The 121896-nt window shown below is 42.3% G+C and overlaps 13 protein-coding genes across 19 annotated transcripts; 7 read left to right on the top strand and 6 right to left on the bottom strand.

Moving 5' to 3' along the window:
• The first annotated feature begins 731 nt into the window (after positions 1-731).
• On the top strand, positions 732-23525 carry tpm4a (tropomyosin 4a). Of its 4 annotated transcripts, none has more exons than XM_061237656.1 (9): positions 732-1167; positions 5453-5578; positions 17712-17845; positions 18378-18495; positions 18608-18678; positions 19678-19753; positions 20182-20244; positions 20380-20449; positions 21383-22407. In XM_061237656.1, the coding sequence occupies exons 1-9, from the start codon at positions 1054-1056 to the stop codon at positions 21463-21465; spliced, it is 855 nt and encodes a 284-aa protein (XP_061093640.1). In that variant the 5' UTR covers positions 732-1053; the 3' UTR covers positions 21466-22407. The 4 variants fall into 4 exon arrangements, with proteins under 4 accessions (XP_061093640.1, XP_061093637.1, XP_061093638.1 ...); XM_061237653.1 differs by lacking the exon at positions 21383-22407 and adding an exon at positions 22416-23525 and having other exon boundaries at positions 736-1167; XM_061237654.1 differs by lacking the exons at positions 732-1167; positions 5453-5578; positions 21383-22407 and adding exons at positions 9328-9908; positions 22416-23525.
• A 937-nt stretch (positions 23526-24462) lies between these two features.
• LOC133127054 (small ribosomal subunit protein eS27-like) lies at positions 24463-27198 on the bottom strand. The gene is made up of 4 exons (XM_061239669.1): positions 27041-27198; positions 25970-26078; positions 25420-25530; positions 24463-24977 (listed from the first exon to the last, which is right to left on the bottom strand). The coding sequence occupies exons 1-4, from the start codon at positions 27044-27046 to the stop codon at positions 24949-24951; spliced, it is 255 nt and encodes an 84-aa protein (XP_061095653.1). The 5' UTR covers positions 27047-27198; the 3' UTR covers positions 24463-24948.
• A 993-nt stretch (positions 27199-28191) lies between these two features.
• LOC133126821 (ras-related protein Rab-8A) lies at positions 28192-38037 on the top strand. The gene is made up of 8 exons (XM_061239220.1): positions 28192-28410; positions 30662-30722; positions 30988-31048; positions 32101-32178; positions 32371-32460; positions 33358-33423; positions 33742-33792; positions 33890-38037. Exons 1-8 carry the CDS (start codon positions 28287-28289, stop codon positions 33977-33979), a joined length of 621 nt encoding a protein of 206 aa, XP_061095204.1. The 5' UTR covers positions 28192-28286; the 3' UTR covers positions 33980-38037.
• Positions 38038-38950: 913 nt separating this feature from the next.
• hsh2d (hematopoietic SH2 domain containing) lies at positions 38951-45919 on the top strand. The gene is made up of 6 exons (XM_061240200.1): positions 38951-39254; positions 42270-42403; positions 43040-43129; positions 43283-43448; positions 43849-44133; positions 44419-45919. Exons 2-6 carry the CDS (start codon positions 42282-42284, stop codon positions 44938-44940), a joined length of 1185 nt encoding a protein of 394 aa, XP_061096184.1. The 5' UTR covers positions 38951-39254; positions 42270-42281; the 3' UTR covers positions 44941-45919.
• Positions 45920-46642: 723 nt separating this feature from the next.
• cib3 (calcium and integrin binding family member 3) lies at positions 46643-51671 on the bottom strand. Of its 2 annotated transcripts, XM_061240636.1 has the most exons (6): positions 51574-51671; positions 50351-50385; positions 49598-49709; positions 48829-48976; positions 47212-47407; positions 46643-46664 (listed from the first exon to the last, which is right to left on the bottom strand). In XM_061240636.1, the coding sequence occupies exons 1-6, from the start codon at positions 51622-51624 to the stop codon at positions 46643-46645; spliced, it is 564 nt and encodes a 187-aa protein (XP_061096620.1). In that variant the 5' UTR covers positions 51625-51671. The 2 variants fall into 2 exon arrangements, with proteins under 2 accessions (XP_061096620.1, XP_061096621.1); XM_061240637.1 differs by lacking the exons at positions 49598-49709; positions 50351-50385 and having other exon boundaries at positions 51574-51624.
• A 1458-nt stretch (positions 51672-53129) lies between these two features.
• tax1bp3 (Tax1 (human T-cell leukemia virus type I) binding protein 3) lies at positions 53130-60329 on the top strand. The gene is made up of 4 exons (XM_061239470.1): positions 53130-53356; positions 55250-55369; positions 57653-57730; positions 58226-60329. Exons 1-4 carry the CDS (start codon positions 53318-53320, stop codon positions 58361-58363), a joined length of 375 nt encoding a protein of 124 aa, XP_061095454.1. The 5' UTR covers positions 53130-53317; the 3' UTR covers positions 58364-60329.
• Positions 60330-67046: 6717 nt separating this feature from the next.
• slc1a6 (solute carrier family 1 member 6) lies at positions 67047-78466 on the top strand. The gene is made up of 10 exons (XM_061238117.1): positions 67047-67159; positions 72113-72373; positions 73283-73420; positions 73984-74191; positions 74313-74355; positions 75013-75332; positions 75903-76136; positions 76568-76762; positions 77223-77357; positions 77976-78466. The coding sequence occupies exons 2-10, from the start codon at positions 72157-72159 to the stop codon at positions 78172-78174; spliced, it is 1689 nt and encodes a 562-aa protein (XP_061094101.1). The 5' UTR covers positions 67047-67159; positions 72113-72156; the 3' UTR covers positions 78175-78466.
• Positions 78467-82433: 3967 nt separating this feature from the next.
• Positions 82434-84756, bottom strand: admp (anti-dorsalizing morphogenic protein). The gene is made up of 5 exons (XM_061238118.1): positions 84393-84756; positions 84011-84147; positions 83757-83879; positions 83406-83601; positions 82434-83167 (listed from the first exon to the last, which is right to left on the bottom strand). The coding sequence occupies exons 1-5, from the start codon at positions 84688-84690 to the stop codon at positions 82749-82751; spliced, it is 1173 nt and encodes a 390-aa protein (XP_061094102.1). The 5' UTR covers positions 84691-84756; the 3' UTR covers positions 82434-82748.
• A 3009-nt stretch (positions 84757-87765) lies between these two features.
• On the bottom strand, positions 87766-92714 carry pnhd (pinhead). The gene is made up of 7 exons (XM_061237787.1): positions 92651-92714; positions 91861-91956; positions 91328-91467; positions 90669-90936; positions 89853-90034; positions 88316-88374; positions 87766-87916 (listed from the first exon to the last, which is right to left on the bottom strand). Exons 1-7 carry the CDS (start codon positions 92712-92714, stop codon positions 87766-87768), a joined length of 960 nt encoding a protein of 319 aa, XP_061093771.1.
• Positions 92715-95036: 2322 nt separating this feature from the next.
• ccl44 (chemokine (C-C motif) ligand 44) lies at positions 95037-99032 on the bottom strand. The gene is made up of 3 exons (XM_061240266.1): positions 98836-99032; positions 97497-97626; positions 95037-96604 (listed from the first exon to the last, which is right to left on the bottom strand). Exons 1-3 carry the CDS (start codon positions 98894-98896, stop codon positions 96373-96375), a joined length of 423 nt encoding a protein of 140 aa, XP_061096250.1. The 5' UTR covers positions 98897-99032; the 3' UTR covers positions 95037-96372.
• A 2861-nt stretch (positions 99033-101893) lies between these two features.
• LOC133127649 (prolactin receptor-like) lies at positions 101894-107362 on the top strand. 2 transcript variants are annotated; one of them, XM_061240688.1, is made up of 9 exons: positions 101894-101981; positions 102444-102523; positions 103443-103584; positions 104001-104170; positions 104271-104449; positions 105812-105971; positions 106113-106185; positions 106350-106419; positions 106547-107362. In XM_061240688.1, the coding sequence occupies exons 2-9, from the start codon at positions 102463-102465 to the stop codon at positions 107240-107242; spliced, it is 1551 nt and encodes a 516-aa protein (XP_061096672.1). In that variant the 5' UTR covers positions 101894-101981; positions 102444-102462; the 3' UTR covers positions 107243-107362. The 2 variants fall into 2 exon arrangements, with proteins under 2 accessions (XP_061096672.1, XP_061096673.1); XM_061240689.1 differs by lacking the exon at positions 101894-101981 and having other exon boundaries at positions 102124-102523.
• Positions 107363-107475: 113 nt separating this feature from the next.
• pole4 (polymerase (DNA-directed), epsilon 4, accessory subunit) lies at positions 107476-109217 on the bottom strand. 2 transcript variants are annotated; one of them, XM_061240554.1, is made up of 5 exons: positions 109134-109217; positions 108813-109059; positions 108134-108218; positions 107964-108005; positions 107476-107813 (listed from the first exon to the last, which is right to left on the bottom strand). In XM_061240554.1, exons 2-5 carry the CDS (start codon positions 109053-109055, stop codon positions 107800-107802), a joined length of 384 nt encoding a protein of 127 aa, XP_061096538.1. In that variant the 5' UTR covers positions 109056-109059; positions 109134-109217; the 3' UTR covers positions 107476-107799. The 2 variants fall into 2 exon arrangements, with proteins under 2 accessions (XP_061096538.1, XP_061096536.1); XM_061240552.1 differs by lacking the exon at positions 109134-109217 and having other exon boundaries at positions 108813-109127.
• A 5148-nt stretch (positions 109218-114365) lies between these two features.
• Positions 114366-116964, top strand: LOC133126002 (serine/threonine-protein kinase NIM1). The gene is made up of 3 exons (XM_061237785.1): positions 114366-114726; positions 115543-115811; positions 116206-116964. Exons 1-3 carry the CDS (start codon positions 114366-114368, stop codon positions 116962-116964), a joined length of 1389 nt encoding a protein of 462 aa, XP_061093769.1.
• The last annotated feature ends 4932 nt before the right edge of the window (positions 116965-121896 follow it).

Raw genomic sequence — 121896 nt, 5'->3', positions numbered from 1 at the left:
TACTTCTCAGACTTCGGGAAAAGACGATCTGACAGTCTTAATAAGTATTGATGCAAATGCTACGAAGGAATTGCTTGCATATTTCTCTCCCATTTTCTTGGCAGCATTCATTTTCAATGCGGGTTTTCGTGTCCTCTTTCAACAGTCCAGTTTCACGGCCGAAAAAGGCAGCTCAGTTGCTCCCAAACTTGGTTACTGGCATTCATTTCAGCAGCTTTGGTGAAGGAAGAATGGGCGAATGAAACTCAAAATGGCTGCCTTTAACAGATCTGGCAGATAACCCGGACAAAGTGCAAACAGGAGGCCTCTCCTAGACTTGAGACCTGTGACTTATGTTTCCCCTGCACCACCATCACTCCTTCAGTTACTTACTGCTATTAAAGTTTAAACATTCCCCCTGCATTAACCATTCTCCTTCAATACTCCAGCTCACAGATGAACAGGCGTGTGTTTCAAACAGAATGTTCAGTATCTTATCCTTGGTGTTGGGGTTAAATGTGGAAACAAGACCTTTCTCTCTCCTCCAACTGTTTTTTTAAAAAGTAAAACACAGGAATCCAAATAAGGAGATCGGCTGGGAGCTCCGAGAGACTACAGTCCAAGCCATTCCTTAGTAAGGCTTTGAGTGGGTTTGGATGGGGTGGGGGCACTGTGAGTGGTGTGGGTGATGTAGAGAGTGTGTGTTATTGGCAGGGGGAGGGGGGGGCACCAGGGACCAGGACTGTCTCCAAAACCTCCAGTCAGGTTTTGTAGGAGCTTAAATCGTTGACGGCAGCACTTGGTCTGAGTCTGCATCGCTTTGCGCTGCTTTCTCTTGCTTCTCTGACTCTCTCTCTCTCTCTTTCTTTCTCTCTTTCACTGACTGTCTGCCTCCCCCCCTCTCTCTCTCCAGACTCTGACTAAGGATCCCTGATTTGAAAAGAGCAGGCACTGCTGAGTTGCGTTTTTTAAGACCTCAGTCTAGTTATTTTTTTAAACTAGACTTTTTAGTCGGCCATTTCATTTATTTACCGACTTCTTCGCTTTGTAAGACACCCAACACAAGCAGCCAAAATGGAGGCCATCAAGAAGAAGATGCAGATGCTGAAGTTGGACAAGGAGAATGCCATCGACCGCGCAGAACAGGCCGAGACGGACAAGAAGGCAGCCGAGGACAAATGCAAACAGGTGAGGCGGGGAAGGAAAGGGCACAAATCTGCAGATAAAAACATCCACAGGTTGGGATATGGCACACATCAGTCTTATGGGCATATCATGGTCCAAGCCCAAGTTCACAATCACGTCACTGTAAAGGACCTGCGATGTGATGCCGTACCACGTGACTGTAATCTTCTAATTGAAGTGTGAAAAAGATTGATTTATGAAGTTTGAAGTTCTTTTTTTATTTTTAAATTATTTTGATCCTGATGGTGAGAAAACTTTGGCTTTGAGGTTTGTATTTCATGGATACTGCAAATTACTGCGTTGCTTGCATCTGCTGTATGTCCATTGCCTGAAATGAAAAGGTGACAAAACAGGACCTTCTCCTTGGTTGCTACACCTGTTCAAAAGCTCTCCATAGGGAGGAACCCTATGACTTTAGCTAAACACATCGCAACTCAGTAATCTGCATTAATATGTAAATCTAGTTAGTAATCAGATGACGTCATAATGTCTTGTTTTTTATTTGAAGCTTGAATGAATCAGTAGAACTGTTGGTCTTTTTCCCCATTCAGTTTTTTATATAAATAGACAATATATGTACTCACAGTCCCTTACGTAGTTCTGACAGACAAACCAGCCTGGCTAATAGTCTTAAACTGAGGACAAATTCAAAACATGTAGCAGTGTGTCTCCCTTTCCATGTCAATCTGGGTGACCACAACTTAATTTCAGTTTGATAGTCAGTGTGACCCTTGTACAGGCTTGTTCAATGATCACAACCTCAGTGAGCGGAGTTAAGCTGAGGCGCTTTGAAGCCGGCAGAATGAAAAGGGGCACCGACTCTCCAGGTCACTGGGTCCCACTCGCAGTTGTTCCAGCCAGAGAAAAGGGTCCTTCACCAGCTGAGGCGTGTGTCGGGACAGGGAAAGAGCCAGGACTGCAGTAACACAAGCACACGGTGCTGCAGGGGGGGAAAAAGCAAAGCGTGAAATTGTTGAGGTGGGCTAAGCTCACCAAGTGTCAAGCACAGGGAGCACTTATTCAAGAAGACGGAGTGAAAAACGAAGTCGATCCCAAACCCCCTGTGATAGGAATGCCTTCGCATTTGACAGCCGAAGCCTTCGGAAGAGACGCATTTAGGAGCCTGCCGGAAAACCAGGAAGCCCAGGAATGCTCAGATATTTCCCAAATTCTGTCTGCCTCTCTGCACTGCCTGAACCACGCTATATGTCCGTTTTGAGTAATGCAGCCAGCATGTAAAGACTCATTTTGCATATCTATGCTGACTGCCATGTTCCTATGTGCTTTTGTGCCTTACCCACGGGCATTGCGCATTGTACAAATACACATACCCTCTATAGAAATGTTTGCTCTGGGCTGGAATGTGGAGGATTTTGTGGAGGACGGAGTGCCCCGAGGACGTTGGGCTTTTGTGACATTAAGCCGGGGCGCACACAGGTGTGCAGAAGACGGGGGGTAAACCGTAGGACCTGCTCTGGGTTTTTGACGTGAAGATTGATCTGTGGGTCTGCGCTTGATCACGCCGCGGTCGAAACGCTCCTGGAATGCATTTCTGACCCTCCCCTGTTTCAAGCCCTCACTCCGGAGCCCGAGATGAATCACCTTGCTATCCAGACATGCACATTAATGGACACTTCTATGCTCTGAAAGTCTATTTTGCGCACTAGTGTAATGCCTCAAGCTATAATCTTTCTGGCCACTATGATTATTTGTTCCCATAGGTTTCCCATTACCTCACTATTACCACTTAGGCTAACTTTAATTACTGACACTAAGCTGGCCAGCGAAGGATGGGCAACTCCTCCGTAGCCGGCGTCCGTCCGAAATTTCTTCCCACCGGACGTCTTTTCCTCACCACCGTTTCAGTGTTTTTTCTTCCCAGCGGTGAATCATTCTTTTTTTTTTTTTTAAGGGTTCAATCTTGGTCATTCTAAATTTTCATACAAATAAAGTTGAAGTGAATTGAACTGATATGTTGAACTGTGAGCTGGCCTGGTAAGGATACTGGGTCTGGAGACTGTCACACTGCCCGACAGGTGATCTCAGTGGCTGGGAAACGGAGGTGGCGGCCGTCAGCAGTACACCCACTGTATTTTTAGACAACAGGAGATAGTCTGGCAGAATCCAGGAGGATTATCTGAACCACTCCGGGGAATTAAACAGATGGAGTCATACGCTGATTAGTGATACTTATCATCTGTTGATTTGTGGGTGGCAAGCATGCCACATACCAGAAGGCTTGTTAGTCTTGACTAAAAATACATTGTGAATTGTGCACTCCGGACCTGTGGCTGAGAAACAGCAGAGGGTGTTGTCAACCGTTTCCAACTTCACTGAATCTGGAACTTCAAACTTCACCAGAGTTTAAAGCTTAACCCTGCTGAAAAACACAGCTCAACTAGGTTTTGAAAGTGCTGGTAGCTGGTTGACCAATTCAGACCAGCTCCCAGCTCGACATGGTCTAGCTGGTTGACCGGTTCAGACAAGCTCCCAGCTCAACATGGTTTAGCTGGTTGACCAATTCAGACCCCAGCTTGACATGATTTGACAACCAAAGGCTATGTTTTGAAAGAGACTCAGACAAGCCCCCAGCACTAGCTGGTTGACCAGCTCATACCCAGCAAGAGCAGTTTATGACCAGCTTGACCTGCTCAATTTTCAAACTGGCATAGCTGGATTTTACAGCATGGATGGCTTTCGCTGCAAATGTTTTTCCCCCAAACCAGTTCAAAAAGGCTGGAGCAAATTATTATTCTTTTTTTTACATAAATGGTGCCATTTCCATGCCAGGATGGTGAAGAATTGTTGCCAGCTCTCCGGGATTAGCCTGACTCAGAAGCTCAAGATGAAGCCGTCCTGTAATTGGAAGCTGATGCAGAAGGACGCATCGCTTCAGAAGTGCTGTTCACATGGAAATTGCACAGTGGGGTTTTGCTTTTGTGGCAGTGCTGAGGTCCCTCTCTTTTTTACATTCAGAGAACCAGCAGTCAACTTTATCATACCGTGTCCATCACAAAACCAAGACTAAAATGAACAGGCATTTAATGGATGCCTCTCTATTATGCGGTTTTATCGTTGAATTTAATTTAAGGAACAGAACAGGTTGCACAAATAAAGCTGAATGGAATGATTGTGATGATATCGGTGTTTTGTTACCTTGCGCTGACATCAAGGAAACTATGCAGGCTGTTCAAAACACAGATAATTTTAACAACTGGGAGGAGCGGGCCTCATACAGAAAATATTGATGTTTAGCCATTGTACCTAACCTTAGTTGACGCCAAGAAATAGAACTATAAAAGCTCATCCATACCAAGAACGATAACTATAACGATCACGATAAATGTTGTTTTAAAAATCGTTCCAACTGAAGTGGATAGTGGAATCCACACCACAACTGCAACGGCAAGGAAAATGACGAACAATATCGTTGGGATCACTTTCAGGGAGATTTTATCCAGGTACATGAACCATAAAACACTAACAGCTAATCGAAATCCATTTGAATTTACAGGGCGTTCAAAAATAGCAGAAGGCATAGCCGCGAGACTACTTACAGCGTTATCGTTATAGTTCTTTATACAGCAATACGCAATGCCAAGGAAAATCTGGGCGGAAAAAATATTACAGAAATGAAAATTCACAATGTTCGAGGCAATTTGGTTCATGGTAATTAAATTCAACTCATTTAAGCCGACCGCAAGACTCTGCGCTACTGCAACAACAGTTCTTCATCGTGAAAGGATACAGAACATAAATACTACAATTTCTGGTAAACTATTTTAGAATCTCTTAAAGTACTTTTCACATGGGTGTTTATCATAGGCAAAGAAAAAAATAAAGGTATTGCAATCTGTGTGATGTCTAGACATGAAACATAAGAATCCATTTTTGTACTGATATTGAAGAAGCTGTGTCCTTGTATAATTGTCCTAGACCTTGGAAAGGCCAAAGGATATTATTATATTATATGATATAACAATGTTATCTTTATACTGTGTTGTGGGAATTGTGGTTCTCTAACTCAGCAGTTGGAATTTTTAGGAGATAATAAAGCCAACCATTAACTTTGTGTGCACAGACGTGTGTGTCAGTGCTGTACGGTCAATTGACAACTGACAGTTACTGAATAACTGGTTATTATCGGCACACTTTATACATTAATTATTAAGCAGCGTGAGCTAAGATCCTTATGATGTAATGGAACAATTTTGTAGGTCAATGTAGGTCAAACTCATTCCCAGTCCACTTGTAACGTACCTTTCTGACACATCGACTTGTTTTCTAGTTGGAAGAAGAGCTGATCGGATTGCAGAAGAAACTCAAGGGCACGGAGGATGAGCTGGACAAATACTCGGAGGCCCTGAAGGATGCCCAAGAGAAACTGGAGCTGTCAGAGAAGAAGGCCACAGACGTGAGTAGTGAAGCCAGGCTTTCGTCTACTGGGCCCTGCTCACACGTTCTCCATGACGAGCCGTAAAAAATTTGGCCCTAGTCTCCCCCTCTCCTTGGAAACATGTCACCCAAACAACAACAGACCCCACCACTCTGTTTATTAGTTATCACATAGTTTAAATGAATCAAAAACAGCACAGAAGCTAGCCTTAAGCGATGGTAAAGGTCAGATATAAAGTCAGTGCAATAAAGGATTGCACTCCCTTTGGTAGTGGCAAGGGTAGTGCAGTCCTTTATTGCACTGACGCTATACTTGCTTGTGGGACCACCACCCTGGTAAATGAGACACTTTCAGTTGAGCGTTTTTCTTTGCCTAATTTTCTGAAAGGTCAGATATAACCATTTTAATTCATGAGTCTATATTCTGACAACATTTCTAAGTCATAGGCTCACATAGGATATGCATACTGTCTGTATTTTTAACATTGATTAGATAACTTATCCACAATGTAGTTATTTTTCAAAAGGGGAAATTCTACCCTAAACTCGGCAAATGGTCAAAATGGTCAAAATGGTAAATGCCTGCAAATATTTATATATTATTTATCCAAAGCGCTGAGTGATGCATTAGTGATGAGAAGTCAGGCAGAAACAGTACATTTCAGAAGCACTATGCATATTCTATATGCCCTTTTGATAAAGGAGGTAAGAAACTTGAAGTCATTGCTTGTTAAGGAACACATATTAAAGCTGAAGCTAGAGTAATAAAATGCAAACAATGAGATACTATCAGTATATGAGCTTTGTAAATAAGCTTTGTAAATTATGGGTGCTGGTGCCGAATCCATGCCATATCCATTCCAGCACGGCTGCTGATTAGCACATAATTGACTGATGTATCACCCAGGGAGGGAAGAATTTGATTGGTGGGTAGCTACCTCCTCTGGCCAATCAAGCACTTGCACTCTGCCTGCACAAGCAGTGTGCTCAGCTGACAAAAGGCCAGAACGAGCTCGACTGATGGACTTCAGAGTCAGAAGAAGTTGCAGACAACAACAGCATGTGTTTCAGAGAAGTGAGGTCTGTGCTCTCACTGATTGACAGAGCAGGAGGTTGTAACAATGGGCCACATGGCTCAGGCAGTAAGAGCAGTCGTCTGGCAGTCGGAGGGTTGCCGGTTCGATCCCCCGCACGGGCCGTGTTGAAGTGTCCCTGAGCAAGACACCTGACCCATAAATGCTCCTGACGAGCTGGTCGGTGCCTTGCATGGCAGCCAATCGCTGTTGGTGTGTGAATGGGTGAATGAGAAGCATCAATTGTACTGCGCTTTGGATAAAGGCGCTATATAAATCCCAACCGTTGACCATTGACCATTAACAATGAAACCGGGTTAAAGGGATAGTTCACTGTCCTGATATAATTTTTAAAAAATTTTAATGTTACTTACACTAGTGTGCAGTGCAACCATCCCTTTAATAATACAAATACAACTAAGCATACCTAATTGGGAAGGGAAAGCACTGAGCATTGAAAGTAGGATGGAAATTTACACTGTATGAGCAAATGAGTTAATTGACAGTTTGCTAAGACACCCTTCCCCCAAGAAAGAAAGAAAGAAAGTTTCATGGGAGCAGGCAAAATCAATTAACTTTCCTAACGCTTTGGGTTCCGTATCTTGTGCAACAGTTGCAGTAAGATTTGGCATACAGATAGCAAGACATTAGTCACAAGCAACACCTAATAAATAAACAGAGAAATAAAGATACAGTTTATAGAACGCAGCACAGAAGTTTCTGTTTAGTTAATCCACTGGGAATACAATATTACATAACCTCCAACCTCTTTGTTGGAAAAGTGCCGCTATAGGTGCCTTTATGGCGAGCAAAATCGTCAACTTTGATCCTCCCGCGTTCTCGTTGCCACGCAGAAACTCGATGTATTGTCAAGAGTTTCCGGATTTCCCAGGGAAATCCACAGCCCTGTGGCGCGCATGGGAGGACGTGGATTACTGGGCTCCAGGACCGACACTGGAGCCTTGCCTTGCCTTGAAAATACACTGCGCTGCAAGGGGCTAAACGCCATTTGTTAGGACGACAAACACATAGCGTAGTAGTTCAATTGACAGTGCCAGTTAGCAGAGAGGGGGGACAGGATGCAGGGGACATAATAAAGTGTGTGGTGAGGGAGTGATCGGTGATGAAATGGCCCCTTTTGCAGCCCTGTTGCTGATAAGCCCATACATAGACCGGGCTCCACTCGCTCTGCAGCGGCCCAGGAATTCCAGGAATGTTCCTAGAGCAAACAGCAAACCCCACACTCCTGTGTCTAATGAAATCAATGCTCGGTGCTTTCCGGTGGGCAAATCGCAGGGCCGGATTTCTCTGAGCAGTTCTCCCACATTTCCATCAGACAAAATAAGAGAGAGGGCCCTGAAATGGCAACCAGCTGAATTTTGTCTCCCAACCGAACAGGGCAGCAGGCATAACTTCTGTACTACTGTATTTACCTCGCTGAAAAGTACGGCACTTAAGCAAATCCCACTCAGGAGAGGAAAATGGCATGTCTGCATTAGAGTTTAGAGGGGAAACCAAAGTTTTTCCTCCTGTAATTAGAACAGGCATTGTTTATGTTGAAGATTGAATACATCAATCATTTCCAGTGTACAATTCTGTATTTTGTCAAATGACAGTTTGTTGAAGTGGGAACTATACAGGGCCCTGCGCCCAAAGACGAATGAAAGAAATAAAGGAAGTTCCTTTGTTAACTTTACGACCGGTATATCAGTAAAAACACATACCGCAGAACAGATATGTACATTGCACCTATTCATTTGCACACTTTGAATGGTCCCGGAAAGTCATTGACTCTGAACCTTCGACAAGAGTCCCGCTGCACACTGTGAGAAATGAAAACCATGTGAGGACGTGCCGCTGCCCAAAGATCGAAAGTCAACCCAGCGTAAAACAGAGATCACGTGACAGTCCAAACATTTGTAATGCAAGTCTGAGTGCCTTGGATCCTATAACTGCTGTGTGACGCTTACAGCATGACGCAAGGACAATAGTCGATTGTCAGACGCAAGCACGCAAGGAAATAACACCCCATACATGTATGTAGGATTTTACTGGATTGTTATACTTGCTACACATACTAGTTTACTAGCCAGTTCATTTTGTTGAAGGTCACCTTAGTACAGTTACACAGACAGACACATTTACACTTACAAATATATCTTCAATGTACTGTGTATTGTGACTTGGGGTGAGGAAACCCAATCAGGCTTTTATATGTATGAATGCACTTGGCTGTAGTATTAATGGTCCAGGCTTGCACATTGTATCACATATCTCAGTTTGATAGCTACCCTGGTGTAAAATCCGACTATGACCAGCTTGAAGCACCACGTCAAACCATGTTGAGTATGGAGCTGGTCTAACTGGTCAGCCAGCTACCAGCTGTTTCAAAACCTAGCTGTTTTTTTCAGCAGGGTAGTGTACTTACAATACACGAGCGATCGGAAACGTTGGAATGACATGTAGGCTACCAGTACAATGGACAAACAAATTAACTTGATGAATACAGCGTAGGGAATTAATGGTGAGCGCCTTTTTGCTAAGATGTTAAAGCAAAGCTTCCCAGAAATGGATGTTTCAATGCATTAAACTACAGCAGTAGAGCGAGACCATCCCTTCCACACACACTCTTCGGAAAAGCATCACCCAGGCACGCCCCGCCTCCCACTGAAACCGTGACCTCATCTGAAGCGCACTTCTCTTCAGGATTGGAGGATTTAGCCTTAACTTTCTTGAACAATCCTGCCTTTCTATCTCCCCTTTCCTAACTAGAACGCTTCGCCTCTCTAACGCGTTAATATTGCATTCCGAGGATTAAATGACACTGTGAAAGTAGCCGTTTTGTACTTTCATAAAGCTCTTTGTACTGAACTGAAGCAAAATTTCCAATAGTCGCATTTGTGGAAATATCTAGCTACTTCTTTAGTCTAAATCAAACTTTTTTTTTGCACTTGAGAGCCGATTAAGATAACTATTTTTGCACCAAAGATTTTTGTATTATTATTTTTTGTTACAACTTGTGAATAGGCTAATATTTAAATATATTTACACTTTTATAAATTGATACCTTTTTTTTGCACAGTTTGATTTTTGTTTTAAACAAAGTTTAGGTTATATTTTCGATACATTCCATCCTATTCTATAATGGCAGGTTTGAATTCTTTGGACGCAGTTAAACGAAAAATCCAGACTTTGCAACAACAAGCCGACGATGCGGAGGACCGAGCCCAGATTTTACAGAGAGAGTTGGACGGTGAACGGGAACTTCGAGAAAAAGTGAGAAAAAAAAAAAAAAAGATTTACTCTTCCTGCTCACTCGATTGCTTGATGTGCCTTTCTGTCTTCTCGCTAGGTTTGAAATTGTGTAAACGTGGATAGTATAAATGCTGGATAAAAATTGCCACGCACATTCATTGATCATCCGGTACATGGTACAGAGTATGAGCATAATGCTAGGCGTTGGTTCCTATAAAAAGTGAAAATGAACCGAATTCCTAATGGTCCTAGCGCGTGCCTCGTACTTAGCGGTCGTAATCGTCGTGTGCCGGGGACACTTTATTTTCAACATCGGATACAATTATGTTCAACTTCAAATATAGTTATCACCTTAGTGTTTACTCTGTGGGGGTTTGAAACTGGTACCGAAACTGTTTTCAGTTTCAGCTTTGTTTGCCGCGACTGTTACTTAGTTACCACAATATAGATTTGTCTGTTTTTGTGCTCCGTTTGAATGGCCAGCAGTAGGCTATAGTTCATTTATGTTGCATTACCTTCCTTATAATGCGAAATCAGCATAATGCATACCTTGCATTATTGCAGGTTATTTGCTTGAGTATTTTTAACATTAAGGTACTGTTTTACGCTCAAATCGGTTATTGACAATTCAGTGAATTCTGATCCTTATAATAACACGAATTATTGCTTGTATTAGAGGCAAATCCCGTTTTGATGATGTAATATTACTTTGATGGCCATAACTGGCACGTCAAGTGCATTGAGTTTCCAAGATTTAAATTGTCCTCAAAATAAACGGATGTGTTTTTTAAATATTTGAATAGGCACACAGCATTTCCTCTTCCTGGTAAATCTCCTGGACATTTTATAAGAGATTGTGAAGTTGTGAGCAAAATCCAGGGGTTCTGGTATGTATAGGCTATGTTTCCCTTGGACAGAAAGCATGAAATTATGCATTCACAGACATGACTGTGGAATGTGTGGTTTGGGAGGACTCTTTCCTTAAGTAGTATAACAGATTATTAGGAATGGCAGCAAAATTTAGATTCAGGTTTGTGATGTTAAGTGCTATTTGCGTAGGTGGTATGGTGATGTAATGTGATGATTGCAGAAACAGGGCGAACACTAGTGCGATTCCCCCAGAAGAACCCTGTTTATGTACTGTAATGCGTCCAGAGATGATTCTCGATTCATAATGATTACATCAGTTACACAGTTGCTCATACTATCCTCAGTTAGATGCTGAAGGCATACAGCAGGCTTTCTGTGTGAGAGTTTTCTGTTCAGGGCCTGGCCCAACCCACAGGTGAGGTGAGGTGGCATTCTCAGGCATGTATTGATGAGTGAGAACTTTGTAACCCAGTTACAAACGTAATGTCTGCCAATGACCACAGACAGACTTCACTGTGCTTCACGCCTGCTGCCGTTTTTAAACTGTGCACCTGAACATTAAAACACACCTTGACCACATGCCATTAATCTGGTCCTTGTAATCAGTTGTGTATAAATGAAAATGGTTTATTAAAATGTAAAGGCTTCAGAGGGTGTTAAGTTCAGGTTTAGTGTGTAATTTGGCAGGTTAGCTTTATGTGGTGTCTTGCCAAAGATGTGATCATCTTTGTTTCACTAATAAGCAGAAAAATCACTTTGTATCACCCTCCATCTTGAGTTCCATCTGATTAGATTTTTTTGGTACTAGCTCTTTCCTCTATATATAGACTCATTGAAAGAATTCTGAACGCGGTAGGTGACTGATAACTGCTGAAGTGGTCTCTTTGGTATTCATCATTACTAGGAGTTAATCCTTGTAACGTGTATGCACTTTATATTAGTCTAAACGGTTCCAGACCTCTCCCAAATAAAGAAGCGGTCTCCAGGTTATGACGTAATTTCGTAACCAAGGCCTTTGTTTTAACCTGAAAGTAATTTCATGTTGAATTTGTTGAGCTTTTTATTTACTTTTTTTTTTTTTTTTTTTGCCACCAACTTTAGAGATGCTGGTGCTCTGTTCAGTGGCGTCCAAAAGTCTGAGACCACTAGTGAAAATGCTTCTATTTAGCATTATTTTCTAATTTTATACAAATGTTTGCATTCCAAATTAATATTATCAGCATAACAATTTGAGTGAGAAGTTGAATCTGTGAAAAATGTGCATCAGAATTTCGGTATGTCCCCCACCTTACGTGCACTCAAACTGGCATGGAGTCCACAAATTGGTGCAAAACCTGGTGATCCATGTTATGCCGGCATTTTTTGACAATGTTCCAAAGAGCGTCTTGTGATGTTACTGAACGCTTGGCTTTGGTCAGTCTTCAACCGTCCCCATAAACGCTCAACGGGATTGAGGTCAGGTGATTGTGGATTATGCAGCACTCCTTGCTTTGTCTTCGAGTAGATCTTGCATAGCGTCGAAGTAACTTTAATTTTGTTTTACATTGTTCAAAATCCTAAAACGTTCCGTTCATTTCCACGATTACATTAAAAACAAGTCCCAGATTTTCTATGTGGTCTCCCCCCCCCCCACTGAGAGAGGACCACTTTTGGACCCCGCTGTAACGTGTACCCTCTCCGTGTGTAAGGCCTTCCTGTAGAGGGAGTGGTGGCCGCGCCGAATGTTCCAGCAGCTCGGCCCCTTCCTGGACCCTGCCTGTCGGGAACTGCCCCGGGACTCTGACTGCCTGTTTTACTACTGAGCTTCCTGTCCTCCCTGCCGAAGCCCAGATGACTGCTCCGATAAGCGGAACCTTTCAAAGACCTGGACCCTTTCACTCTGCTGGGCCAGGCTACACCCTTCCCTGCCCCGTGTGCTTCTGAAGTATCCTGGAGCGGTTTTGTGGCTCCTAATATTTTTGCGTTTTCTTGATTGGGAACCATTCATTACATGCATGGCTAGCCCTAAATGCTATTCGTTTAGCAGTGTGACATTTGTTGAACTGTCAAGTCAGGGTTTCCCGCCGTTGCTACACTGGAACGTTTGTGAAGCCGTGATGTTCGTAAAACTGATTTAAAAGCATGACAGAGATGTTAGACTCTCCCATGTGAAAAGGTCATTTTTCATAAGTTGGCCTCAGAATGAGCCTTTATCAACAGACACAGAAAACCCTAGCTAAAACATGGCTAATATTTTCAAATAGATCGGCCCAAATACTAGTCAATGACGGAAGAATTCCAAAATTTCGGAATTTTGATTAAAGTCATTTGGGATTTGAATTAAAATCATGAGGAATCAAGAAATTCTAGAGGCCTAATGTATGTGTCACCCCGCTTCCCAAGTGAATATCGAAACAGGAAATGAACCCGCGTTGTATCCTTTCTTTCTGTCTCTGCCCCTCCTCTGTCACTCCATTCATGGGGCAGAAAAAGCCCTCGCTGGCCTTAATGTCCATGTGGCAGAAGGTCAGTAGGACCGGTTTGTTCTCACAGTCTTACCCGTAAGGACGCTGATACACATATACTGTGCTTCTGAAGGCCACTAGTCCTGCTTTCACTGCATATTTCACTTGGACAGGCAGAATGGGAAGTTTGGGAACCGGGCCATTTTCCATATTTAACTCATACTAAACTTCTGTGGAATCCCATGCACCACTTCTCTGTACATTAAGAGCTGTGATACAGTCTGGAGTTTAGGGACTTTAACTCTGAAGAGAAGTCCCAGCGTAAACAGTGGAAAGGACTTGTGCAAGCTCGGGTGCTGGGAGATCTGGGAAATGTTATGATGTATGAGCTAAGACGATGGATTTATAAGTGCTATTTTAACCAGAACTGGCATAGGCCCTCTGCTGTTCATAGGGGCGTGGGCCCTGGTTTTGGTGAAGAGCTGAGTGAGCCTTTTACTTTCCTTCACTCAAGCTTTTTACGAAGTTCTGAAATAAACAATGAGTTCTGGCCCTATCCTTGTGTTTTAAAAAATATATATATTTTTCCCAAGTTTGGATTCTTGACTTTATTTTGGCTGAAACCCACAACTGGATAGAGCTCAGATGTCTGGATATGGTATGGTGGCACTTTGTGAAAGTGAATATGAATTAATGAATTGTCCCGTAAATCTCTAAATCTCTTTTGCATTGGTGCTGTGTGCAGAACTGCGGGAAATGGAACACATGGCAGAAACTTATAGCGGCATTTTACATATCTGTCCCTAACAGGGCCGAATCTTAGAGCCACTTTGCCTGCAATGCAGATGGGACTGTAAGAGAATGGCCGCAATTCAGAACACAACTGATGCCATGAATATGGATATAAATACAAGCTTTGTGGCTTAATTACAGCCGCAATGCTGACATGGGTGCATAGTTAAATTCCTCATCTCACTTCATTTCACTTTTACCCACGTTCTCTAAGCTAGAGATAGAAACGGTATACCCTTTCTTTCTGAATTTAAATAATTGAGGTATAGGAGAATATATACTGATAAGGTATCGCTGCTATACTCAACACGTGACCGACCTATGGCGTGAAAGCTGATATCCTCTGAGTGTGATAGCACTGTGTACTCAAGAGAGGACAAAGAGGCATTCACGGCCTCCCAGCTGCAAATGAACATGAAACACATTGAAGAGGCTTCATTGTGAATGTTGTTCCAGAGTGCCGAGAGGGGTCTTCCTGGAGAGGCAGCGGTGCGCACAGTTATCGTGTCATGAGCTGCCAACTGGGCCCAGTGACCTCCGTGACAGACGGCTTTTGGCATATACGTCTTATCTCATTAGCGAAAACTACCTCTCCCTGGTTTTGTTTAACCCCTTTAAGGTGTGAGATCAGAAATGTTTTCATAGCTCAACATTCTAATGCTGATGTAACTGTCACTGCTGCTGATTGAAAGTAATGGAGTTCTAGAACACTGACTTAGAATTTTGTGGGGGAAAAAAACATTCCAGAAAGCCTACTGTTCAAAGGGTTCATTAGCTCAGTTTCAGAAAAGTAAGGTAATGGTCACATGGTATTTTTTTTTTCAACAGAGGAATTATTTATTTATTACAGTTTTAGGCATACAGTTTTTGGCTGAACTGTTTGTGAGCCATACGTTTTAAAGTATTTATAATAACATGATAAACCTGTTTGTAATGTTCGTATCTGCAGAATTAATTCAGCACATTTAGCTAAATATTTCAAGTGGAAGTTTAGAGGCCGTTTCCCTCTGTTTAAAGTTCAGTGGATTTGACATATTTGCCCAAAAGTTATTCTTTTGTATTTAGTGGGAAATTTTTGTGTCGTGTGGGCCTGTCAGCGTGTCCCTGACGCTAGAATCCGTCTCATCCTGATTCCCGCTCACGCAGATGGTTCCGTTTAGATTTTTGCGTGATTACTCGTACATCTTCCTGTCATTCTACCACAGACGTTCTCTGGAGTGTGTTTTACCATATAAGGCATGCAGGCCTGGCAGCAGCAGAATTCAGTGAGTAAGCAGGCGGGGGTGGGGGGTGGGGGGGGGCGTGGCCAGCGAGGGCTTTTTCTGCCCCATGAATGGAGTGACAGAGGAGGGGCAGAGACAGAAAGAAAGGATACAACGCGGGTTCATTTCCTGTTTCGATATTTACCTTTAACATTCCGTCTCAATGTGTAAAAGTTCATTTCGGGATGTCCGTGTTCTTTACGATCATTGAGAAACGAACCGCAGATGTTCCTGTCATAGCTTCCCGAGAGATTTTTATCGCTCTGCCTAAAAAAAAAAAAAAGAAGCATTTATGCCTTATGTCGTAAGTCCCAGAGATTTATACAACGGTACTTCAATAGTGGGCGTGCAGCCGAAAGAGAGTGTATGTATTTAAAACCTAGCTGTTATTTTTCCGGGCCAAGGTCTAAGTGATGGCAGATGGCAGCTTGGGCTTATTTCAGCTCACACTCAAACAGGAAGTCAGAAAGAGAGACTGCAATGCTATCACCCATGCCAGGTGCCTAAGAGGAAATTGGCCAATGAATGCCATCTTCAGCTGTTTTTCAGGTCCCTGTAACTCTCCCATTCTTTCGTCTTTTCCCCCTCTCAGTGCTAGATCAATGTGCAGCCAAGTGATCTGATGCTATCGTGGCCTTAATAATAACCATATAATGAATGTGGACATTTGCATGCTGGGACTTTTTCAGCTAATCGCCTGCGGGAATATACAGTATATATTTAGTGAGTCTTTGTGGTATTTCTTCCGTGAAAGTAAAGTAGGTATTCATTTGTAAGCAATATGTTTCTGGCAAAAACTGCAAAATAGCTCCACGGTGGAATTTTGGGCTGTGTTCCCCCCCCCCCCAGCCCCCCGTTCTTTACTCCTCAAACTAGCTTGGTGAAACTTGTGGTTACGGATGGAGGAACTGACAGTCAGCCATTATATTTTTACATCGCTCACGACGGCATCTTGCCTGAGACTGTGTATGTAGTGTTGCCTTTCACAGGCAGCTTTAATGTATTCGCATGCGTCAGAGGGTTGTATATAATGAAGACAATCCAACAATAACAGCGTGCACACGCTGGGTCTCACAAACCCCTTCGACAGTGCGCCATTTTGCTGAGCGCCTCCCGCTTAGCCCTCTCTGCTTCCCCTGTGAGCCCGCTGCGCTGCATGAAGCGGGCCTCGAGTGTGGAGAGCTGAAACAGTACTAACAGGAAGTACAGTGCATATACAGAGCCCGGCTGGCCCGTGGGCTGAATGCGCAGCCCGTGAGCGAATGGAAGGGAGCTCTTCGCGGATTTCCCTAATTACGGTTTTCCTCTGTGCTCCCCAAACCTGCCGCGTTCCCCCGGGGCCTGGTTTTTGCGTGCCTCCCGTCTCCACAGGGCTCTACAGTGAGTGCTCCCATTTTAGGGGCATTCGCTAACTGGAAAAGTAATCAGGGGGCGTATCTACTGATTACGATGCATTACGTGCTCCTAAATTTGGAGCTCCTTGAAAAAAAAAAAAAAAGAAATAGCGTAGAGGTCTGTTCTGGCTCTGTATTAACAGTTCTGCCTTTAGCAGACTGTGTAGAACATAACATTAGCATGTGACACAGCTAGTGTAGCAGATGTTAATGTATGACTGCCTGGTCATTTTTCCTCTACAGCGATTGTAATTATCACAGTGGAGTAATTGCTAGTTGTGTAGCTTGGATTGAGGCTTAATGGCGAGGACCCGACTGTGTGGCTTGTATTGTGTCCATCCTCTGAATGAATACAACTACCCGTGGGGTGGATGCGTGCAGGGAGGAAACAAGTGTTTGGTTTTTTTCCCCTCGATTGTTTATTGTTGTAAGAGATCCCCTACGGTGTCCAGCGTCTTCAGTTTCACCCAGGATGTCTTCTCGGCTAACCGGATGAGGCATTTCAGTGTCTTTATTTATTAAGTGTTCCTTTCAACTGAATTTTAGAGAGACAGGCACTCATCACATTGAAAAGCCTACAGGTTGTTGTTTATGGTGTTGCGGTATAGACATTGGTGAATTGGTTACGTGAACTCAACCTTCTATCCCTTCAAATAGATATACAGGAAATAAACATACTCTAGTTCAGGGGTGTCAAACTCCAGTCGTGGAGGGCCGCAGTGTCTGTTGGTACTTGTGGTTTCCTTTCAATCAGCAGCCAATTAAGGCCTTGAGAACAAGGTGTGTGGACTCTTTAGCCAATGAAAGACTTTGAAATGTATCTCTCGTGCTGAAACACACCAGAAACCCTCCATGACCCCTGCTCTAGTTGATGCGTTTCAGTTTTAATTTCTTCACACCGGTTGATACATGGGTATAAATAATTCAAGAGGCCTTCTACCCACACAAGATGGCTGCTTTCCAGAAAGGAGATCCTCTTCACATGACCTTTAGCCTGGAGGTCCCTCTGCTGTAAGTGTGCCCTGATCCCCATGGTAACCTCCGACTTCCCCTTCCTGTCAGGCTGAGGGGGATGTGGCGGCTCTGAACCGTCGGATCCAGCTGGTGGAGGAAGAGCTGGACCGGGCCCAGGAGAGGCTGGCCACTGCGCTGCAGAAGCTGGAAGAGGCCGAGAAGGCAGCCGACGAGAGCGAGAGGTCAGTCAGCAAAGGATTCTGGGATTGTGTGCGTGCACTCTCAGAAATACTGGCGTAGGTACATGACTGGGACCCACAACGTTCATGGACCAAGCCCCAGTATAGCCATGATAAGATCTGTGCAGCCTTTAACCCTGCATTGTTCCTGGGGGGATTGTCCCCCTGCTTAGTCCAATGAACTGTAAGTTGATTTAGTCAGTTGAGTAACATGTCAATGAAATAAAGGTATGAAGAGTGCCTAAGAAGGTATGCCTATCCCTGGGGTGGTACCCTATAGGTACATGAAATTGTACCCCCATTTTTACAGTTTTTGCTTGGAAAATGTCCTCATTTGTACCCAAAGAGAACATTACTGTACATTCAGGGTGCATTTGGGAAATTTTATCCTTGAAGAACAAAAATGTACCTCCGTTGTCACTATATTTTTGAGCGTGCGCCTGACATTGATTATGCCTAAAAGTTTGCTGGCACGAGCCGTATGGATGTGAACCTTTCTTGCCTGTCTGCATGGCTTGGCTCTGTTCTCCGGCAGAGGCATGAAGGTGATCGAGAACCGGGCGATGAAGGACGAGGAGAAGATGGAGATCCAGGAGATGCAGCTGAAGGAGGCCAAGCATATCGCTGAGGAGGCCGACCGCAAGTATGAGGAGGTGAGCTGTGTGTGTGTGTGTGTGTGTGTGTGTGTGTGTTTGTCCTGGACACGTTACAGACCTGTCTGTGTCTGGTTCCTACTCAACCTCGTTTTGTCGTGGTCTGTCACAGGTGGCACGTAAGCTGGTCATCCTGGAGGGGGAGCTGGAGAGAGCTGAGGAGAGGGCAGAAGTGTCAGAGCTGTAAGCACCGCACACGTTCGTATATATTACAGCACACTGTTGTACACAGTGTTGGGATCAGGGGTGTAGCATTAAATTCTGGGCCCTGTGCATATGTGGTCTCTATGGACCTCCTTAAAATCGTAGACCAAGGAAAAGTTTTTAGTCCAGGTCTTTTGAACCCCCTCACCCTGCCTTAGGGCCCTGGGTTGTCCTCCCACTGTGAGATCCCTTGTCTGGGATATTGGAAGTTTACATTGAACATCTACATTTTTATTAAGTTCATTCAAAGAAATAAATCATTTTGCAATGACGAGCCAAGTTGGGCTGTTGCCATCAAACCATTTTAATATTTATGTAAGTTCATTACAGGAGACTTGCTTTGAGCTCAGTGAATTCTGCATTTATCCTTGGAAGTACAAGCTGTTTTGACATATTGATACAAATTGCTTAAGCGTTAGAACACACTGTACATGAATCCACAACAGTTCCTAATATGGAACATAGTATCTACCTGGAGGCTTCAAAACATTGACATATCAGATCAGATCTATCGCTCTCAAAGTATAAATACTTACAAGCTGGAAAGTTCTAGAGCCAAGATGGAGCCTCAGTGAGGTGTCCTTCCTCTGCTGCGGCAGAACTCTGGTGAAAGGCCAGCGCACAGGGCGTGCGCTCAACATGACGTTACGCTAGGCTGCACTTCAAATATCTTTTGAAGCTCTAAGTGCATATTGTGACTGACAATTGCGTCTGGTCTACTAAACCACAGTCTGTTTTTCTCTCTCTCTCCCCCTTTTTAAAGGGAGTCAGGAAGCTGAACAGCAGGAAATGGCTCCTCTTAAGGTCTTAGTCGACTAATTTGAGCCATAGCAGATGTGTGCTGTACCACGGTCCAGTTCCCAGATTGTTGTCGTTTTTAGGTTGTACAGCTGGTCTGTGCAGGGACGGGTACACATGGAATGATTGGTGAAAAGATCTCTCAGAGTTGTCCCTTGGTGTGTCTGCCCATCTTTACAGCAAATGCAGTGACTTGGAAGAAGAGTTGAAAAACGTCACCAACAACCTCAAATCTCTAGAAGCTCAGTCTGAGAAGGTAGACAAATCTCCCAGCATTTTCTTTCAGATTCATGTTTGAATTTACTCTACAACACCCTCTGGAATTAAGAGAAAACTGGCTCTCTGTCTCTCTACTTTTTTGGACTTCACAATCCACTTTTATCCATTTGGTATGTATTGTACATGACTTATACGGCGGCCATTTTGTAAACTCGATCACTGCCCCACTTGGTGTCACATCACATCACAGAACAGCATGCTTCCCTGCACTCCTGCCAATATCAGTCATTTCAGCAGGTCATGTGGGAAGAGATAACCGTACAACAACAGAGCAATGTTTACTGGGAGTCCACCCCTTCCTGTGTAATGATAGAAACAAAATTTAGTACGACAGTACTGTGTGTACTGTATGTGTGTGTGGGTTGCCCTTGAGTTACAGAAAAACACTTCCGTGTTATTTTTCAGTACTCAGAAAAAGAGGACAAGTACGAGGAGGAAATCAAGGTGCTGACCGACAAACTGAAGGAGGTGAGGTCATTCTGTGCCCCGTGTCCAGGGAAAGGTTGTGAGAGTGTGCCTCACAGTGAGGCCTCTCGGCTGAGGGAGGTTGGGAGGGTGCCCCTCCCCTGTGCTGACCCCGTCTCCTTCCATGTCTCGCCCCAGGCCGAGACCCGTGCAGAATTCGCGGAGAGGACAGTGGCCAAACTGGAAAAGTCCATCGACGACCTGGAAGGTATGAGCAGTGTTTTTTCCCTGTGGAGATGAGTAACATGGTTTCAGCCTGTGGTTTTGGCATAGGACAGTGGTTCCCAAAGTGGGAGCATGGTCGGGGTTGAAGTGGGGGGGTTAAGCGGAAACCAAGAAGGGAATAGCATCCAGACGGGGGGGGGTGGGGGGGGGGGGGTGTTGGCGCTGACCGAAAAATAATGGGGGGCATGACTGAAGAACATTGGGAAGCACTGGCATAGCGAAGCTTAGGAAATGTCAGATATGTCTTTTACTTTGCTGCCAGAGTTCAGGGCTGGAGACCAGATGTCTCTTGTAAGGAAGGATTTAATCTCAATGAATACTGGTATGGGTAGATAAAGGCTAGATAAGAAAAGAAGACACAATATAATTTGGGAATTTACAGTCAAAGCTTTCACTCTAAATTAATAATAATTTACTTTAGTGAGTTTGTTCGTTTATGGAAATTGTTCTAGGAGTAAAGAGGAAAAGATTTGATTTAATGCAAGAGCCAACAACTCAGTTATAGCATATGGAAGGCACAGAAAGAATATGTATGCTTTTTAAACAATAGTACAGCTGTTGTGGATGCTTAGATATGAAGTTTTCTTTCCATAAAGGACCTAAGAGATGTAATATTAGTTGTTTCAGTTATGGGTTGACAACCACTGTGAGTCTAGTGACAAATAATATTGTGGGGCTACGCAGTGCGATTGCAACCTTTGATCCAGTTTCTATTGCCAAGATAGACCACTTGAAATGAGTTCCTCCATTAATATTAATGTCTATTCTTTAACAAGGCTTCTCTTTCTTCTCCTGACCTGTGCCATTTCTTCCCTTTTCTTTCCCTTCATCGCCACTTCTCTTTCGTTTCCTTGCCTCTGCTATCGCTGCCTCTGACCATACCCCTGAACCATGCCTGCTGGCCTTTGACCTTCAGATGAACTCTATGCTCAGAAGCTGAAGTACAAGGCCATCAGCGAGGAGCTGGACCACGCCCTCAATGACATGACCTCCTTGTAGACGACCTTTCACCTTTCACCCCTTGCCGAGAGCACCTGAATTCCCTCTCCACCTCTGCACTGGAAGGCCTGCTGTGTTTCCTACCGTGTGGAAACACGCCGGCCTCCCTCTGCTGCTCTCTGTGCTTCCTTCCTGTCCGCCAACCCTGTACATCAAAGCTTTAATAAAGTGCTTTCTGTCCTATGAGATCTTATTTCCTTTCATTTCCTTCTTGCTTTCAAATTCTACATTTAGAAATCTTTTTTTTTGTACTGTTGTGTAACGCAAGGTCACGATTGGCTTGTGTAAAGTGTTAAGTCATGCTTAAAACCTGTGCTGCGACCATAGCTTATATGAGTTAATGTTTTGTGAGGTTTTATAACTGCTTTATGGAAGCTCAGTATTCCACATATTCATATTATGTCTGTCCTTGCCATATGCGCTAGCACACTCCATGGTATTTATCATAAGGAACAGTTTGTCCCTGGTGTATGGCTACTGCTGCAGTATTTGACATGCATGCCATAGCACACTTGAATACCCTTTGTACTTGGTCAGCTGATATCAGCCGAATCTAATGCATTGTTTATATTCCATGATGGTGCAAATGCAAAGAACTTGCTTCACAAATCCAGAAGACAGCAGGAATTCAAATTACTTTTTGGTGCCGCAAACATACATTTGAGGCTTCAAACCAGACCTTTGCCTTGTGCATAACCACACTGGTTGGCAAGGTTTTGCATAGCAGCTTTTAGCTTGGACAGAGCTGTTATGTAAAACATGGTAGATACATAAAAATAAAATTTGCGATAGTGCAGACTGTTATCTAAGATATTTGCTATCACTCGATGGCAAAGCTGTATAAAGCTGTATAGGAAATTACCAGACATTACCACCACTTTCTAAGGCGAATTATTATGGTTCCTTGTGTTTTTCCGTTTCAAATATTACTTACTGAATTTGTTTTCCAGAAAAACTGTCAAGTGCCAAAGAGGAAAACTTGGGAATGCATCAAGTCCTGGACCAGACGCTGCAGGAGCTGAACAGCTTATAAAAGTAAAAAAAATAAAAAAAAATAAAAAATGAAGAGGGAGCAGAAGAAAGTTCTAGCAACATTCCATGGATATTCAATCTCATTCCACATTTCAGTCTGTAAAATCTTATTCCCAGGAAAAAGAGGGGATTCACTCTTATGTCTGTATCTGCAATGCTTCCTTTCCAAAGCCACTGCTTTCTCTCTGTTGTGTCTCCACTGAAGTGTAGAGTACATTCCGCCCCCCACACACATACACCCAGGTCCTTCTAGCAGATGTTTACAGCATCGAGTTACCCTGGAAAACCTGCGTTTACAAAGCAGCACATACTGAGACCCAGGGATGTGTTTAGCACTGATGGTGAGAGAGGAGGGCAGCTCTTGGGAAGCAGAAACACTTCAAGCAGCTGTCGCAAGCTTTTTATATTGGGGGTCCGTCAGGCTTGGGAATATGTTCAACCAGTGGGACCAAAGAAGGACATTATTGAAGAAATATTTAAAATCTTTTTTTTTGTGTTACATACACCTCATCTGGACCAAAAATTAAATAATTTATGCTCCACACACATTTTAGTTTTGTAGACGTGAGAGGTACTTCTCTGTCCTCCCATTTGTCCGGGGTGTCTTTCTACCCCACTCATTCAATGTCTATGTTCTTAATGAAACATTCCTGGTGCTTTATGTTGGGAAAAATATATAGATAAGGAACCAAAAAATACAGCACTGGAATCCCAATCGAATGAATAATGGATGCCAATTGTATATAGTAGATGGTAGATTGTCCAGAATGAAAGCACATTTACTCCTTCAGAATTTTACCACTGTTCTGCTGGGGAACTCAAGGCCAAAGCATTCAGTCTGGATTGTTAGACCGGGACAAAAACTATCCATCTACAATTGTGTTTTTTTGTGTGTTTAATATTCAGGTGAGAATGCTTCTCTTTTTTGGGCCATGGAACAAGTGTCTCTCATTTGTCTCACTGAATCCTGTATTGAACTTTCACTTTCCCCAGCTTTCAATCCAATAAATTTTTACAAAAAAAAAGTTTCTTACTGTTGTGGTACATATTTCTGAGGTGAAATACTCCGGATGGAATATCAAGAGTTTTTTACATTTTGACACTAAATAAAGTACAAGAATGGAATTCCACCTGCATTTTGAGTACATACTGTATATAAATATATTCACATACATACATACAGATGGACTCGCCGTGTTGCTTGGTTTTAGGGTCCATAGTCTGAGTGAACTTTAGAGGTCCACACCATTATCTAGACATCAGTGTTTGTCCCTGGAATGTAGCATGAAGGCGTGCCGGTGTAATCTATACCATTCCAGCGCCCCCAGGGTATAGGAATGGTGTAATTACAGCAAGCAGTACGAAAACACACCAACTACAGGGGACTCTAATGAAAGCCATCAATTCCTCATTTTCCTGGAAGTCCACTTTGAGAATATGTCTCCACCCTCTAGTTACAGAGAGGGAAGTATATATTTTGTCACATTTCCAGGGATGTGTGCATGTGGACATGGTCTGGTAGAATCAGCTGTGTTGTAAGAAACAGTCTGGTTCACTAGTTCTTGTGTCCTGGTATTTTAGGGTGAAATTGGCATTTGTACTGGCTGCTGAACCAGTATGAATTACATATTATCATTCTGCCACTCTGCAATTTTCTAGCACCACCATGTGGTAAATGTAATGCAAACGTAATGGTAAAAAGTAGGACATTTGGTCTGCTCCTTGTATGACCCCCTAGTGGATAAGTCATCTGTTATTATTTCTAACTACTGAAGCCAGAACACAAAAACACACTTGTAGTTAATTATGTTTGCATGTTCATTTATGTAAATAATGAAATCTGTTCCTTATGCAAAATGCATGAAGTGTGTGTGAGTGTGGGTGTGTGTGTGTGTGTGTGTGTGGTTCCACCAATGTATACCAAATATATCCAAATCAGCGAGCCAATAATTGTAACAAGGGGCCTTAGGAGGGACTTTATGATTCTTTATTTAGAGAGGTTGCTAATTCATACATGAAGGTATTTAGTGCTGGAATAGATTACATAAATTGGAGTAGCACAGCCAGCCAAGATTGGTTATTTCCACAAGACATGCTGTTGTACCATTGTGAGAACAATACATGTAGCACACAGAAAATTGCTTAAAATTACAGTGATGTGAGGACAACATAACAGGACATGGGAGATTTGGGCCATCTTGTGTCTTCATGCAAAAGACAACCTGGCCCTATTGAGCAAATATTTGCACAACTTTGGCATGGAGCCACCGGCTATAAGTAACCATTGCGTTATCTACCAGGCAACCCATTCTTCACACCTGATGTTCTTTTCTCCGTTGTCTTTTACTAAGCATGGCCAGATTACGCCCACCTGTCTGCTGGTCTCACACTGGGGATAGAGATGGGAGGATTGGGTAGAGGCTGATCTTCAGCTTCCTTTTAAGGAAAAGATCAGCGGGGCTTTCTTCTAAAAGAGCAACCTGGTCATGAAAAGAGGGAAAAGAGGACAAAACAATTTCACCATTACTGTCGTGGCAAAAAGACTGACCAACGCAACACCCTACTTGCACGGCATCAAGATATCAATTCCACTATCAACTAAGCTGCATTCTATGGACAGGTGGGTCTCGGTGAAAAAATAAACAGCTTGCTATGACTGATCTTAATCACACAGATAGATTTGGCTAGATTATTAAGATTGAAGTACATCTGTGAAGCAGACGAAGGTGGAGCTTCAAAAGAGAAAGGACAAACGGCAATAATATACTGTATATTTTTTATGAAGCTAATCCATTGGTACTGTAGTATGCAGCTGTCACGGAGAATTGTCGCATTCATAGTTGTTGTTCACTTGTGTGGGGGTGGGGCGCAGGTGTGGGCCTTTAGACGCGCGATTCTTGGTTTGTGGACTTTGTCCCTTACCTTCGGTGAGACGACATTTTCCGCCCCTGGGCTGACACAGGATGAAGGAGCAGCCAGCACAAGGTACCACCCGCTGGGCATGGCTGAACACGGTCGTGATCCTGTAGCAGCCTGTCACAGTGAGGACACAGTGCCCCAACAGTGTAGTTAGAATGGCCTGGTAATGGGTGCTTAGCCCATGTTTAAGCTTAAGTGCGTAAGCGGACGGATAGAGAGGTAGTTGCATTTATCTTGCACATTTCTCACATTCAAAGCGCTTAACAATGACAGGGGGGAAACTGGCCTCAAGCACCACCAATGTGCGGCACCCACCTGGGTGAGCCATTTTGTGCCAGAATGCTCATCGCACATCAGCCAGGGTGAACCTTTTTTAGGCAATTAAATCAGGGGATGATTAGGTGGCAGGTTCTAGGTTTGAAATTTTGCCAGGACACCGGGGAACCCCCTACAGGTCATACAGAGCCTCCTTGACCAGACCACTCTCAGGTGTGCACTGCATGAAATGTCATTTTTCCAACACTTTTTAATTATTTTGCTCGTATTTACTCACCTGGGCATTTGACATCCATAAAGTAAGAGTTGGGGCTCTGCACAAGTCTCTTCTTCTTGTGTCTCCGGCCCTCCACCTCAAAGGCGGGGTACATCAGGTCCATGGCATGCTGTGACCAAAAGAGAAAATTGGATATTGATTCAGGTGAGACGTCTTTTCTGAAATTTGGCCAGGTACGGTCTACTTCCAACCCTCGACACCTGGGCCTCAATCTCCAATCCAGGAGGGCCAGAGTGTCTGCAGAAATGTATTTGTAGTTTCCTTTCAATCAGCAGATAATTCAGGCCTTAGAAACAAGATATATGGTTTCTTTAACCAAGCAATAACATTGCAGCGCTGCAGGACTAATACTGGAGTTTCCCGCTCCACAGCCCCATCAAGAAGGAATACGTGTCTTGGATGCCCCCTGCTGGCTACACTTGCTGATTGCAAGTTGCTACTTGCTTGTTCGTGGGCATCAGTTTTGAGCATGCCCAACGCAGCACCACTGATCCCTGGTATTGTAAGTTTACGTCAGTCAAAGCATCGACGCCACTGAACTGTTATATTACAGTTCAGTGTTCAGTGTTCAACGCCCGCCTCCAGCCTATCTGCGTACTTGCGCATTGTCTTTGCTGAACTGACTTCCGTGAATTACCCCTACATGTTCATTGTAGACATGCCCGGACTTGTACAGTAGCCTTATGACGATGAACTAAATGATGGAAGATGACCAACTTCAGTTTAAATTAAATTATCATAACGATACAAACTTTTAAAACTATTCTTGTCTGTTGTTTGTAGAGAAGCACAAAAGCACTTTTAAAATATTACTGTCCACTTCAATGTCGTTACACACCTTACCACTCGCCTTTATCCATCAATTTTAATTTGCAAACAATCTTAGCATACGGTAATATGATTTATTTTTGTAAACTCTTAAAATGTCATTTGTATTATCAGTAAGTGCTTTGAATTTAAATAACCTACCAGCAAATTAGCTGTTTAATTTTACCACGTCAGATAATCAGAGATATTCGACATCTAGGTACGCATTGAAAAAGTGTAGCATACTTGATCAAATGTACTTACCGACATTTTTAAAAATGTTTATTCGGTTATATGTATTCGTATATCAGGAGTCGATGTCCAAGTATCTGGAATAAACAGAACACTACGCAGTTTCAACTTCAGATAAAAGACAAATACAAAGGTGCTCCGATGTCCCTGCCCACACGGTGACAAACAGCTGATTGCCATCTACGTCACAATCGTTCTCCAAGGGGCAGTGCCCTTTATAATAATAATAATTATTATTATTATTATTATTAGTAGTAGTAGTAGTAGTAGTAGTAGTAGTAGTAGTAGTAGCAGTAGTAATTCACATGAAGTAATAATTCATTATTATTTATAAGTAAATATTATTATTATTATTGATTTATTATTATTATTATTATTATTATTATTATTATTATTATTATTATTATTATTGTTGTTGTTGTTGTTGTTCAATTAGGTCACGGTAATTTTGTTTGTTTGTATGTTATTTATTTTACTTGTATTTTATTTTTTACATTTATTTAAATCTCTAATATGAGGTTTAATTAAATAATTACGAACGTGCATTTCCTCTTAGCCGATATTTATTAGGCTATTTTGAATTATTTTCCATGAAATAATCAGTGTTTGCATGTTTGCCCGAGAACCTCATATGTACTGCTTAATAACATTCTTATGCTTACTTCTACTTGTCTTTATCTCAATTGAGTGATCTAGCTAGGCTATGTCTATCTAGTTTCTGTGACGCAGGGTACAATTTACACATTTATTTCAAAGTGCCCATGGCAGGAGTCATATCGGGAGGCAAATAACCTTGCCTCATCATGACTGTACTGAAATACTGGAACCAAAATTCTATTAAATATACTTCAGCGAGATGCAGGGTAGGTTACTTGTGCCTAATCTATGAGCATAGTGTTCACAAATTGCAATCCTGATGGTGGATAGCACGGTGCTCAACTCAATGGCAATTGGGAAGCACATGCTGACTACTTTGGTGGACAAGTGGGAAATGCATTACCAAAGTATGCACTTCGTGAAGTCTTCAGGGTTTAGCGCTAGATTTGGTACCCTCCCCAGGAACCATTTTGCCTTGATTGACGTAGATTCAGCTGAACTTCCGGAGCCACGACGACTATGGGGCTGACTCACACTTGAGGGACGTGTCTTGAGTCCAATTAGACTTCAGTTTTGTTCATCTTATCGCTCCACTAGTGTCTTTTGATACCCCGCAAGTTCTTCGCTAACACCGGGCGGGATTTCCGCAATAGCGAGTAATATGGCGAAGACTTACGATTACTTGTTTAAACTATTATTAATCGGGGACTCCGGAGTCGGGAAGACTTGTGTGTTGTTCAGATTTTCAGAAGATGCCTTTAACTCCACATTCATCTCCACTATAGGTATGTTAAGTTTGTTTAGCCAGAGTCCCAGCAAGTCTTGTTCGAAGGGGTGGAAGCTCCCTGCGCCCAAACATCTACTGTTCAGCTATTAGAACCCGTGTGTGGGGCAATTTGACTATAACTAGCTAACTAACGTTAGCACAGTAAAATTTGACATAGCCTGGAAATATCATATTTGATATGAATTCTTAAGCGCGTCACTAATTTGCACTGTGCATGAACTTGTTAGCTTGCTACGAGGCTAGGTTGGTAAGACTGATATGGGCCGGGCCAGCGGTAGTTCGCGATAAGGCAAATGTTCAACGCGTCCGTAAATCGTGCTTGATAGAAAGCTAGCTGATTATTTATTGTTAGCATAGATCCAAGCTTCGTGTATTGTAACTGTAGCTGGCTAGCTAACTAGCGTAACGTTAGTTGTTCAGAGGAAGCGCACCACAAAGGTTTAGCTAGACTGGGAACTGTGTTAGCCTGCTAGCTGACGTTATTCTGAAACTAAAACCTACCGACATCTAGCCACATGTCTTAAACTCCTGCTATGGTTAAATCTATTTGAGCAAATGTTAACTTACTAACTTACCAAAATACCAAACTAAAATTCAGACAAGACGGTTAGCAAGCTGTATTGTCATACGTCGGCTAACGTTAGCTAGCTATAGAACTAGCCGACTAATTGGAATCCTCTTAAAGTTCTTAAAGTTTTTTCATTTTATGAATGTTTTGGACACACAAAAAAACATACACGTATGACGTACACGGAATATACTATTATATACGCCTTAACCAATCATATATAATTGTAATTTCCTTTGGAAAGGCATTTCCTTCTTTACAATCGCTGACCTGGATAATGATGTATGGCTGGCCGAAAATGGCTTTAAAGTTCCCTGGAGTTAGTAGTCTGAAAATAGGTATCTAGACCTAGAGCAAGTGGATCAGACTCTTGTGTGCCAAGTCTTTTACTTTTTTTAATTGTGGGTAAGTTACCCTTTAGGAAGTGGAAGCAAGTTTTTTTTTTTTTTTTTTTTTTTTTTTTTTTGCAAACCAATCTTAATATGTCCATTCATACCCCTGCATAACGCATACTGAAGCGGTACAACGGCAGTGTCCTACTTGAGGAACTAGCCAGCAACCATTGGGTTGCAAGTCCACTTCCCTAACTCTCTTAGGTAGCGCTACACTGCCACCTAAGATCAAATGATAGCATCTGAAGTTATACCCAGCCAACACAAACGTTCTCTTCCATGTTGTAGCAATGTTAGAACATTGACAAAACATTCCAGTAACACTGAGAACATTTTGTGCTAGCTGGGTAGTGATTAGATGGGGCGCTGTATTTTCAACCTGCATCTGTGAAAGTTTTCACAATAAAATTATTGGCCTTTATTTAGCAGACATAATCATGACAACATAGCCTACATTTTAGGACACTGTTGTGATTTCTTAAACTTAAGGGAAAACCTAAAAGGACCAAATCTGTCTATTAGAGGAGACACCCTCAACTCTGCAATTCATCATCAATATGTGAGGGGGGGAAAAAATACACAATTCAGTCCATATATAGGCAAAGCATTTACACCCTGTCTAGTTATTATTCAGCACTGTGCCAAGCCGAGGCCTAAACATATCCTTATGTTACACAAGGCCAGTGTGAGTATATTAACCCCACAACCTATTTAAGCTGTTTATTTTTGTTCCTGCATAAGTGTATACTTTATTATTACCAGTGTTGTGTTTCCTAAAGCAGCTTTATAGATATAATGCTTTGTCTCAGATTAATCTACGAGGCCCAAATCCTTATCTCTGTGTATCTTTCGATTCTTCGCACTTGAAACTGTACTTACCTCTTGGGTCTTTCAGTGTACTTGTCCCTGGTGATGGGTATGCACTTTGTCATACATCACTCTGCATAAAAGCGTCAGCCTAATGCCTGTAATGTAATGCAAAACAGAATACCTGTGACAGGTGGGAATGCATCACAAAAAGCTGGTTTCCTGACCTCAGAAGCTAATGCTTTGTTGCAGTACTTTTTTATTGTTTTGGCGAGTGGGGTGACTTTATATGCACTGGATTACCTGTCGGACCCAGTAACATCCATGTAGAAAACTAATTCTCTTGTATCAGGAAGCGCACCCTGTATGGCTTTAGCTTGAAAGATGCACGTGTCAGATACTTATGCTCTAAATGAGTCATCTTTACTGTTTTGCTATCCTCCTACGTGGCCTGATTCTCCTTTTCTTTTCTTTTTTCTTAGGTATTGACTTTAAAATTAGAACAATAGAGCTAGATGGGAAGAAGATTAAGTTACAGATATGGTAAGTCTGCACCATAAATCCCGTGCGTCTGGTGTCTGTACTGTACTTTGTTGTTTTTTTTTGTTTTTTTTTTGTTTTTCCCCCAGGTGTTTTCATGAGAACAGGTAGGGGTGCGATGCAAAACTCAGTTTGAATGCAGCATGCGATTGTCTTAACAACAAATAACTCTTGGTGAACAGGTCTGTGTAAGAATATGCGCTGAGAGTGTGAGCCTAGCAATTATGTCAATGGTGTCTCATTAAAATGGTGTGTCTGTGTGTTTCAGGGACACAGCTGGCCAGGAGCGGTTCCGGACAATCACGACGGCGTACTACCGGGGAGCCATGGTAGGTCACCATGTGACGCTCACGCTTCCCCTAACCATGTTAGCAAGCATGCCGTTGTCTTTAACCCTTTCCTTCCCGAGAGTGCCGTAGGTCACTCAAGCATAGCTACCGTAAAATCCCAAGAATTCCCTAGACCATATACCTTTTCAAACAATCAAAAGGACTGCTATACTATTGTTATGAGCCCTTATTAAAACCCTACATAGTTCTCTTAACTTTCTAAATTTTCTTAACCAAAGCCAAGACCCCTTGGAATTTGGTTGGAGCCACTTCATATCAGACTTGGGTCTGAAAGGGTTAATCTCGCTCCGCAGGGAGCAGCGACATTGTTTCTGTCGCTGCCCTTTTAAACCCGAAATGCGGCTTGAATTCCATGTCTGCTCGAGTCCCTCCCTGCATTGTGAAGGGATCTGCACACACCTGCTGGCATGTGTGCACTGTACCCGGGTAGTCTCTACATTCAGCTCCTGTGCACGAGTCTCTCGGGCTCATCTTGGCCCTGATGTCATGGCCTGTCGAGAGAGAGAGAGAGAGAGAGGAAGGGCCAAGTGCGTGATGAGGTGTTCCTCCCCATCTCAGAAAATAATTATCCTGTTGCTTGCCAGTCAAAGTGCAGCGTGAGGCTTTTCTCTGTACATTCCATTTGCTCTCACACAGGTTGAAGAAAATGCCATTGCTGCACTCCCGGGTTCTCACCTAATTGGCCGCAGCAGGCCTTAAAGTTTATTGTGTGAATTAAGGTTTTCCAGAAGTACAAGACGTGGGCACATAAAGTCGAGTGGGGCTGATGAACCTTCTGAACTTAAGGTTTACAGAAGTTGCAGCGAAAGCATTTGTGGTGGAATTTCAAGGGCCAATGAAGCAGGATTTTTCCTCCCACCCTCCATAGACTTGCAGGCTAAACGTACATTATTTAATTATTTCATATTTCTTTATTTCAAGCGTGAATGAAAGTTCCAACGGGTAACCTACCTGCTATTCTCTCTTTAATGGACAGAGTAATAAAGGTCTCAGTGATTATTTTGTTTACCGTGTCTTTCATTACATTGCAGGGGATCATGTTAGTCTACGATATTACCAACGAGAAGTCCTTCGACAACATCAAGAACTGGATAAGGAACATAGAAGAGGTATGCCTCAGGAATGAGATTGCTGACTTCACCTGAAAAAAGCCTTTTGCTCTCGTACATTTTTATTGGTCTGTTGAAAATATAAACGTCTGTCAGTATAATCAGTATCATTTTCCAGTATGTCAGCAGAAGTTTCAGCTCAGATTATTTCTGTCTGACTTGTTATAACGCGGTCCCTCTTTGCGCATGCAGCACGCATCAGCCGACGTGGAGAAGATGATTCTGGGCAACAAGTGTGACGTCAACGATAAGCGGCAGGTGTCCAAAGACAGGGGGGAGAAGGTAAGTTCCCGAAAAGATTGCCACACACCCCTTTTTGCCCCTCGAGGCCTTTTGTTATTTAAAAAAAAATAAAATAAAAAAGTGTGCTGAAGTGTCCCATTTTATACTTCAGTATACTTGAATTATATTTAAAGTTTATTCCGGGGTACAAATTCTTTCACATGGGGACCGTATGTTACAAGAAGGGCAAACCTTGGTTTATAAAGTAGACTTAATAAAATATGCTTAATGTCGTATCACGGACGTGGTTCTATATCGCCCGTCTCTCGACGGTGCGCTTCATGAGTCATTGTTATGGCCGTCGGGCTCTTCTGCTCTCCACTCGTCTGTGCTCTGGCTGCAGTCGCTGTGCTCGGCCATGGCGTGCAATCTGTTCTGGTGAGGCGGAGTGAGATTATGTGAAATATCCGACCGGTTACCGGTGTGTCGGGTGAGGGATGTTAGCCGAAGGAGCAGAGGACGGTGTGTACAGGACGGTTTCAGCAATTGCAGATCTGCCTGGATTCAAGCGGTTTCTTAGGGAAATTACTGTTGGTCTATCGCAATACAAGTACAAATTTAGCGTGTTATTAAACTGCCTTTTATTGTCTTTGTTTGATTTTAAAAATATGGTTGGGGGGTTGGTAGTGCAGATCTAGTCTTTATCAATTCACCTCATCACGGACTGTGTCAGATGAAAGAATTTGTGAGAGTTCTCTGAACGCTTATTAGTACTTGATTGGACATGTCTGTATCCGGTGGTATGCTAGTCCTAATGCTGAGATTGAGAAACCCTCCCACAGGCATATTTTAATATGTGATAGTCCAAGGCCACACAGTAGTGAGTGGTTACTGTGATGCGGTGGATTGCTCTGTTGGGATTGGCCGGGCTGCTGCAACTTTCGTTTCCTCCCTCAGCTGGCGTTGGAGTACGGCATCAAGTTTATGGAGACCAGTGCCAAGGCCAACATCAACGTGGAGAACGTGAGTGTGCCCGTCCTGCTGGATGTCAGTAAAACTACAGTTACATTCACTGCCAGTGGGTAGCAGCATTGCACTGTGACAGTCTGCGTTGTACACTGTAAATGTCCAGTGTCAATACAAACCCGACTGTTACAGTGGGGACTCGTATAAACTCCGTCACCGTTCGTTTAACGGTGAACGTCTTGCCATGTAATGACTGCAGTATTGATGTTGTGTGGCTGTTCACTTCCTGGTTAGCCGTTCCTCAATTAGCGTGGGGGTTGTTCTGTGTCTTTGGTTCGCGCTGATTCTCCGTCGTCTCAATGTTTGTCCTCTCAGGCTTTCATGACGCTCGCCAGAGACATCAAAGCGAAAATGGACAAGAAATTGGTAAGGGCGTTCGTCATCAAGTGCTGCCGTCCACTCCCCCACGGGGGTATTTGGCGGGGTATTTGAAAGGTGTAACATGGTTGTGTCCTTTCGACAGGAGGGCAACAGCCCCCAGGGCAGCAGCCAGGGGGTGAAGATCACCACGGAACAGAAGAAGAGCAGTTTGTTCCGCTGTGTCCTGCTGTGAGGACCTAAGGGCCTCACTGTCCGCCCTGCGGCTGGATAAACCGGACTGTGCTTCCTCAGAGCGCCTGTCTCTCTCTTTTCTCTCTCTCTCCATTTCATTTGCTCTGCCTCTCTGCGCCATGGCAGACAAACAACCGCCACCCCCCCCACCACCACCACCTCAGTTTCTGAGCAGGTGATGCAACTTATGCCAGGTTAAGTTCTTGGACGGTCAGTTTTGGGGCTGCAGTGGGTTGGAGGAGAAGGCTAGCGAATGTCAAATAAATCTTTTGCTTACTTACGTGGTTCTTTTTAAACTACGACTTTTTAGGCAGGTTTCACGGACGTGGATGCGGCTTAGTCCTGGACGAAACTGAGTTCTGTGCGGAGGTTCTCCGTTAAAAATGTCATTTCGTCCGGGACCAGGCTTAATCCACCTCTGCGAAACCGGCCCTTTTATGCTTCCCAGCCCTGTGAATTCACGACAGTCTCCCCAGTGCAGTTTTACATTCGATCATGAGTGCAGGACATTTGGCCTATTTGGACATTTGGTTACATGGCAGTTTGACCTGGATGCACTGCTGGATATGTCAGGCCTTACTCAAGTTTTTATCTTAAATGGGTCTTAAAAACTACTCGCTTAAAACAGTTAAAGACTGTTGTCCAATCTTAGCAGTGTTTTGTAAAGCCTCTGTGCTTGCACCCTGTGTTGTTGGTCGTTGTTCTGTACGTGGAGACGGGGTCTGATTTCAGGGGGTTGGCGAACATTGAGCTCGGGCAAGAGTTCCTTCAGTCTCACCTCAGACTTCTCAGTACTTCCTTTTAGTTCATTAAGTTTTCAGGTTAGTATTTATTCCAAATTGCTAAAGGTATTTTTGTTTTCTAAACCAAGCCTTTTTTTTTTTTTTTTTTTTTTTTTTTTTTTGATTGCATTCCTTGACAATCATCCTAAAATTGATTTCTTTGTTAATTTGCAGTTGCCACACTTAATGCATGATTCTCAATAGGTTGATTAGCTTAATGCCTTAATATCAAGTCCCCCCCCCATCTGTTTTAGAACCTTTAAAGTTATGACCCCCAACATACTTGAAATTGAGTGTCTATTTTGTATGTGAAGTACACATTCTCTTTTGTGATTTCATAGTTTATTGCAGGTGTCCCCCTGAGCTCTAGGGTAATTTGAAAATAAAATGCCCATTTTCAGGTTGCTGTTTAACCATTCATATATATTTTGAGCAGCCCTACTTAAAATGGCGTACTCTGAAATTCCTCGTTTGTCCCAAGCTTAGCTTTTGTTGCTTAACAGTTTGTGGCTTTCTTCTGTGTGTCACACAAGTGATGGATTTATAACCGTAAGCCAGACACAAGAAATGTTCCAACTTTCCCTGCTTTAGCTTGTTTGCACATTTTGCAAGTGTTCAATATTCAGCAAATATGTCATCAACATTCCCGAATGCTGTTGAGAGGCTCTTTTTTTTGACGATCACTTCAAGGTATATTTCCTCCATACTTTGCCTTTCTTAATCTCTTAAATGTACCCTCATCTTACCACCACTTCAGCCCCTGTCTGTGTCTTGAAGTTGGTGCCAAGTGGTAACTTCACAGTATATGGATAAATGGGGGATATACTGTGGGCTACTTAAATAACTTAACCAAGCCGGACTAACTTCGTGACTACAAGTTAAATTTCACCGTCTACGATGTCCGTCTTGTGTAATCGCCTGTAGCTCTGATGTGCGACTCATCGAAACTGAGGTTTGACCTTATTCGTGGCACAGTTGAAGGTTTCATGGCAGGTTATGAATCTAAACTTACAGATATGAAAATGTACCACCCATAGAAATCCCAAAGCACCAGTAAGAGTATATTTTTTAAGAAATAATAAAATGATAATCTTTTAAATATGTATTCAACTGCTTAAAAGCCCCCGACCCCTGGTTTTCCTTATTTTACCTCGTGCCCTTATCTTGTTGCTGTATTACGATGCTTGTGTGTCTTGTTTTCTCAGTGCTGCTAAGTTTCGGGTCGGTTTGGCTGTGGCTGAGAATGTGTCTAATCGTGCGTCGGGATTGGTTGTTTAGTGTCCTATCGGAGGGTGATTGTTTTACTTCCTCGTTGGAGGTACGGTGGATTTATCTCCACGAAGTTGCTACTGCAACAAAAGATTAGGTTGTATAAGCCAACGCATTACGCAGTTTCTCAGTCTTCTACAAACTCGCATAAGTATTTGCATGACTCTTAACTGATGCAGTAACATGGTGGGCATGTAAAATTAGGAATTTGTAAAATGCTTCACATAGAATTGTTTTATTTTTATGATACTTGATCAAATTTGGCCCAGGGGTATTAACAATTGGGTGTGTGTAACTTTCTTTGGATCACAAAGCTGTCTTAACATGTGAAGCAAAACATAAGTATGGCAGATATACCACCTCCTAGGGAACCCGGAGACTAATTTGAACTAGTTAATTTTGGTATTCACTCGCCAGTATTAAGCAGATTTCTTTATGGCCGCTAGTTATCTCTTGGGCCGTGCTTGTGGATGCTCTGTGTTCCCCCGTTCTCCACATTCTCCTGTTATGGAATGAAGAAATGGTTATTCCAAAATTTGTATTGGCCTTGAAAATTTTGCAAGTCAGAACCTCCTTTGATCTTTTGAGGCAATGTTGTGGCACCGGTAAAACCAAGAGAAGACTACTTTCACCGTCATCTGGAATAATGAGAAACCGGTATCTGACCGACATCTAAGCATGGTTTGAAAGAATCGGTTTCCGGTTTGGCTATAACGGGTAGTTGAAATGCATTGAGTAATGGATAGCAAGCCAGCATTAGATAATGAAGATCAGATTGTACTGTTGGGGAGAAAACTGTCACTATTCTGATGAACAAAATGCAATTGTGTTTTGAAAGTAAAAGTGTCCTTGTTAATGCCTGCCATTGCAATGCACCTTTTTTTCCCCCGTAAACAAAATTAGATTCCAGAAGGGATTGGGTGTCAGGAAAGTGTCCCTGTCGTATGTGCTTCCTTATGCAAAACCCAATTTGTTCTTGCATACGTTTTCAATTGGAGACTCGGATGCTGACTGACAGTACCTAAGCGTTAATGTCAGAAAGGGGAACTGCAGAAAGCGTGACGTACTGATTTCTGGGTTTGTCCCATTTCCTCTTCCCTATTACGATAACCCACGGCAATAGACTCGTCTTAATTCCACCTGATACTTGATTTTGAAACTATGCATCATGAGGCAGTTGTAGACATCTGCATTCTTGTACATATATAAATGAGAACATAAGCTTTTTTCTTTTGTTATTTGCAAAGTGCAAAATTTTCATTAAAAAGCATTCCTCTACATGCACCTTCCTCATCTCCCTGTGCTTTTTAGTGTATATAATATTTTTTTTAAATGTTGAATTTGGTGGTGCTGTCAGCAAATATCTCTGTAAATCAATTTTTGAATTAAAGAACGAAAATGTCATGTTCCCTGCCCAGTCTCCCTACTAATGTTCAGTCTAGCTGTATTAGGACAAATTAAACCATTAACTTTAAAAAATATATATTGCACGAGCATTCCAGTTCTCAGGCTCTTGCCTGGCAGCATTCTACGTGGTAGAACAGAGAAACTGCCAAGTATTACTGTGTTTAAGCGACTGACCTTGAAACGGTGATTAAAGATGGTGTAAACGTGGTTTTTCAGGGATCAATATCCCTGAAGGGGTGTCCTCAAATTATAGGTTCAAAAAGGTTCTGGCAGCAAGTGTGTATTCCCTTTACTTTTGTAGTTTGTTGCTTTTGCATTCATTTGGATTGTTCCACTTTTTTCTTTCTTTTTTTTTTAATGCATATCGCTAGCATTCCTTGTTCGTGAGCAGGCTTCGATTGTGTTGTTGATTGTGAGTTATATGGGGTGGGGGAGGGGTTGAATTGCATTTTGACAGCAATTGTACATAATAGAAGCTAAAGAAAAGAGGAAAAAAAGAACTACTTTGATTGTACTGTACTTTCTAAAAATCTTATTGAATTGATCTACAGCTTTGTAGATGTGTAATTTGATGATTTATTAAAATAAGATTCTTTTGAAATGAGGTGGGCTTTTATTTTTCAACGGCAACAGTAGTTTCTCATGAGCTGTCATGAGGACCAAACTTGAAGAATTGACTTCTGTAGTCTTCAAGTTGCAGTTCATATCTTTGATCTATAAAAAATTAATTATTTTATAACTGTTTTTGTTACAGTTTAAACCATGGCACAGCCAGAAGCAAAACCGCTGCACAGCTAAGCCTTGCTTCTGAGCAAATATTCAGATTAGTGCACAACTGCGAGTCATCTAGTATTTTAGGTGGCATAATTGCTGATGCTAATGAGATAAGTATTGTGGCTTGCAGAAGACACATTTGGCAATCAGTTTCCAAGTAGCCAAAGTCAAATGTCCTGGAACCTGCATCGTTCTTTATGAAGCTCATGAATCTATTTAATTATGAAAATAAATAGAACAAACATGGCTATTAAAAATGGGTCTGCTTCATCTTGCCTTAGTCATTTTAACACTTTATTCTTGCACAAACATTTTAAACCTCACAAAACTTGATCATTCTGCAACTGCTACATATTGTGGAATAACATCAATTATGTCTGAAAAGTGCTCATGTTAAATTTACAATATGATACGGGTGAATTATATAAGCCTGTTTAAAATAGCCGGTGAAAGGGCAGCTTTCAGCTAGGCAATCTCTTATCGACGATATACAGTGCATCCGGAAAGTATTCACAGTGCTTCACTTTTTCCACATTTTGGAAAAATGTGGCAGGCTTTGAATACTTATGTACATGTGATTTCTTAGTTTTTTTTTTTAAAATAAATTTGCTAAAATTTCAAAACTTCTTTCATGTTGTCATTATGGGGTGTTGTGCATAGAATTTTTAGGAAACAAATGAATTTATTCCATTTTGGAATAAGGCTGTAACATAACAAAATGTGGGAAAAGTGAAGTGCTGTGAATACTTTCCGGATGCACTGTAGCCTACCTACCATCAGTTTCCAAGTCACTATTGACCCTTGGCATTTCATAGAAAACGAAACGACGTGTCCAATCTTTTCATCAGCTTTCGTGGACGCAGAACAACCGCGAATCAGGATATAAAGGTAAAAACCGGAAGCATGGTGGCCATTTAAAATATACCATCTGCGGTGTAGGGGAAATGTACGTATCCCCTCCCCTTTTGCTTCTCAGGTGTTTTATAGACGACTGCTGTTGAAAAGTAGCCTGAACCTGACGTCCATAACGCCTGTTGGTATCTGGTGAGTGCATAATGACGCGGTACATATTTCTGAGAAATGACTACTAGTTTCAAAAATTTTAATTCCAATGAGTGCTTTCTTTGTTCTTTTATTTTTTTAAACCTGTATATACCATATAATTCGGAATTAATGCTTTTCATAGGGCGATAAAAATACGTAGCTAATTACCGGATTAAATTTATTAAAAAAAGGTTAATAAACTGCTGCAACGTTCATAAAAAATAAGAAGAAACATTTTCTTAGAACATAATGAGATTATTACCTCAGGAAGTATGGGCATCATTAATAATTAAGTAGTATTTTCAGTGTTCTTTCTTAAACAATGTAGCCTACAATAAAATCGAAGGAAATGCAGTTTCCGTATGTGGTTTATTGGTTATAGCTACGCGTCAAACATTTTAATTGATAAGGACTGTCTACGTTCCATGGAAACATACAGTTGTACTCTTATATTTTTACTTTTCTGTTTTAGGCCCGCGTTGCAATAGTTTAACTGATGGATTTTTGTTGCATTATTTCTTCCATATATTGTATGTCGCTTGCTACCAATGACTTGAATATTGAAATTAAACCAGGGTTGAAATGTGTTATTTATATTATATTTCATTGGATTTCTAACAATGCTCTTATATGTCTTTACACCCGGATAGCTTTTTGTTTTCTTTTACTCTCTGCTTGTGTCATGGCAATGAATAAAAGTGATGAGATTCCGTTCTGTTGTAAATACAAAGTGTTACTGTATCTCTGAACCGTGGTTTGATAATATATAAACGTTCAATTTACTACTTCAAAAACACTACGAGGTCCACAAAACTCGTATACCATGCACAATTCACACATCCCTTTATGATGATTCCGAGCGTAACCTATCCAGGATTCAAAGGCATATTTGGTTGGCTGCAATTTCAGCTGCCAAACAAAACAATTCCCAGCATTCCCTCTCCTGGGTCATACTTACCTAGAGACTAGAATGGGACTGTCAACAGCGCGTATCCACAGCAACCGAGTAGGGAAAAATGGAGGCATGTTGTGTGGCCGCTGAGATGATTGGTGAACCGTTGCATTAGCTAACAGTATATATAAAATGTATTTATTTTCTCAAACACTATTTACAGGTAATGTGTGCCATATGCTAGTAGGATGGGGAGGGGGTAGAACTGAGGGGGATGTTTGTCAAAATCAGTTGTATTTAGTATCCTATAATTTCTTTGAAAACAAATATTTAATCACAAAAACCACTACCTATAAACGGCATTAGCATTATACCCTATGTTCTCCCCGTGTTCGCGTCGGTTTCCACACGCACCCAAAGACATGCGTGTCATGTTAGGTATACTCCTGCCTGTGCCTTTGACCAAAGCCAGGGAATGTATTTCCGTATCGTTCATCATTTGTGGTTACCTTGACCAAGGCACTGGCCTCAGAGCTGGAGTTGGTCCCCAGGCCCTGCACTGTTTCCCTGACTTTGTGCAAGTGTACCTAGAAGAATTGATGCTGGTTTGAAGGCGAAGGGTCGTCACACCAAATATTGATTTGATTTAGATTTTTCTTCTGTTCACTCACTTTGCATTTTGTTAATTGATAAAAAAATAAACTATTAACTTTTCTATTTTTAAAGCATTCTTACTTTACAGCATTTTTTCACACCTGCCTAAAACTTTTGCACAGTACTGTATATATATATGATGTATAAGAGCAGTTAAAAATGTTTAATCAGTATATTACCCAGTTGGAATTAATAAATGTTTAGTATCGTCATCAAATTACATTGTATACAGATTATATATGAAATTTAACGGTGATACATTTTTTAACAAATTAACCAAAAGCTAATATGATTTTCTTCTGCCTGCATATGCTTCCGTATCTTGTAAAATATGAATTTATCAGTCACGTAGAAGAAGAAAAAACTTTCATTGAAATTGTTGAGGAAAGGACCACTCATATTACACACATCATAATACATCAGCGAGGTGCTTTGTCTAAAACAAAGCAGCAAGCTCTCGGATATACAGTATGTACTCTGTGTTTTACGTCAGAACTATACTGGTGGCACATTCAATATTGTCCCAGCCATATTCTTTTTGTTCCTGCTTAATCAGCTCTTTAAAAAAACATAACATAAGGCCAAGCAATACGGCTTTATCTGACTGCTGGCAGCAAACAGACACAAGCATGCATCTGATTGCTTAAAAGCTATTTCCCATAGTCTTTCGAAGTAATTTTTTGGTTCAATTTTGATTAATTGCCATTAAAATGAATTGAATCCCATTTCATTTTCTGTCGAGTTACATTTTCAGATTTTCAGATTTATGTATTCTTTTTCAGATTCAGTGTTCATCTTTATTTCCGGGATATATTTTCCAGCCATGCCTTTTTAAGAAATATCACATATTAATTTGTCCCAGACAGTGGAGGTTTTTTTCAGACATTGAGTCTCTGAATAGGAACTCAGTCATATCCTCAAATACAAAATGAATAAATTGTGAAGTGATTTATGGTCCACTTCATCTACACATGTGTCTATATAACAAAAAAAGTAAGATATCAATCATTACTATGCCAGTATGCCGAACAATGCTTTCACATGTGCTGTACTAGCGACATTAGCAACATTAGCTGAAGCGGTAAGAGCAGTCATCTGGCAGTCGGAGGGTTGCCAGTTCAATTCCAGCCCTGTATAAATGCTGTATAAATTCCAACCATTTACCATTTAAAAACTGAACCTCATAGTATGAGGATGACCCAGTCTGTGGCTTCCCAGTCAGTGGGATGCAGAGGTTGTTGGTAAATGGACTGCATTTACAGTATGCAACACCTTTATACAAGGCTGCCATGTAATATACCAATCTGCTCATTGGGAGCAATTGGGGGTTAGGGACACTTGGACACACCCGGGGTGGGGGATCGAACCGGCAACCTTACGACGACAACCCTCCAAACAACTGCTCTTATAATGTCATCCCAGTCATTGTTGAAGGTTCTGATGTGGGTCTTGGTGTTTGATTTGGACAGAGCCTACAGGCCATGAACACAAAGCTGCAGGAGAAGCGTGATGCTTCTCTGGCCTGGTTCTCCCAGTTCCAGCTTGGCTGTGTTTCCCAAAACGGAGTCATTCCAGAGTGGTTCCACGGCATCATTTCCAGGAAGTAAGGAGTTTCACTGTCTTATGTGTACGGGTTACGAATTCACATCAGGGTGAAAGATTCAAAGAATCCTAATTTATTCCTATATCATTCATCATTTGTGGTTACCCATAAAACTTTTACATTTTAGGTTTATACCCTGCTGAAAAGAAACAGCTCAAGTTAGGCTTTGAAACAGCTGGTACCTGGTAGCTGGTTTCCCAGCTCGACATGGTTTAGCTGGTTGACCAGTTAAGACCAGCTCCCAGCACCCAGATGCATGCTGGTTGCCCAGCTCATACCCAGGTAGACCAGCTTATGACCATCTTGACCAGCTGAATTTTGGAACTGGTCAAGCTGGCATAGCTGGATTCTACAGCAGGGTAGAAGAGGTGCTACTGTACAAATCATAATTGCCTTCTAATCAGATAGCATAAATGGCTGCATCACCTCCCATTGCCTTTTCCTGTTATCTCTGGAGTTTAATTTAGCTTGACAGTGTTTGTTTAAAGAAATATCTGGAACTGTTGCTTAATAGCTTGTGTGCAAGACGCTGATAACTTCACATCACATGGATACCTCATAGGATCCTCATTTATTCCTATCGTTCGATCGACCGTTCGTCATTTGTGGTTTCCCATAAGACCTGTACTTGTTTAGGTCTGCAGAGGAGATGTTACAGTCCAAACCTGCAGGCTACTTCCTGATTCGCGTCGGCGAGAGCAGAATAGGTTTCACCCTATCATATCGGTGAGTCGCACATCGAAGAAGGTGAATGAAATGTAATACGTAACCAATGCTGTGCTTAGTCCAAGGTGTTAAGTTTCATATCTCTGCATTAGAGAGATCATTTTTCACTAAACCCTCTCATCTTCCCTCGCTACCTTTCTCTCTCTGTCGTAGGAGTGAGGATTGCTGCCGTCACTTCATGATCAATGTGCTAAATAATGGGCAGTACACTATTGTAGGGGAGGACACCTGTCACCGGTCACTGCAGGACCTCGTAGCCTTTCACCGACGTGTTCCCATCCTACCGTTCAATAGCCTGCTGACTGTTGCCTGTGGCAAGGTATGATGTTGTCCTTACACCAGAGGTCCTCACTCCTGGTCCTGAAGACCCGCAGGGTGTGCTGGGGTCCACACTCCTGGTCCTGGAGACCCGCAGGGTGTGCTAGTTTTTGTTTCCTCCTTCATATGAGCAACCGATTCAGACCCAAGAAACAAGGTGAGGTGAGTTAACTGTGTAATCAATAATTAATCTGCTCTAATCGATCAATTAAGTGCTGAGTAACAACAAAAGCCAGCACACCCTACGGCTTTTGAGGACCGGGAGTGAGGACCACTGCCTTACGCCAACACAGGAGAGCATGTGTGGCTCCTTCCTGCATACTCCACTGAGGTTCATTGTGGATAATCACTGGGCTGTGAGAAACAACCAATTATTTTCTGTGCTTTTTTTCCCTTCCCAGGCCTCCAAAGACAAGACCGATTATGTGGAGTTGTTTTTTCCCCAAAGGAACGCTCCCACACCTGATGCGTTCTCAAACGAAGTTCTCCACTCCAGCAATACTGGTCAGCTTCAGCCGTCCCCTAGCACACCACGCAGCCCCCCACAGCTTCCTCCTAGGACGGTCTGTGGAGACGCATCTCGGGGTGTAGCGAGCACTGCTGTTCCCATCCAGTTTAACCCTCCAGGGCTGTACCCCGCTCAGGATACTGAAGTAGCCAAACTCACCCTGCAGAGTCCAGTCACAGTAAGACATTATTTTATGTATATGCTTTCATGTTTATATGCATTTTGTGTTGTAGTGCAACCATAGTAAAATATTGCTTTAATCGTCCCAAGTTGTAATTTTGTATTTGTATTCTTCCAATCTGTTGTAATAATGCAGCAATTTACTTTGAGATATAGCTAATACAGCAGAAATACCTGGAAAATTACCTTTATAATTTAGTGAACAAATTTTTTTATATACTGTTTGCACTGTTTATAGTTTGATATGTTCAGCAAAACACAACATGTCTCTGATGTGCTACAGGCAAACTGTGTTCCACCAGTTCCAATGCCCAGAAAACTGCGCCCCACCAACAGTGTCCTGCTGGAGCAGGCCCCGGAGCTACCCTCCAGAACCTTCCTTCTGCACAGAACCGAGCAGACGGACAGCGGACCCCACCAGCTCTCGCCATCGAGCCCGGCTTCTGGCGAAGTGCATCCCGGCCTCGGCTGCAGGCCTCCTCCTGCCGAGCAACCCAGGAGCCGGGGCGTGAAATCCGTTGTGGCCAACTTGATGCAGTTTAAGAAGAAGTCGCTGAAGCAGGAGAGAGGCCCGGAGGAGCATATCTACACTGAGCCCGCAGAGCCAGAGCTTCCGTTCGCACCTTCGGACAGCCGGCTGGGGACGGAGCCTGCGTGTGAACCCCTGTACCAGGAGATACTGGAGGAGAGAGGGTTCACTGAGCCCGACTCCGGCCGTGTACACAACGCCGGCGTCCCGGCCGTCTTAACAGACGGGATACCGGTGGAGTACCTAAAGCCTCCTCCGTTTGCTCCGGGTTACTGACGCATTTCACAGAAGCAGCTCACTGGACTTGGAGAAAGGGATTCTGGGTCTGGGTCAGGAAACTAGTGCTGTGCTATAGGGAACTTACTCAGGTCGAATGGGAGGCTGACTATGCACTGACGAGCATTTCGGATTAAAGTTTCACATAACGCTTTGTAATGTATGAGAATTAAAATAATTGCCTTCATAAATACAGACAGAGGGTGACCACCTGTAATCAAGTTTTCATTCATTGGTGAATATATCCAGGAATAAGGGTTGAGCAAAGATTATTTTAATTTAATACCTAAATAGTGGTTGCTATTTTTATTGTAACACACAATACTTGAAAGGCACCACTGCAATTTACAAGTTATTCCTCCCTAGTTATTTCCTCAGCTAAAATAAGATATTAAGATAATATTTATTCCTTCAAGCTATTTTTATTACAGAAATCATTATTACAGAAAATTAACAGTACCATAATGAATATATCTGTCCATATCATGAAAGAGAGTTCCTAACTAAATCTTTTCTCAAGACTGCAACAGACATTTCTTATCATTATATGTAATTATGTTATTTTTAGTGAATAAAAAAAAAGTAATCTCTGTGATTAGCATACACGTTTAAAACATATTTCTGTCCACAGTTTCAATATGTGAGCAAGACTAAAAAGTATACTTGTTTTTTGTGTGTGAAAATGTACTGATTTTCATACAAAACACCATCTGCTGTTTAGCTCATATTACATACATCCTTTAAGCCACCGGTGCAGTTTTTCCTAGATATCGTGAATGTGCTTACCATTGCATTTTTCTATGTTTTCTACCCTTAAGCAACACTTTTGTTTATATTTGACAATGTTTTTCCTTTCATCACTGTGGGATTGGCTGGCTTATACTTCATTACCTGTGGGGTTACATTACAAACACCGTCTCAATAGTCATTAGCTTGAATTACCTGTTTGACAGGAAATAAAGAAACTCTGCCTGTAAAATATTGGTGAGCATGTTAGCATTCCAGTGCTAGTGCTGTTATAAATAACAACTGACAATGTCTGTCAGGTACAATAAATTAGATAACTGGCTTCTTATGCATGCCATGGTAATTGAAATGATGGTAGTCACAAATTCTTAGGATACAAGTGTAAGTCTTCTGAAATGGGAAAATGTTGCCTTGCATGACCTGGAGACAGCCTGGAGGAGAACAATTTTTTGAGTTTGAGGCCTACACAACGTCGCTCAAAAAGCTAAGGTGTGTTTGTGTGTGTGTGCGTGTGTGTGTGTGTGTGTGTGTGTGTGTGTGTGTTTGTGTGTGTGTGTGTGTGTGTGTTTGTGTGTGTGTGTGTGTGTGTGTGTGTGTGTGTGTGTTTCTGTGTGTGTGTGTGTGTGTGTGTGTTTGTGTGTGTGTGTGTGTTTGTGTGTGTGTGCGTGCGTGTATGCATGACCTCTTTTATTTGAGCTTCAAAATAAACATACAGTATCAGGACCAAGTTCCGTGTCTGTTGGTCTGCCATGTCTTTGTGGTTCTATGCCCTGAACTCCAAATAATATTATCTTCAGGTAAAGAGTTTTGTTCGGTCTAGTTTAGTGAAACCTTCTTGGCTTCAGGCAAAAAACTCTTGGCTCATCCCAGTGCCATTCTGAATTTATCCATCTTCATCTTCCTTCTGTATATCCGCTCAGTGAGTTCTGCTGCTGTTCTGTGTGGCAAAGGCTCCTTATATCCTTATGTGGAAGGTGCTGCAAAACAGGCAAGATTTATGAGTCACAATTAGCAGATAACAAAATACTGATTATGATCAGTCTCTTAGCCATTCGAGCCAGTGGATGTACAGTACAGTATGTGCCCCAGGAACTTTCATGACTTATGATTGTAATCTTTTGTAAGCCAGTAGGTGTATTTAATTCAGAGGAGCAGTTTCTGACACCTAATAGAGCTGCTGCTTCTGACCCAAATGTGTTAGCAGTTGTGCTATTGGTAGTGGAAGTGTTAGTGGTTGTAGTTCTGGTACCGGCAGTGTTACCAGTTGTGCTACTGGTAGCAGCAGTGTTAGCAGTTGTGCTACTGGTAGTCGCAGTGTTAGCAGTTGTGCTACTGGTAGTCACACTGTCAGCAGTTGTGCTACTGGTAGCAGCAGTGTTAGCAGTTGTGGTAGGGCTGCTGCTAGTGGCAATGTTAGTGGTTGTGGTACAGTGAGTGATAGTCTGTTGCATGATTACAGAGATCAGAGAAGGATGCAGTGGCCCTGCTAGATGACCATGCAGATAGCATGGTGCTGGGGAGAACCTGAGGAAATCTGGGGCGCGGACAATCATGTGCTGGAAGTCCTCCATCGACAGCCGCCCGTCATTGTCCAGGTCAGCCTCGTCTATCACCTTCTCGCACACCAACCGCGACTCATCTTCCGACAACTCATTCCGCGTCAGTTTGTTCAGCGTCTTCTCCAGGTCCGACTTGCAGATGAAGTCATCGTTGTTGAAGTCTGAATGACAGGCAAAAATGGAGACGGGCAGAAAGTTGGTCTGTAGCCTCTGAGAAAAGATACAAGTTTATTCATTTGTAAGTTAATTAAAGTGCAATTTTTTATATCACAGACACCATAGAGGCAGAAAGAATCCATTATCAGCTATATCAGTAATTACTCTATCAGTCTCTACAAATATTTTGGTTTTGGTTTTTTCTATTTTCTTCTTGTTACTGACTTGCTAAAGCTACTGACTGAAGTTCGAGAGGCAGTTTTAATTCATGGTTGCTGAAAGCCGATCACTCTCAGTGAGCATCAGCTGTGAAGATTGCCCTGCTTCACTTGTCTCTGGGGACTGGCCTGAGGTGACAACCAGATGCTTATTTTACTCTCAGGTTTGATCTTACTTCTTTCAACCATGTGAAGAATTAGGCAAATTCACTGAACTAGGAGGCGGTTTGTAAGCTAAGCTCGCATTGCCACGCTTGCCTTCTCTTTTAACAGGCGTTAATAATACATGAAAACTTTCCTTGACCCATGACCACAGCTCTGTTCTGTAAAACAACCTGATCCGTCAGCGTGTTTTAATTAGAGAACTTTGGCACACTGACACAAATTATGCTTTCTTGTGCAGCCTAATGGCGCTCATGAATTATTCCTCAATGTTTTTCTAACATTTCTGTCTTCTCAAACTGTTTCAGGTCAAAGTCTCGAGTATGTTGGTTCAACTGGGCCCTTGCTGAAGTCAGAACACCAGGTGACCCAAGATTTATGCGGTCCCTTCCCAAGAACATGGAGGGTTTTTAAATAATCAAACATGGCATATTGTATGAAGCAGCCCTTGCCTGGTATAGCCAGGGAAGCCCAATAGTTGGCATAGCTCCACATGTAAAGGATCAGCAATATTAGTTGTTACAACCGTGTTTTAATAATACCAGAGGCACCTGGGTTCCTTTAAGACATGATGTTATGTATTTACGTATGAGCTTGCAGTGAGTCAGATTGCAAAGATTGTAATTCCACAGAATTCAGTTCCTACCTTTTTCACAAGGAAATGATTAATCATCATGATTAATCTCGTGAGACAGGCCATTTTATTTTACTGTATTAATTTTCCACTGTATTTTTTATTCTACACTCTCAGAAATAGTGACTACGGAGGTACGTTTCTGTTCTTCAAGGATCAAATTTCCCACACATACCCTAATAATGTAAATGTACTCTTTGGGTACAAATACCCAGCAAAAAAGGTACAAATGAATTCTATAATGCTGGCTATGGGTACAGTTTTATACACCTATAGAGTACCTCCCCAGCAGAAAGCATATGTACCTTTTAAGGCATTTTTTGTGCCTTTATTTCTGAGAGCATATGACATTGGTACCATAAAATACTGATGCCGGTGTAGTCTGCACTAAATCAACTTCATCAGCACTGACCATAAATCTTAAAGGCATAATAGGCTTTCAGATCTCGAGGTGCCATTTCACTCAAGACGGAAAACATGTCCAAGAAGTCATCCAGTGTCATGTTCCCCTCTCCATCTTCTGAGAATACCTCAGCTATCCTCTGGCGGAAAGGGTTTTCCTGCGAAGCACAAGCACGCAGAAAATGCACAGACCATTCATGCCGTAATAATCGCATTAGAATTTTCAACTTGAAACATTGGCTAATCATTATTCCCCATCTCACACCCAAAATTCACTTTATGATGCTTATGATTATGGCGCGACATTGGCTCAAGCCCTGAGCAAGACACCTAACCCCCAATTGCTCCAGCCTGAGCTGATTGGTGCCTTGCATGGCAGCCAGTTGCAGTTGGTGTACGAGTGTGAGTGTGAATGGGTGAATGAGAGGCGTCAATTGTAAAGCACTTTGGATAAAAGCGCTATACAAATGCAGTCCATTTTACCATGCATCTTAACATTTCTGCTTTTAGTTAATAACGTTGCCTGTCGATGCTAGCGAGATGCTTAAATGCGGTCGTTAACATGTCTGTCATTAATGCAGTTTGCCCGCTGGAACTGAGTGCTAAGTGCCACATAATAGACCTTGTTTCAAAGAGCGTAAGCTCTGGACCTTTCGCATGTTCCTCAGGTTCGCAGATATCAAGTGGTGCATAAACTCTCCGAGGCTCAATTAGCCAGCGGTGAATTATTGATGGGGGGCATGGGAGTGAACAGCTTGGTGTCTTCGGTGCGGGTATACCTTTAGCTCCGGCATGCTGCCAATCAGCTCGTATGGTACCTTAACATCTGGCTTACTGGTGTAGTCAAGGGGGATTAGCTGAGGTGCCAAGTCTCGGTATCGGTGGAACAGTCTACAAGGGAAAATGTCAACTCTTACACTAGAAGCATGGGTGAGGCTTTCTGTTAAAAATGCAAATATACCGTATGCAACATAATGTTTACTCAGCATAGTCAAATACAAATACAGTATAAATCAGTATGAGCTTGAATCAATGGAGGCCTTTCTTTTGCACGATACACTTAATATTTCATTGAACGGGCAACTTCCAGGTTAGGTTGTTCCAAATTATATTGAGAATCATGACTCCAGACATGTTAAGGACATAGGCTCCTTAAGCTGTTGTCAAAATTATGTCCTTATACACTATATAGTGCTTCTCTTTTTCGTCTTCAGTTCCTAGTAAATTTCATGGAGTTTGTTTACCGTTGCAGAATGCAGAGTGACCTTTACAGAAAGTGTGTTTATCATTCGGCAGCTTTCTTCTGCAAATTGTTCCTACAATTCAATGTCTGCACATCAGAACAGAAGTTCCATTGTTTACTGACAGCCTCCATTGTCAAATGTAAACTTCCTGTCCAAAAACTTCCCCACGTTGTTTCACTCTTAGTCAAACATAAGCTAATTCAAACACTCTTAGTCAAACATAAGCTAATGATCATCATCATGATATGTGATGATAACACTTCTGATTAAGATGATTGATTTGCTCACCTTATGATTTCTTTCCTGGTGAAAAATGTGCAGTCCTACAAATATAAACACAAACATATAACAGCTGATGTATTGTGACAGGCTACCAAAAGTCAATACTTTGCTACTGTTTACAGTAGAACACCACAGCTCCATTGATTGTTCACTTGTCACGATTAAGAATTAATGTCTTTTGAAAATGCTGATGCTGAATCAGGTATAAAGCTCAAGATAATCTATTGTTGTGAACTGTCCAAGACGTGGGTTTGCTAATTCACACTACACATACAGGAAAAAAATATTACATATCCTTTCTAGGGCTTCTTTTGATAGTAAAGCACAATTCACTATGCAATCCAATATGTCCCGTATGTACTAATAATTAGACATGAACAACCTTAAAAACACTATAAGAGAAGTCTATATAATAACGATAAAAGCTCCTGTAACCAATAACACCACTATCAGCATTCAGATTTATATGTGCACAGCCCCAAATGCCTTTGGTTTTTAAATAAACTGGACCATTTGATTTGTTTATTTGTTTTGTTTTTTTCCATGGACAATTTACAAAAAAAATTCATCCCAATTAATGAGAGGAGATGCTTTACACCAGATTTTAGCACATTTCCAACTGCAGTCCCAGGGCAGGTTGATATAAAAAAATTACAAATACAAATGACAAATGTTAAAGTGCAATGACAAATTCGGTATAATAAAATCACAGGATCACATTCACACCCACATTCCCAAGCCTGAACAACAGCGTACGGCATACCCCCAGACTAGCCTCCCCTAACCGCGCATGCAGACAAAAGGACACGCGTGCACACTTTCTTGGAGGAAATTCATATCAAATAGGCGTATGGTTTCTGATCATCTTCTCCTCATTCACAATACTTTGTCCTCTTTGCACAAACTACTTCATAATATTTTTAACTTGTTTTAACTCTTGGGAATTGCGTATGCAAAGCTTCTGGGGGTTTTTTTTTCTACCACAAATAAATGTAACTTTTGAGATAGTTCAGACGGATTATTCTAGATTCATCAAGGCCCGTTCTAAGTATCACAGCCACTCATGCCACCAGTAACCATAAATGGCCAGCATGAGTAGTGGCATTACACTAACAGTATTTAGAGTGCCTCAGTTAACGGATATGAAATTGAAGTCACACAGACCTACAGTACAGTACAGTACAGTACACAGGCAAATTTAGTAGCCGGAAAGGAAGAACGGTACAGACCTGGTAGGCATCCAACTGCTGTGCTGTGAAGATGGTCTGCTTGTTCCCCATTGTCAAATTTGCATGTTTCACCTCCGAGTCATCGCCGCACTCAGTGCTTAGAGCCTTTTAGGGGACCTGGGGATATTTTAGATATGAAAATGCCGGAACAAAAGAGGGCCGACAAACAGAGGATCGGGTGTCGGCAACCCATGGCCTCTTTCATTCCCTATTATAATGGAGGCATTTCATCGTTTTGCCTGATCTGAATGGCAGCCTCTTTTCAAGGCACACAAGGGCTGTCACCCGGCATCATTCAGCGGTATCAACACCTGAACGGCGCTCTATGGGCACTGCCTACACTGCTCTGAGCCAGACTCATGTTACAGCTGGTGTATGGAAATTATGTACACGACTTACAGTACAGTATGTGTGGGAATTTTGCATCAACAGGATTAATTCGTCGTTCACGTACAGCTAGATCAGACTATGATCAAATATGTAAAGACCAAAGTTTCAACACTACTATTATTGTGTATTTTTTCTGTGCAATATTATTCAGCAAAATATGCACACACATTCATATGAATGAATTGAGTATGTAAGAGCAAAATCAATTATTTTTCCCAGCAAACACTGATAACTGATAGTTTCAGTTGAGCTTTCCTCTGCTTTTTAAATATAAAAAGCAGCAAGCAACAGTCATAGGGTTCCAAGCTCACCTCACAAAAACTTGATAGAAAAAAAACCCATTATGGAACAGGAAAGATAAATAGGCAAAGGTTTCAGAAGAATTGGACAAGCAGTTATGGCCCGTCTTAGGCCACAACCTTTTTTATATGTTTATGAATCAAGGACATCAGCTTTCCTTTCCCCAGAAACTTTGGCAAGATATCATAGTTAGCGAAACAATTGAATTTCCATGTGCAAGATCGTAAAGTCATCCTAACTGCACTGGCAGGTTCTTACAGTTGATTACTCATGTGAACTTATCTTTGGTTTTAATGGCCAGTTCCTCACAAGGCCACTCCCTAGTTGAGTGTGTTACGAGGGTGGAGGGGGTTTGTAAGGGTGTGTGGCATGAAAAGGCTTCACCAGGCTTCACCAAGCTATGGTGAAGCCTAAGAAATCATATTTTTTACTTTACTTTATTAGGGCCTTTCATCAGTCAATTTAAAAATGGCTTGACAGACATCAACTTGAGAGTCCAGACAGCATACGCATTAAACCCATTTTATCCTTTTTTTTTCCGTTTTGAGTTTGGAAGGGGATTATTGGGCTATATCTTTTGACCAATCGTGGTCCAATTAAATTATTTGGTGTTGAGCCATTCCTGTTGGTTGTATGACACGTGTCGGCACGTCAGCTTTAACGAGATCACCCCTCAAAGGCTGACAGAGCTACATAGTCTACATTTATCCGAAAGAAATTAAAAAGTTAAAATTCCAACTAAAAAAAAGGCCTCCAGCACTATGTGCTTGGAAGCTGGAATCATAAGAAAGATTTCTGTGTGTAGGACATGAAAGGCAGTGACGTCACATAGTCCCATTTCTTCCCAGGACTACGGGAATCATGACTTACCCTCCAGTCAGTTGATTACATCATCGGCCCTGCCTATACAAGTCATGAATTATTAACTGAGTGTGGAGCGTAAGGAAAATCCCGTGTTTAATTCTATTTTCCTCTCAAAAGTTAACGCTAAGGATTGCATCTTTACGCAGAGAAGAAGAAGCTTTTTTTTTTAACCCCCGTTTACGCGGTTACGATGTCTTTCATCCCAGGACAGCCAGTCACTGCTGTTGTGGTAAGTTAAAAAGTGAACAAAGTAAGCTTGCTGTGTGGGGTGTAGCCAGCATTGCACGACCGGTGCTGCTATTGTTTAGGCCCCAAAGCCTCGGTCTTGCGTTTACAACTTCGACCTACGATGGCAAAGCCGTGCGCATTGAGGACAGGAGTTTTACTTAAGTTTGGCAGCTGTATTACCACGCAGCGAATTATATCTGTAACATTACATTTAGAACCCGCGATAGGTAATTTACTATTGTCGTTCTCCTTGTTTGACGTTTTCATATAAAGTGTATCTATAATGTTAAGGTCAGATATTTAACATTTCGCATTTCAGCGAGTTCTTTCTCCTGAGCAGCCTATCGTTAGTATCCTTGATAGCTAGTTGAAATTGCGTTACTACTTTTTGTGAGCGTAGCTTGTTTACCTGTATTTTATTTTAATGAATTAAGTTAGTTTGCATCTAGGTTGCTAGAACCTTTGGCAAACTACTCCGTTAGGGTGTAACTGACGTTTTAAAGTACATTAGCTTTTTTCTTATTATTGAGTTAACGTTAGTGAGGCTAATGTCTTCAAATCAACGGCTTTGATTACAACATCAATAAAATAAACGGAATTGTCTCGTTATATGAAAAACTCTGAGCGTAGCCTACATCAAAACCTAGCAACCCAATGTTCATGTGCAAAAAGAGCCATACTAAATTCTAAGGAATCCTCTATGTTTGCTTGCTGTAAATTCGAATAATTTCGCAACGTGTGTGTGCTTGTTCTACAAAAACGATACTTTGAAATGGAAGGGCGTGGTGTTGGAATCTGGATGGTATGCGTGTTGTAGGTGTCCGCTCCACTGTACAGTTTAAAGTCGGACGTCCGGGATGCATTCTGCGTTAGTTTTGACTGACCAATGTTCCAAATTACGTTCTTGAATGTTGAGCAGTGTTCTCGAGGTATAAATCCGAAGCCAAAACGTTCTTTCTGAACCAGGAAAAGGGCGTGTTTTTGGAAAAGAAACCTCATTTAACGCTGTACTTTATTTTGTCAATATCCCTAGGCTGTGCTGTAATGTCAATTAGTTGCTCACTGTGCTTGTTGGAAGGAACTCTCATTCACAAATAGCCTAATATTTAAAAGTAGTAGCCTAATGCAAATGGTGATTTTTCTACACCAAGCCAGTGGTTTCTCAGTGATAGCATAGGCGTTTCTGAAAAGACATTTTATTTTATCTTTTTTATTTTTTATTTTAAAGATACCAAAATACCACTCTTTTGCTGCATCCTGATTTTTCTGCACGAAGGGACTATAAACCACAAGGGAATATTCTATTTAAAAGAACAAAACCATCATGTCTCCAGCGCTGGTACAATATGCTATTGAGTACCAGATGTTGACATGGAATTAATCATCGCACAGACCAGCTTTGTGCACGGGAGTATTAAACTGGCCAGAAACCTCCGTCTGTCAGCATGACGGAATAGCTGTTTCTTCAGCCGCGTAGCGTGTGGAAACGGGTGGACTGCTCAAAAGCCTGTCTGTCCTTTTGTTGAGTCAGAGTGGTAATGAAACGATCTCTGGTCCAAGGAAATGCACGCCTTTTTTTGTCATATAGGTACTGTTTGTCATGGGCTAACATTTTGCCTGTCTATTATTAGTAGGACTTCCTATTTTGTCGTGTGTGTTTTAGCTCGGCAGAAGATCCTGTCGTGCGTGTTGTGGTCCTTTTGGCCTTGTTTCTCATTAATTGTGTCTTGCCGTTATTCATTTCACATGCTCAAACTAACTCCAGCTCTCTGATCATATAGGAACCTATTGCACTAACCTTCACCCACACATTTTATTCCAGTTACGTATACGTGGTTAGAGTTGACCGGCTTTGTGAGTAGCTGGGTGAAATGAAGCTGTTTTTGTGTTTCAGGAACGCATTGAGATCCAGAAACTGCGTCATGGTGACAACTTGATCCTGGGGTTCAGTATAGGAGGAGGGATCGATCAGGACCCGGGACAGAACCCCTTCTCTGAGGATAAGACTGACAAGGTGAAGCTGGGGTGGTTCTGCTGCTGATATTTCCATTATAAGTGTAACCGGCACTGGTTTGGAGAGGGTAGACCTTAATGCAGGGGTAACCAACCCTGTTCCTAGAGGTACCTTCCTGTAGATTTTCACTCCAACCCTAACAAAGCAAACCTCATTCAACAGCTTGATATCCTGTTGAGCTGCCATATAACTGGCTCTGTTTTGGAGAGGGTAGACCTTATTGCAGGGGTTACGAACCCTGTTCCTGGAGATCTAGCATCCTGTAGGTTTTCACTCCAACCCTAACAAAGCACACCTAATTCAACAGCTAGTGATCCTGTTGAGCTGCTAATTGGTAGAGTCATATGTGCCAAATTAGGGTTCCAATGAAAACCTACAGGACAGAAAACCTACGGGATTGTGAATCTCCAGGAGCAGGGTTGGTGACCGCTGCCCTAATGGAAACACTGTAACTGACAGAGGGCTTCTGGGAGGCTCGTGGCCGCAAGTGTGCCTCAGTGTCTGTGCGAGTGTGCCAGTGTGACTCAGTGTGCCAGTGTGTCTCAGTCTCTCAGTGTGTGAGTGTGTGAGTGTGTCTCAGTGTGTGAGTGTGTGAGTGTTTCTCAGTGTCTCAGTGTGCCAGTGTGACTCAGTGTCTCAGTGTCTCAGTGTGTGAGTGTGTGAGTGTTTCTCAGTGTCTCAGTGTGACTCAGTGTCTCAGTGTGCCAGTGTTTCTCAGTGTCTCAGTGTGCCAGTGTCTCAGTGTGTGAGTGTGCTGGTATGTCTCAGTGTCTCAGTGTGTGAGTGTGTGAGTGTTTCTCAGTGTCTCAGTGTCTCAGTGTGCCAGTGTTTCTCAGTGTCTCAGTGTGCCAGTGTCTCAGTGTGTGAGTGTGCTGTTATGTCTCAGTGTCTCAGTGTGCGAGTGTTTCTCAGTATGTGTGTGCTGGTATGTCTCAGTGTCTCAGTGTGTGAGTGTGTGAGTGTTTCTCAGTGTGTGAGTGTGCTGGTATGTCTCAGTGTCTCAGTGTGTGACTTTCTCAATGTGTGAGTGTGCTATTATGTCTCAGTGTCTCAGTGTGTGAGTGTGTCTCAGTGTGTGAGTGTGTCTCGGTGTGTGACTGTTTCTCAATGTGTGAGTGTGCTATTATGTCTCAGTGTCTCAGTGTGTGAGTGTGCTGTTATGTCTCAGTGTCTCAGTGTGTGAGTGTGCTGTTATGTCTCAGTGTCTCAGTGTGTGAGTGTGCTGTTATGTCTCTGTGTCTCAGTGTGAGAGTGTGCTATTATGTCTCAGTGTGCCAGTATGTCTCTGTGTGAGTGTTTCTCAGTATGTGAGTGTGCTGTTATGTCTCAGTGTCTCAGTGTGTGAGTGTTTCTCAGTGTGTGAGTGTGCTGGTATGTCTCAGTGTGCCAGTGTGTGTGTGTCTCTCAGTGTGTGTGTGCGCTGTTATGTCTCTGTGTCTCAGTGTGCGAGTGTGCTGGTATGTCTCAGTCTGCCGGTGTGTGAGTGTTTCTCAGTGTGTGAGTGTGTGAGTGTTTCTCAGTGTGTGAGTGTTTCTCAGTGTGTGAGTGTTTCTCAGTGTGTGAGTGTGCTGTTATGTCTCAGTGTCTCAGTGTGCGAGTGTGCTGGTATGTCTCAGTCTGCCGGTGTGTGAGTGTTTCTCAGTATGTGTGTGTGCTGTTATGTCTCAGTGTCTCAGTGTGTGAGTGTTTCTCAGTGTGTGAGTGTGCTGTTATGTCTCAGTGTCTCAGTGTGTGAGTGTGCTGGTATGTCTCAGTGTGCCGGTGTGTGAGTGTTTCTCAGTGTGTGTGTGTGCTGTTATGTCTCAGTGTCTCAGTGTGCCAGTGTGACTCAGTGTGTCATTAGAGCCAGACCACAGCAGTGCTGACTGTCACTGGCAGCGCAGCAGGGTGAGTCATAATTGGCTGCGGTCCGGACGATGTCGGGTGTGCAGCGGCTGTAAGCGCCGCCCTTTGGAGTGTCCTCCGGTCAGCCAGTCTCCCGCTGTGCAGCTGCGCATGAAAGGGGATCCTTCCGCACTTGTAATAGGGGCTTAATTGAAAAGCTGGACCCTGTTTTACAAGGCAAGAGTTAGCTGGATAACTGCGCTGAGTAAAACCCAGACCACTCAAGGCTCTTTCCTGTTCCATAATGGGTTTTTTTTCTATCAAGTTTTACTCAGTGCAGTTATCTGGCTAACTCAGTAATCCTGCTTTGCGAAATACTCCCCCCACACTCTCTGGAATTCCCGCTGTGGACGTATCAGTGCGTTGACACTGTGCTGATCCGTTTCTCTGTGTGCGCAGGGTATCTACGTCACCAAGGTGACCCCAGAAGGGCCGGCGGAGGGAGCAGGCCTGGTGATGGGAGACAAGATAATGCAGGTAACACACCGTGAGAGCTCCAGCGTGTGGCGTGACCCATAGAACTGCCAGAGCGGGTACATAAGCCCCACACTGACGCCCTGGCAGAGGGTGAATGCTGTACGAGAGGGAGTTTTAGAGTTTAAGAAACGTTTTAGATTTTGCCAAACTTGGAAATGAAATCGCTCCGGTATTGCGTATGATTTGGGTATGATTTTTCAGTTTGGCAGGGATGAATGTCCGTACTTTTCAATATATCCACTGGACGGTGCTGTTTACTTAATTTTTGTATTGAGTTCGAAGCATGCAACTTGAAATGGCTTGAAATATTAAAATATTGGTTTGTAACCGTTTGCTTTTCACGTGAAAGGCACTTTTGTAAGTCACTTTGGTCAAAGGGGTCTGCCAAATGCCTAAATCTTAATTGCATGCAATAGTGTGAAGTATCGTTATGTGAAAGTATGCGGTGTTTCGTACTGTGTTTTTGACGCACCGCTCCCCTGCTGCTGATGCCAGGTGAACGGCTGGGACATGACCATGGTGACCCACGACCAGGCCAGGAAGAGGCTCACCAAAAAGAACGAGGAGGTGGTGAGGCTGCTGGTCACCAGGAAGTCGCTGGAGGACGCTGTCAGACAGTCCATGATGCATTAACCCGCTGCGCCCGGCCACGATGGTGCCTATAGCGGGAATCCAAAGATCTGTTCCACAGCAGTCCGTAGGGCTGTGCCGCTATATTCCGCTCCAACTGTCTGAATTTGACCTCTGACTAAGCTGCCCCACTGCTCAATTTGGTGTGTGTGGTTACTCCCACCTGTTCCTACATACAAATTACAAACTGAACTACATGGTATTTTGGTCTTCCTGTTGTTAGCAACACTATATTTGTCGATGGCCGATAGAGCCTGAAGTGCTGTAAGTTACGGTGTTTTGGCTTTCCCGGAGTTGTTGTTTCTTTCTTGCCGTCTCAATGTTGATATGTCTTGACACACAAGAACTTTGATCGGTGGTTCAAATCGTGAATTTAGAACGGGCATTGTATGTCTGCGTTTAAAGTACAACCGTTTCCTGACCTACCAAAAGGGAAATTGCCGATGATCAAATCCAAACCTTGTTGTTCAAATGAAATCCTTAGTTATTTTCATACAATTTTGTGTGTCTTGTGCATGTAGCCCGTTAGGATCTAATTAACTAATCGTGTGATGGTGTTAATGGAGACGGCAGTTCTTGGGATAAGTGTTTGTGGTTTACAGTCTTTGGATTCTCACTGTGGTTTTCCCTTTTTCTTTTTTCTTTTTAAATATGCGTTGATTATGTGCCATGAGCAACAGCATTCAATGCTTCTCACTGCTATCGGATGAGCATGGTTGGGTACTCTTTTTCTATGGTTTTGGTGACCTTTAGTATTTCAATTTTATATAGGTGACATTATACCAAAGAAATAATGTGTAGCAGAAATGAATGCAATTTTCTTTTCTTTTTTTATATGAATGTTTTACACTTGTGCAACTTAAACCCTTAAGCCACTCCTGCTGACTGAAAGGAGGAATATACATTATTAGAACACAGCCATTTCCTGAAAAGAAATAAAATGGGTTGCAGGCCAGAGGTGTGACGTGGCGCATTCCAGAGCGTGCGTGTGATCGTGGTGTGTTTGGAGATTCCTCCGGTAACCACCGAAACGCCCTGTGGGATTCACCGAGGAAGACGATTGTACAAGTGCCTTTCGTTTCTGTTTGGAGCGATGTCAGGTGCAGACACTAGCTTGGGTGGAGTGATTGAGGTTTTATCTTGAACAAACACGTGTATGTTGTGTTTAGTTGTACACTGGAGCGGGTCTGGACCAAACTGTGTGGGTTTCACACATCCGTAGTTAAAGTCATTTTCGCCTCACGATAACATTAATGATTTAGCCTCTGCCTACACAACAAACCGTTTCTTTTTCTATTCCTAAGGAAACATCCTCAATTTTTCCACTACTTCTTTCTAGATGATGCTGCAGTTGCGTCACTAATTTTACCCAAGGCCAATCATTCGTCAATAAGCTTGTATTTATTTGTTATTTGTGATAATATACTAAAACTATATTGGCATACAGTTGACCTAGTATGTGCCTAGTATACAGTGCCTAGTATGCAGTATTCATTCCTGTTTCACTACATGAAAGTTCATTATAGCATAATCTGAGGTTGGCAGTAGTTTCAATGCTTTTCACAGTTTATGAATACTGTTCCAAGAATACTAAATTAGCTAGGCTTCATTTTGAGTCCTTAACAGGGCCCTGCAGCAAACAATAAACATGACCACTGTGTTCCTGCACAAAAATGTTTTTCTTACTCTGTACTGACTTATTTTATATGAAATATTCAGAATTTCTTCTCACTTTTGGATGCTAGTGACGATCTTAACAGTTTTTATGAAACACTAGCAAGTTGGTTTTGTATACCCTCACGAATATGGCACATTAGTGAAAATGATTGTTTTTTTGTTTTTTTTGCATTAAGGCAAAACTTATGTAGTATTATCTCAGTCATCAATTCAGTAGAAATGTCTTTTCCTTTTTCATTGCTCAATGTGTATTACAAGCATGAAATAAATTTTTTTTGAAAATTGTAAATAACTGTTCCTTGCTTTCACTGATGATGTTAACAAGGAACCATTTGTTCCTTTGTTTCTGTTTTGTGTAATTAGTCTTAACAGTTTCTTTGTGTGAATAAGAGAATCAATGAATCAGCCTTCTCCTGGGTCTCCATTTACATCAATATTATTCTCATCCTTTAAGGTGTAATTATGTATTAGAAATCCTATTGCTTTAATGGTGGCCTGCCCAGAAGTCCAGCTCGTTGGTTCCTTTGACCCGTTTCAGGCAGAAAGGCAGTGGATGATGCTATTCTCACACGTTTGTCCTTTCACATATCGTTCAGCTGCTAATACACTCAGTGAGCACTTTATTAGGCAGACCGCTACCCCTGCCCATTAATGCAAATATCTAATCTGCTAATCATGTGACAGCAATCATGTCAATGCATTATAGCATGCAGACATGGTCAAGAGGTTCAGTTGTTGTTCAGACCAGACGCAGGAATGGGGAAGAAATGTGATCTAAGTGACGTTGACCAGGGAATGATTGTTGCCAGATGGAGTGCTTTCAGTTTCTCAGAAATTCCTGATCTCCTGCCATTTTCATGCACAACTATAGAGTTTACAGAGAATGGTGCAAAAAAACCCCACAAAAAGTATACTGTGACCAGCATTTCTGTGGGTGAAAAGATCTAATGCAGGACATACCTAATAATGTGGTCACTGCATGTAGGTTCTGTAGCAGTGAGGGGCTTTCTCTCTCTGCAGCTCACTGAGCAGGTAGTAAAACGCTAACTTGTGCTTAACACGTCCACCGTTTAAAAACCAGATCTCCCTGGTGTGTACGGCACACTGGAGAAGGTTTAATATAGAGCGGAGTGTCATTTTCTCAGCTTTCCTTGTGAAATGCAGGAGGGCTGGAATGGGTGCCATAGAGAGCAGGTGTTATTCGCAGATCCTAATCCGCTAATTAAGTTGTGTGAGGATGACTAAGACTGAACGCGTCGTCCAACTGCTCCGTTCCTTTATTTGGATAAGACATTGGGTTTGTGACTACAATCTGCCACTGCTTGGCCAGGAAGCAGGATAACACATCCCTGGTTGGGATTCTGGTCTTTGTAGGCTTTTAAAAGAATGAATAAATAAAATCTGTAGCAAACTGAGACAAGCATATTATTTAAAAAGAAACACATTGTGATGATGAAAAATGGGCCATAACATGTTTCCTACTAAAGCAAATTAAAGCTAATAAAAAAAATTAAAAACCTCAGTTTGTTTATTTAATATAGGAAGAGCCTGCTTGTTAAATGTTCTCTGAAATCTATGTATTTGCTTTGCTACAGTTTTTTACATTTGCTTGCTTGAAAGTAATCAGGTGACATTTGGAAGCAGAGAATCCATTAGGTGACCTTTGGTTGTGCTCTCGGGGATTTTGATACGGGGCCGTTTCTGGACTTTCATCCCTTAATGTGATCTGTGGTCTGAAATCAAACGCTCCCCTTTTAACTCCAGGTGCCCTGACTGCTGGGGAACTGCACCTGGTGCACCCCAGACAGCACGGGCTTGTGTGGCCAAAATATCCTCCATCTCAGCAGTTGATTTATTATATCTATTAATGCGAATGTACCAAAAGGAAAAACCTAGGATGAGTTGACACGTTACATGTTATCCCATGATCTGGTGGATTGGGCAAAACGCTTTAGAATTCAGTGGAACAGCCAAAACTGTTGGGTTCTGTGTGGATTCAGACTCGCAGTAACACCAATGGGCAGATACAGGGGGAAGCACGCTCCATTCCACCTGCTTGAGCATCGAGGACAGTGGTATCAAAGATGGTCGAGTCTATAAGATCCCAAAACCCTAAACACACACATGCGTGCACACACACGCACACACACACACTGACACATGCACACAAACAAACATACACATGCACACACATGCACGCACGCACATGAACACACACACATGCATGCAGACATACACACTGACACGCACACACACTCACACACTGACACGTACACGCACGCACACACATACACACACTAACACACACACATGCACGCACACACATACACACACTAACACACACACATGCACGCACACAAACACACACATGCACACACACACACTTACACTATGTTCAGGTGATGCACTTCCTTGGAATTGACATAACACTTCTTGGGAACACCTCTATTAGAACGTGAATGTAGTCTTAATTTCCTAGGAAGTACACAGTCAGGCTATAAACATGCATAAGAAGACTAGAGGATAAGCACACATGCATGCGCATGCACACACGCGTGCACACACACAGTTCAGTTTATGTCCTTCTGTGAAATTTTGAAAATATTTTTTGGAACTTTAGCTTTGGAAACACCTATATTAGAAAGTGTTGTCTAATTTCCTAGGAAGTAAACTGTTGCACTCAGGCAATAACCAACTTTGATAACTACAAGATAGTCACTTGAATTCATAGGCAATAGAAGAGGTGTTTCTAAGTATCTCAGTTTTAGTTTATATGCCTAGTAAAATGTACCCTATAAGTAACTAAATTGAAGCAATACCTCACTCACACTGAAAATGGGTTTGGAAAGCATTGACAAAAAAAATAAACATCTTATAGGTCGGCAATGGAAAACAACTGACAGACGTGATAATCTGGAGAGCTGTGACAACAGTCAGTGACATCACCAGCAGTCTCCTGAGGACAGGGGAGAGGCCAAAAAACTGGTCTAGAGAACTATGTATTTAACGAAAGGCTCCCTATCGGAGGCTTCCCAGGCAAACCGCAGGCAAACCGCAATCCCCAAGTCATTTTGAAGCAGCTTACCAATGTGTCTTTCAAACGGTCCCATCCAGGTCACGGCACCAACTGTTTTTCCGAAGAGACGACCAGGAGACTCAAATTTACAGCGAGTTGGAAATGAGTCCACAGTGAGGGTCTCTCGCGCGAGCATATATAGGAAAAGATAAGCAGTGTATTTGTCTGTGTGTCTTGTGCTGACAAAGCACCAGTGATCACAACAGGAAACAATAGTGTCTGATTAACTCAATAATTCCCATGTAGATATACTGTGCCACCTTGAAGAGCTTAAGTAGACAATGCATTTTAAAACAAACCACATACATGGTAGATGTACTGACGTGGTCAGGTACAGAATGCATTTTGCAACAGACAGCATATACATATCAGTAATATACACTCACCGAGCACTTTATTAGGTATTTATTACTTCCTGTCAGCTTTGACCAGTCTGGCCATTCTCCTCTGACATCTCTCATCATGTTTGTCTGCAGAACTACTGCTCACTGGTTTTATTTTTCGCTTTTTGCGCCATTCTTTGCAAACACTAGAGACTAGTGTGCATGAAAATCCCAGGAGATCAGAAGTTTCTGAGATACTCAAACCACCAACAATCATTCTACGGTCAAAGTCACTTAGATCACATTTTTTCCCCATTCTGATGGTTGATGTGAACATTAATTGCAGCTCCTGACCCATATCTACACTGTATGCATTGCACTGCTGTCACACAATCGGCTGATTGGATCATCGCACAAATTAGTAGGTATAATAAAGTAAAAATGCTCCTAATAAAGTGCTCGGTGAGTGTATATAGCATAAATGAACAAAATGCAGTCGTCCCAAAGGTCCTCTACTAGACTGAGAAATTGAAAAAATAGTCCTTGATAATTCAATGCTACTTTAATTACAGTTACAGATTAGACTTGTGCAAATGGCTGAATAGCCTACTTTTTTTTTTTCGCGTTTTTTACTGATTTTGACAATGAGGGATCTCCCCAGTAGTGTGTGAATAGACTGTTTTGTGTGCCCTTGTGTCAAACTTGTGCTTTATTGGACTATATATTTGTATTATTTATACATGAATTCGGTGTCGGCTACAATGTGAAACATAGGTTATGATCGATTGGCGTGATGGCAAAAACTATATAAAACAAAATCAATGTTGAAAATAATCCAAATTTAGCGTAGCCTTTTACAACAAAGTTAGCATAGCCTTTTGTGGCTGGAGGACTTTCGCATTCAAATAGGCCTCTTATTGTATTAAGAAATATTTACTGTAAATTTAACCCCCATCAAATTTTTTACAAGAATGCTTTGCCGATCTACAGCTACATACTGTACACAGGTTCTACAGTAATGATTTGTTCATTATACAGTAATAATGTTGAGAAAACTGCATAAATTATGTACAGTGTATACATGGCAACCTCGGGATGTCACAATCATACAGTGCCATATTTTTCTCAACCATGGAAAGAAAATGCTTGTTGCTAAGTAACTGATAAATTCATGCTTTCACAAATGGATGAAGGTGCTACTTTAACTCAGTACAGATTAATCTTCAAGACAGATATCTTCTTAATATTAAGACACCTCCTGTTTTTTATATATTATAACTGCTGAATGAAATGGTTTTGTTAAATGAGTGTATTATTCTAAGACAAAAATGAAAAATGCTTATCTCAAATGAATTTGTGAATTTTAAAGACAGATACCAGTCTTTTTTAAAGGGGAGCTCTACCCTTCATTAAAAGCTTCAGCAATGTGATGTAATCCATTTTAATTTTTAATTATGTTCTAAAACTAATCCTTTCTAATCCTTTTTTTACAAAAAAAAGGGGGAATCCCTTAATTTTACTTATTCAATTGTGCTACTTCATTAATATACATTTTCCAGAATGTATCAGAGTATTGAGATTTTCCAGTGACATTTCAGTGGATTTTTACTGCTCCGTTATACAGAAAAGACGTAATGCAAATAGATGTGGCCCTGGACATATATCAGGCATGTAACATGCCCGCGTAACTGCAGGCAATTGCATAATTAACGATCTAAATGTGACTCGGTCATGGTTTACACCTCCCACGCTACAACGCGGCGATTGCGTTTCCATAGCGATGCGGTATGCTGCCGTTCCATTTCAGATAGCAACTTGGGCTCCCGAGGGGGGGTGAAAGATGGACTTTGGTAGCAGATCGCACTGGCCTCGAGTGGGAATGGCATCATTAAAATGCCCGTTTTAGATTCTGTGTGTGTGTGTGTGTGTGCGTGCGTGCGTGTGTGTGTTTAAAAGACATCTAGAGCATCTCAATTTCAGGAATGTAGTTGCCATTAGATAAAATAATACAAAGGGAATGGCACATTTACAATCGTCATTTGCATGGATATAAAAGTAATATACAGTACATTGTTTTAGCAAATTACAATACGATACCAATTCCACTGTTTGTTGTAAGAGCAGGCCTGAACAATTGAAGGCCATAGTAAAGAAGAAAAACTGTAAGCTGGCAATGGTATGACCAATAATTTACTGTTCTTTTTACATGCTTTTTATAGTGTATACTAAGAACAATAGCTGTGCACTTTGATTTCCAAGAAAGCTTAAACATTGCCAAAATGTTGTGTTGAGCTCCAAATTTCTGAATTCCACAAATCTGGACATTTGTTTTTATTTCTTATTGTTAGCCAGGGGCATGCTGGATATGATCAAATTCTCATGGTACAAAACAGGATTGAATCCAAAACATTGCTCCAATTTATATAGCCTTCCAGCAGTCTATTGGCAAAGCACTTACTCTAAGAGATGGAGAGAATGTTTGCAGTGTTCATGTTTTTAGAGGCACACAATCTTAGAGTATGCCATTGAAACTGAAATCTGCTTACAATGCAAGTATGATGAACTTGTAGCCCTGAAGAACAGTGTAGATTACCATAGAAGAAGTATAGATTGTTCAGACTAAGTTATGTGTAATATCCTAGCCATTGTGTAGAAAAAAAGAAAAAAAAAGAAAAACATGTGCCTGATGCAAGTGCATGACTTGCATTGCATGCTTTCTAGGAATTCTTTTATCTCATCTTCTTCTTGCCTAACCGTTAACTATTCCAGAGTCCTATTTGCGTTTTAGATTTCCAGCTAAATTCTTATCTAAAGTCTAGTGCAATGGTATTGCATGCAGCCAAGAGGGCTGAACATCAGAATCCTAGAAGAATTTTACGAAAGTTCTGGCACAACCACAATGCGTAGCAGCTCGTACACACAGGGTGCTAAAGCCAAACACGTAGGTGGATATGTGGGAAGAAATGGGTTGAAGGTCTCTAATATATGTATCCCCTGAGTTCTATATAGTAAGACCCTCATCTGGTTCACGGAGGCAGGTTGTCATGGTAATAGAATCCGTATGTATCCTTCAAATCAAGTATTAGCCGCAAACAAAATAAAATAAAAAATAAAATAAAATTCAAACCTAAACTTCAATAAAATATAACTGAAGAAAATACGTGTAATCTATAGTTATTCTAACAAAATGTTCCATCTTCTCCAAATATAGCCAGTGCGTGTTCTAAACGTGCAGGCCGGTGCACCCTTCCTTGCCTGCCATGAATGTCCATGTGTAAAAATCATTACCTTCTTACTGCACTGAAAGACATTCATTCGTGGGCAACACTGACATCATCGGAACGTTTTACTAATGGGCTGTAAGGACCGTAATAGCTCAGGAAATAATAGGATGAAGTGTAATGAAGCTACTATGGAAAGCTTTGCTGGTTCGTGTACGGATGGGCAGCAGGTGGTTTCTGTTTCTTCGCGTCTGAAGAATCCTTAACCTCTCCCTCCCACGCACACCCTACGATCTTGGCTTGCGAGCTGAAGTGCTCACAGCCACTTAGAAAACGGAAACTAGCAAAAGAAGTCACAATATATCTCCCATTTGGAGTTGCATTTTCGCGTAGGCTATTTGCGCTCCGTAGCCTGCACAGTGTGGGAAAGTGTTTCATCTGACAACTCGAGCAAGGAGAAATAAAAGAAAAGCGTCGCTTTGTGGGAACATCTGTGCGGAAGGTATGCTCTAGAAAGCTCTTTTACCAGATTATTTTATGGTTTGATGTGTCTTTCTCCTCGAATACGCAAAAGCAAGAAGTATTAATATTATGTGCAGTTGTTTACTTTTGGAATGGTTGAGTAACGTACTTACGAGTTAAAGAATGCACACATTTAATATGTTTTTCTCCGAAATATTTCGCTTTTGAAAGATCAGAGGACGCGTACTTCGGAGATTTATTTGGTGTCTTGCCATAGTTTCGTGTTAATTCGTGTGCTTTGGGCTAGATCACCGTCGACTTCTCTTGTGCCTGTGATACTCAGTCGTGTTCTAATTATGTTCTGCAACAGGGTGTTTTCCATCACCTTAGTCGCGTATAAACTCATTCATAAATGAACATAGTTTATACAAAAATACACGTCTGGATACACAAGACTATGTTTAGACAAAAACACAATGAAAAGTATCATGTACATCATTACAAAACATGTCCATTTGTTTCAGGTGCAACATTCCATTTAAAATGTCCCGTCGGGAAACAGAGCTTACTGTATGTAGTTGGCTACATTTATGATGCGGTGAAGTTGTTTAATGTTCCTACTTATTGTAAAAATGTGTGCCTCTTGTCAGGAAGAAGATAGTGTAGGCTAATTGGTTACTTGAGAGTATGCAGCATGTCTCAAAGGTTTTGGCAGCTGACAGAACTTCTGATTGGCTTCAGAACATATTTAGTTTAGTTAAGTAGCATCTTCGCTGCAATCTGTTCTCGTGGCGCTGGAATATAACGTGACTGTCCGTTTTTGTCGTAACGTCTGTTCTCGGCCAGGTGACTGCTGGGTTGTGGACAGGGGGCTGGGGAGGGGGGATGTACGCGTGACCTGGTCGGTGTCTTTGTAGTGCTCAGCCCCCCAGCATGTGCTCCGTTGGTTGAACCCCACTGCATTGGGAGGTCAGGTCAGTCCTTTTCATGTCTGCCAGTGTATGATTTCGGCACAGAGGTGTGTCCACTCACTTGGACCCTCAGCTATCGCAGAAAGGTAGACGGCGCCAGACTTTGTGCCACGCGTTGGACTGTGCCCAAGAACCGAGAACCATGAGTGGTGAGTAAGGCGTTGTTTCAGAGAGAGTGGCTGTGCCTCCAGTCAAACAGCACTGTGTGTGCGTGCAGGGCTGCAGATCAGTTCGTGCCAAGCTTCAGTCTGATACATCTTACGCTTTTAGAGGATTTGCTTGCTTGCTTGTTACACCTATAGTCTATGCCAGTTATATATGACTAATGAATGCCATGCAGAATGGCTTTCCTGTATTTCAAGATACTGCCCCTGAGAATTTTGATTGTGAAATGTGAAATGGTTTTCCTTGTGGTAGACAGAGCCCTTTTCTGCATATTCTTTTTACTTTTTTTGCCACTGAGATGAGACTTGGGAAAGAAGCGGATGAAATGGAAGATGTCTCACAGGTCGTACAATATGCATATGTAAGTTATAAGGGCCAACATGTCTTGTGTTTTTTTTTGCCAGTTAGTAGTACTCTTGGCAAATGCCCAGCCTCTAATCAGCACTATAAAAATCACATTCCGCTTTCCCAGTGCTCTGGACTCTGGTGCAGCGGGGGTCTTTTTAACAGGGGCGTTTGAAGTGCCTCTGGGCTTTCTTTCCCAATAGATGTGAAATACCATCCCTGTACACAAATTAAGGTCATGCCCATGTAGAGAGAGAGAGGAGAGAGAGAGGCAGAGTCAGAGAGCGAGAGGGAGAGAGGAGAGAGTGGCGAGAGAGAGAGAGAGAGAGAGAGAGAAAGAGAGAGAGAGAGAGAGAAAGTCAGAGAGAGAGAGGGAGAGAGGAGAGAGAGGCGAGAGAGAGAGAGGAGAGAGAAGGAGATTGAGTGGTTTAATTGGCAAGTGGCAACGCATATGGTTTTTCGATTGCTCCTGTTTATGATGTTTACAGCAAGGGTGGGATTAAACTTGAATTAATCCACAATACATAATACTAATTTATTAATGAAGGCACGGCAGTAGATGGCAGTCGATTATCCACAATGGATTGTATTGTAATCATCTATCCCGAGAGCTTCCCCACGCCCTGGTCACTAGGGTCCTGTAGCAGGTGTCCGCTTTGAGAGCGACGGGCTGCAGAGCTGTTTACAAACTGTCCTCGGCTCCTGGGGGAGAGGGTTTCGACACCCCTGGGAGGCCGACGCCTCGCTGGCAGACTCCAGCCAGTTCCTCATGCAGGTTTAATATGCCTCTCCTGGACGTCGGAACAGGGACTGCCAGCGATGCCATACCGGGGACATTATATATTATATTATTAGATTATTACATACCCGCACGATTGTTCAGTTAGCCCCTTCCGTTCAGCCAGGTCCAGACCTTAAGCACGGATGAATTCTGTTGTTGCTCAATGTTTTCCAAGGTCGTCAAAGACTGTAATATTGGGCATGTGCATCGTTTCTGGCTTTGTGGGTAATTTTATGGCTCGTCCCAGGGGTAGAATCCAGCTATGGCCAGCTTGAAATACCAGCTACCATCTGTTTCAAAACATAGCTTGAGCTGGTCAAACCATGTTGAGTATGGAGCAGGTCTGAACAGGTCAACCAGCTTTGAGCTGTTTCAAAACGTAGCTTGAGCTGGTCAAACCATGTTGAGTATGGAGCAGGTCTGAACTGGTCAACCAGCTACCATCTGTTTCAAAACATAGCTTGAGCTGGTCAAACCACGTTGATTATAGAGCTAGTCTCAATGGTCAACAATCATAAAATACAATCATAAGATGAATTCAGCCATTCTTCAAAAATTGCACAAAATATCTATATCATACCCACTTGTTGTGGATTGTGTAGAGCACAAAAAACCTGATCCCTGGGCCCGTTTTGTAAGCTGGTTTTCTTTCCTACCATAATTGCAAATATGAATAGTAATGAGCTGTTTATTGTTTTCATCTGACACTTCTACTTGTGGATGATTTACCTTCCTCAAGGATGATTTGCATTCTGTGTGGCTTTGTGTGTGATTAAAAAATATATGTTACACACTCATAGCCCAGGACTTTTAATCAGACAGATCAAAAAATGCTTTCATTTTCTGCAATGTGCTGTATGATGAGAAATTATTCATTTAGAAAGGGGTTACAGTTGTCTTTCATTGACAGAAAGACTGGTGAAGTAATTGGGAATTAATTACTAAGTGCTGACAGTGTGGAAGAATTCAGTGACAAAGAAAATGGCAATGGGCCAAATCTGCATTGTTAGAATAAGTGAAATATTAAATTATATTTGAACTTAAAAAGCAACAGTGTTAATTAATTTAGATATTGGCATGCAGAGCAGATCACCAGGTCAGGGTTTGAAAAGCACAGCCAAGATGGATGCCCTTTGTATCATTGTAAAAGCCTGTTATCCTCTTCAGATATATATATATATTTTAAAAAAATATAAAGCCTCAATCAGGGGCAGTAGCACAATGGAATGCTTTCATGCACTTAAAAATCAGGCTTTTTTTCTTCATTTTTTTGAGGGCTTTGTTATGTGGTGAATGTGAATTGTATCTCACAGTAAACCAACTCTTCAGTTATTCCCGCTACAGCACTCATGTGCACACTTGTAATAGTGCAAATGAAAACTAATTTGTCTAATCAACAAGGAAATGATTGGATATTACTGAATCAGCACTGAAAGTGGTAGCAGCAATCATCAAACTGACAGTAACGCAAAAAGCACACAATGCGTATCCTTAAGTGAATAGGCTACAGCAGAAGACGACCAATAAGTCAAAAAAATAAGTCTAATACATGCCTAATAATGTGCTCACTGAGCAGGACTAAGCCTTTTCCAACAATTGGCGATCATTAGCAGATATGCAGAGTTCATTGACCTGCCTCTGTGTTTCTGTGAGAAGAGCCAGACATCATCTTTGAGGGTCATCAACATTGTGCCAGAAGTTATTATCAGAAACACACATGGAGTGGATTATGATAAAGCCCTGGCTGGGCCAACGTTCAAAAGGAAAGACGTGGACTTGAGTGCAACTTTGACAGCTAATGTTTTTTTTTTTTTTTTTTTTTTTTTTTGGAGAAAGAATGATTCCAAAACTTTATTCTCACAGTACAAGAATGATAATCAGTCGCAGCTATGTGCAGGGCTGGAAATCGCCGGAGCGGTTCAGACGAATGGCGAGTACGAATTAGAGAGCACTAGCTCGTTGGGCGAGTGGTAATTAAAAAGTATGTTAGGGACTACAAACGGAAAATCATGCCAAATTGCGTATTCATGTCTCGTTTCTATACGTTGACGTGTGCCTGTGGTGTCACCTTAAATGTTACAGTCTCTCCCTGACCCGCTTTCTCCTTGGGCTGGGGTTTCCCAGTCAACCATCCATCCATCCATCCATCCATCCATTATCTGAACCCGCTTATCCTGAACAGGGTCGCAGGGGGGCTGGAGCCTATCCCAGCATACATTGGGCGAAAGGCAGGAATACACCCTGGACAGGTCGCCAGTCCATCGCAGGGCATCAAGTTGAATTCGGTATTCAACACTGTTCTGTAGCGTGATTGCTTTAACTGACAAGACTCGTAAAAAGTGTTTTGTTTCGTATCCATGACGGCATTAATTGCTATGAAATGCTTTGTTTGTTTTCTAATATTCCGCCACAACCAGTCCTACACCAAAGAATCTTCATCAAAAGTGAGTATGAGTGAGGACATTTCAGAGGATGTGGGTCTGCAACCTTGGCTGTATCCAAAACAGCCTCCTATTGTGTCCTCAACTGTACTTATTTTAGTACTTGGTATGAGAGGAGCAGACTATGCAATGTTTTAAATATTTATTTAAAACACTATCCCTGTCCTCTTTGTACTTTGTTCCCGGTTTTCACTCAAACTGTCCTCCCCTTTATTGCTGTTGTGTACTTGGTGATAGTTATGTGCACATAGTGTCCTCTAGCCCCAGAACGGATGTGCTTGCTCCCCCAGTTTCGCACGAGTCCCGCCTCCTGGACCAGGTTCTGGAGCTGATTATGAATGAGAAGCCCTCGAATGCCAACAGCCTGTTCCTGAAGGAGGACTCCGAGAAGCCACACCTCCGTGACCGCGGCCTCCAGCAGCTACGCAGGGCCATGCAGAAACGCGCGTCCAGCACGCAGAAGAGGATGAGCTGCATCACGCGCCAGAGCGTCAGGAACTTCCTGCGACGGAACGCCTTCGTGCTCTTCACTGTGGCCGCCGTCGCACTGGGCGAGTGACTTAGGAGGACGTCACCCAACACACACGTGCACACACGTACACGTCACCCAACACACACGTACACACACGCACACGTCACCCAACACACACGTGTCATCTAACACACACGCAAACTTCACCCAACACACACATGTCATCTAGCACACACGTACACATACACACACGCACACTTCACCCAACACACACGTGTCATCTAACACACACGCACACTTCACCCAACACACACGTGTCATCTAACACACACGTACACGTACACACACACACACACACACTTCACCTAACACACATACACGTACACACACACATCATCTAACACACACGTACACACACACTTCACCCAACACACACATTAACACACTTCAGCCTACACACACACACACTTCACACACTTCACCCAACATACACGTACACACACACGCAACACACACGTATACACCCACTTCACCTAACACACACTTACACACACTTCACCCAACACACACACACACACTAACACACTTCACCCAAAACACAAGTACACATGCACACACACAAACACACACTTCAGCCAACACACACACACGCACAAATACACACAGATACTTCACTCAGCATACATACATACACACACCCAGACTTCACCCAACACACACACATGCACCCTTCTCCCAACACACACACATGCATGCATGCACATACAAACATATACTCACACACGCTTACACATACAGCTCGCTTTGAAGATTCAGCAGTGGAACTCGTGAAATGACTGAATGATGTTCTTTGGCAGACTCGTAACATCTGTAACTCAGTAAATCTATCCCCACACACATACTTACATTACATAATCGTGTTTTGGGTGTGTTCTGGAGTTCTCCATTTTTACTCATCTGCTCTTACTTTCATCCATTATTTGCTCAGGGGTCATCCTGGGTTTCGCTGTCCGTCCGCGTGAGATGTCCCTCAGGGAGATCAAGTACTTCTCCTTCCCGGGGGAGCTTCTGATGCGGATGCTGCAGATGCTGGTGCTGCCCCTCATAGTCTCCAGTCTGGTTACAGGTAACAGCTTGGTCCACATCGTCTTGTATGGCTACAGGTAACAACTTGGTCCACATCGTCTTGTATGGCTACGGTTAACATCTTGACCATTACAGCCCTGTCTAGCTACAAGGAAAGCACATTCACCTGGTTAACATGAGTAATAGTGCCCAGACCTGGCTAATAAGCATTCCCACACCAGCGAGTAAACACGCAAAATCACGTACACAGCTCTGTCCTTACGACTCACTCAGCTTGGTCCATATAGTGTTGTATGATTTCAGCATGGTCCTTGTGCCCCGCTGTGGTTACAGATATCAGATTCGTCCTTAATATGGCCTGGTCCCAGCAAATATGAGTTATGAGTGAGACATATTTCACACATTAGAATTGTAATAGTCTTTGTTACCATTCATTTTTCACCTTGCTATGACATTGTTTATTGTTATTTTTTATACTTTGGCTGTGTCTGCCTACTTGTTTCGGCCCTATAAATAACTTTGTGTGAAATTCGCTAGCGTGGTGTTGAGCACAAATCATTTCCAAGTGATTCCAGAGATGCTCCGAACCCACTTGTTCTGCAGGGATCTCCTCTCTGGACAGCAAAGCCTCGGGCAAGATGGGCGGCCGGGCGGTGGTCTACTACATGGTGACCACCTTCATCGCTGTCTTCATCGGCATCGTCATGGTCATCATCATCCGGCCAGGGAAAGGCAGCAGGGACAGTCCAGCGCCCTCTAGTGGCAACATTGAGCCGGTACAAGCTGCGGACGCTTTCTTGGATCTCATTAGGTATACATCGCCCCTCCCACTGTTGTGCTGATGGACATGCGATAATGATAAGCATGCGTCACTCATGAGTGAAATACATTAGCATTACTGTTGTTTTATTGTCTGCCATTTTGTCTTGCAGGAACATGTTCCCTCCTAATTTAGTGGAAGCATGTTTTAAACAGGTAAGGGCATTTACTGGTCGTAACCATAACCATAACCACACAGCTGTTACACCAAAACTGTGCATGCTGGTTGGGTGTCATGCGTTTGCTCTCAAAGCCCATTTCTACTGCCATAGGCAAATAAAATATATAACTATCACATAATTATAACATATAATAACATATTCTTCATGAAAAACAGTTTCCACCTAAAAAAAAAAAAATTTACAGTGCAAAACCCCAAAGATAAGTGAATGAGGTTTGACTAATTTCAAGATTTTTCAACACGGTAAGAAAGTTTCACTTGTCGTGCTAATATTTTCTACTTCAGAGTAAAAAAGTCTTATCACAAGACAGACTTTTTTTGCAGTAAATGGTAAATGGTTGGCCTTTATATAGCGCCTTTATCCAAAGCTCTGTACAATTGAGGCTTCTCATTCACCCATTCAGACACACACAGTCACACACCAACGGCGATTGGCTGCCAAGCAAGGCACCTACCAGCGCATTCAGGAGTTAGGTGTCTTGCTCAGGGACACTTTGATGCACCCAGGTCGGGATCGAACCGGCAAACCGTCCGACCGCCAGACGACTGCTCTTACCGCCTGAGCCAATCACACCCCAGTGTAATTACAAGCATAGCCCTGACGTCTGACCTCTGCGGTATACGCATTCCAGTACAAAACGGTGTACACCAGACGGATCTACAAGAAGAACGTGACGTTGCTGCTCGACCTGACGGAGGCGGCGAACGGCACCGAGTCCCCGTCCCCGTTCCCGGCCAACGGCAGCAGAGTGCTGCAGACGGTGGAGGAGACGGTGGAGGAGACGGTGCCCGTGTCGGGCTCCTCCAGCGGGGTCAACGCCCTGGGCCTGGTGGTCTTCTCCATGTGCTTCGGCCTGGTGATCGGCAAGATGAAGCAGCAGGGCCAGGCGCTGCGGGACTTCTTCGACTGCCTCAACGAGGCCATCATGCGGCTGGTGGCCATCATTATCTGGTCAGTGCACAGCAAAACGTTTCGGTGCTAAAGGTACAGTCGATAAGATTTTTGTGTTAAGACGTTGTTACTAGACCATTGTGAATCCCTTCCTTTCGTTGAAAAAGGCTAACTGACATGTTGACTCACCCTCTGCCTGTGTTTAATTCGGGTTTCAAAATATACAGCTGATGGACCGACACTCAAAACATTGTATCGCTTTACAATAATTCAAGCTCATTGGTTGAAAATTGGTTCAAATTGCCACAGCCAATGGGGGGGGTCCATTTTCAAGGTCAGAGCATTCACAGAGAAGGCAGAGGGATAAACAGTGTTGTGGTTTGAAGGTGGTTTGTTGCTGCAACTAGTCTCTTGACCGTTAGAAGTCCGAAATTACCTATTGTACCTTTAAATCGACTCTTACATTTACACTGTTACAATGTATTTTATATTTTCAGTTTATTTCATATGTGATTCTTGAATGTTTTTTTTTTACAAACCACAGCGGACTGATTGTGGCCTCCACAGCTGCTGCTGGTCAGTTCATGTGGTTCTCTCTCAGAGCGGACGCCATTTTGCCTCCCCTTCCAGGTACGCGCCGGTGGGCATCCTCTTCCTCATCGCGGGGAAGATCGTGGAGATGAAGGACCTGGTGCAGGTGGGCGGGCAGCTGGGCATGTACACGGTGACCGTGATCGTGGGCCTGCTCATCCACGGCCTCTTCGTCCTGCCCCTCCTCTACTTCGTCGTGACGAGGAAGAACCCCTTCACCTTCATCGGGGGGCTGCTTCAGGCACTCATCACTGCCCTGGGGACCTCGTCCAGGTGGGCGTGGCTTCGCAGGTTTCTGATTGGCCCATTGTGTGCAGTTTCACAGACTGGCTGGAGCTTCTGGTTCTTAAGAGTAGTTTCCAGTGTTATGTAACAGTCTCAACATTGCCACTGTATGTGCTGTGATTTTTTTTACCCTTTGAAGGATAGGATTTTTTTCAAAATTCCAAGTCAGTGTTCTAGAAGTCCATTGCTTTTATTTACCTGTCGTGATTGTTTCTTCAGCGTTATAATGTTCGCTTAATGACATTCTGATCACACACACACATTCTGTGACCTTACAGTTTAAAGGGTCAGGTGGATGAAACTAGTTTTGTGTGTTACATGTTACAGGTGTTGGTACAGTATCAGTCTCGGTAGTTTGCTTTTGCGTGCCAGTTGCCCGGGTGTCGTTGGTGTCTGAATCCGCCACGCGTCTCCTCCAGCTCAGCCACCCTTCCCATTACCTTCCGGTGCCTGGAAGAGAACAACGGTGTGGACAAGAGGGTCACGCGATTCGTCTTACCCGTGGGCGCCACCATCAACATGGACGGCACTGCCCTCTATGAGGCTGTGGCCGCCATCTTTATCGCCCAGGTCAACGACATGGACCTCAACTTTGGCCAGATCCTCACCATCAGGTAAGAGTTAAGGGCCACCAATGCCTGTAAACCAGCCATCATCAAATCACGGTCCTCGAGGTCCAAGAACTGCTGGTTTTCCACCCTCTCTTTACCGGGGACAGTCTGGCAAAAAGTGTTCAGCTAATTACCTGGGAGAAAAGAAAACCATGGCCTGATTTGGATTCGAGGTCCAGATTTCATGATTGTTGTGATAAACTATTTATGTATACCAAACTACTGCTGTTTTAACTCTCTTATTAATGAAGGCAGATTGGCTTCAAAGGATGCAGCTGCCTTGTCATTGAAATGAGACTTGACTGGTAACACAAATACGTGAAGTGATCTTCACAGTGAAAATAACTAATTAAGCATGGACATACATTAATTCGACTTGCGTTTGAACATATCAGTCTCAAAGTGTATCTATTTTTATATTTAATATATTTTTAAAATTTCCCTTCCTTGGTTTCCTCTTCAGTATCACGGCAACCGCTGCCAGCATTGGAGCAGCAGGCATCCCTCAGGCTGGTCTGGTTACCATGGTGATTGTATTGACATCAGTGGGACTGCCCACGGAGGACATAACACTGATCATTGCGGTGGATTGGTTCCTGTAAGTCTCCTTAAATGTCACCGTAAAGCAGGCAGCTGCCAGCGTAGCACTTTGAAAGGCTACTGATGAAAACACTAAATGGCGGTGAATTCAATGTATAAATATTACATGATCTACTTGCTCAAGGGCCCAACAACTGTGCGGATGTTATCATGGCTATATCACTGCATTATCGGGGCTTGAACCACCGACCTTCCAGGTCCCAGTGATGTACCTCAGCCACTAGGCTACAGGCTGAAAAGTGCCTTGCTCGATGGTGTAGGTTGTAGGTTTTCACTCCAACCCTAAAAAATCTCATTCAACAACTTAAGATCTGCTTGAGTTGCTAATTAGTAGAATCAGGTGTGCCAAATTCCGGTTGAAGTGACAACATACAGGATGGTGGCACAAAGCATCTTTGTGACAGTCCTCTAGCAAGCCCTATGCAAATAAAATGGAATTGAATTCCCTGCCAAAAAACAGCTCAAGCTAGTTTTTGAAACAGCTGGTAGCTGTTTGACCAGTTCAGACCAGCTCCATACTTAACATGGTTTGACAGTATTTTGAAACAGCTGGTAGCTGGCCATAGCTGGATTTTACACCAGGATTGAATGGAACTGTCTCTGTGTTTTGGTGCAGGGACCGTTTGAGGACCACCACGAACGTGCTGGGCGACTCTCTGGGGGCGGGAATCATAGAGCACCTCTCACGGCAGGAGCTGCAGAGTCAGGACGCCGAGATCGGCAACTCGGTCATCGAGGAGAGCGAGAAGCCGTACCAGCTCATCTGCCAGGACAACGACACGGTCAAACACAGCAACAGTGAGACCCCGATGTGAGGGGCCTTCCCTGACCTTCTCCGCCGCTGCCACCAACACAACCAGCTGCACCAAACAGAATACAGGGGATGTGATCTGGATGCCTCACCAAGAAACATAACAGTCAACCTAGGGACTCGTGTTGGTTTTGATAGGCCAAACTGGGCACCAAACCGTTGGTCCAATTTGACCCTTTTTAAGATAGGTGATTCAAAAGTTCGACCACTTGTTGAATCCACCAATTATTATTTATTTAAGCCTGAAATTAGTTTCACAGACCTAGGCCAACACTTTTATTGTAGATTTAGTGCTTTGTGCCTGTCTCATTTTCGATTTTTCCAGATTTACATATTTTTTCAATATTGCAACCACAACCCACTCAACTTTTTAATAAGAAATAAAAGCACAGTAGAATGATTATACCTAATTAAATTAACCTTTTTTTGTCTCAAGCATGCAAGGTTCATCTTTGGCTTTAACTCATCATTGCTCTTAAGCTGTTCTTTTATTTAGATGTGGAGGTGTGGTAGCCCTGGTGGTGTGTGCCATATTAGCATTCATTGTGCTTGGTAATTTAAATTTTTCTCATTTTATCTTGCCAAAAAGCATCAATTTTCACACTCAGAAGTCAGTGTTTGGAAACAGAATCAATGATGTTAGTTGTGTTCTTATTGTGAATCTACCTCCAGCATTTTCTCAGTATTACTTTTTGAACACCTCCTCCAAAGTAAGACACCCCTTAACCATTTATTTCAAAACATTGACATACGTTTTAGTGTATAAACAGATTATTATTATTATTATTATTATTATTATTATTATTATTATTATTACTATCATTGTTATTATTATTATATTTACCATTTGAAATTATTGTACCATTTAGAGCATATTTGGCACAATATAGTGTATTTTATTTATCATACTTCACAATAATGTATAGTAAAATTACAAAAAGTGGGTACATTGATTTTAGCTGAAACAACAATCCACACACACACACACACACACACACCACAAATGAACACAAACAAATTAGTGGGGCTTCAAGTCTGACTGTATCTTGCCAACATCCGCTGTGCAGTATAGAGTTGCTGTTTAATTCATCATTAATAGGGAGGTCCCTTTCTTTTTAGCCGCAAGGTTTTGCAGCCTGAAATTAAGATGAAATTCTGACCCGACCAAGAATCACTCTAGGTAAACTTAACAAGGTAACAGGCTGTGAAATATTTATGATTACTGAGATAGGACTTCAGCAGTCATGATGGGGAAATTACCACAAACGTGTGGTTTAAGCCTAAACACCTTTGGCATCTACAACTCGACCAGGGATGGGAAACTCCAGTCCTGGAGGGCTGGTGTGCATGCAGAACTTTGCTGTCACCAGTTACCATGGTTCAGTCAGCTAATTAGCCATATACACCATAACCGATTCACTCATAAATTAGACCACAATAAAAGGCGACAAGACATTGAATTATATTGTATAATTTATCAGCTGCTGTTTATATCATGGAATGAGTCTATAAATTACAGATCATGTAAATTGCTAATTGCTAATGCTAATTACAAAATTAAGAGCAGAAGTAGGTCTGAAATCCAGAAACAGATACAGCCCTCCTTGCCCATCCCTGCTCAACTGAACTGCATGGGAAGTGGAACAGTTGCTTGCAATCTGTGAGAAAAGGAAACTTCTCTTTATGTTACAGTGCAGTTCTGGGGTCTCCGGCTTTGATTCAGAGGTTACATTTTCACACTAATTTGGTTTCAGCCTAATGTTTGGTGCTTCAACTAAATTCAACTCACTGTACTACAGGATTCTGATAATGAATAATTAACATCTCAAGCCTTTTCTTGGGCAACTATGTGCAGCAGGGTCTACTTAGTGCTTCTTTTAAATATAAATGTTATTTATTTTATTTATTTATAACTACAAATGTTCACAACATGTAACAAGACATCAATCCATAGTGGACGAGACTAACAAAATTATGTTTGAGTATGGCTTAACTGTCCATTATAATGTGCCAAATCTTTTTTCACCATAAGTAGTACACGTTTCTCTTTTGAGATATTAAAGGCATTATGAGGGTTTTTATGCAAATAACATGTTGCAGTCTATTAATTAATGAGTGTCATAATGAGAGAACACATTTTCTAGAGTTTTACAGGTGCTCTTAATTAATTTATATGTATTTAATTAGCATATTTTAACATTTTGTTTCAATGTTAATGGAAATGTATGAATCACTTTTAATTTCAGCAACAGAAGGAAAGGTGGCCAACTACAGTTAATCCTCATATCTGTGTCAATGACAGTTGCCAGTTAAGGAAAGCTTTTGGCATGAAAACATGAAGGTCACAGTGCTCAATCTGTGCTTGCATTGAGTGCGTTTGCAGAATAAGCCACGCAGTCAATCATATACAGCCCTTTACATGAGCATACCTTGCTAATGTGCTACAGGCGTTAGCATATACTACAATATGTTTTAACAGCAGTATCTCTGAACCATGTTTGTTCATTCTTTACTGGGTTTCATATTTTATATTTGTTTGTTTAAAAAAAATGTTTCGATCTATATCCTTTATTTGACTTAACAACATGTTTCTCACCGCAGTCTTTTTTGTTGTTGCTTGTGTCCAAATTGGGGGGTTGCTTCTATGCACTGCCTCAATCGTTAAAAGTTGTAAAATATGGTGGTATTTTTCTTGGTTTTTTTTCCATTGAGAATTGTTACACTAATAGTTTGCATCTATGAATGTTAAGTTTAATGTATGAAATGTATTTGCCCCTTTTTTAAATCAAGGGTGAAAAACTGACAGGAGTCGTAATGCAGCTTGTAATTTTGGTGTCAGTTGCGTGGGTTGACAGTGATTGTGGCCTGGCTTATATAATATACTGGAAAGCATTTAGTGTTAAATTATGACACCAAGAAATCAATAACAGGCTGAAGGTAGTACTGCATTTAATTTGGTGTATGTACTAAGTGGTATGGTTTGACACAAAGCATTATTTAATATATTTGAAAATGTTTGCCATACATTTTGTGTGTAGGATTGATCATAGCAGTCTCTTAGCGATCCCCATAGTGATCTGCTCAAAGTACACACTTGCTGTATTGTTACACAAATTGTGCCCATTTTCTGACATTACAAGAGTGAGGCACACACACACACATTCACACACACACATAGAACTTCTCTTTTGCCTCTCTGTGAACCAATTGATTCCAAATCAGCAAAGTAGTTTCCCAAAGTACTTCCTTGAGTTTCCTTTGTACTGTTATTTTAACTGACAAGCCCCTTTGCTGGTCAACCAGCTGTAAGCTTGCACAAATCTTCAGAAGCTTTGCACTTGAAGTGCAATTCTGGGAAAGGTCATATGTTTTAGTATTATAGCTAAATACTTTCTGGTAGATTTTATCAGCCTCTTGCTTTTGAATTGGATGGTTTATTTATTTTTTTGGTTATTGTGATTCATATTTTTGCAATTTTCTGGTAAGACTCTTAATCTTATTACTTTTATCTTATATTACAAATTTGTTCTGACGCCAATAGGTGAATGTGAATGTATGTATCTATGTCAAGACAAGGACAATACTGAAAAAAGATCCAAAACACATTCTGTATGTTGGGTTAAAAATTCCAAACAGATGAAACTCTTACTTCAGTAAGAATGTATGATTTGTCAAACCTTTCCTTTACATGTTTTCAAAAAGTGGTTTTGTTTGTAAATGGGGGTTTATATTGTATATACAGTAATTATTCGTGAAAATTGCCAGAGTACGATGTGTAAAAGGGTTTAGGATTATAGAATTTCTGGTATTGGAGGCCATATATTAATTTGTAGTAAGGGCTGAGTCATTCTTATTTCTGCTCTTTGGTTAAATGGGACTTACTTTTGCTCTGATGTTGTTTGTGACTTGTCTTCCACATTTTATTGTGGACAGTTTTCAGTGCCAATATTTTCAAAGATTATGTAAAAATGTTTGAACCAATAAATGGCTCAGGAATATAAATTGTTTGTTTCTCTTATATATTACATGGCTGCTTGTAAAAGAAAGGTGATCTTGTTAAGTCTGCTGAGTGCTAACAGAGATTACAATAGATTAAAAATAACTATCCACATTTGATTCATTTTTTTTATTTTCTAAAAAAAAACAACTCATTTTCAGCCATAAAGTTTTACACATTTACACATCTGTACAGCTTTGCAAAAGATAAAATCCAGATCTTATATTAATATATATAGCTATTTACATATCATACAATGGCACAGGAAATATACATGCATACATGTCACTCAGAGGTCTCAAATGGAGAAGCCATCCGCACGTTGTGCCTGGACTGTGAATCCCAACGGCCACACGACAGACTGGCTGTAATAGTCCACAACAGACTGTCTATATTTGTCCACAACAGACTGCCCCTGTTGTAGATGCCTTAATGCTGGGACTACTGTACAATAAGGAAAGTAAGAATATAACTAGTTTTCATGACATGGACACCTTCCCTGTTCTATTTTACCAGTGCACGCATGGGCTGCACGACCCCGTTGCGCGTAAACGCCAAAGTCAACCACCAGGGGGAGCCTGTCAATGGCAGCCGCAGCTCCCCGCCACCATGTCGTCGTACTGCTTCAGCACCACGTTCTCGTCGTCGTCGAAGTAGAGCAGGTTGATGGAGAAGAGCTTGTCGGGCACGCAGCAGGGCGTCTCGATGCCCTTGGTGAGCTTCAGGGCGTTGATGATGGACTGCACGGTGGCGTGGTTGGTGGGCCGCATGTTCTGCCCCAGGGGGAAGGGGCACGAGCCCTTGCAGTGGTAGGCGTTGTAGCCCCGCGGCGACACGATCCAGCCGGACCAGCCGATCTCCTCGAAGTCCACGTACAGAGGGAGGCGCTGGCAAGGCATCTGCTGGTCGTCCTCGTAGTCCAGGGAGCGGGCACTCCGCTGGCCGCCTAAGGGCTTTGGAGCCAGGGGCAGGCTGGGAGGGGCTGGGGTGTCACTTGAATCTAAGGGTGAAAAACAGGATTAAGCATCAAAAGAATTTGGGCAACAACACTACATTTTATACATATACACTACTTTATATATACACTGTCCATACAGAGAAGAGTACAATATTAAAAACGGCACTGATCCTCACATCAAATGACAGTGACCATGTTCAGTATTATCACTGTCCAGATGTTATGGTGAGGCTGGGCTCAGTATAATCACTGTGTGCTGTGGTTGGGCCCAGTCCCGTACCTTTCAGCGTGTTCTTCAGCGAGGCAGCCCTCCGCCCGTCGTCAGTGAACAGCACCAGCATGGGCTGCTTGCTCTGGTGGTGGTGGCGCCCAGAGGCGAAGCGAATCAGCTTAGAGTCCATATGGCTTCCCCCCAGCGTCCGCACCGTCACCAGCAGGCCCAGGTTACTGCCCTCGTCCGCCATCCAGGAGCGCACCTTAAAAACACAATAAACTGTTTAGCACAACCCCGTATATACAGCCACTGGTGTGTGTGGAGGCTGGAGGGGTGCATGCAAGGTGTACGTTGTTCGAGGTGACAAAAACAATGTGAAAATTAAAATGGCGACTGGAGATAGATGGGAAAACTTACGGCTTGTGTGATGGAGAAAACTTCCCAGCCACTGGAATGGACAGGGAGCAGCCTTGAAGCCAGCAGTTTCTTGCCCTGGGATGCATTCCCTTGCTTGCTTTCAAGGAGCTGGTAAACACTAATCTATAGACAGAAACAAACTCACGGTTAATATTCATTGTAGGGTTATACCTTATAGCATTCACATTCAGTTCAACCACTGTGCTACAAATCACAGAACAGCTCAACTTTTCCCATTCAAAAGCCTGACGTACCTGGCAAAAGTGATGCCTGTTGAATGACAAGGAAGCCAGGGGTCTCAATTTAAACAGGTGGAGTTCTGCAGTCAAGACCTTCTCCGTTCTGGCAACGTTAGACAAGTTGAACATGAACTGGATTTGTTCACTGTGCACTGTAAGGAAGAGTGGAAGAGGGTGCAAAGTTAGAGGCCGTGTTGTCGCAATCCTCCATATACAACACGCTAAAAATTACAGTCCAATGCTAAAACATTCTTAAGCTATGCGCAGGTATTTGTTGTCCATTAGAGTAATAAAAGCAACATCCCACATGAAGAATTGTACACATATAAACAAATTGACAAATCACGACAAGTGTATTTCCCAGACAATCTAACAGGCAATGGAAGTGTTATCTTACGTTTATCGAAGAAACTGCGAACCGTGTTTCCCTCCAGCAAGTCAGGGTCCTTGGTAACGCCATCAACATCCGCGACTGTGTTGTACAAGTCAAGCATGTACTGTGGTGGCTGCTTCTGGAGACCATGCATGTGAGGTGGCGCTTCCATTCCAAAAACTTCCAAAAGCCTTTTCAAAGCTTCCGAGTGCACCTCTTTAGCTTCGTCCTCAATAGTAAAGCTGTTTTCCAAGTGGTTCTTCGACGGCCTAGCGATGACAGTGCTCGCCAGAGCGGCAATGATCAAGGCGGCGGTTAACATATTCGAACAGTAGCTTTTCAGCTAAACTTGAACAAGATCCCAAATGATGTAGCTGCTGTTCCCAAGGCTGAGACTTCAGTGAATGGAAGAACTCCTGGTGCACGCAGCTTTATATCAAATGGCAAAGCGTTGCCCTGGGTGTCTAAGCCCTCGGACAACAGCAATAAAAGATTCCATTAAGACGCAAATGCAAATCAACAATCAGTGTCTGTAAAGACAATCTAATGGCGGTGTTAACAAGGTGTGAACCTGATTGTAGGTGACTCAAATCGTTTTGTCAGTACGCAGTTATGCAGAGGTGGACATCACAGAGATTTTCATACCTTTGTTTAAGGTTTAATATCCCTACCATGAGTTATTATGAAAGCACATATAAAAGCACATGAAGATAACAGGGTGGTGAATTCATTTAATCTTTCGGGATAAAAGGCTTGCTCAATTCTATCAACCGACCACGTGAAAAACCTTTGTTGGGGACAAGGAAGTTTACTCACCCTGGGAGGCTAACTTCCTCTAAATGGATCCATTAATTTAGACAAACAGGGGGCTAATGTCTTACAGGAACGCCAATTACGTTGATAAACATATACGGGAAACGCTTTTCGGCATTTCAGGGATATACAACATAATGTGTTAATACTAACCGCCATTTGCATGGTCACCTGGTCAAACACAGCTTTGTATGATACTGTGCTGGGGGAATCCTGTCAAATACGACTGTCGCTCTTTATAAATATAGCCTACATGTATTGTCAGTGTTTGGCTTTAAATACATCATTGGTTGGGTTGCCTAATTTCTGCAGATCATTATTGCATCGACACAGTTCATAAGTCACATAATACGTAGTATAAAACATGACGGCATACTGGAAGATGTCATCAATTTTTTGGTTACGCTTCTCAAATGGCAGTCTGGCTTGCACATTTGGGCGAATATGCATCGGTCTCCGTTCTATACAGCGAGGTTCACTAACTGATTTTAATTCGTCTACAGGAACATAATGGACATAATCGATTGCTAATGTGCAGAGGTTGCACTGTGTACTGGAGAGGAACGGAAGCCGTGTCTCCCACCTTTCTGTACAACAATAACACACAAGTCGAGCTTTTTTTGTTGTATTTATCGCAGGTGATTGCTTGTTCAAAGTTCGTACTGTGAAAATTCGTTCATTCAGTGCGTTCATGGGGCAATGCTGCTGATATAGGCTACTTATATTTACCGCACGCAGCGGGTAATTATCTGCTCTGTTGGTTATTTGATTTGATAGGTTTTGCATGTAGCATTAAGATTGCCCTGCTATGGTAAATATCTCTTAATTTCATTATCATGGTTATGTATGGAGATCTGATTCACATGCTCAAGGAAATTATTGTTCATTTTGCAGATGAGGGATAGGATGGCAACCATATGTCCAAATGGAGCATTATTAACTTGTGCATATGACACAGAACTTAGGTTCCCAATAAAGCTTTGATATAAAACTGCATTTTCTTCGGGGAAGGAAACAGGTGAACATAAGATCAAAAACCAAAGCTTTTTCCTGCCACTTCTCTGTCACAGCTAACAAGTAATTGCCATTAAAAACATGCATACACTACTCCTTCTCTAACTTTGTTCGACAGAAGCAATATTAGCTTAGAGACAATTCAGGGAGAAATAAAAGCATATGACACCATAATGGGAAAACAAACAAATTGATTTAAACCCATGGCAATGAAAAATTACACGTCATTGATTATGATTTATTGAGGCATAATCGTCGCTGTGGATAAAAGCGTTTGCCAAAAGCCTGCAATATAATCGTCATATGATCAGTCTTATTTTTGACGGACATACGGAAATATAGGCCTTTATATTGGCCAGTTGAAAATTCTTTTTAAACGTTCATTTAAGTGGCCACCAAAGCTATTTGCACACTATTTCATAAAGATGGAGAAAAGGAGGCTGTACAGAATAAACAGCACAGCGAATGAGTTGGCAAAGATGTATAGATGGTCAGAAAATTATTCTGTAATATTACAATCGTTGTTCAGAGAAAAGTAATTTGTTTTCACCAAATATATAGATGTTACAATTATTCACATCCCTGTTTTCAATACTTTGTACACTGTCCCTTCACAGGGATAACACCAGTCACCTGTCTAGTGTTTTGTGAGATGAAAGTATTTGGGGATCTTTGACGATTTGCATCCTGTTGGTTTCAAATGAAAGTTCAGCATTGGTAGACCTTCTAAGCACAAAATTATTGTTTTGCAATCAACATCTCAGTCTACAGAGTTGAAACCCATTGAAGATTTGTTTGAATTGGTCCACAAATGCAGATGAAATGATCTTGAAAGATTCAGTATGGAAGAATGGTCAAGTGTTCTCCAATAGAAGATAACTCAATAGTGCTGTCATGAAAACAAGGGTGTGAATAATTGTGATTGTGTGCTATTGTATTAGAACATTATAAATGTATGATTTATATAGCTCATTATATTCATTTTATATAGCCTACATTGGACATCTTTATCAAGGCTGTGTATAACATTAGTGGGCACTGCATATACAAATTGTTCTGTACTTTACAACTATTGTATTGGTAACTATTGTTGTTGTTGTTGGTACTTATGGATATTAAAAGATAACCCATTAATAAAACACCTTAATTAATAATTGATTAGTTATTGATTTATCTGGAACAGCTTCCAGCTTTCCAGAGTTGTAATGAATCGTCCACTCGTGAATTTAAAATGTTCTCAAAATTTTATTTACAAAATTACTTTATATACATATCTTACATATTTTACAATAGTTTAAGGACAAATCTTGAGACAGAGCATAAAACTACCCCACATTTGTTCCTCTTCATTTGTGTATGTGTCTAATATATAATAAAAACTGTTACAACCTTCAGGCCTTTCAGGTTTTAGCCCTTAAAGTATTTTCCTCCTGGAAAACGTGAAGTGATTTTCAGCTACTAATGGTCATACATCTAGCGACAATGAGATAATGTCAGGAACCTTCATTTGGTTCAAAGTCCTCGTCAGCGAGCCTGCATGTGCGGAGTGCTCCAGTAGAGGGCGCTGTTTTCACTTCTGGCATTGGCAGGAAGAGATGGACAGGATGTTGCGGATGTGTCCAAGCCGGCTCCTGAACACATGGCTCTGGTACCCCACAGGAACACAGGAGCTGGACGCACCCTCCTCCCACATCAGACACTGGTCTGGATCAGTCGTGCTCCTAGGGAGTAACCAGGGAGAGAGTTAGGTCTGTTGCATTTTATCGTCAATGCATTTTATAATCAAGTGGATAGTTTGTCCGACCTCTGGAATTTCTCTCAGCTGCATTGACGCGGCTTCACTTAATCTGTCATTAGCCACCTGCTTAGGTGGTTTTAAGAGCTCTCCCGTTCGTTTGAATTCGCTATATAAATCAGATTTGGTTTTAAATTTAAGTGTATTTTCACCTTGGGGAAATGTCAGCGTTAATGAGAGAATAAACAGGGCAGTGTTTGCGGCCCGGCTTTATGGGCGTTTCACATGCGCGTGTGGGTGTTAAAGCAAACGGGACCGTCGGGAGAGGGGTGCTGAATCAGGGCGGGGAGTGCGGAAGGGGGGGGCCTGTGGCAGCTGTGCTTACCTGAGAAGGCATCGGTTTCCTGGCCCGCAGCTTCCTAAACATCTGCCAATGTCAATTTCCTGGGGAAAATTAGCAACACAAAGGCAGGGCAATCAGCTCACGGCGGGACGCCAATACGCACCAAGCACCCAATGTCTCCCACAGCTAGGGCTGGGGAAGATGGCATTTAGCATTTTAAGTGCTTTGATTCGGCACCTGGAGAGGCCATTTGTGTACACTGTCTTCACGCCTTTTGTTTAGGGAGTGGCAGACAGGGGATGCTGAAATAAACCATATTTGCATAAATTACCAAGATACAAAACCCGTCAGCCTAATATGATCAAATTATCCTTTTAATGAATCATTTATGCAGTATTTCCATGAAAGCATTAGATTTTATGTGATCAGAGGAATGTGAGCTGATGGCTGATCTGGTAATGTTATTGTGGCTGTGAATAAGGAAACAGATGTTTTTTTTAGAAGAACATCAATGTATGTGATATTCTTTTTCATTTTTTTATGTAAGGGTACAAACTGCTCTGAAATTAATTGAAAATGACATTATATCGGGTGTTCACATGTGAAATAACGTGTTTCATTTTTTTCAGCTGTTTGCATTGTATTTTCTTTTCTTTTGCATGTTTTCTGCAGCAAAAATGATGTCATAAAACATTCAGTGTAGAGACTAGTTACTGACTATGTCTTGCTGACTTTGTCTGCGTATGCATCTGTGTGTGTATGTGTTCGCGTGTGAATGCATGTATGTGTGTGTGAATACCTGTGGCATATTATTCGAACCAACTATAATTTCTTAACCCTGCAACCCAAATGAAACAACAGTGCAAAGCGGTGGAAAGCACCCCACCGCTGCCATTTCACAGCAGTGGAAATGACTCATTTGGCCGGTCTAGCACTTCATGTGTAGAATCAGCATGTTCTTCGCTTACACACACAAATGGCATTTTGGGACTTTGGGACTGACTGCTTAATGGACCAGATTTCCTTTTCCAGTGGTCATAATGTATTTTATTTCTGGAATAATGTAAGTGGTGATAGTCATATTCCCGAATGATTCCAGCTATGAGTCAAAAGAACCAAGGTTTCAGAACAATGTCCCTTTATCCGGGAGATTTGCAACCAAAATTTTAAATACTTTTGACTATTTATGGCTGATATTTATGGTTACGCACGCTGCCTCATTTTGGCTTTCACTTACTTCAAGTAGCTCGGCATGATTGCATGGATAACTCTTTTGTATATAAATATGTATTTAAGTAATTCATAAATAGAACAATGACTGCACATCTATTGCTGTTTTTGTAATTAACCAATGCATACACCAATCGTGTGCGCTCACATGATAATTAGGTTTAAAACATTTTTAAGTGATAGTGATTCAAATATTTCAGAAATATGTGTATTGGTGCTGTGAATACATATCTGAAATCTATTTGGGTATATCCTCCTGCCCCCTTTTTTACAGTGTCTTTTGTCTGCACCCCAGAAATGTCTTTAAAATATTGTTTTTTTGTTTTGTATTGAGGAAACCGTGGCTTACCTTAATCTTCTCTTCTTTTACTCCATTAGAGTTGTGGACAACTTCATAATGATATTCGATGTACGGTACCCTGTAGCAACTTTCTCTCAGCTCACAAGCACTCAGTGTCCGAATCAGCTCAAGTTTATCAGGAGTCTCCACCAGAGCTGAGTCAAATTTAACAGGGACGCAGGAGAAACCCTCTGCCAGAACAAAAAACAAAACAAAAAAAAAAAGATAAAATATGAGCAACACTAGGATTCTGGTTGCATTGCACTATAATGCTTGAAATAACTATGTAGGCTACACATCACTGAGATCAGCTATGTGACTTATTTATCGTAACATGACATAGAAGCAAAGTTTAAAGTGTGCTCAGAATATAAGTGCTTAGCTACAAATGCACTGTAAATCATTGCACTGAACTTCATACAATTCAGTGGTGTTGTTTACATGAAATACAATATAAGAATAATAAAAAACATATTCCTGTTTGCAGCGTCCCTTCTAAAGACAATAACACATTTAATAGCTTTCAACTTTTTTAATTAATGAATTCATTTTCTTGTTAATATACAGGCCTGTTGTTAATATACTGTTTAAATCGATGGTTCTCAGACTGTAGCCAAATGATCATCATGTTGAAATATGCACTTCAGCGGTAGGCCATGAAGATCATTAGTTTACACAACCCTAGTTTACACTATGCGTTACGAAAAGTATCCTAGATCCGTTATTAGGCGGCCATCTTGTATTAACTTTAAAGTTTAAAACGAAACGAATTATCAGACGTTTTTTCATGTTGTGTTTCTGTGTGTTACATTTGGCTATACAAACCTGGAAACTCCGTCGAACTAGAACACTTCCCCACGTCGACGACAGTCTCGTACGGTGTCTCAAATAAGTAGGTCTTCAGGGCGGGCATGCGAACGCATTGCTCCAGTTTGAGTTCGCAGTGACACTCGTCAATGACCTCTACTTCTCGTAGACCTTCCATCAGAAGCACCCGCTCCACACGTACTCCGGTCGGCTCACAGGTCGAAGATTTGCCGCAGGAGGGCACGTTACCCATACCCACGGCGTCAGGAGAAGCACGGTCGCGCAACTTGAAGTGGGAATAGAGTGGTTTAAAATATAGCGTATTTAAATCTTTCTTAGTTCTTAGAACATGTTAATCTCTCCAGATGTGCTGCAATCTTTAGATAATAATATTAACGATATGTATTGTTTTATATTCTGGTGGTAACATTATGATCTATATTGAGCCAAATCTACAGTTAGCCTATTCAAAAACATGTAGGAGTACCTAGACACTTGGTAGGATTCGATAACATTAGCACGATAGGATAAGGCATTTGTTATTCAGTATTTTTCAGTTTCTATAATCAAAAGGAGTACGTCCCAAATCAATGCAATGCATATACTGCAGTGTAATGTGGGGATTAAGTGGCGCCCCCGAGTGGTAGGTATGGTGATTGGCAGTAGCATGTGTTTACCTTTTTGCTCCTGAGGTAGTCCAGCATGGACGAGTGTTTTGAATATCCTGGCAGTCCATGTGAATTGGGTGTCCTCTGACCTCCGCCACAGGTGGGCCTGCACACACCAACGTCCACACTGACTGGACTACCAGAGATATCTGAATAAAAACAAAGACATCACAGTGACCAGCTTGAAATACCAGCTACCGACTGTTTCAAAACATAGCTTGAGCTGGTCATACCATGTTGAGTATGGAGCTGGTCTAACGGCTCGACCAGCTACCAGCTGTTTCAAGCTTGAGCTTTTTTTCAGCAGGGTAAACTAAACATAAATCATAAACATAAAGCCAACCGTATCCCTGGAGAATGAAACAACTTATGGCAATAGGCATTATTGTTCTGAAATGATGAAATTGGTGTGAGCATGGTGTTTTACAGAGTGTAATAAATAGATTGAGGACATTTCACAGTCAGACAATATCTTTTCAACAGAGGCAACTTGCTCTCTTCAGTTGAAGAATGTTACACCTTTACGGTCGAGAGATCTTTACCTTGCCCAACATAAATGAAGTGGCTTTGTCTCCTGCAGCAACTCCTTTCCGAGAACAGGTTTCTGTGGGCTGTACCCTTGACCAACACGGCAGTCGCTGAAAACACACGTCAACACTTTCACAAGATGCTTCAAATGACAGTGATTCCACAGCCCCAGCCAATACTGGCACTGAAACATACGTCAAAGTTTTTTTTCAACTGCTACCTCTGCATTCCTGTATAAACCTAACAGAATGTGACATGCCAATCAAAATTATCTCAAAATCTGTACGGCCTTTTTAAAGCCCTACCTGTTACAAAGTGTGTTTCGGGGAAGGTTTTCACTGGAATTTGAACTTCTTCATTGTTTACACTATACAGGGTGCTACAAGTTTTTTGCTCTTCAGATAATCGGAATGAATCTTATTCTTAATTTGTTTATTTAACAGGACAAATACATACAACATTGCTTTATATATAAAATACAGTAGATGCCATGCATACAGGTTTCTAGCCGTGGCTAATTTGCAACCCCTGTCCCGGGCCAGGCTTTTTAAAGTTAAAACAAGACGTAAAAAGAGAGGAGAGAGAGAGAAAATATTTGGCCATGCTTGTTATGTCTTAACTCACATATTGTTAACATTTATACTGAGAAACGGGTTTCCACACGTACAATTGTTGTTGAAGGTCGAAATCACTGTCAGACCTTTGCTGATAATCACACCTGTCATCTACACATTAGCCGTGGACCGGTAACCTTGAACTGTTGTCAGAAGGAATGGTAGGTAGAGAAAAGCACACTGTACTTACAGACTGGACGGAGGACAAACACAATAAGGAGCGCACACGTCTTCAGCACATCCATGGCAAACATCCCTGTGTCACCTTCCTCGCCGGGCTCTAGCAAGATCCAGAGTGCCCTTCCTTCCTCTGAGAGAGATATTTATACGTGGCCCCGGCACAACTCATGCAACAGTCACGAATGTGGCTGGGTGATGCTCCAAAGACGAAAAGAAAGAACTAATCAAATTTCCACTGAGGAGTGCCTTCAAGACGGTATTTAAGGTGGGGGGGCCCACATCAAAGGCGGTCTTCAGGGTATCAAGTTTTCACCTCGGCCCGGCAACCCTCCTGTTTCTGCCGGAGGATCCCAGCGGAGATGTGTGCTAACCTCCGCCTAATTAACTGCTTAAGCGGCTTTGGGTGCCTTAAGTTGTGCTCGCTCAAAGGGGGCAGAGAGCATTAATCATCTTTTATCTCAGGGTGAAGGTGTTTAGCACCTCCACTTGAAACAGAATCTACCCAGGCCAAGTAAACAGGATCAGCATGGGGCCGGTGGCTAATAGGGGAGGACGCCGCCTGGGTGTTTATTCAACGTAGCACCAAATGGCGAGGCCTCTTGCTTTGTGTGGCTCCGTTCTGGAGCTCATGAATAAAGTGTCTGTAATGCAGTGCTCATTTTTCAAGTTCCAGGTACTTTGACAGAGAAAAATGTCAAAGTACATCACTCAACTACATTAAATGTGTTAGTTCCATTAACCTGATGTTGGTTATGATTAAAGCCATCCAGAAACATTTAACAGATTTCATATTGTCAGAATGAATAAGTGTGTGTGTGTGTGTGTGAGAGAGAGAGAGCGAGAGAGATAGAGAGTATGTTTGTGTGTGTGTGAGAGAGAGCTAGGGAGAGAGAGAGAGAGAGCATGTGTATAATTAAACATTTGCATTTCCAGTCCTAGCTGTTCAATGAGATGAATTACAATGCAAGCAAAAGATACATGACAAAAAATGTCTTTGGACAGAAAAGTCAGCCAAGATGGGTGGAATGTTCTTTTTCCCATAATCCTTTTATGTTCTTTTGATACAAAGGCAGGGTCATATGGAATGCAGGAGACCCTATGATTTATGGAGCAGGAACTGCCTAAGACAACGCGTCTGTGAAATCAAAGCGCTTCTGTTACACAACGGCAACTGCTTGGCAAAGAGATGAAAGGTCATCAATAATCTGCATATAATATTATTTAATGAAATACACTGTCTGAACGGCTGCCTGTGATCTTTGCGGTAGACTCGGTAATGGTGGATGCTTGCCTGTGATCTTCGCGGCAGACTCACTTGGTAATAGATTTCAGCACATAAAGTTATTGGCCTCTGACGTCTTACCTTCATCACCACCTACTTTCACACTGCTTATGGTGTTGAGATGAATTGGGTTACACCTTGGCACTCGGCCTCTGACACCTTCAGATGACTGATGCAGGGATTGGTTTTTGCTATTTTGTTGAGACAGAACAGCACCAGTGTAGGTACCTTCTGCAGTGCATTCGTTGGCTCTGGGCTTTTGTGCGGTTTTTGGATCTTAAAATCAGAGCAATATGACCAAAGCAGATGTTATCTCAGGACACGGTTTAATTTCAAAGTCGTAAATAACGTTATGAAAAAAAGACCATCTACGTGTATTGCATATTGTTCATGGCTCTACATCTCTCACTGGACTTTCAGAATGCCTAAGATGGATTAAACATATTAGTGAAGTATATGAGAGGTAAGAGTCCCATTGATACATTATTTATGCCTAGCACACTCTCACCCCAAAGACATATCATTCTGTTCACCCGAGAGATAGTTTATTCTTTTTAATTTATTGTTAGAAAAAACTGGAACATCATGAAAGGCATTTAAATCTGACCTTGGCACCAGCAGATGAAGAATTTCATAGGAGCATCGCCCTGATTATACCTCAAATGTTTTTGAAGCTAGGGGTGATTCTTCTGCAAATATTAAAATGATATTAAGAAAATAAATAAAATAGTTAAACCAATGGTTTTATGTGACGAGTAGCAAAGAGGAGCAGGGGATGAGGATGATGAGCTTGGTCCCCTTCAACGCTCATATTTCAGCCATTTTGTTTTGATTTTCCAAAACACTGACAATGTGTCTGAGCAAAGCCTCAGCTCCCTGGAGTGGTTGGAAAGGTCAGCCTAATGAAATGCTTGACTGAGGAGCACTCCCAACAGGCAAGCAGAACTGCTGAGTGGCACGGTGAAAACCAACAAGACTGAAGATGTAGCACCTTTAAGTAATAAAGTCCATTTTATTACACTGTTGACTTTTTTGTTTGATCTCATAAAAAAAACGGGGCTATGACTGGTTTTGCACAGCGTGATATACATCATTTAAAAGGAATACTCAATGCTTTTTTTTTTTTTTCAAAGATTAATTTATTTATAAATGGTTTGAATGAATGCTTAGGTCTGGTTTCAGCCTACATTAATTTCCATTGCATTCTATGTCTGGCAAGAATGAGCCTATTATCCTTAACATGCTGCAAATTCAAATGACTGCTACGGACAGTGAAACTGCTTCCTCAAACAAAATAAAGCATCACCAGCAAAGTACTTTGGTATAGTCAGTTATTATTTGAGACTGTGGCAGCCTATGTGTTACTACTGTACATATGAAAACCTAATTAACAGTATACAATATTGGTAGTGGAAGCTGAATCTCTACATACGTCTGGGGGTAATGGCAATGACAGAGAAAGGGAGGGAAATATTTCAAAGGGAGGAAATATTTAGAGTTACACAACAAAAGTACTGGTGCATATATTACTGTATATTAGCACATATAAGATGCCTCAACATAAAATTATTTGGGTTCAGCATAACACATGTTAAAAACTACAGCCAGTGAGTGCTTATGTAGTATATTTTCTGCATAACACTGATAATAGCGCAATAACAACAGCTATATTACTGTGATCAACATTCATGAACAACCATAACAATTATGATACATATTTGCCATGGAACAAAATCACAAAAGGTCCGATATAAGAACAGTCATCGTTTAGCATTCAAATATAAATTATCGAACATGTGAACATCGTAACAGTCTAAATATGATGGGCAGCAAATGTCTGATATAAGAACAGTCATCGTTTGGCATTCAAATATAAATTATCGAACATGTGAACATCATAACAGTCTAAACATTGTGGTCAGCAAAGGTCTGATATAAGAACAGTCTTCGTTTAGCATTCAAATATAAATTATCGAACATGTGAACATCATAACAGTCTAAATATGATGGGCAGCAAAGGTCAGATATAAGAACAGTCATATTTTAGCATTCAAATATAAATTATCGAACATGTGAACATCATAACAGTCTAAATGTGGTGGTCAGTTCACAACGTGTGTGTGTGTCTGTCTGTGTGGTTTTCATATATTTGTGATATACAGCACTCTATTACCACGAAATCAGCCAGTAGCCCAAGATCAGCGGGATCTTGAGATGCCACTCATGACAACACTCATCAATTTGATCACTTCAAGCTGAAAAACACGACGCAAGGGTGCACGCGTTTAGTATGAAGTGCAATCCACAACCCTCTGCACTGGAGCCATAAAGAGGACTCTGCCCTCTGTAAAGAACTCTCGTGTTGTCATCCTGCATCGAGGAGACATCCAGTTGAACAACTGATCCAACTAACCAGGGTAACACAAGGCGGGAAGTTTAGAAATGCCACATTATTGGTTAGAATTGCCATCCTCTTTCCCCTCCATTGGCCAGTTTTCTTTAACCCTGGCGGGGCGGTGTGCGTGGCTGTCGACTACCTCAGCCATGGCGGGCAGGTTCCCGTTAGCGTGGAGCCACATGGTGTGCGCCTTGGTCCTCTGCCTCTGAGTCAGCTTCCGCAGTAGCCTCTTCACCTTCCGGTCCCTGGGATCAGCACACTTCACCGCCCGCTTGGTGTACAGTCTGGAGGGGCCAGAGGGGTTACAGCACGGTCAGCGAGACTCACAGCACACCCTGCTGAAAGAAACAGCTGAAGCTTGGTTTTGAAACAGCGGGTAGCTGGTTCACCGGTTAGACCAGCTCCATACTGAACATGGTTTGACCAGCTCAAGCTATGTTTTGAAATAGCTGGTAGCTGGTTGATCGGTTACACCAGTTCCATACTGAACATGGTTTGACCAGCTCAAGCTATGTTTTGAAATAGCTGGTAGCTGGTTGATGGGTTAGACCAGCACCATACTGAACATGGTTTGACCAGCTCAAGCTATGTTTTGAAATAGCTGGTAGCTGGTTGATGGGTTAGACCAGCACCATACTGAACATGGTTTGACCAGCTCAAGCTATGTTTTGAAATAGCTGGTAGCTGGTTGATGGGTTAGACCAGCACCATACTGAACATGGTTTGACCAGCTCAAGCTATGTTTTGAAATAGCTGGTAGCTGGTTGATCGGTTAGACCAGCTCAATACTCAACATGGTTTTACCAGCTCAAGCTATGTTTTGAAACAGCTGGTAGCTGGTTCACCAGTTAGACCAGGTCCATACTCAACCGGTTTGACCAGCTCAAGCTAGGTTTTGAAACAGCTGGAAGCTGGTGGACCAGGTAGAGCAGCTTCATCCTGGCTCGTGTGTTAAAGTTAAAGAGGGCTATAGCGAGTTGCTTATTTCCTGCAGTAAATGTGCACAAGCTTTGGTTTAGTGCCTGGAATCAACTGGGTAGGATTCCTTTAACTCCCAGCCAGCAATCTAAGAATCTGAAATATTTCCAGTTGACCTTTAGCTAGGTCTGCACAGAAGGCGGCATGTTGCATGCTTTTCCAGCTCCATCACCGCTCCAGGATGCCTGGAATACTTGCATGAGGGCTTGTATGCTGCAGTCCGGTCCCTCTGTCTGCACCTCGAACCTCAGCACGTCTTTGGCACGGACCTTGCCCTGGGAGTACTGCATGCAGCACTGCACATCCCTCTGCATCTGAACCCCCTTTCCTGCCAGAGAGAGAGAGAGAGAGAGAGAGGGGGGGGGGAGAGAGAGAGAGAGGGGGAGAGAGAGAGAGAGAAAGAGAGAGAGAGAGACCCTCACTGTGAAGCCCTCTCCAGCTCTTATTCATGGCGTGGCTACTGTCAGCGTATTAGCAGCTAGGCCAGGAAATGCAAATGTATTAATTATACTCTCTCTCTCTTTCACACACACACACACACACACAAACACACACACAGAAACACTCTCTCACACACACATATGCACACACACTCTCTCGCTTTCACTCTCTCACACACATACACACACACTCTCTTGCTTTCTCTCTCACTCTCACTCTCACACACACACACACACAGACAAGCACATACACATATTATCTCTCTTTCTCTCACTCGCACACACACCCATTATATACAGCATATACATATGTATAGGGAGATTAATAAAATCCATCCAACGTGTTCCATCCTCATCCGATACTTCAAAATATTCAGAGGTTGAAGTAATGGAGGGTGACATTTAATAGCCACCCTCGATGACAGCATCTGTTCTCCGCCCCACAGAAAGTCAAAACGACACCCCCTCCCCTTCTCTACACCTCCCCACCCCTCCCCGCGTACATGTGGGAACAGCCGGGGAATTGGAACAGCATCACACACCCCCTTTGCCGATCTGGGAACCAATGTGATTATAGCAGTGTGCTGATTGGCACTGCAAACAGCCAGAAGACAGCGCGAGATGCCTGTTAAAACATAAACAAAACAAACTGGGAAAACGCTCTCTACATGGGAGCCCATGTCCTCCACGTGATCTGTTGCTTCGTTTTGTAACCACACTCACTTTAATCAGCTTGCTAGCAACCCAAATAGGCACCAATGTTTAAAAGCTCCTATTTCAGTGATGAATATTGCCTCTTTTCTTTCTCCGCATTACCTCAAACATAACCCGCACATTTGTGTAGTTTCAGCGTTCATATGCCCTGTGATGCGGTTCTTGTTGCAATTCGCGCACCCTCTGTGTTTCCTTTGTTTCCTATTTGTCGCCCTGTCTGAAAGGCACGTTTTGGTAGCATCTTAGTGCGTCTGCGTCCATTCTGGCTCCGGTTACCTGTGCGCCTCCTGGCCGCCTCGGATTCGATTACAGCACGTTCACTTTTGCCATCGCACTCACACACACAAGTCAAAGCCAGCACCCTGCAGCAGTTCTGCTCCTACCTTCCAGATATCCGGTGAGAAACACAGCCAAGGAGACGGCCACGACAACCCGCAGTAACATGATGAGGCTTCTGGGGTTTAATCCTCTGCATTACCTTTCCTTCTCCCCCTGTGTCGCCTTTATATTTCTCTCTTCCTATCTCCCCTCCCTCCCTCTATCTCTCCCTCTCTCTCCCTCTCTCTCACTCCACACACGCGCACACTTCCTTTTTCTTCTCTTCCTTCTCTCCCCCCCTCCTCCTCCCCTCTTCACTCTCTCTCTCTCTTGGCTGCCGGAGCCGACTTCTGTTCCTCCTAATTCAGAAATGCTTTGTTTTCTTAAGGGAGCTAATAAAATGAGTCATATCGATGGCAGCCTGAGGGAAATAGGAAGGCTCAGAGGTGTTCCCTTCTAGCACTGGACTGATGTTACACATACATGCCCATTAACCATAGCACTGCACTACATATGACAAAATGCAATAGCATGGCTTTGTCCTCTGTAAAATCTAAACTTTACTCTAAGCTCTTTGGTTTCCATGAAACTAGGGAGGATGGAGTACCAGTCGGATTTTGCTTCAAAGGCTAAAACATTTACCAAAGGTTACCACTGCAAAACACTACCCCCAATGAAGAGGAGTGTAACAGTAGGTCTCCTGTGACAGTAATTAAATAATGGTCCAGTAATGAGCATTTTAGGTGGCATTTACCTTTCCTCCTCTTACAAAGTGTTTGCTTTGAAATATGTAGTTTATAGTGTGTTAATATTCTCTTAAAATCAGTTTAAATTGGTGTACTAAGTAATCAGTTACTCCAGACATTTCATTTCAGAATTTAGTTTCTTAGGACAATAGTTCTCACCATCTTTGTCAGCTGGCATGGCTGTGTGTATGCATGCGTACGTGTGTGTGTGCGTGCGTGCGCTTGTGTGTGTCAGACCTGGGTCAAATACATAATTGTGTTGGTTTCTTAATACTTCTCTGTGCTAGATTGATCTTGCTTGGTGCAATTGAGCCAACCAAAAGGACCAGAAGGCGGGATTTGCACTTTTTGAGAGGATTTCATAGGCTCCAATACACAAGATTAGCTCAGTAAATCATAGAACAGTATTTGAATCCAAAACATTTGACCCAAGTCTGGTGTGTGTGTGTGTGTGTGTGTAAGCATTTCATGTTCATAACGTAATATATAATTCGAATATGACATTTTTATCTGAGGGACATAAGTGAGGCAATAGCTCCTGAAACACAATGATCTAATTCAGTTGATATGTGTTTTCCTGGCTGCAATTTCATAGATAACATTGGCATGCAGTAAAGTGCTGTGTGATTCTGTGAGACGGAGAAAAGGCCTTTTTATGGGCAGTAGTTCCATTTCTGCAACCTTGAGGTGTAATTACTGAGAAATATGAATTTCCACTGTGAAATATGAATAAGTAGGTGTGCCCCAGTTTCACTATTGCAGAATATTGAACACCTGGAAGCTTTTGAGCAGCTATTTATATGAATAGATAAATGTATTTCAGATTGATCCTGTACCACAAATTATTGGAAATGTCTGTTTTTGTTTGGTTCAACATTACAATGATAAATGAAATTTACTGCTTAATGTGAATTCAGTTGTAAATGTTTTCATTGTTTTAAAGCAATATATTTTTATTATGTTTTATTTTAACTGGATTATCCAGGAATGGTTTATATTGCCTGGCTCTGGTATTGCACATTTTCTGACTCCATGTATGTGAGAACAACATCCGATAGCTTGTTAAGAATGTTATTTACTAAACAATGCAAAATACAACATTGTATCCCCAAAAGCTGTATTTAAATCACTAAAAACAATGTTCCCAAATCGAACTACCGATGTTAGAGACGGCTTTGTTTACAGACTAGGAATGTTGCCCACTTTAAAATGATTTTAAAGATTAAAGGATAGATTTACAATGATGTGATCATGCATCAAAGCCGTGGGACTTGAAGCACCTCCAGAAACAATGACAGGTGATTTGTCTTGTGAGACAAACTAAACAAAGTGAGGCTTTTTTTGTCTTATGACCAATTGTGGAAAATATCCTTTTTTGAATTATAGGTCCAGTACTCATAAAATTATTACTCATGGAATGTGTTTTGGTTTATATTTCATACGATCAATCTTGCCATTATCAGCAAGAATCACCCATCAGAAGTCACTTTAAATCACAGTTCTTGGCCTCCCCTAAATCAAGTGGAATTCAATCGATGCAGGAATGAAGGGCAACTGAGCAAATATTTGACATCATTTGTATAAAAAACAAGTCTTCATCTCTTCTCTATGAACACAGACTGTACAGTATAATATTATAATATTATGATATTATGATATTATGATATTATAATATTATGAGACCACCGAGACTGTCATTCCCTGGGCTGGACTGTATGTGCTTACCTTAAGTGATCTGTTCTGATGATGGAATTCCTGAATTTTACTTTATTTGCTCATGGCTATTGGTAGCTGTCTGTATGTCTTTCTTTCTTTTCATAAAAACAACACACGGTGTGTTACTACAAATGAAACTTCTTCCAGCCCCAAGATATTGAGCTAAGTGGAAATTCTAAAAGCAATACCTTTAGAACACAATATACAGTAAATGGATTTTTAGCAGACAGTGTTATTATAATAACAATACAAATGGCCTGAGAAAATATATATAATATGGCCTATATTTTTTTTTTTTACAATCCTTATAGTTTTTCAAAAGCTACAATGGTGTGAATTGACCAAACTACTGACCATTTTTTCAAATGCATAGTAGCTCCATACAATCACAATTCTAGATACAGTCAACGATTATTATTATGTAAACTGTTTACAGTGAAGAGAAAGAGAGAGAGAGAGAGAGAGAGAGAGAGAGAGAGAGAGAGAGAGAGAGAGAGAGAGAGAGAGACCTGTACACCTACACAGTAGCCATTCACTTGGAGACTTGTTTACTGTGACGGGTTTAACCATTAAATAAGATTGACAGCTAAATGGATGGAGGACGTGCAGGCGGCTGAAAGAACTGCAAATTAAGAGCTTAATGGGAGATGCAGGAGTTTGCCCAAATGGGCTGTTCCTCGTATTATTATTGTGAGTAAATGTTGGTGAGGCACAAGCATTTCAGCCAGATGACAGATTCTCTCTGACAGGTAAGCTACATCTCATACAGTACAAAGGAAATGCATGTGGAAGGAGGTACTAGGCTGCATGAAAATGAGTTCATTTGTCTACTGATTTGGATAGCGATTTTACATCAGATATTTCCATTACCCGGATTTGGGGCTGGTATCCATCTCTTTTATCTAAGGTGCAAAAGGTTATTTGGTGGATTTATCCACATTTATGTGCTGCTATGGATATTCATTTGCGATACGAGAAAACAATAGCAATGCTGATATATCCAGAAACAATTTGTACACTTATACAGATAATCACTGGAGCTGGGAACTAATGGGAAGTTCAACATTTAATCCTCAAATTTGAATAACAACTGTATGACAACTGGTGCCTTTGCGTGTACGGCATCAGTGTACACTAGGAACAACACGATTGCAGCAGAGCAAACCACAAGATTCAGAAGTGTTGTCTTTGTGCCGTGACTGAATTTTCAGGGTGGGACAGCCCAAAAGAATGAGCACAGCCAACGCGATGGTAGCTGCAGCTACTGTGCTGTCGCTGGCATCTGACTCCAGTAAGTCTGATCTGTTCCGTCCCGTTCCCAAGTATGCAGCCGCGGTGCTGCACGCAGACAACTGTAAATATCCGAGAAATCCCAGGAATGTTTTGCGTCTACACCCTTGTATGAAAACAAGGATGGAAACGATGTGTGTGACTGAAAATATGCGGCCGTAGTCCTCCTGGAAATCATTTTCATTCCTAATAAACTCTCCCCGCCAGTTTATTATGGGGAACTAATTAAATCGGGTGGGATAAAATTCCGAAGTGGGCAAACGGAAGGCTGTCGTGGATTGACAGTAGATAGCAGAAACCATTTAAATGAAGGCCATTAAGTCAAAAACATGAGGAGAGGTCAGTGAAGAAGTTAAGCCTTACAAAAACCATAGCATATGAAATTACACTGATGAAAATAAATAACGATACTACAGTATGCCAGAGATACAGTGCAGTCCATAAGTATTTAGACAGTGGTACATTCTCTGTTCTTTTGGCTCCGTGCTCCAGCACATTGGATTTGAAATGAAACGCTGAATAGGAAGTTACAGTGCAGACTCTCTTCTTTCATTTGAGGGTATTTACATCCATAATGGGCAATCGTTTAGGAATCATATCGCTTTTTATACATAGTCCCCCACTCCCATTTTAGGGGACCAAAAGTTGGCTTTTCAGCAGTTTTAGATTTAGGTATATTAAATTGCTTGCTTATTGCAAGAATACGAAATATTTGACCATCTAGTTTTGATTCTAGGTTTTTATTAGCATTTGTCAAGTGTTTGACCAGAGTTGTACCAATGGAGGTGAAGGAAGCCATTATTACTTATTGATATACACACCAAATTATAGTACTTATTATTACATATTGATACTTACCAAATATTTATTGCCCAATACTTACTGACTGCAGTGTATATTGTGAAATATGACCCTTACAGGTGACCTCACGGGTCAGAGGTCGAAGCCCTTCTTCACCGGCTGCCGATCCCGAGAGCAGGAGACCTTTAGCTGCTGGTGGGACCCTGGAATGTACGGAAACATTTCGGCCACTCCTGCCTTCAAGGTCCTGTACTCAAAATCGTGAGTTTATGAAGCCCCCCCAAGCACTATTAAAAGTATTAAAAGGCTTTTCACTGAAGTATTTGACATCTAAAAGATTAACTTTTTTGTGAGGGGGCAGCCAATAGCCTAGTGGCTAAGGTACATGACTGGGAACAGGAATGTAGGTGCTTCAAGCTCCAGTGTAGCCACGATAATATCAGTGCAGCTGTTGAGCCGTTGAGCAAAGCCTGTAACCCCTTCATTGCTCCAGGTCCCTGCTCAGTCTAATCAACTGTAAGTCGCTTTGGCTAAAAGCATAAGTTAAATAACTGCAATGTAATGTATGATTAATGTCAGGGTATATTATACATTCAATAAGAATTTGGTAATTCATCCCATTGTTAAGCAGCTATTTGTTGTGTGCCACTGTTATAAATCTCCAACTTCTTCCACAGAGGCTGTCAGGAGCTAACGGAATGCCCCGACTACACATCTGGAGAGAACAGCTGCTTCTTTAACAAAACGTACACATCTGTGTGGACAGGCTACTGCCTCCTGATCAAAGTCACCACCGAGAGGGGATTGGTCTGGTCGGAGCCATACTCCTTTAATATTCTAGATATCTGTAAGTCAGAAGATTTAGTAATCTCGACTGGAACTGGAATCTCAAGGTAAAACCTTGTTTTCACGCTGCCGATACCATTAAGATGCTTTTTATCTTGCAGTACAGCCAGATCCTCCTGTTCAGCTAAACTGGGCCCTTCTGAATGCCAGTGACTCTGTCCATTACGCTGACATCATAATCAACTGGGCTCCGCCCACCACTGCGGACGTGGGCTCTGGCTGGATATCCTTGCAGTACCAAGTCCGTTTCCGATCGTCCTCTGTGCCCAAATGGAAAATGGTGGGTTTTCCAATCGCCTGGAGTTCCATTATAAAAACAAAAATTAATACTTAAAGAGCAGACACATAAACATTATTTGTTGTCGTTTATTGATGCAGAGAATAAGTGACGTGAAAATACATTTAGTGATAAAATAAAGTGGCCCAAGTGGTGCCGATCAATCTACAGTATGTTGCGAAAATTACCCAAATAAACAGCCATATTATCAGGAATAAGCTTGCAGTCTGGTTTCATACAGACAGTACCTGCGACTAATGCACTACAGTGCTGGTCAAAGCACTAAAAGCTTCAATGTGAAAAGCAATCAGGGGCATACTAATTAAGGATATTTTAGTGGAATAACGTTTCGTAACAAAGCTGAATTGCTCAAAATTGCAGTCTTAATCAGTTTGGCATGATGCCATTTGCCTGGAAAACAACACAGATAATAAACATGTTCCTAGTGCCTTTCCACCATGTAAGAAGTGAACATGATTTCAGTTTATTCTCATTTCCGGTCCGCAAAGAAACTTTAATCAGGCCGTTCCACCTTGATTTAATATCTCCTTTTCAGCCCAATGGTTTGGGGTGATACTAGTTTTTTTAGTATGTGCATATCATTTCATATTGTGAGAAGGATAGGTATAATAAACTAGTGCTTGATATTGCATTATCTTGTTTTTTGTTCTTGTTTTCTAGGTACATTTGTTCATATTGCTTTTAAGGAATACAAATATAAATAGATACATAAAAAAATAAACAAATGGTTTCAGAAATGTATTGGACAATTTTATCATGAGAATTGACACTTTTTTGACATTTTTATAGACTTATTGGTCTTCTGCTGCTGTAGCCTATCCACATTGAGGTCTGACGCATTGTGTGTTCAGAGATGCTCTTCTGCATACCATTGCTGTAATGCGTGGTTGTTTGCATTAATGTCACCTCCCTGTCATCTTCGACCAGTCTGGCCATTCTCCTCTGACGTCTCTCATTAACAAGGCGTTTCTGCCCACACAACTGCTGCTCACTGGATTTTTTCAGTTTTTCGTACCATTCTCTGCAAACTCTAGACACTGCTGTGTGTAAAAATCACAGGAGATCAGCAGTTTCTGAGATACTCAAACCACCCTGTCTGGCACCAACAATCATTCCATGTCACTTAGATCATATTTCTCCCCAATTCTGATATTTTAGTCTGAACAATAGCTTAACTTCTTGACCTTGCATGCTTTTAGTTGCTGCAACATGATTGGCTGATTAAATATTTGCATTAAGAAGCTGGTGCACAGGTCTACCTAATAAATTGGTCACTGAGTGTATATACACAGCAGTCTAGGACGAACATGTGCGTATTAATCGCCCCGTTGTACTTCCCCACAGGGTTCGTTAGTGCAGCAGTGCTCCTACCCGCTGTACGCGCTGGAGACAGGGCAGGAGTACGAGGTGCAGGCGCGATGCAAACCTCGCTCCGAGGGCAAGTTCAGTCCTTTCAGCGAATCCCTGCGCTTCCTACTCCCCCACAGGAAGACTGCAATGCCAGGTACAGGCACCAGAGGACGCCAGAGTACATATGTATAAAGAACACAGAAGACAATTCTCAGGACTTTAAAAGTGAAAATCGGCTTTATATCATAGCAGACGTTCAGCGACTTGACCGTGTTTAATTACTTATCTTCTCTAGCTCTAGTTGTTCTCTTCCCTCTTGCTGTCCTGCTGATATTGATCCTGCTCTACATGCTGTGTAGCATGACACAGTGAGTTACGATGAAACACTGAAGAAAATAATATATTTCATTATTACTGTGCCAGTGTGTACAACTGACTTCATTAATAATATTACTAATATACCAATATGAACAATAATTCCAATTAGAAGAAAACCAAAAGCATATCGTGCTGTTTCCCTGTTGACTTTCAGGATGAAACATTTTTTGCTTCCACCTATTCCTGTGCCCAAGATAGATGGACTGAGTATAGAGATGATGCAGGTGTGTATCTACCAGTAGGCTACTATGGAACAGGCATTTTGTAAAAACTGATTGGACTTCACTCACACTTGTATACGATGTGCAGTGTTATCCCCATGGCTGATTCATGCCAAATCTCACCCCCCAGACCAACCAGTTTAGCGATTTCAGCGTCTCTTCTAATGTCCTGAGCGCGAAGCTTTCTCCGAATCTGAGCGAGGAAAAGTGGGAGGAGTTCCCCGAGGTGTGGCGGCAGACGGACAGGTCGCCAGAGAACACGCCGGAAAGCGGAGCGGGCGCCCGAGCCGCCAGATGCGCGGACGCCAGCGACTCGGGCTGCGAGAGCGTGGAAAGCGTTGCCATGGACACCGCCAAGAACAAGCGCCGCCTCAGCCTAGCTTCGCTGGACACGGAGCCCAGCCACACGGACTCACCCTGCCCAGGAAGAGACCACACAGTGGGCACGGGTCGGGACATCACTGCGGAGCAAACGGCCCTTTGCGTATTCCAGCCCATACCTACAGAAAACCTTGCAGTTTTAGCCACTTTTCAGGAAAGTCCCAGGCCAAACGGTCAGTTACTACTTTCCCTTAGCACACTTCAGGACAAAACATCCCATACTGGTAAAGCAAGTACAGAGTACAAAGACAGAGGCTTTTACACCTATGTGAAAGATGTTGCTCCTCAAAGTAGCACGATGGAACTAACGAACAGCAGTAATACACAGGGGGCCACCGGTACAAACAAACAAGGCTATCGCCATGCGGTCAGTGAGTATCTGAGAGGGACCTCTTCTGTAGGCAGCCAATCACCAGCTCATATGGATACTTATGTCACCATGTAGATATGCAACAAGAGAACTGGTTGTATACTACTGTTGCTTGTAATCGCACTGGAGTCTTTAATTAGTGGCGCTGTGTAGAATAACATGGAGAGTTACAACTGTATCTGTAAATAAATAAATGTTCTTGGGCATATGAAATGTCGGTGACTGTGTAGACCGTGTAAAACGAAAACCACAGTGAAATCCATTCTCCATGTTCATATTTGCAGTTACAATAACTTTAGGAACAAACATTTACACAATGACATTTTATTTAAGTTTAGACAACAGCTTTTAAAACAGTATTTACATATATAAACATGCTATGAAACCACACAGATTAAACAACACTGATTGCACTTTCTTCCAATGGGAGCTATCGCATTTCAGTTTTAGGACTGTTCCAAAAAAAAGTTACCTCAAAAGATACTTTTTTATTTTTGTTACAATGTTTTTGGGATGTTTCAAAAATCTTTTGTTTGAATACAACATTTAGGGAAATGCAGTTTGATGGTTTCCACAATTGTTCTTATCCATGAAGTGGTGGTGTATTTGTTTGCCAGTATCAAATGTGCACTTCAGTCCAAAGTACCTAAATGCAGAACACAAGACAAGAAGCACTGAACAGGTTGAAAGCATGAGATCGATCTACATTATGTAGTAGTAGCGTAACTCAATGTGACTGCTCCAGTACCCGATATGGTTTTAAAAATGTATATGAAAACATGAGGTCGATACATACCTTCAAGAAAAGCAAATTCATCTATTGCTTCAATTGCATTGTCTGTAAATTAAGGCGACAAAACATGAAATTGATTAACGTGACAGTGATGCTGAAAGGGCGATTATCCTATCATCAGATAATTTCATACACAAAAGGAACACAGGCAAAAGTCCTACAGTAAGACTCACCGAGATCCTTCCTTTGCAATGTTTTCCGCTTTCCTTGCTGGGCATAAACGAGTGCGTCCTTGGCTATCATTTCAACGAAGAGTTCCTGCAAGACATCACAATGGTTTTATTAATCATCTCACCCTGCCCTCGTTCAATCAGCCCCCATTCTATGACTTCTTATTACGTGTAACGTTAAATATTTGGCTCAGTAATTAAATGGCAACCAAAGACTCTGTAGCTATGGACATACCTTAACTCATACATTTAGTTAAATGGCAACGTGGAATTAATGGATTCAATATTTATTTGGCCAATTTCGTATTTAGCCAATACACTGATTGCATTAAACTGTTAGCTAGCAAGTTTGCTCCAGTATGGCAGTTTACCTCTTCAGTAAACTTGCCATAGGGTCAGAAGCCTGTCGTGTCAAGCTAGCTGTTAGCGGGTTAGCGCACTTGGTTGAGAGGGTATCTTTAACTGGCTAGTTAACACATCGTATTCAAAGAATAGACTAACTTGGCTAGTTCAAGTGCTTTAAGTTAGCTAGTCTGATCTTTGTGTAACCGATCTATAACATATGGGGCTAGCTCAAATGAAAGCACTCACTGGACAGATGCGCCTTATCTAGCAACTGCATAGCAACCTTTCAAATATTTTTTTATTAATCCAGACATTCACATTCAATATAACGTCTTACCGTGGCCTTTGCTATGATAAACACAGACTCCTGGCTAGCTAGGGAGACGTCCGGGTCAGCTTTCATTAGAGCTTTAATACGGGACAGGGGCAATTTGGCCAAACGGCTCTGAGACGTTGCAGTGGGCCCCGGTGGCTGACCGTTTTCCTCCTCCGCCTCATTTTCACGGACCTCTTCCTCTGCTCCACACCGTTCCTGGTCACTTTCTGTGGACGCCACTGGCACAGCTACCACCGCCGCCATCCTCCTTACAATTTACAAACACATGTAAGACACGGCACGACAGCGCCACACTATGCCTTACGCAAACCAGTCTTTTACCATTGCGTTCAGCCAGCATCCAGACTAGGCACAGTCCCACGCTGGAAACGTAAGTGTATTTCGAGAATTAGCTTTAAGGAAGTCTCTCCCGCCAACGAAAGCACCGCCTTTTCATACGCGATTTCACGAACCGGTTGGTTGGAGGGGAGTGAGAGCCGCCCACCGATGTTGTCATACTTGCTGACAACATTTAGAAAGCAGAGTGAGCGGGAGCTTGGTTAATTTGGCACAATATGAATCTTTTTATGGATATAAAATGTTTGAAACAACAGGGTTACATATATGTTGAAACGATGTCAACACTGTTCGCGTTTGTATCTTTGTATTTTTATTATTATTACTTTTACAGTCTTTTACATTTACATTTACATTAACATTTTAGTCATTTGGCAGATGCTTTTAATCCAAAGCGATCTACAAGTGCATAGGTTCTACCATAAGTCAGAGCATCACATCCAGAAACTAGCAAAATACACAGGAAACGGTAGGCCCTATAATCATAGTGTATTATGATTTCATTTCTGGAATGAATTGAGTAATCATAAACAGTAACACCCATATAAGTATGAGCTGTTCTTTGCCCCTCACTTAACCTCACTTATCATCTCTAACAGATGATAGTTGACAGATGACACCTGTTGATATAAGATTTGTTGCCAGGAGGCTACAATATGGGTGCCTCACAGCAAGAAGGTCCTGGATTTGAATCCTGGCCGGGGCCTTTCTGTGTGGTGTTTGCATCTTCTCCCTAAGGATAAATCATTATTCTTTTTTCAAAATCGAATTCTATAAGCAAGTCCAAATCCAAATTCCAAAGCCAATTCAAATTCAATCCGTATTCAATTTAAAACCATTTCAGATATGCAGGTTATATAGGGTAATGGTGAGTTTAAACCGCCCAGAGATGTGAATGTGTGAGTGAATGATGTGTGTACTTTGCGATGGATTGGGGACTTATCCAGAGTATGTTCTTGTCCCTCGCACTATGCATGCTGGGATAAGCTTCCCCCCACCCCCTCCCACCCAGTAATATACAGGTTAGATAATGTATGTATGTTAAAAGGGTGGTAGGCCTACTAATCAGACAGTCTAATTTGAGGCACCCCGTGCTGTAACAGTGCTGATGAATGAAAGTCGACAGGGCAGATTAATCAGATAAAGTGCGTCTGTTTTGTCTGTCTGTCGGTGTTTCCACGGCGTTCACGCTGTGTCCTGTGTGCGAGAGCTTCTTACAGATATTAGTACATCCAGGTAACCGGATTAAGACTGAGCTGGACGCACGCAGGTTGATCCTCTTCGGTGTGCTGAGGCGGTCTGTGCACATGTGAGAGGCAGCGTCTTCACCGGTCCCAGAGAGCATGAAGGACCCGCAGTTACCAGGTAACGCATTTCTGCTTGTGCTCTAACCTCCCGGCGCGAGATTCAGTCATCCATTTTACCAAGTTAACGTTTACTGTTGTAAACTGCTGAATGCAAATAATTACACCGTGTTGTTTTACCTTGTTCGGGGTAATTGCACTGTCACTAGCCTACGCTGCCGTTTGTCTAGGTTTTTGTGCCATTTCTGAAAGTAACACATTTACTTGAAAGCATTTAGTATGTCCCTGAAAACATTACTGGAAGACAGTGTTCTTGAGCGTGTACAATGCTGTGGCATTTAGTTGCACTTTGTATTTTCAGCTTGTGGTGTTTCCATCACACCACAACCCTCAGGGCAGGTTTTATATTGGTTGTGGTACCCTGTTATGTATGCTTAGGAATTGTAGCAGTGACACTCTCCATGAGGTTTAAAAATGTAGAAAATATATACTTACCAAAAGGTATGAAATCACCAAAATTGCAATTATCCAGTTGCATAAATGGATGCTATGTAAAAAACAAAAAACAAAACTGAGCATCTAAATGTCAGTAATGCACTGTGATGTAACCTGTCCCACAGTTGCTATTTAAAACAAGTAGTTCAGTGAGTTTCTTCTGTTGTATTAATAGAGCATACTGACCTGAGCATCACCTCAAAAAAGACCTCTAATCCTGACCTGCTTTGAGAGTGTTTCTTGTGAAAGTATACGTCTTTGATCTCTCTCTGACAGACGGCAGACACTATGGGCTTGGATGTAGATGAAGGATGGCAGTCTGGGTTGGAGTGCCCGAGATGGGGAGGGACGGGGGGGAGGGTGTTGCGTGTTATACACACTTCCATGCTCATCAAAAACGAATAAATTTCAACATTTGGTGTGTTTTGTCGTCTCCAAGAGATCAAAGAGTTGATGACACACATGGCATGTAGCCTCGCTTTAGTTTTGTTTCTTGTGACTATAGAGAATATTTTGCGGAATAAATACTTTGAGAAAGAGTAAAGGTCTCCTTTTGTTTTAGTTTTTCCAAGTAAACCCTCTTGTTGAATTTGCATTTTCATGGTCACAAAGTGATGATGACATCACCCATTCACATCCTATGACTCATGGATGCTGGTGCATGAAGCCAAAGCTCTAGTCCAAAGCAGATTTGGTGCGTTTAACACTGCTCGGTCTCCAATGATGTTTATATTTAAATGAGTTTATATTTAAATCTCTATTCGTGTCTGACTTCTAGTCAAATTAGAAATAATTACATTAAGCAGTCACATGGCCTAAGGGTTTTAACTATCATTGTTAAAATGCAGTATTTGTATTTCTGATTATAATTGTGATTTTGTGAAAACATTTTTTGTATTTTTTTGCATTTTTTGTATGTGAGCAGAACACAAATGTGCCCCTGTTCCTTAAATATCCCTGTATTTATTTGAACTTACAGTATGTAAAAATGTAAGATATTTTTTGTGTTCCGTGCCTCAATCCAATGTATAATGACAAAGCAAATGTCCACCATATCTCTTTGGCATATCATAAGAAGTACAAAGTAACACACCTCATTAGTGCAGCCTATAGTTTGTAATTATTACAATTATTTTACTGAATTTAAGTCTGCTTTCCGAGAGTTAAATGGTCTTTTAGCTGCGTAGATTAGCTTACTTCACAAAATTGTTAGAGTTCTAGTGTAAAGAGAAGTGTAGTATTGGAGCGTGTCACTGATGCTGGATTTGGTGATATAAAAACACATTGAAAATACATTCAAATTCATACAGTCTCCGCCTTGCTTGTATCATGCCTGATATGTTTAGCCAGCCTTGATAACTCAGGTACCCGCTTGTAAAGTGATGCTAATTAGGAAGGAGACAAGTATTCCCTACATTGTAATCTAATGTAAGGTTTAGCCTTTTAAATGCTTTTGTTCTGGATGGAAAACCTAAAGACACAGTTAAAGAGCTATCAGAAGAGAAGACGTAGGGGGCCATTTTGTATAGATTGATGAGACACCCAGTTGTTAGAGAAATCCTTGAGATTTTATGTAAGGTTTAGCCTTTTTATTTTTTTAAGTTCTGGATGAAAAACCTAAAGACACAGTTAAAGAGCTATCAGAACAGAAGACGGAGGCGGCCATTTTGTGGGGAGATAGATTGATGAGACACCCAGTAGTTGTCCTCTTGCTGAAATTGTTGGATGTTGTTTGTCCCTGGCCTGACTCTGCTTTAATGGATGCTTTCATCTGCTTGTTTGTTTGTAACTCAGTGAAGGTCACCTATTTATAGTTTCTTTGGCCTCCATCAGTGGTGGCCTTAATCCCTGTCTGCTGTTTCAAGTGTTCAGAGGACACCATTTGACCCACAGCCTATTAAGGGTCTAGGACTCTAGGGGCTTTGACAAACAGGATGTCAGGAGACATAGCCTATTTGTAGGACAACTTTAATGTGTTTCTAATTGTTTCAGAAAGCACTGAATGATTCAAGCTCTGTTCTCTGTGAAGCCTTTGCGTTGTCTGTCATCATAGGTGTGATTATCACGTGATTATTCTCTGATCTTTCTCAGTTTCCCTAATATCACAGAAACAGCTGAACGTTGTGTCTTTAGGGCTGTGACGTATTTTCACTTTGGCTGAGACAGAGGAAAGGGAGTATGTAAATGGAGAGTGTGTATATAGACAAGGGGTATAAAGGAGCAAAAGATGAGCAGTTTGGGCCCTGAACGCCGACTACATCACAACATGCCTGCCACACTTGAGCACTAGAGGATTAGAGAATGACCACTTTCTTTCCAAGTGTTCAGTAAACCTATATTTTTATTGCCTGTTGCATTTAATTTCCTGGACCGTCAATCCGTGCTGAAATAGTTTATTGGCTGCATGGATTTTTATTGATCAGTGTTGTTTACAGTTGACAATGCCACTATGGACCTCAGAATGGGAAGCACTGGGTCCTAGCAAATTACACTTCTGTTCTATCTACTACACAATGTTTTGATGATATGGGGCTGTGGTCTACAGTGAAATTCAGTGTAATGGTTATCTGTATAATAATCGATGCTGTGAGTGTATTTCAGCATCGACTATGAAAGGTTGAAAGGTCCCCCACTGATCGCAAGGTCTCAACAAGTTTATTTTTTCTTTGGCAGCAATTACTTCACTTACTGGAAATTCCGTCATTGTGGGGAAACTGCTGGACAGGGTAAAAGTTCAGTGTAAACACCAGCTGCTTAATTTCTGTGAGCATTTATGAAAAAATGTAAGCGGTCAGTTACCCAGTGATGGGGTCTTCGGCAAGGGCTATGAACGGTGAACCATTTTGCTGCAACTGATGTGATGAGGCTCGCAGGACAGTGGAGGCTCCAACTGATTATTTATGGGGTTTGCGTGCCTGACTACAGTATCACTTCAAACAGCGATTTTGGCACAAACTATTCTGGACTGCACAGTCCCTCCCACTATGTTAAGAAATGCTGCTTAATGTAGTTTCACTGTTACTATTCCTGCGAAATGGACAGCTACATTCCAGGAACTCTGCCGCAGTTTAGTGGTATGACATCTAGCTAGGCCTTGCATGAGAGAACAGAAAAATACTTTTTGTCCTGATCATCCAAACTTCATTGAGATTCTGCAGCTCTACTGAAATTATTTATCCTGTAGCCAATTGTTTCTAGGGAGACTGTCAGCAGGGGTACTAAAACTGATTCACAACATATGACCATATCAAAGTAAACCATATTGAATTGAATAAAAAACCAACCTCTTATCTGTCTCTTTATCTACCATATAATCTCCTTTCTTTACCTGTTTTTCATTTAATATTTGGCTTTGCACAGTAGGCCCCGCAGCCCCAGAGATGGAAACGCTGTGTACTGCTGTAGCAGGACCGCTGGAATGCGTGTGATCCGGGGCTTTGAGATGTTCTCTCTCTCTCCCGCGGTGCTCCCCGCAGCCTCAGGGGGCGCAGGCCAGCCGCCGTGGCCGAAGCACAGGGAGGAGAGGAAGACGAAGGTGAGCGAGGCGGCCGGCAGGGAGAGGAAGGAGACGGGGAAGGAGGCCGTCCCAACGCTGCCTGCGCCGGAGATGCCGTCGAGATGCTCCCCCTTCGAGAGGGGCGCCTTCGAGCTGGCGCACAACGAGACCGTGGCCAACGAGGTGGCGCTGGGCCGGCGGGTGGGCTTCTACGAGCTCCGCGGGGAGATAGGCCGAGGAAACTTCTCCACCGTCAGGCTGGGGGTCCACACCCTCACCAAAGGTGAGGGCAAAAACAGGGGTGGCATTAAATAGGGGTGACATTAGCCCCGGAGGTAAGAGCGATTCCGCTTGGGTGTGTCAAAGTGTCCCTGAGCGAAACCCCCAACCCCTCATTGCTCCCAAAGAGCTGGTCAGTGCCTTGCATTGCAGCCCATCGCCGTTGGTGTGTGTGCGCCGTTGGTGTGTGTGTGTGTGCGTGTGTGTGTGTGTGTGTGTGTGAATGGCTGAATGAGAAGACATTAATTTTGAAGCTGGATAAAAGCGCCATATAAATGCAATGGCTAACCAAAATACTATACACCACTTAATTTCTGCAGTTGTTCCTGAAGTCACTGATCAGTTTAAGTTTACCTGAATCTGGTGTGTGAAACCATTCTTTCCTCTCACATGCTGGCTGTGACAACACAATAAGAGTGTGGGATTATAACTGGGTGAATCACCAGGCCAGGACAAAAATGCAGTCCTGCTCTACGTCCGCAGATCCATACGCCCTTCTGTGATGTAGTAATGTGCTCCCCTCCTTAATTTGTTTACAGGGCAGGCAGATGTGCCCCCAGGAGAACAGCAAGGTTGGAGGCAAGGGGGTTCATTTTAGTTCCACTTAAAGTTGGGTTTGGAAAAATATTTTGCAGGGCTTTGAAAACACCAGTTCTGTGCCCTCTCCCCCCACCCCCCTTTCTTCCTTTCTTCCTTTTCCTCCCATTCCTTTCATGAGCTACCTCCACCTCCCTTTCAGTTTGATTTTCAATCTAATTTAATGGGTAAACATCTGTCTTTCTCTTATCCTCTTTCCCTCTCTCTCTCTTCTGGTGTTTAGAGAGGGTCGCAGTCAAGATCCTTGATAAAATTCGCCTGGATAAGAAGGCACAGGCCCTCTTTACCTCTGAGATCTCCTGCATGGAGAAGCTGTCCCACCCTAACATCGTGCGCCTCTACGAGGTGCTGGAAACGGTTAAGCACCTGCATCTCGCCATGGAGTACGGCAGCGGCGGGGATCTCTACTACCGCATCACCACCAGGGGGAGCCTGTCTGACCTGGAGAGCAAGCTCATCTTTGGCCAGATTATATCTGCTGTAAAGTACATGGTGAGCTCTCAGCATTAACCGGATATTAGGCCCACATACATCTGATTACCAGGCATAAGCAAACGGGGAAGGCTGTGTTAGTGAATAATAAACAAAGTGCACAGTGTTTTCAGGAGTTTTTGTAATCTAATACTGCGGATCCCCTGTTACAGTATAATCCTGCTAAAACTAGGCATCAAATTGCTTATGATGCATGGAATTGTCTATTGCCGACATAAATCCTAAACTTAGTTATTTTGGTACCTTGTGAGAAAATAAGCGTCAGCAAGCTCTTCCATTCATGTCTGATTTAGACAAAAAAAAGACTAAACTTACCGAAAAAAGGACAGCATAATGTGTATAATGTGCATGCGGCAGGAAATAAGGACTTGTCTTCTCTGCCTTGTCACTCCAGCACGACAACAACATAGTTCACCGAGACCTGAAGGCGGAGAACATCTTTTACACCACCAGCTACTGCATCAAAGTGGGCGACTTTGGCTTCAGCACCGCGAGCGGGCCGAACGAGGTCCTCGCCACCTTCTGCGGCTCCCCGCCCTACGCTGCGCCCGAGCTCTTCCAGAACAAAGGCTACGCGGGCCGCTGCGTGGACGTCTGGGCGCTGGGCGTGCTGCTGTACTTCATGGTGACGGCCCACATGCCCTTCTCCGCCGACAGCATGACCAAGCTGAAGCGCTGCATCTCGCAGGGGGCCTACAGCCTCCCGGCCCACCTGCCCGAGCCCTGCCAGCAGGTCCTCCGCGGCCTGCTGACGCCCGCGCCCCAGGAGCGGCCCTCCGTAGCCCAGGTCGCCGCCAGCCCGTGGCTCAGAGGGGTGGAGTCCCCCGAGCCGCACCGCGCCCTGAGCCCGACCCCCGTGCGCCTCGCCCGCCCCGCGCGGCCTCTCTGCCCGGAGGAGCGCGAGGTGAAGGCCGCCCTGGCGCTCCTGGGCGTCGGCGACGCTCTCCTGCTGAACAACGCCTGCGCAGACCTCCGCAGCCCCGTCACGGGCGTGTACCGGATCCTGGCGCACCGCGTCCAGAGGAGGGCGTCGGCAGCGGAGGTGGGCTACTCCAGCCTGCGGCCCGACGACTTCCAGCACCGCAGGCACCTGGTCCGAGCCGGCGCGGCCGTCAAGAGGCACAGCCTGTCCACCGTGTGCACCGTCCTGTAGGGGGCGCTGGAGCGGACCGGCTGTCAAGAGGCACAGCCTGTCCACCATGTGCGCTGTCCTGTAGGGGGCGCTGGAGCGGACCGGCTGTCAAGAGGCACAGCCTGTCCACCATGTGCGCTGTCCTGTAGGGGGCGCTGGAGCGGACCGGCTGGTCCACCGTGTGCACCGTCCTGTAGGGGGCGCTGGAGCGGACCGGCTGTCAAGAGGCACAGCCTGTCCACCATGTGCGCTGTCCTGTAGGGGGCGCTGGAGCGGACCGGCTGTCAAGAGGCACAGCCTGTCCACCGTGTGCGCTGTCCTGTAGGGGGCGCTGGAGCGGACCGGCTGGTCCACCGTGTGCACCGTCCTGTAGGGGGCGCTGGAGCGGACCGGCTGTCAAGAGGCACAGCCTGTCCACCGTGTGCGCTGTCCTGTCCATGCTCAGAATGCTACGTTTTCTCCTGAATATTTCCCGCTGCCATTTCTCTTTGTAAGAGAGATGAAAAGGGGAAGGCCATTATTTCTCAAAAGAAACCACTGCGGGAAAGGTACATAAAGTGCCTAAAATGGTACAAATACTTGTCGCTGGGGCGGTGCCTTATAGGTGCGTAAAATTCTTGCCCGAGCCAGCAATATATAACTAATTTTTACCTTTTTTTGCCTGGAAAATGTACTCATTTGTACCCAGAGAGAATATTACTGTACTTTCAAGGTACATTTGATCCTTGAAGAACAAAAATATACCTCCACCGTCACTTTATTTCTGAGAGTGTATGGTGCCCTTTGCTGTAGAGGGTTATAAATGATCTTTCTTCTCTTGACAATGAGGCTGTTCTTTATATGTGTGAGCATACTTTATTGCTAATATCGTACCTTCTTGCACAAACCAAAGTTTACAGGAAAACCTGTGAAAGTCTATGTTGCTATAAGTTAAATGCAACTTGTTTCTTGTTTTTGACTTGTTTCTTGTTGTTTCTTGTATTTGTATTTGTATTTGTATTTGTATTTGTCTTTGTCTTTGTATCCTGGAAAAATGATTGGATTGCAGTTTGGAATCAGCTCTGGATCATTTAATAATTGTTCAGATCTTGAACAACCTAGTTGGAAGGGGTACTGTGTACCAAAAATCGTACTATATACAGTCGTACGCAAATATTTGGGCACCCCTGGTCAAAAACCTTTTACAAAATATATATTGGTGAACAGAAGCCAACCTGACCTAAATATGACACATTTATTCAAATTGTAGCAAGACTTCATTTTATTTTAATCTTTTACAGTTTCAGAAAAATAAAACAGGAAAAAGGCCCTGTGCAAAAGTTTGGGAACCCTCGGGCAGCTATAACAGCTTGCAAATGCTTCCTGTAGCCAGCTAAGAGTCTTTCAATTCATGCTTTTGGAATTTTTCCCGATTCTTCTTGACAGAACACCTCTAGCTCATATATTCTTCAGCCTCCTTGCAGGTACGGCACATTTAAGATCTCTCCACAAATTTTAAATAATATTGAAGTCCGGGGACTGTGGTGGCCATTTCACAACCTTCATCCGTCTTTCCTGGAGGTACTTCATGGTTGATTTTGAGGTATGCTTGGGATCATTATGTTGATGGAATACCCAACCTCTCTTCAACTTCAATGTCTGGATTGACCTTCTAACATTAGCCTCTAGAATTTCTTAATATTTGGTGGAATCCATTCTTCCTTCCGCAATATTTCCTGTGCCGCCAGCTGCCACACAACCCCAAAGCATAATGGATCCACTTCCTTCTATCTGAATATTTTCCAGACCTTGGCTTGACTTCAACTGTTCCATTTATCTTCCATTTTATAATAATGTTTCTGACAGTGGAAATAGGGCATTTTTGTAGCATTTTCCTTCTTGGTGGAAATGAACCATCTTCATTCTAACATCTAACTGTTTAGAGGGGAGCATGGTTGTTAACACCACACAGTATAGACACTGCAGTTGGATACTTCAGAAGTCATGGAGCTACTTCAGAATGAAAAGTTCACCCCTGGAATTATATTCACCTGACTCATTGAGTGAAATCAACAATTAAATAACCTGGGTCTGGGCCTTAGTAAGCATCTTTTTTAAAAGTAACAAAGAATAATCCAAAAGGGTTCCCAAACCTTTCTACAGGTCCCTTTTTCTTTTTTATCCTTTATAATAAATATAATAAAAAAATAAAAGGCAATCCTGCGTTAAAAATTGCAGAAAGGTCTCATGCTTTGCTGTGTAACATTTACAGTTCAGGTTTGATTCTGTTCACTGAGATATAAATTGTAAAAGGCTTTTTGACCAGGGGTGCCCACATTTTTGTCTTCGACTTTACTGTGATATATTTTAGTATACTGCTTTAATTAAAGAAAGACACTTTGGCATTGTCTGTTTCAACAAATGGGATTGAATGTATGAGATTACCATCTTTAATTGGCACCTGTTGCACAGGTTAGCTGTTTCTGATAATAGGCTTATGCTCACAAGAGGCTGACGTAAAAGAATTGCGTATTAGCTTCTGTCAATCCCATTTAGGAAGCTGAAAATAAATCTGTCAACATACTGGTAATTGTTTATAAATATTGTGAGTCTAGTGGGCTAATTTAATCTCCACACTGTATATAGCCAATACACTTTACACTGCAGTAATGCATTCTTTATCGAGAATATTTATTGAAAATGAAATGCTTTTTCTGAAGTGATATGTATGTTAAGCACAATAAAAAAAGATGTGGGACTTTTGATCACTAGTGCTGTCAAAAATATCTCCAAAAATCGACATTGAATCAGTTCAGAATGGGTTTTAAAATATGATTTGGTATTTGTACGTATGTATTATATAGAAATTTAAATACAGAATGATGCATTAACCCCGATCAGCTCCTTGGTCCTCTTACTGCCAGATGTCTCATATTAGTGCCATAGCGACTATGGACTTCCATCTTTGATTTATTGGTCGTTTCACAATGTAAAGAACAACAACAGATATATCTTCCAGGCTATTCTTTTCATCTTGATTCTAATATTTGTACTTCTAATCTTGTGTACAGTGGCTTGTGTTATATATGTTAAATTAGATTAATGTATTGTTTTGAAATGTTTTTGAACACTTGTGAATTTTAAAAGTATGATGTCAGTTTTCCAATAAAATGGCTTTTCAATAAATCTGTTCATACTGTTTGTAACATAAATATGAGTTATATAATTTGATTTCACTTGACACTACATGAACACTCAGCCCATAGCCTTCACAGTTTATGCCAACTTCTTTGATCCGATTAATTTTTCACACTCTTATGCACGTAACTATTGCATACTTTCGATTTTACTGGCGGTAAATTCTATAGATTTTGCAATCTTGTTCCCTGATCCCCTCTTTCCTGTCCAGACAGGCACACAGAAATGCAATGATGGAAACCAAAGTGTTTTCAGCTACCTACGGCCAAGAGAGCAGTCCTGACAGGGAATAAATCGGGACTGAGTATACAACTGCTTTTTTGTTTTAACTGCTATACAGGTTTTTCAAAGCAGTGAGATCAACATATTAGAGAAAAAAGACACTTACGTATTTATGTGAGTATATATATGAGGTCCACTGGAGGTAAGTCCAAGAGCCAAGCCAATTTCATATGAGATGTTTAGACAAGTTTACCAACTAATTGAACATAATACCTAATACATTACATTACATTACATACAAGGCATTTAGCAGACGCTTTTATCCACAGCGACGAACAATGAAGTGCAGATCAAACACAGGAACAAGTGTGAAGAGGTCCCAAGAGGACAGTACGGGTCCTAGCATGACCATACAGATACAATCGGAACCCATGAAGAATACATCAACTTACAAACTAGAATACCACGGTTGGCAGCTATAATTGTTCAAATTCCCTGTTCTCTGAACTGTTGTATAACTAGCTAAATATGGGAATGCTATAATGCTAGCTTACTTAGTTATGATCTCAGATAGTATATGGCCTGAGAACAGCTAGCTTTTGTCTGTGTAAAGCAATCACCCAAAGAGTTCATTACTTGGCCACATCCAATAAGGGTAATTCAATAATACCAAACATTTATTTAAATGTCAAATATTTCATCTGTTGAACAGGACATTGTCTGAAATGTTAAGTTGAATGACCTGCTATGTTTTGCAATGCTGGTTTTTAACTGTTGCAAGGGCAGGAATTTTTGGTAATGCTAGGGTGGTGCTGGTGTACTGTAGTACAAGACATTGAAGCAGGCAAGTGTAATGGCATGTGAACATATGTAATTGCCCGCATTATAGATGCTGCGTACCCACAATGCTTTGCAACTGGATGTTCAGTTCAGTCCCGATCCTGTTAGAAAACATTCAAGTGGCGTTTTTGTGCTCTTGTACATGCCCACATTCTACAATTAGAACAGCCACTTACAGAGATAACTCTACTGCTGTTCTACTAAGCACTTTCAGTGGATAATCTCCCCTTTGTGCTGAATGACTGACAGCAGGGTTTTTCAAAGGGTTCTCATTTCAACTGCTTCTGCTCTTGACGAGCACTAAAAGGCCATGTTACCTTTCTGTCGTAAGTATGATGGACGGGGGCCTTTGGCATTTGCACGGGGTCAAAGTCAATACAAATACTTTTGATGTTCAACTGCGGAAGTTAGTCCCAAGTGAGTTGTTTGGATTGGGCTAAAAACAACCAGGTTTTCAGAGGCCTTCTGAAGCTTAATGCAGAAAAGGTGTGTGCTATTCATCACCTAGATCTCCACGAGAAAAGGACAAGGTACCATTTACATTACATTATTGGCATTTGGCAGACGCTCTTATCCAGAGCGACATACAGTTGATTAGACTAAGCAGGAGACAATCTTCCCCTGGAGCAGTGCAGGGTCTGTGCGGATCTTATTGTGGCTACACCGTGGATCTCCTGGGATTTTCACGCAACTCTCTTGAGTTAGCGGAGAATG

Source organism: Conger conger, chromosome 4, assembly GCF_963514075.1.
Source record: "Conger conger chromosome 4, fConCon1.1, whole genome shotgun sequence".
Lineage (NCBI taxonomy): Eukaryota > Metazoa > Chordata > Actinopteri > Anguilliformes > Congridae > Conger > Conger conger.
This window is presented reverse-complemented; position numbering and strand designations above follow the sequence as displayed.

Excerpts from the sequence above, each read along its gene's own strand:
- LOC133126821 (XM_061239220.1), top strand. The coding sequence starts at position 28,287 with ATGGCGAAGACTTACGATTACTTGTTTAAACTATTATTAATCGGGGAC. Across the intron at positions 28,411-30,661 it reads CACATTCATCTCCACTATAG|GTATTGACTTTAAAATTAGA; the intron begins GTATGTTAAGTT and ends CTTTTTTCTTAG. Across the intron at positions 32,461-33,357 it reads CCAAAGACAGGGGGGAGAAG|CTGGCGTTGGAGTACGGCAT; the intron begins GTAAGTTCCCGA and ends TTCCTCCCTCAG.
- tpm4a (XM_061237653.1), top strand. The coding sequence starts at position 1,054 with ATGGAGGCCATCAAGAAGAAGATGCAGATGCTGAAGTTGGACAAGGAG. Across the intron at positions 5,579-17,711 it reads CAGAGAAGAAGGCCACAGAC|GCTGAGGGGGATGTGGCGGC; the intron begins GTGAGTAGTGAA and ends CCTTCCTGTCAG. Across the intron at positions 18,679-19,677 it reads AGGGCAGAAGTGTCAGAGCT|CAAATGCAGTGACTTGGAAG; the intron begins GTAAGCACCGCA and ends CCATCTTTACAG.
- cib3 (XM_061240636.1), bottom strand. The coding sequence starts at position 51,624 with ATGGGGAACAAGCAGACCATCTTCACAGCACAGCAGTTGGATGCCTAC. Across the intron at positions 49,710-50,350 it reads ACCAGGAAAGAAATCATAAG|ACTGTTCCACCGATACCGAG; the intron begins GTGAGCAAATCA and ends TTTCCCTTGTAG. Across the intron at positions 46,665-47,211 it reads CGCGCCCCAGATTTCCTCAG|CACCTTCCACATAAGGATAT; the intron begins GTTCTCCCCAGC and ends CCTGTTTTGCAG.
- slc1a6 (XM_061238117.1), top strand. The coding sequence starts at position 72,157 with ATGAATGAGAAGCCCTCGAATGCCAACAGCCTGTTCCTGAAGGAGGAC. Across the intron at positions 74,356-75,012 it reads TGGAAGCATGTTTTAAACAG|TACAAAACGGTGTACACCAG; the intron begins GTAAGGGCATTT and ends TACGCATTCCAG. Across the intron at positions 77,358-77,975 it reads ATTGCGGTGGATTGGTTCCT|GGACCGTTTGAGGACCACCA; the intron begins GTAAGTCTCCTT and ends GTTTTGGTGCAG.
- hsh2d (XM_061240200.1), top strand. The coding sequence starts at position 42,282 with ATGAACACAAAGCTGCAGGAGAAGCGTGATGCTTCTCTGGCCTGGTTC. Across the intron at positions 42,404-43,039 it reads CACGGCATCATTTCCAGGAA|GTCTGCAGAGGAGATGTTAC; the intron begins GTAAGGAGTTTC and ends GTACTTGTTTAG. Across the intron at positions 43,130-43,282 it reads GGTTTCACCCTATCATATCG|GAGTGAGGATTGCTGCCGTC; the intron begins GTGAGTCGCACA and ends TCTCTGTCGTAG.
- LOC133127649 (XM_061240688.1), top strand. The coding sequence starts at position 102,463 with ATGAGCACAGCCAACGCGATGGTAGCTGCAGCTACTGTGCTGTCGCTG. Across the intron at positions 102,524-103,442 it reads GTCGCTGGCATCTGACTCCA|GTGACCTCACGGGTCAGAGG; the intron begins GTAAGTCTGATC and ends TGACCCTTACAG. Across the intron at positions 104,171-104,270 it reads CTTTAATATTCTAGATATCT|TACAGCCAGATCCTCCTGTT; the intron begins GTAAGTCAGAAG and ends TTTATCTTGCAG.
- LOC133127054 (XM_061239669.1), bottom strand. Across the intron at positions 25,531-25,969 it reads TATGGATGTCAAATGCCCAG|GCTGCTACAGGATCACGACC; the intron begins GTGAGTAAATAC and ends TCACTGTGACAG. Across the intron at positions 24,978-25,419 it reads AAAATGTCGTCTCACCGAAG|GTTGCTCTTTTAGAAGAAAG; the intron begins GTAAGGGACAAA and ends TTTCATGACCAG.
- admp (XM_061238118.1), bottom strand. The coding sequence starts at position 84,690 with ATGTTAACCGCCGCCTTGATCATTGCCGCTCTGGCGAGCACTGTCATC. Across the intron at positions 83,880-84,010 it reads ACAGGCATCACTTTTGCCAG|ATTAGTGTTTACCAGCTCCT; the intron begins GTACGTCAGGCT and ends TTCTGTCTATAG. Across the intron at positions 83,168-83,405 it reads GCTGAAGAACACGCTGAAAG|ATTCAAGTGACACCCCAGCC; the intron begins GTACGGGACTGG and ends TTTCACCCTTAG.
- LOC133126002 (XM_061237785.1), top strand. The coding sequence starts at position 114,366 with ATGCGTGTGATCCGGGGCTTTGAGATGTTCTCTCTCTCTCCCGCGGTG. Across the intron at positions 114,727-115,542 it reads GGTCCACACCCTCACCAAAG|AGAGGGTCGCAGTCAAGATC; the intron begins GTGAGGGCAAAA and ends TCTGGTGTTTAG. Across the intron at positions 115,812-116,205 it reads TATCTGCTGTAAAGTACATG|CACGACAACAACATAGTTCA; the intron begins GTGAGCTCTCAG and ends TTGTCACTCCAG.
- tax1bp3 (XM_061239470.1), top strand. The coding sequence starts at position 53,318 with ATGTCTTTCATCCCAGGACAGCCAGTCACTGCTGTTGTG. Across the intron at positions 53,357-55,249 it reads AGCCAGTCACTGCTGTTGTG|GAACGCATTGAGATCCAGAA; the intron begins GTAAGTTAAAAA and ends TTTGTGTTTCAG. Across the intron at positions 57,731-58,225 it reads TGGGAGACAAGATAATGCAG|GTGAACGGCTGGGACATGAC; the intron begins GTAACACACCGT and ends TGCTGATGCCAG.
- pole4 (XM_061240554.1), bottom strand. The coding sequence starts at position 109,055 with ATGGCGGCGGTGGTAGCTGTGCCAGTGGCGTCCACAGAAAGTGACCAG. Across the intron at positions 108,219-108,812 it reads TTATCATAGCAAAGGCCACG|GAACTCTTCGTTGAAATGAT; the intron begins GTAAGACGTTAT and ends GATGTCTTGCAG. Across the intron at positions 108,006-108,133 it reads ATTGCAAAGGAAGGATCTCG|ACAATGCAATTGAAGCAATA; the intron begins GTGAGTCTTACT and ends CTTAATTTACAG.
- pnhd (XM_061237787.1), bottom strand. The coding sequence starts at position 92,714 with ATGTTTGCCATGGATGTGCTGAAGACGTGTGCGCTCCTTATTGTGTTT. Across the intron at positions 91,468-91,860 it reads CTTCATTTATGTTGGGCAAG|ATATCTCTGGTAGTCCAGTC; the intron begins GTAAAGATCTCT and ends GTTTTTATTCAG. Across the intron at positions 87,917-88,315 it reads GGAAACCGATGCCTTCTCAG|GAGCACGACTGATCCAGACC; the intron begins GTAAGCACAGCT and ends GTTACTCCCTAG.
- ccl44 (XM_061240266.1), bottom strand. The coding sequence starts at position 98,896 with ATGTTACTGCGGGTTGTCGTGGCCGTCTCCTTGGCTGTGTTTCTCACC. Across the intron at positions 97,627-98,835 it reads TCTCACCGGATATCTGGAAG|GAAAGGGGGTTCAGATGCAG; the intron begins GTAGGAGCAGAA and ends TCTCTCTGGCAG. Across the intron at positions 96,605-97,496 it reads TGCAGCATACAAGCCCTCAT|ACTGTACACCAAGCGGGCGG; the intron begins GCAAGTATTCCA and ends TGGCCCCTCCAG.